Source organism: Vidua macroura, chromosome 6 (genome assembly GCF_024509145.1).
Source record: "Vidua macroura isolate BioBank_ID:100142 chromosome 6, ASM2450914v1, whole genome shotgun sequence".
Classification (NCBI taxonomy): domain Eukaryota; kingdom Metazoa; phylum Chordata; class Aves; order Passeriformes; family Viduidae; genus Vidua; species Vidua macroura.
The window spans coordinates 23,258,904-23,381,132 of NC_071576.1; the positions used below are offsets into that span (position 1 = coordinate 23,258,904).

The following is a 122,229-nucleotide window of genomic DNA, read 5'->3' on the forward strand; positions in this document are numbered from 1 at the left end:
GCTGTAGTTCACATCAACTCAGAGTCAGACTGTGAGGGAAGAAAGGGACAAGCCAGAATTTCCCTCAGCCCCCAGGCTCTGCAGCACTGGCGCTGTCACTGAAGAGGCTGCCCTGCTTGTATGGGTAACACAGATGCATCCCTGCGGTGCATTGGCCTTGGTTGGATCTGTCCTGGTGAGGAGGCACAGGGCTAGAGCTGGCCACCAGCCTCTGTGATTTCTCTTGACATCCCCAGGAGCTCTGTGGTCTGGGAGGAACTGCAGGTCAGAGCCCCTCCCTGCTGGCATTGCCATGGGAACTGAAATAAGTGGGGCGGCTGCTTCCTTGGGCCAAACTTCACATGCACTTTTTTCCTGAAAAGCAAGTGTTCCTTCTGGGCTGGGAAAGGTGTCTTGCTGGGCCTAGATCTGGTTTCTGAAAGCTGTGCTGGGGAAAAACACAGTCCCAGTGGAAGGACTGGTGGCAGCAGTGGGCTACCAAAGAGGGGCACCCGTTCTCTGGTGTGGGAAGGACAGCCAGCCCTAGGTGCAGGCTGACAGGAAGCTTGTGGACGGTGGGGATGAGGTGCTGATACCACACCACTCAGTTACATATGGTGCCTGCGAACTCAGACACGAGGTCCGTGCTGATAGCCTATTGTTCAACTCCCTAGGTCCCCAGACTTGCTCTCACATAGGATTTTAGCTCCACTGTTACCTCTCAGTAATTTGTGTAGCCTAAAGCTTTTGTCAGTGATGTTCATACCCTGCACAGTTCCCACAGATCCAGCCAAGCTTGCAGGGAAGCAGAGCCTGTCTGAGAGCATCCTGCCACAGGAGCAGCTGCTTTTGCTGAAAGTGGGCAGCAAGGTCGGGGTGACTCAGGCCAGGGCCCATATGGGTACCATCTCCTCGTGGAACAAGAAACCAAAGTGGCATTGAGAGGGATCCCCAGAGACAGCACTTTTCCTGCCACCTGGGGTGGCCCTGGTCATGCTCTGTGTCCAGCCAGGAGCATTCAGCATCCCCATGTCCCTTACAGTGGGCATAAGGCTAGCTAGTGCTATTGCTTCATTTTCATCTGCTCCCAGATTGCACTCCTGTCTGGGGAAAAACTTTCCTGCTCTGTAGCCCTGCCTGCCTTCCTCATGGTCCTCTTCAGCAGGAGCTGCCCATAGAGCAACCCAGCTTGCACAGCTTCAAAGCAGGCAGTTCTGACCTGATGCTGTTGATGCAAGGATGTTCCCCAGAAATCTCAGGAGCTCCCCACCTCCTTCAGTCCTGCCACCCTCCAGGAGCTTCCCTTGGCTCAGGGATGCAGAGGGCCTGGCTCTGGGAGAGAGGAAGGGGAGGGTCTCTCCCACATCAGTGGTACCAGCTGCCTTCCTCAGCTGCCACCTCTGCTGTCAGGGCTTGCCAGCCTTGAGAGAAAGCAGGTGGCCGCCTATGCTGTTGGCACTGCTTTGGGCTTGAGCTGTGCAAGTCTTCCTTGCCTGCTCAGATAGGCTGAAATGGGGAAAGGGGCGAGGGTGGGGAGGCAGAGGCATAGCCTGAAAAATGCATGCTAGAGCTGAGCACAGAGGTAATAATCATCATCATCATCAGAGAACATCGTCCCTGCTTTTGTCTTTAGCTCCAAACTCCTTTGGGAGAGGTAAGAGAATCACAAATGCTATCTCTTTAATCATATTATGGACTTCAGTGCCTGGCATGGCCCCTGTCTGGGTGGGAAGTGGATGCTTCCCCATCTCAAGCTCCTTGCATTTCTCAGAAGATTATGACCTGATGTGGTGTGGCAAGAAAGGGGGCTTTGCTCACCACCTCTGCAGCTGACCTGCATTTATTTCTTTGTTAGACTCTCATTCATCATTATTCTTATTTCCTGTAAGAGTGTGGGTCCTTTCTTAAGGCTGTGTGCCACACCTATATGTAGTCACCACCTGACAGTAGTCAGCATGGCAACTGTGAGGGAGACTGTAGAACTGTGATGTCACCAGAGAGCAGGATTCCCAGCCTATGAAGTCATAGCTGGGAAATTGGGTACTCAGCCTAATCCCAATAATTATCCAATGGGACTGTAAAGTGTCAATGCATTAGTCTCCTGCATGATGATTATTTAAGCTCTAACACATGCCACCTAATAATTGCCACTTTTTTCAGTTCCCTAAGATTCACTTATTAATAAGCTATTAAACATCCTCTTGAAATCATTGCATTGTAATGGGCTGAGATCATTGCTCACACAGTGATTGCAGTGCCCAAACTGGTAGGAAAGCACCTAAAATCCTGTGATAGATGTGAGCCTACAATCTCAGGATGGCAGAGTAATCAAACCAATATGCAGATATAACATCACCCCCACAAATCATTCTTATTTCAGGACCTACCATCATGAGTTTTACTCAGTGATGCAAAGCTGAAGAACTTGAAGTCCAAGTTCCGCATGCCCTGGGCAGCCACGATGAGGTTCTTAAGGAAGGAACAGCAACCTGAAGGAAACAAATTGCTTTTTAGGAAGATTGCTTTGGAATCAGAAGTAGGAATAAAGCTACTTTAATTGCAAACACTCTGTAGAATTCGAAGTTTGATTCAGGTTTGTTTTTTTCTCATCTCTTTGTTGTTAAGAAGTTCAGCATGGGATGAATTTCTCAGGAAGAGCTTCTTCATCGTAGTCTGGCATTGCCTGGTTTCTTCTATCTTCACTGCTGGATCAACTGGTTTGCATCTCTGATATTTTCTACAGGTTGTGGTTTCGTTCAGAAGTGCTGCCTGTGAAGTTGTGCCAGACACCAGCAAGGGAGACTTTTCACTTAGGAGAGCACCTCAGGCTCTCTGCGTACCCTCAAGCTGCAGTTCCTGCTTCCCTGTTCCCTTCCAGTCTGTGACATGCTGATGTTCAATAGCTGCCACAGGAACAGCCTCCTGGCATTGAGACCCCAGTGAAAAGGGGAAGAGAAGGTTATGGTAATTCACACTATCAGGGCCCTTTCCACTGTTTTCAGCAGCGCCCTGACCTCCCAAGAAGAGAGTCACAACCCATAAAAATGTCAAGTTGTTCTGCTTCCTTCTTCCCTTTCCATTTCCCTTTCCTTCCTTAGTGAGGACAGCTGACAAATGAGTGGAGCAGCTGAAGTCCTCCATCCGGATGATGTCCTGAGCAAGTTTGTTCCACAGGGAACATGTGATGGAATGGATTTCCTGGTCAGGGCAGCCTCTGTGCTCTTAGGGCATGATCAGGCTTTCCTGATTTTCAGGCCCTGTTCACTGCCACGTGCAGTTCCAGCCACAGGTATTGAAGAAGCAGAGAGGCCAGACCAGCCTCTTGGGAAGAGGGAAGATTGCAGTCAGATCATTTCAAAAGGACTTCATTAATTATAAATGAACAGACTCCCTTGAGCTGCTGTAGCTCTGTATGAGTCACATTCTAACGGAGAGGGGTTTTTTCTCCTGAGGAGTTGCCAAACGGGCTCTAAATAGTGTGATGGATAAATAAGGAACCAGCTGTGCTCTGCAGCCAACCCAACCAGGTCCTTTCTACAGCAGTAGCCCACAGCAATCTCCTCTCTGCCTCACTCTGCACTCCCATCCCTTGGGTTTTGCCACCTGATCATTTTCTCCAGGTTTATTTTTCCTAGTGGCATGTCTTTGTTTTCTCTTGTAACCTCTTTCTCAGCATGTGGTCTAAGCCCTTGGTAATGCATGGACAAATGCTTAGACAACACCATGAGCACGAAATGCAGTTGTAGGACACCAGTTGCCTGGTCTGTGCCTCCATCTCAGAGATTGCCCTGGTTAAATGAAAGCACAAAGAACAATATAAACAGCAAGCCTTGGCTTTAGACTAGGAACTGGACAATTTCTCTTCTGTTTTCTGACAACAAACCACTGCTTACACAGCTCTTAGCTGCCTGCTGGTGGCCTCCTCCCAGGGAGAAGCCAAGATGTCCCCAAGGCTCTAGGCACCATGAGTGTGTGGAGGTGTCTGAAGGGCCAGGCTGTGTGTCTGGCTGTAGTGGCTTGTCTGTTGGGTGGGAATGTCTACTTCCCTGGGTGCCCATAAATATGGGTGTCACAAGCTGTGGGTATCTCACGGCAAAGGCAACGGGTGGAAATGCTGTCCATAGAGGATTTGCTGGCTGTGTTTGCAAATTCAGAAGCTGCTTTTCCTGCCTCTCTGATGCCCATGGTTACAGAGATCCTTTCCAGAGATCTCTCTGTATTGCTGCCTTTAAATTGTTTCTCTATCCAGCTCTCCACAGCTGCCATGTTGTCCCTCCTGGTGTGAGATGGCTCTTTTCAGAGAAGCTGTGAGTCCTACCTCTACAAGGCTGGCTCCACACCCCGATTTTTAAGCCAGTGAACCTGACCAACCTTCCCCTGCCCTTGAGCCCTGAGCAATGGGAGCACTCCTTCTTCCTCTGCAGGAGCTGCAGGCAGCTTCTGAATCCATGGAATGTGTCCCATCTGCAGTGTGTTACGGGTATGCTCTCAGCAGAGGAAGAAGCACATGTGGGCTGTGAATCCTTCTGAAGAGGAAGAAAAGGGGCTAATTAATCGAAGGGATACAGTGCCAGGAGCCACATCTGGGGGCCAACTGGCCCTGGAAGCATGGCTCCCAGGTGTTAACCACCCCAAGGGAATTATGCAGAGCTGGTGTGGACCCAGTGGATGGGGTAGTGTAGGTGTGAGGGGGCCTAGCACAGAGGGGCCCCATCAGCACAGTCTGGAAGAATCCCTTCTCCCTATCCTTTGAGAGGGCTCAAGATGATGTGACTTATGCTTGTCCCTCCAGGTCACAGCCCGTTTTGACCCCTCTGCCTTTGGCTCTGTGGCTTTGATCCTCAGCTGCCCAAGCACCCCACCCTGCCTGCCATAGACAGAGCAGGTAAGAAGTGTCATCAATGCAGGCCACATTTGTTCCTCTTCTCTTCAGGGTCTGATGAGCCTCTTGCTTTCTGAACTGGCTGTGAGGTCTGCCTCATTCAGCTCAGTGCCCTGGCCCTAGAAAGCATGGACTTGTAGAGGTGCTGCAACTATGTCTGCCCTCAGATTCTCCTCTGGTGCCATTTCTGTTACCTAGAAGGTCACATGGTGAATTAAGGGAAGTGAAGGCAGCAAAAAGCACTTTGAACTGCCTGCCTGAAGGTCATGTCCCCAGAGATGCCCTGTGCTCCCTGCTGCTGGGGGCTGGGCTGTCAAACCCTGCTTGCCGGCTTATTGCCCCATCCTCACTCTGCTGCTGCTGATTTCTCTTCCCAAGTGAGGGCTTGACCTCAGAAGCAAGCAGCCCAGCCATTCACTCCCTGCCTGTGCGAGTTCCTGAGCAATGAGGTATTTCATGTTTGACTGCTGAGCCCCCACTGTGCCGCATGCTGAAGCCCAACCTGCACTAGGACACCCCACACCCCCTGTCCTTCCCCTTTTCTAATGGATTTGGTTTTGGGAATGGCCAAATATGAGCCATAGAGCACCTGCACATAACTCCTGTGCCCTCAGCTCCTTGTGCCAGACAACCCTCAGGTGGGGGGATTGGAGGCCACTGGCCTCAGCTGGCCCCTGTTCTGCTGCAGCACTCCTGTGGGATCAAATGGCATCAGCACATCCCTGAAAAGCTAAGGAGTGTTTGCCTGTGTGAGGCAGCAGGGAGCTCAGTGTCCAGCTTCAGGGAGTTACTGTAAACACGAAGCTAAGCTGATTTGAGAAGGGATGCCAACTCCCTGGGCCAGGCTCCACCGCAGCCAGGGGTGGCTGTGAGAGGTGCCAGGGGGCCACTGATGTCTCTCTTTGTACATTTCATTGCTCAGCCCCATTAGGCAGGCACAAGCTCCTGGAGCCCCACTACTGTTGGTACCCCAAGTGCAGGCTCCTGTGCACATGTTGTCCCCTGGGGATGCTGAAGTCGTCATCTCTGTGGTGATCCAACACCTCTGGGAAGGAGGAATCCACTTGTGCCCCTGTTCTGGGGTCTCCTGTTCTGGCTTTGAGCTCTTGGCTCAAAAGGCCAAGCTCCCTGGCTCTTGGCTGCTTTGTTTATGGCTTTGTTTATGGCATTGATAATTTTCTCATGTCAGGTTTAGGCACAAGCATTCTTTCCACTGCTGCATAAGAAAGTAATTAGGTGAGGATGGAAAGGACATTCTTCTTCCTCAGAACAAAGAAACAAGCCACGGCTGTTAGTGAGCATTGCTTATAACATCCACTGCCATGCAAACTCCTGCCCAAGGGACTGTCTCTGCCCTGATAGGACAGAGAGGCAAGCTGATTGCATCCCAGGAGGTGCCAAAGCACCCTCTGAAATTTCTGCCTGCCCTTCAGCTGCCAGCACCAAGGTAAAGCCTGAACCCACTCTGCCCATTATTCTGGTCACACTTGCTCACCTGGGGTTACCTCCCATCTCCCTCACTTGCCATCCCCAGCCAGAAGGAATGTGCTGAGGTCCTGCTCCACCCTAAACCAAGCATGCTTTCAGTGGGATTCATTCCCTGTGCTTTTGCTCCTTTCCCAGCTTCTTTGCATGCTGGAGGGTAGGTAGCAGTGCTGCTATCCCAAGGAGGTGGCTGTGGTCTGAGAGAGCATAAAAGTCGAGGGGCAGTGAGAAGAAGGGAGGTGGAACCACTGGTTTCACATAAGAGAGGCTTTAGGAGCACAACTGCTGGAGGCTGGAGAGATAGAATTGGGTGAGCTGGACAGACCCCTCTGCCACAAAGCTGTTGGAAAGCAGACAGCTTGGTGAGGACCAGGGAAGGCAGCACCTGTAGTAGGAGGCTGAAGGGAGAGGAGCATCAGTGGGATAGGGCTGTAATGGGCTGGGGAAGCAGTGGGCACAGAACAGGAGCCAGTAGTCCTATGTTGCAGTCACCCCACAGAACAAAAGGAACAAAAGAAATCAGGTAAAATCATGGACTGATATGACAATTTGCCTTTCAAACCCAGTGGCTGAGCTGCAGCAGCTGGCTGAAGGAGCCCCTACCCTGCAAGCTGCTGGAAGATGAAAAGGTGTCCCCAAAGAATCACTCTATGCACATGCAGAGTTCCTTGTGTTCTCCTGCAGACATCCAGCTGCTGTGCTCAGGGTCACCACAGGATCCACTGCAGGCACAGAATCCAGTATCTCCTTCCTGTGAGCATCTGCTCTTATCTATCTCTTTGCATGTAGAGATGCAGCAAGAGGCCTTTAGTCACCCACTAAGGTAACAAATGCTTCTGTGGGTTGAAATGAGTCCATCCCAAATAAAGGACAGTGTCTGCACTCCAGTGGGAGGATTTGCTCCTTGCCCAAGATGGCCAAGAGCAGCAGAGATCTGTAGAGATGTGGCAGACCATGAGGTTAAGATGATGTGTGTGGCTGAAAGGGGATTTGTGCCCCTGTTCTCCCTCCTCCTACTCTTCTCTCAGTCTTTTTCAGCGCATATAAAACAAAGCAGTCATTGAAAGTCCTCCCTCGACCTCTTGGTACTCAGGCAGAGGTAGATGGGGGGAAGGATGGACATCTACTCCAAGCTCCTGGAATATGTCTCCTGAAGGATATCTCAGGCTGAAGGACCTGGAGCTTATAGGTGGGTCCTTTTCTAGCCTGAACTTACACAAGGAAGATTATAAACCCCTGAATGGGGTTGAGAAGATCTAAGAGCTCTGGAGCCAGCGTGGGATAGCCAGTAAGGCTCTCCCCATTGCTGTGCCTTTCTCCTGGTAGATGCGATCCAGAACAGCGAGAGGGCTAGTGGCGCTGATGCAGCTCCAGGAGTCCCCAGATGCTGAGGGGCAGCGGTGTATTCGGCATCCGTGTCTTCTGCTCCGTGCTCTCAAAGCCGGGGTCGCTCCACCTTTCCTGAGCGTTCCCAGCTGCGGCGGGGCCCGGCGGGTCGCTGCGGGCCGGGCGTCGGGGCGGGCTGCGGGGGCTGCACGCCGACTGCCGGGTCGGCGGCGGTCGGGTCTCCCTGGCCAGGCAGGGGTTAAGGCTTCTCTGTTGTAGTTTGTTTCCCTTTGCCAAAGTGGGTGTTGCTGGAATGTCTCCTCTCCTAAGAAGGGGGGCCGAGCCGTGTCCTCTGGAGAGGGGGGATGTCAGCATCAAAAAGACACAAAGGGGGAGGTTTCCAAAAATAAAACCCTCCATCCCCTCCAGGCGCTGCCAGTGCCAGAGGCAGGCGCGAAGGTGCTTGGAGCTGCCTGCGGAGCGCGGGATCTCGCTGGCAGCCCGGAGAGCGGGGACGGCCGCCCTTCTCCTCTTCTTCCTCCTGCGGGGGCCGCCCGGCAGCCCTCTCCCCTGCCTCAGCACTGCTCTCTGCGCCCCCGGCCCCGGTGGGCGGCAGGTCCCGTCGGAGTCCCGGAACGGGATGGGGCGGTGAGCGGGGGGCGGAGAGCCGGCGGTCCCCGCTGCCCCGCGCCCGCCGGGGGATGCCAGGCGGGCTCTGAGCGCTCCGCACCGCCCGTCTCCCCTCGCCACCGGCTGACACCATGAGGGGCGCTGCCGCCAGCCTCCTCCCGTTCACCTTCGCCGTCCTCCTGGGCTTCGCCCACTGTCGGCCGGACTCGGCGGCTAGGCTGGAGCCGGGGGCCGGGGGAGCGGCGCGGCTACGGAGCCGCGGGGCTGCCCTGGGGACGGTGGGCACGGCGAACGGCCTGTCCCCAGCGTCCCGGTCCCTTCCACCGTCACGGCCCCTCCCCGCAGCCCTCCACGTGGATCGCGGCTCCGCGGCCGCCGCGGGGAGCCCGAGCGGTGCCGACGGCCGGAGGCATCGTCCCGACCGAGGGCTGCCCACGCCCCGGGGCCAAGCGGGAGATGCCGGGCTCGGTCCCGGCATGGGACAGAGGAGCAGGCAGGACTCCTCCCGCCAGCGGCAGGGCAGCGGGCTGAAAGCGCGAGTGGTGCCCCGGGCGAAGGAGCCAAGCGGCAGAGGGAGGATGGCGGGGTAAGTGCTGCGGCCGGGGGGGATCCTGCCGGGAGCGCGTAGCGTGAGCCCCGGTGCTCCCGGCGCTGGGGAGCCCGGGACGGAGGGGCAGAGTCCCATCCCGAGCCCCGTGCAGCATCCCTTTTCCCATCCCACGGGCGCTCCCGGCGCTGCCACGTCCCCTGCGGGACGGGGGGCAGTGCTTCCCCGCGACCGGGTCCGGAGCAGCGTGGGAGCCCACTCGATGCTCCCTGTCCTGCGGCGCGTCTGTCCCGCACTTGCGGCCTCGCCGCTCGCATTCACTCGTGGCTGCGTGTGTGTCGGTGTGCACGCAGGCGTGGCGTGTGACCCGAGTGTGCGTGGGCCGCCAGGCCGCCGTCTGCCGGTTGTGGGGGCGCGTGGTTCAGGCGTGGTCGGATGTAGTGCCCTTCTAGCAGATCGGGGCCACGGCTGGCAGACAGCTGCGCGGCAGCGGGCAGAGTGTCCCAGCTGCCCTCTGGAGCGGCCCACGGCCGTCCTGGGAGGCATGCAGGGTGGGGGACTCCCGAGGGGGATGTAATATGATTTAGGAGGTGGAGAAGCTGGAGGGGCTTGCTTGGCTCTGCGGGACGGAGTCTGTCTGCTGCCGCTCTTGCTGCAGGTACCTGGCCTCTTGGCTCCTTCCTCCCATAATGGGCCCCTTGTAAGCACTCCACGCCGGAGCTTCCCATGGCTTGAGTTGGCTCAGCCGATGGAGGCTTCCTATGACTTGCCTGGCAGGGCTGCTTCCAGCTCCAGTCTCTGGCTACAGCCCTGTGGAGGTGGAGGGGATATCATATGGCGAGGCCAGCTGCTCGGTTGTGGGGGAAGCCTGCGAGCGGGCTGTCTGGTGCACGGCTAATATACTCTTCAGCCCAGGGCCCCTTCCTCGGCAGCTCCCTCGCTGCTCCCCCGTGGCCGATGCCCTTCGAGATTAGCTCCTTTGCCATTTGCAGGGCTACCAAAACCATCGCGCAGAAGTTCGACCAACCCATGTGGCACTCTGTGCGTCTGCTCTCATGTGAGCCTTGCTAGGAGGATTATGAGGGTGTGCTCTGGGTTTACAGCTCTCTGACATGGGCAGAAATGTCTTCTTCTAACATCTGGCGGGGAACTTCACTAGAACACAAAAAGTCTGTCTCTGGGTTTTCTCTCTTCCACACTCATCTCCTTGTAAACTTTAAAGACAGAAATGTTTTCTGTGCCACTCTGTGTACTTTCCTTCAACAGATCCACAGATGCACCAAGTTCACTCTACTTCTATTATGTTTGATACATAAAGTATAACTAACAGCTCAGTGTGTAGGTTCTGAGCTTACCCAGCTCATTATCATGGCTTGCCAGCCACCCAGAGACGGAGTCTTGGGAAGATTAAGTCTTGCTCAGTCACATTTGGACTTTTTTGGGCTCAGAAAGATTTTACCCTTTCTGCAGTTGGAATGTTGCTTTGGGATCATGTAGCAAGTTTGGTTGAATTTGAGTCATCTGATACCTAGCATGTTTGTTTTCAGACTGCAGCTGCCTCTGGTGACAACAGCTGGCCTGTGCTGCTGTCAGGAGCATAAGGGCAGCCCCAAGGTTCACACTGTGTTCAGAAGAGTGCTGAACCTTTTTGCAAGTAGCTTTCATGCCTTAATCTGGGGCATAAACAGGGATGTTTGGTCCAGCACTTACACACAGTTTACCTGTCATTATCTATATCTGAGAGTGCCACTGCCTCCAAGCTTAAAGTAAGGAAGAGCTGTGTCCCAGTGCTGTGTTTCTCACACAGACTCTGCTGCACTTTCAGCCTCTGCTCTGCACTGGAAGATCAAGGCTGGGGATACAGAGTTTTCTGCAACCCTCAAGAACTTCTGTTCTGCAAAGTGCCTGTAATGGCTTTCTGTCTGTTCTGGAGTCCAAAGCATCACTTTTGAAGCTTCTCTATAACTTACTGTCTTCGGAGCTTAAGAGAAAGCCTAGCTGAAATAATTGTCCATAAGTAACCACATGGAAAGCTAGCTCCTCATGGAAAGCTAGCTGCTGCTGCCTCCAGCCATTCTGGGAGACTCTGTCCTTCCACCTCATCCATCTTCTTACACCCCTTGCTGCAACAGACACATTTTCATCCAGGAAACTCAGGGCCCCTAAAAAACTTCAGTTTGTGATGTTTCATTTTTTTGCCAGGTGGGATATTTTCTGTTCTGCTGTTTACACTGAACTCCTGATAGTATCTGGTATGACAACCTTCATTTTCCCTTACTCAGGTAACTTTGCAGGTACACTAAACCCTGGTACTATTTATTTATACAATTATTTTGCCTAAAATTCGCAACTCCTGCATGTGTTGCCTTTCCAGATTCCCCAGCCAGAGCTCTCTGCTGGTACCTTCAGGGACCCTGCGGACTTCTGTGGTTGCAAAAATCCATTTATTGGCACTCTATGTTTTTTCTAGATAATTATTTTCTCACCTTGTCTGATAGCTGCATACCCAAGATTGAGTTTCTTTCCTGGGTTTTTCTTTCTTTTCTTTGGATGACATCCTGCTCATGTCTGACCTTTTTGCAGGTGTGGCTTGTACAAACAATTTCATGAATGCATCCAACTTTAAGACTTGCAAGAGCTGGGTTTTAGTATTTTCCCCAGAAGACTCGCTGTGAGGTGACTTTTGATATCCCAGCAAATATCACAGAAAATTACTGAATTCTGACACTGAGTGAAGAAAAACAATCCAGCCCTGAAAACATCACTGCTTTGCTCTGCTCAGCTTAACATCCCTATTTCTCCAGCTCCCCTGACTAGAAGGATTTTCCTCTTGAGTGTTGTGGGATTAGGGTAGCCACGACACATGCCAACTATGACTGCACTTGTATGCTGGATGCATCCCTAATTTGGGCTGGCCAGTCCTGCTGTGAGGACACTGTGGGCATCTCCCTCTATGTCAGTGTCCCTTGGGATGTGTCCCCCCTTGTCCCTCTGCCTTGTGGCTGGGAGGGTGGGTCACAGTGATGAGGAAGGTGGGTAATGGGAGAATAATCTGGGGAAGCCTCTACTTCTGGTACCTGCCTGGACAGTTTCAAGGGGCATGTGAGGCTTCCCAGGTAGCAGGCAGAGAGTCCCAGACTCATTCTTTCTCGCTCCCATTTTCTTTTTGGGCATTTTACACCCCAGTTCACATTTAATTGCTGTTGTTGACACCATCTGTGGCTGTATAATCCTGCTTTACCCAGGCTTTGTGGCATAGAGGTTCTTGCTGCAATGTGTTTATAGGATTGCTCAGGAGTGGAGGCAGTTAAATGCTGGTGTGGACTTGGCAGAGGGTTTTCAGTGACTCATCGATGCCAACAGCCTTTTGCTAATGTTCTTCACTGGGTCTGACTGCAAATATTTCATATGCATTTGGATGAAGTTCATTTTCCTGCAGTACAAAGGCAGACCTGATGATCTAATGGTCCCTCTGGCCTCCTGTTAGGATGCTGTACATGGTCGGAATGGAGTCAGCATATCTGGCAGCACAGAGTTCTCTGTGAAGCTGAAAGATGATGCATAGGTTGCTATTAAAATAAGTGGTGAAAAAAAGGGTTCTACTGAATGGTTCAGAAACAGTATATGATCATTGCTCTAAAAGCCATGATCTTACTACTGTTTTCTTGTTTTCCTTCCCCCTGGTTCCTGTTATGGTTGCTTGTTCTTGTTTAAGATAACACTGCAAGATCTTGCAGGCTGTTCTCATCCTGGGTACTTCTGCACGCCTGAGTCTGATCCTGTTGGTGGCCTCTGGCTGCAGCAGCAAAGGAGGGGATGAAGGAGTGACTTGCAGCAGCTCCTTTGCTCAAGTCCAAGGTTGTGCCAGTGCATCCAGTCAGGCCTGTGAATGGTTCTTCTGGGCACAGGGAGGCTTCATGGCACTGGCTTCAGCTCTGTAGGGAGCTTCAAGGAGCTGTCTATCCCAGAAAAGGAGCAGGTCAGTGAATAGTGCCTGGGAGCTCCGGTACACCAAGCTCAACATGCCAGGGATTATACCTGGGCATGGATGATGCATTCTAGCCACAGAATGAAGAAAAAGCTTGGTTTGCAGTGGCTTGCTGCTGCCTGTGCTCTTTGGAGACCTCAGGGTGTACCTGGTACTTGAGGCAGAGGCTGAGATGTGGATCCAGTGCCCCACTCTGCATCTTCCCAGAAATGCACTGAGTTGTGCCTTAGGGTTTTCTCTGGTACTGTGGCTATTTAGCTGTCTGAGCTATTCAATGCCCTTTCTCTTCAAAAAGGGGGAACTGGCTACTGGAAATGGTCTGCTTTGGTCTGTCTGCTCTGTCTGCTTTGGTCTGAGCTGGGCTGGGAACTATTTTGGAAGGTGCTAAGCGGCCCATGAGCCCTGTAGCAGCGCAGTGTTACAAGCAATCAAGTCTCAGTGTCTTTGAATGTTCTCAGCAATGTTTCATTTCACAGGATATGTGCTAGTTGACCTGACTCTTAGGAAGGCAAATACATTATTAGCATCTTCCGCTGGTAAGGAGACAGAGATAGGAAAGATTGATCGTTTGATGAAGGCTTGTTTTGGCATCAGTGTTATGGCTGGGATTAGGGCATCCCATGGAATGTGATCTAGTATGAGGTTCAGTGGAACTTCAGTTTGCAAGACCTACGTGTGGACCTGTCTTCCCTTCTGCTTTGACTGTTGAGAGTTGAGTTGCTTTCCATTTGGGACAGCTGCTGACCTCTCCACGTGCCGATTCATCCTCTGGTCCCCCTGCAGCCCAAGCTGCTCTGGATGAGGGTGTGAGTCATGCTCCCATTTCCTTTCTGCTGTGCTTCCTGTTCCAAGGAGTGGGTAAGCAGGAGAAAACCTGGATGCTAAGCTCAGGCAGCTGTTGAATGCTTCAAAGTTACAATCATGGCTCTGGCTTATGTCGCTGTTAGGTCTGCCAGGGGCTCGGTATGTCACAGCACCCAGCAGGTCCTCTTGCCGGGCGGTTCTGCCCAATGCCTTGGAAGTCCTTGTTCCCTGTGCAATGAAGGGTGATCAGAGGCTGCTCAGTGTCTGCAGGTAGCTCCTCAGGAGACACCCCCATTGTGGTGACACCAGATCTGTAGGGACCCTGCCACTTGTTTGTTCTCCAGAAGCAGCACTGGATGGAGAGGCTGAGGGCTGGACATGTCCCACAGGGGGCTTGTGCTTGAGCCACGTCTTTGCCTAAAGTGTTTGTGGTGTCATGTGCAGCAGGACAAATGGATGTGGAAGCCACCACTCTCTCTCAAGCACCATCCCACAGTGTTGTAAACATGTCATGCTCCTTAAATTTAATGGAATTCATTCTGAATTCTTTGCAAGGCAGCACAAACTCCATGGTGCTCAAACCAGGCAAATGACAACAAAATACTTGAAGTAGAACCAGAAGTGCCCAGGAATGGGTCCCCTGCAGCAAAGCTCCCATAGCTATTTTCTTGCAGCTGATACTCTTGCTTACCTGTGCTTCATGTTCTGTGAGGTCCTGCTCACTGGGCTTTCATCAGGAAATAGTTGTGGTTCTTCTCTACCCTCCAGCACAACCTACATGTTGTTCCTTCCAACTGTTCATTTCGAGTCTAGGAGGTCCTCCCTGCCTCCATCTGTTCCCATTCTCTCATCCAGGACCTTATGGCAGGAAGGAACATTCCCATCCAGGTATTCCTTCTGCCCCTGCCTCTGAGGGCACCCCTGCCAGATTGTCCTCCCTCCAGGAGCATCGCCCTGGTTGCTGCTGGCATCAACACCAACCCCTTCACCTGGGGCTGGCAACTCATGTCTGGGGTTGGCAGTGACACAGAGTGGCTCTACGAATAAGAGATTTGTGCTGAACCCAACAGGGGTTTCATGACTTGAGGAGTGGTCTTGTCTGCTCAGGCTTGGGCCTCGTATCTCTTTTCCTATGACCTCTGCCTTGGTGTTGGCATTGACAGCAGCTAGTAACATGCTCCCTCCAGCATGCCTGTGAGAGATGTAGATGAAATTTAAACATTAATCCCACAAAGAAGTAATAGTATGATTCAAGGCCAAAACAACTTCTCTGGAGAAGGTAGCTATTTTGCCCACAAGAAATATGATTTTCTGGATAAGCTGAGGTGGGAAAGGGCAAAGGCTTTGCTCATTGAAGAGACTGAATATGACTTATGAGGTGTGTTTCACCTGTGCCAAAGGAAGAATGGGAGCTGTGACAGTCTAAGCAAAGCTGCTTATGTTGCTGCTTGGAGTAGAGTCCCTCTCAGGACTTTAATTATCCAAAGACCTGCTCCAGCTCAATGGTTTTCTCTTTTTACTGATCGGGACACCTTAAAAGTGTTTAAGGCCTTGTGAGCTCTTATGCAGTAAATAAAGGAATTTTTTTTTATTGTATGCTTTCTGAGGATGTCTTAAGGAAGAGACTTATACATCTCTTTGAGTTGACAGACAAAATGCTGGAAATTGGTGCTCTTTCCCAGCCAGAGCAGATATGAGTGGGTGCTAGAATTACTTTGTCTTGTTCTGCTTGCAGGAAGTTACACCAAGGGAATTTAAGTGCTTTGTCCCTATAAAAATCTGCCCAGGTTAATAAAACACTGATCCTGAAGGACTAGTAACACTTCTAAATGATGTGGCTTCTCAGACCACTTCCCTTTCCCACAAGGAGCAATTGTACCTCTGCAGGCAGCTTCATTTGTGAACACCAGAACAATCCTTGGCATACCTGCCACCCACTGTCCTTGGCCCTCCTAAAACATGAACGCCACAGCTTGAGCCTTGGCATTTCTGGAGTCTCATCTCAGGCCATGTGGATGCAGGAGTCAGAAGGATGCCAGTTTAGAGCAGGATCTTCCTCTGACCCTGCTGTGTTCATGTTAAAGTCAACCCAGAAGACAAATGTGCATGTTTCTGTGGTTCCTGTAAATTCTGTCAGCAGCTCTGACTGCCTTGTCCAGCATTAGAAATAAACCATACCCTCCACTTCTTTTCCAGAGGATTTCCAGAGCTTTCTGGCTATTTCTAAGTTTCTATCTTTTGACAACTGTTCTTTCTCATCTACCTCGACATGCAAAGGTTACCTATTTCTAAAATCTTCCCTCCATGATGATTAATACTCTTGGAGAGCACCCTGGAACTTGTTATTCCTTCTCATTATAGACACTTAAATATGATGTGACCAGAGGAAGCAGCATTAACTGTCTGCTTGGGCATTGCAGAACACCTCTTAGAGGCCCAGCACTGTCTATGATAGCTGTATGTTGACAGTCATCCCCACCTGAAAACACATAAGAAAGGAGAGGTGGGGAGTATGTCATTTATGTAAGGGCAGTCAAAAAGTAACTAAATCGTGGATTCAACACTCATGGAGATTATTTCAGCATCTTGGAATTAGTGTAACTCTGTGCACATCAGGTAACATAAATTTCATAGCACTAGAGAGTCCTCAGCACCCTGGGTCACTGCACTAGAGACAGATCACAAATGCAAGACTGGGGTGCTTGCAAAGGGAGAGCAAGCTGGGGAGTGTCCCAGAGTGCAGCTTCTGACGTGCCATCACTGCCAGGGCAGGGCTGAGCAATGAACAGCAACAGGCAGCAGCACTTAGGTGGAGAATGAAGTGTTGTCTTCGGCTGGAGCAGCTCAGGACATTGGCAGAGGCAAGATACTATGACCAAAGTTGAAATTGGGCCCAATTTACACCCAGTACCATGAAGAACCATGAGATCTTTAATGATCTTTGGCTACTGGCCTCCAATTGCTCTCAGGAGGAAAATGGTTCCTCTGAGTGCTGTGCCAGGAATCCAGCATAATGCCAGTTCAAAAGGGAGCTCCTCTCTCAGGGATCGCTCACACTGCAGCATTCACAGTCCTTGGGGGTTTCTTTTCCAAACACTTAAACAACTCAGCCCTTGTCCCACTGGTTTTGATCTCAGCTGCTGGTCCATCTGGAAGGAAATATCAGATGCTTCAGGAAATAATTTTGTGGGTGACTCAGAGGTGATGGCTGCAGCAAGACCTCAGCTTCCCCCTCTCCTAACCACACTGCTTTGTCTCTCTGCTTAGGCCAAATGTCTGTGGCAGACAGTGTTGCCCAGGATGGACCACAGCTCCAGGCACAAACCGCTGCATCAAACGTGAGTATGACAGTCTCAGCCAGTGCAAGCCTCAGGATGTACCTCTAAAAAGTGCTTCAATACTTCTGTGAGCCCACACACTCCCCAAGCACTGTGCCAGGGTAGGAGATAAATCATGGGGTCTGTGGAGGCAGTGCCACAACCTTGCTGTGGGACTGCCAGGCTATAGGTCAGCTCTTCCTGTCTGCCAGCAAAGTCTGAGTACGCAGAGTAATTATGGGTTTATTTCATTATTGTTATTAGTGTCCATCCATGGCAGGATCTTGTTGGGGCAGGGCATTGCAGTAGAAAATTTATGTGTGAGTTTTGAGCCTTGGGCTCTCACTTGGAGTCCTGCTTGGAGCAAAGACCTGTGAGAGTCCCAGCAGCTGAGAACCGGCAGACTGGGGCTGTGCTCATGTGGGTGAGTATTGCTGATGCTGAGCGGGGAATCAGGGCTGCAAATTTTCTGAGTGCTATTAACAAAAGCAATTAATGGATTTGGCACAAGGGCTGGGATGGGTGGGGCTGGAGTATGGGGTGCCTAAAATGGCAGTGAGGTGTAGAGCACTCCTGCAGTGCAAAACTGCCTGGCCAGGACCCTCCTGCCTACCCACAGAGGAAGTATGAAGTGTTCTGCTCATCCAGGCAGCTCTGGAACAGCCCTGTGGGCTGCAGTCATTGTGGGCTCCCTAACACGGCACTGGAAGAGAAGATGTTTGGGTAGGCACCAGTGCAATGCACTCCAGGGACAAGAGAACTGTCACCTCCATCCTCAATAGCTCTGCAGCTCTGACTAACCCCTGTAGATACCAGCCTGGTCAGGGAGAGAGAAACAGCAATCGTTTCTCGCAGTAGCTTGTGAGAATTTTTAGAAAGTTGTAAGAATGTGATAACTTGTTAATCTAAACAATCTACAGGTGGTGTTTTTCCACCTTGCTATTCTGTTCCTCTCAAAAACAGGGTGTGAGAAAGATGTTTTTATTAACTTACCAATTGAATAAAATGTATCATATCCGTCTATTTAAGCCAAAGTTTCCTTTCCATTAAAGTGTTTTTTCTTCCTTTTTACGCTGCGCCTCTCGTCTGTTCTTGTGTCACTCTTGACACAAGGGTAACAAGCCCCTGCTGTGATCCCTGTCCCTGAACAACAGGGCTGCACCGCGCAGCTCATCTGTGGGCCTTTGCCAGGGCCTGCTGGCCCCGTGTACCTGCCTGGTCCCAGGGAGGTGCGGGGCTGCCTCTGGCGCTCGGCCAGCTGGGAGGGCAGGAGCACAGGCAGCGGCCCGGGTGGGAGCGCCCAGCCCAGAACAGGCGAGAGCATCTGCCTTTACTTGAGCGGCAGCAGCTGCCCAGATGTTAAGCAGGGAAGGAGGCTCAGCTTTGTTTGCCGCGGGATCTCACGGCGCTTTGGCCGTGCTGGGGTAATTGCATTAGCAATCGCTGTTTGGGAGCAGGGGGCCAAGGGCTGACTCACCTCCCTTCTCCCTCTCCCCCATGCCGACAGAAGCCAAACGGTAGAGAGCGTGCTGTGCTGCCAGACAGTGTCTGTAAACACAGCGCGGGGCCAGCCATGGCAGCATCTTTCTCTCATTAGGGATTTTGGTAGGAGCAGTAGATCTGGGCTTGCAGCCACTCAGGCTGCCTAGTGATTGCTCAGGTGCTGAGCTCTTGTTCCCAAGGATTCATTAAAAGGACAGTGTCAACATGATCAGGCCTGAAGTGTCCCCCTGACCGGGGATGGTAAAGCTCAGGCAGGTCTTTGGTGGAGACTGGTGATGTATAAACATAATTTAATTCCCAGCTATCTCCCTCCCTGAGCTTTTCTGCTGGAGTTCAAGCTGCTGGAGACATACAGCTGTTTTTAAAGCTGCCAAGGCAAGCTGGACAGCCCATCCCTGTTAAGTTTCTGCACTGTAATGCTGTTTAATGTCTGTTCCCATGGCCTTTGATATGTGGCGTATCAAGGAAGTCATTGAGGTAGAAATGCAGCCAGAGGGAACCTCTTAAGAATGATGAAACATGGAAGAATGGGTATTCAGGTGTTGGACAGATACTTGGTTTTCAAGGATTTGAGCCTGGGTACAGGAGAGAGGATATGTCAAATTGTTGCCATAATCTACTTTCTCTCATCTACCAAGGGTGGTGGTTTCTTCCTTCACCCATGTTTTTGTAGGTGCTTTATTCTTTCAATATCCCTGCATATGACTTAACTCCAGCCTTAGGGAAGTGTCTCTTTGTATGTTTCAGATTTGAGGACCAAGGTTGCAATGAGGACTTGTGGAATTTTCAGACTGTGACTGAGAAGATAAAAAGAGAAATATCTTTCCCTGGAGCAACAACATCTCCTGGGAAAGCAGAAATGAGATAAGGGGGCTCAGAAGGAAGACCTTGCCTGTTTGCAGTGGGCTTGATTTCTGCCCACACACTGCCAGGTCATTACATTGAGCTGCATACAGGGGCTGTATGCAGTGAGGCTCCAGAGGTCTTCTCTCAGAAGGGGCCATTAGGGATAGTGAGCTGCATATGAATGTAGGCCTGAAGGGTTCAACCTTCTGCCTCTTTAACTTTGTTCTGGAGTGAGACTCTGGCCATTATGTTTTCAGTTTGGTGGAGAAGAAACCTATACGTACCTGTAGATACACAAGTAGCCAGATGCCCCCTTGCACTGCCCTCATTTTCGGGGCTGTAGTGGCTGCAGTGTACACTTGTCAGCAACTTAGCTGCTGCCTATTAGCTCATCATGCTCAGCCTCCCCATGTTAGTTTATCAGCCTCCACTTTCATCAGCATTATTCGTGATGGTTCTTTGCTGCTTCCAGAGATAGTACCCTGGGCTGGGCTGGGAATGCAGCATGAGCTTTTTTCCTGACATGAATATTTTAAAGTTTAAAAGAAACATTTTTAATCAGTGTGTCAGGAAGGACTAAATAAACTAATGTGCTTTCCAATCTTATACAGATGGTCTTGCAGTTAAGATGGTGAATAAAGGTGCAGGGATTCCAGACTGTGTCTCTGGCTCTGCTGTGGCCTCACAGTGTGACTTCAGACAGTCCCATTAGCATCCCTAGGGCTTTTCCACATCTGCAAAATGACATTCACATGCCTCTTCATTTGTCTTTCTTCTGAACAGTAGCTATAGGGTTTTTTGAACCCTGGCTGTTCTTCACTGAAGTTCTGTTTTCTCTCTGTTATTCCTGCATTGCTGTTGATCTACCTCCCTGTCACTCTGCACAGATCTCACTTACGGTAAACTGTGCATCCCTTCTGGGTGTGCTTCCACAGTCAGAGCTATAAGTTAGAACTGAGTTTACATACACAACTTTTCCATGAGAAAGTGGACTAAATAACCCCAGTGGTACAAGTCCTTCAGCACCTTCTCAGTTTTCCTATGGAGGCCCTAGCTGATAGACAGGTTCCCCTGCATTTTAAATGGAACTGCAGAGGAGCTGCTTACAGTGAAGATCTACATCACTCTCCCAGACGAAGAGCATGAGCAGAGCTTCAGGGACTCAGCAATCGAATGTTAACCTTGCATGTCATTGTACAACCCTGGGCCAGGTGTGCCTGCAAAGCAAAGCAAGGCTGAACTTGGTAGCATTCCCCTCTGACAGGCCTGGCTGGCTGGTCAGAGTCATGCCACAGTCATGTCTGCTGTGTGACCTTGCTGGGAAAACTTACCTCATGCACTAAAGACTAGACTTGATCTGTGAGGGCACTGCTAGGTGTTCTTGAACAAACCACATTTTCTATTAGGGACACTTCAGCAGTGCTCCAAGTCTTACTCTTTTATTAAGAATTTTGAGATGACTATTTTTGTTTCCCCTAATCCCCAGCTCCTGCAACAGGTGACTACATGAGACTCCAGTGAGGAGAAATGAGTGACTGTCATCTTAACAGAAACTGCTTATAGTACCCCAAGCTGGGGAGCAACACCTCAAAGTAACCCCTGAGGTCAGAAAACAGAAAGCAAAGAGAAAGATTTCAAATATATATAAGTATTTTAACCATCTTGTTTCTTCAGCTAATGTTATGGTTTTGGGGCCCTGACTAGTGATTTCACACACTTGTCACTGGCAGTGCTGCCACTGACTGATCAGCTGCTCTCCTTATATTGCATAGCTGAACTGAGTGAAAACCAGCAAATTTTAAAGCTTTCAAGTTCTCCCTGAATCTGTAAAGGCAACTAGGAAGGGGATTAATCCTAGAGCTGATATATTTCAGCTAGGGCAGCTCCCCATTCATCCTGCTTGAAGAGACCAGAAGACTAATCCCATTCCCTTCTTCCTCTTCTCAATGTAAACTGCCTTAGGGGCTTTTTAGAGTGCCTGGTCACTTATCACCGCTTTCCTGCTGAAGGGTACAGTCTAAGGTGACTCTGTTGGTGGGAGAGGTTGTGAGAACTGCTGTGGTTCCAGGTCCCAGCATCGTGGCTCTGCAGTATTTCAGCATCTGAAGTGGTTGTTTTCAATGGCAGGCTTCCTGGGCTGGTGGCCTTTGTTAAAAACCAGGCATTTATTGGGAGATAACAGTAGGGACTGGCAGCCTATTTAAATCACAGCTGAGTTTTGTATTATAAATTACATCAACTTCTGGAGTGCCAGACTTCCCAGAGACGCTTAATTCCTGCCTGACTGGGACCTTGTCCCTGTTCCAGAGACTGCAGTGTTGGCTGATTTATTTTACTGGGAGATTTCATCAAAACCTCTGGCTTTAACCTATACAGCCTTACGTGACTTGGGGTCTCCTTTTCCTTGAGATTTCCCTCTCTTCCTGAGTGTTAACATGGTAATAAATGTCACATGAAGCATTCCAGTGAGCATATCCTTGATCTAGTTAGGAAAAACTAATGGCAGGCTAGTTTGGGTTGTGGGGGCTAGACTGCTGTGAAAGGAATTCAAGTGTCTGCACAAGGACTTCTCTCACTTGATGACAGCAGGATGATGTACGGATGGCACACGAGGAATGAGCTGTCTGTATGTTTCGTGTCCAGAAGCAGTGTTTCTCGCAGGCATGCTTGAATCTCACAGGAGTGGAGAGCACAGCTGGAAGGGGAGGGACGCCCTGTATCTGTGTGTAAAGGTGGTGAGATGCCCCTGCAGTCCCCCCAGGGCAGTCCTGGGAGAGGGGGTTTCAGCAGAAGCAGTGGCTTCGTGGGTTGAAACCCATTCACAGGGTTTCAAGGAGGTTAGTGGAGGTTAGCTGTGGACCCACAAACTCACAGTTAGTGTCCACCTTGTGTTGGCCAACAAGGTTTCATTACCCTTTGACCAGCTGGCACTTTCTTTCTTTGAAGGACAACACTGTTTTCCAGTGCATTTTCAATCACCCTTGCTCAGAACAATGAGCCCAGTCCTACTGTAGCAATCTGTGGATTCCTGGCTGCCACTGCCTGGGTTATAAACCCAATTTGGCATCTATTGACTTGGGAAGTGTTAGGGTCCTGTGTATAATTAATAGCACTTTCCTGCCGGGGCGCAAACTGAAGCTGATGTGCTGTAATTAGGAACACACAGGCTCAGAGGTTGATTCAGGCATAAGGTTAATGAACTGTAAGTCCCCGGAGCAGTGGAGCAATTTGAGTGTCTCCAAAATCAGCTGTGGAAGGAAAGCTGGAAGGGGAACAGGGGGGAAGGAAGGAAAACTGAAGGAGACAGGCCAGGGACACTGTGCAAATCAGACCCCAAAACAGACTAAAGGTAACATGCAATCCCTTGCTTTGTGAATCAGGACCTAGTCCTGTCCAGAGCATTCTGGCCAATGCTGGCAGCCATGTGCTCTCTGCAGGCCGTGCTGCTCATTTCTGAACTTTCTGAAATAAGTATTGCTGGAGAAGAGCTCTGCAGAGACCAGTGTGGAGTATAGAGGTGACCTTGTGTTAGGAGCCCACAGCAGTTGTAACACCAAGACTCTGAAGGTCACCTGCCTGTAGAGATGAGACGGGACTGTCCCAGTTGTGCTGCCCCAGCTGGGTGTCACCACCATGGGGCTAAAGTCCTGTGTCCACTAACTGCCTTTCTGTGTCTCCTCAGCTGTCTGCGACCCGCCATGCCAGAACAAGGGCTCCTGCAGCCGCCCCCAGGTCTGTACCTGTCGCTCAGGCTTCCAGGGCTTCCGGTGTGAAGAAGTTGTTCCTGAGCAGGAGTACCACCCGCCTGGTGCCGCTGCTGCCTTCCAGCCCCCCACAAGCTCCCTCCGGAGGAGGACCAGCACAATAGGGCAGGATGCCTCCCCACGAGGGGCTCAGGCACCCATCCCACGGCACGTCCCAGCTGTGTAAGTCAAACCTGAGTCCTGGCATGATGCTCTGCTGATCCCTCAGGCAAATAACACCTTGGTCAGCTGGGTCACAGTCTCTGCTTCAGGAGACCAGGCAACTTAGCTCTTGATAAAAACTCCTCCATAGGCTGTGGTAGCTGACATAAGGGGGTCAGGTCCTGCTGTCCCTCCAAGGGACTCAGTTTGTTTCCAGCACTTTGTCAATGTCCCCTGGCATACACAGGAATGAGACGGGCTAATGATGATCCCATGAGGAAGGAGAACTGTGAAAGTCATCAGTTTGCCCTTGTCCTGTTGGTGAATAGCCTTCATGGTAGCAGCAGGGTGGACAGAGGAGTGGTGGGTAAATCTCTTTCCCAAGAGGATATGTTTAGAGCAATGTATCCAGGTAGTACCCACAGAAGAGTACATACATCTGAGGTGTGCTTGTAAGTGCTGGTATTAGCAAAACAGTGACACTCAGAGACGTCTCCTGGCAGACTCTAGAAATTATTGAGCCATTTGTTGTACATTTCTGAGTAATTTTGCTTTGGTTTGAGTAATTTTGGTACCCAGGTGGATGCCTGTATATTGGGTACAGAAGCAAAGATGGAGCTGTTGGAGCTCAGAGGTCCATGCAGGAGGGACTCTGAGGAGTGTGTTAAGCTCAGGATGAACTGTGGCATCATCTGGTCTTTTCAGAGAGGAAGGACCTAGCACTTCAGTGCACCTGCCTCAGAACAATGCTGAGATGCTCCTGTGTCTGAGCTACCACTCTTTCACAAAACTTTGTGTTTTGTGATGTCCGGCTGGAGCTGCAGCTGTTTTTGCTGAATGTAGCAATAAAGATGGGAGAGGTGTCTTTCCCTAAGAAGCACTGCTAGTGTGCCAGCAGCTTTTTTGGGGATGGAGCATTGAGAGTAGTGCCTGCTACAACAACCCACACATATTAGGTTTCTTTAGACTATCTGCACTTCTCTGTAAGAGTCTGTGAACATGGGAGCAAAGTGTTAGACTGCATCACCCCTAAAGGCTCCTGTATTTCTTGGAGCTGTTCACTCAATTGCTGGCCCAGAAAGGCTGGTTTTGTTGGTAGCTATTAAGCAGAGAATTTTCTCATGGCTTCCAGCAGGAGCCCCTCAGTCACAGTCAGGAAGACATTACAACAGTTTACAGGTGCTTAACCAGGATATAACTTCAGTTTTTCCTTTACTTTCTCTGAACTCTTGGCTTTCTCTGTCAACATCATTGGAGCTGCACGAGGAGAGGGCAATTTGGCCTTTGTTTTTCTATTTTCCTGCAGGTTGTTTCCAATGTGCCCATTGCTCCTACAGTAGCTACTGCCTTTCTGTCTCTTTTGAAGTAGAGGCAATGCACGGGCTGGAGACAATTCTAGACCCTTGGCTGTCAACAACTTTGGAGAAGCTCAAATGACTGGCAAAGATTTTACTGGCACCTAGTTCACTGAAGCTGACATATCTTGGTGCCCAAATGGAAGACTATCTGATAGAAACCAAATTCAGGAAATGCAGAGGTGATGCTGGCAGGGAGAGGTGGTCAAGCCTCTGTCATTGCTGCTGTAAGAGAGGCTTGCTGCCCAAGTGAGCATACAGCCCTCTCGCGTGCCTGTAATCCTGGGCATTGCTGGTGAATTTCCCTGCGGTGATGACCTCCTCCTGCCCCTCTGTGCTACCACTCTGTGCAGAGGGACTGGAGGGGAGGCAGAGCAGTGTCCTTGGAGATACAGCACCTGTTGAAGGCTTTCCCTGTAAGGAACATGACCTCAGGCTCCACACAGAGGACGGAGGGCTGTGCAGGCACTGGCAGAGCATTCTTGTCCAGTCAGTCAGACATAGCATCTAGTGATCACTGAACTGGGATTGCTGAATGCCCAGCTGCCCAATGTACCTTAAATCCTCTGGCACTATCCCAAGGAAATAGGACTCCATTAAGGACTGTGCTGGGCTGTTCCTCCTTCTCTCCCTATGAAGGCCATAGGATGTCACCTTTATCTGATGCTTCAGCAAGAGAATTTGACTATCATCCTTTGCAATGTCCACAGGTAGGACACTGGGACATGTCCACCACTGACTGCCTTCTGGAGATGTCCTGAAGGATTTGCTGAGGCCACTGTGTATCTCTCCAAGAGGGAGTTGTCACCACTCCTCTGAGTGCTGTGCAATGTTTACCGCAATGTTTACCAGCCCTGCTTTGCAGGCAGGTGGAGGGCTGCCTGCACCCTGGCACTGATCTGCATTGAAATGCCTCTCTTCTGCCCCTGGGTGTTCTTCTGTACAATTCAGTCACTTGGATATTTTCTGTGGTCTGTGGAACTTAAAACATGGTGTGGTACTGCATGACTTAAAAGTCTTGTTGCTGTTAGAAGAGTTATTTCCCAAAAGTTTTTGAGTGTCCCTTTCAGCATGCCAACTTCTGGGCTAGCTGCAGAGCCTGTAAGAGGGAGCATCTGCAGCTAAAGGCATGGTCTTGGCCATTGCCTCCCATTGCTTCACTTGTTGGTCCCCATCTGGTCCTCTGGGTGAGTTGGCTCAGTTCAGTAAACCAGAAAAAAAAATGAACACAGCAAAACCAAAGACAACTTTCTGCCACTTCAATGGACTAAATTGGCTTATTGGAAGATTATGAGACCAGAAGAACTGGACAGAACTGCAAGTCTAGCACTGAAGGGGAGGAAAGGAGGAGTGGGGAAGTCACTTCTCTAGGTTGGTTATTTGTCTCATGAAACCAGACTCTTAGATTTGTCTGAACTTGCAGTGACAACATCATCTCTTTCCACTGAAGTACTTTCTGTGCTTTTGCGTGAAACTTTCTTCATACAGTTGGGCTGGAGGAGCAAAAGCAAGAAGTTTGTCTTAAAAGAGCTAGGTAGTGGTTGTTCATGTTTGCAAGTATGAGGATTTTTTCTTAGGCACTGCAAACTCAGAATTGCATTCACTGGAGTTCAGTTTACACTGTCAAGTGTGAGAGGAGCAGCTTGGCTTGTCAGGTCCATGGTCTGCACCAGGATGAGGGTGGACACTGACTTTTCCCAGTCAGCCTGGCATGATTTCACAGGAGCTGGCTTACTTGTCTGATTTGTCAATAAGGAAGATGTAGAAGAAGTTCTTGAATGGTTCAGTGAATGGAGGACACTGGTGATTCTAGGTCAGTGTTGTGGGAAGACTCTGAGTTCCAGGACAAATATCCAGTCCCCAGCCTCCCTCTATATTTACATTGCTTACAAGCAGGAGTTGCACAAGAGTAGGAGTTTATAGACATCTAAGCCTTGTCTTGCTGTTCCAAGACAGGAAATCAATCCTCACATGAGTGAATTTGCATTCTCTTTTTGTTAATTTGCATCTATATTGGCTTTATTTGTGTTTGTTTGTACAGAGCTAACTATCAGAAGCTCTGAAGCCATGCACTAGAACAGTACTATATTAGATTCCCTATAAACATGCAACAAAACCTATGAATCCTCCACAGAGAGCTGGTCTCTAAGAAGTAATTGGGTTGCTTTTGGTTTCAATGTGTTTTGAAATGAGTCTTCAGAGAGAGAGAGAGAGTTAAGACAGCAGCCAGCTGAATTAGTTAGGAACTGCCTGGACCAAAATATTCCCCACTTACCTGAGTGATGGGACTGCTTTAACATTATTTATTGTCCTCACCTAGTTGGACTTGCTGCTTATCATGACTGCACCTTCACTGTGGGAAGTAACCTGGTCTGGAGGAAATCTTTGGGAATCTGTAGGAGCCCATAAAGTGTTGGTGAAGAGCATGCCCAGACATGGTCATGTTTTCATGGTTCTGCTTCTGGTATGTATGTGCTCCTGCTTCATGCCCTCCAGAGCCACAGTAGCCTTCTGTGGCTTCCCTGCCAGGAGAGCCCAGGAAGCACAACTGGGACAGCAGGAGATGTTACTGTCAGTCCTCTGCCCTCAGCATACCTTCTCACCCTCGGTGAAAAGTGGCAGCTCCTTGAGCAAGAGGGCTGTACCAGTCATATGCATCTGGGTGTACTGGTTGGTTGGTTGGTATTTTCACCTATCAGATGTGAGGGCTAATGAATGGACCTGTGGGCATTCCCACTGTAGCTGTCATAGATCCTTTTCTGGGTGTGCTGGCAGTCTTGGAAAGATGTGGATGTGAAGGTCAGCTTGAATGTTGTGCTGAGCACAGGCATGGTGCTGTGGAGTTACATGTAGCCATTAGTGTTTCTGTTTGTAGAGGTACTGGGTAAGAACCACTCCATCCTTGGCTTGCCTCTATGGTGTGCATTGTCTCCTTCCTGGGACTAAAGAAGAAGATGTATTCAGTCTCACTTGAGCTCAACTCTTGTCCAGAGAAGGACTAGGCTAGGAGAAGGCAGCTCTGGGTCTACTTTACTGACACCAGAGCTGGTGATGCTCCAACTGTCATCCCTGGAAATACAGGCTAAGCAATGAGTGCCACTTCCCAAATCCCTTCAGCAGTCTGTGGCTCAGTGGAGATTTGGAGTCAGGTGTCCTGAGAGCCTGTGGAGAGTTGTTAGCTGCTGCAGAAGCTGAGAGGCCCCCCATTCTGTGCTAGTTGGAACAGCAAGTGCTCTGGAGAGCAAAATCCTGGGGGTGTTAGAGACCCTCCTGGCATGGACTAGCTGCAAATCCCCCCTCGTTTTGATCTCAGCCTGAATCTCTGCCTGGAGAAGCAAAGCCCTGATGGATGATTGTGCGGGTGGAGTTGCACCTCAGCCCAGAAGCCGAGCTAAATGGAAACAGCTTTGTTTTCCTAAGGCTGGAGTATCAGCAGAATTCATGTTTATTTAGCAGGGAGTGGAAAGGGTTTGTTCCCTTGCCCCTTACCTTCAGGATGGCTGACCAGATGTTTTTGTCTCTGGCAGTGTGTATGGAGGGTCCTGTTGCTGCCACCTGAGAAGGTCCCTTCTGCCAGTAGTGTTGTGCATAAATCTGTAGCCAGCATCTGTGCAAGGGAGCTGTGCTGCCTGGATGGGATGTATGTGCTGGGTGATGGCTGCTTGCAAAGCAAGGCATCCTTCCTCTGGGATGAGAAGCAGAGATGTCTGGGACCTGCAAAGCATTTCCCCAGTAACGCAGGCAAGAGAAAGGGACATAGCTGTGGTGTAAGGTGCTGAGACATTGTGCAGACAGCTTAATGCAGCTAAGCTCTTGAGGGCAGGGAGCTTCCTCTGAGAGGGTTCTGTTTAGGCAAGGCAGTTGCTGGGAGTTGCCTGGTGTTTTCAGGATGGAAAAGGAAGAAGGCTGAGTTGCAACATGCCTGGCCCACTGATTTCTGATCTCAGACTCTCCTCTGCAGCACCCTGGAGGAGACATCTCCTCCCTTCCTGATGAGAGGAAGTGCTATATGCAGCCCTTGAGGAGCTGTGCAAGTGCTCCTGGCCTGGGAACACTGGGAACCTCATGCCAGCAGGCAGGCTCTGCCAAAATCTCTGTTCTCTCTCCTGGAAGCAAAGGATTAGAACAGCAGGGAACAAGCAGATGGGAGGATCTTGGGTATGTGGCAGAGGTTGCTGGATGAAGAAAGTGTATTTACCCCCATTTGAAAATTGTTCTCTTTCATTTGAAAATCCTGTCCTGGTGGTAGTCAAATGTCAAGCATGATCCTTTGCAAAGGGGAATGAAGCCCATGGATGGATACAAAGCTGTCTGCCCTGGGATCGCCACTTAAAACACGACATTGAGAACTGTGGCTTGGCAAAATCAGCTTGATGAGCTTGTTGTGACTGAGGACTAGCAGATAGAACAAAAAGTTCACTGCAAGGTCACTTGCTTTTTAAAGATGCTGCTCCAAACAGAGGCAGATTTGTCTTAATTGTTAAAGCAGGATCTGGAGCCTCCTGTCTTGCCAGCTTTGAACTTTCCACATTTATGAGAAAAAGGGGAACTTGCTTACTGCCTTACTTGGGTTGCTGACGAGTGTCCAGGACTGTTTGTCCACCATATGTCTAGCACTAGGAGGAGGTCTATACTAGCTGTATACTTATTGAATGCATCTTTGCTCTTCTGCTCACTTATGACTGTCATTCAGTCCACATTTATGAGGGCTACAATTTATCAATATCCAAATATCAGAGAAAATAAAAGCCAGCCCTTGATGAGAAGCATCCCCCTGTTTAAGTGCATTCCTGTGGCATGGCCTGTGGCAGCTTTCCCACTTCATCTGGTATGGGACCAGCCCAGGAGATCCGTAGTACATGATGTTGAATTCCCGGGGTAAAACACCGGTGCCAGCCTTGTGCCACTACAGTGTCTATGTTTGTAACTTGAACAGCATATTTTCTCAATGCAGATAAGCCCTAACTGCAGCTTTCTAAGGTGCTTCCCTTTGGCAGTATGGTTTTTACAAGGTGGCCAAACATTTACATTCCTTGATCTAAAGCCAACTTTGAGTTGATATCTGAGACATTGTTAAAAAATTGAAACTAAAAAGCCAGTGCCACTCTGGGTGAGAATATGTGAAAAGGAAAATATGTCACTCAGGACAATGAGATCTCCATAAGCTCCAGATCTCGGCCCCTTTCCTGCTTTGACATAGTCAAAAGTCCTTGGCAAGCTGGATGAGAAGCCTAAAGGAAAAATTCAACCTACTCAAGAGGAGTGTAAATGCCATTTTTCTTATATAAAAAAAACTCCTATTTTTAAATTACATTATATACCTTCTCTAGTCTGGCACCAGATTCAGTTGCTTTATTTTCTAGTGTTTTAAAGCTGTCAGCACCATTCTGGTTTATATGTTTTATGTATTTACTTTCTGGGGGGCTGCATACCCTTCAGAGCAGCAGGAGAATAGCTGGCTTTCAGGCCCCTTTTTAAAACTCCAAATATGGTCTTTATATTAGACCTGTTTTTTTCTGTACCTCCTTGGGAGCCATCCCTATAGCTTAATGCAGCCTTTAGGCAGTTCAAATGTACTTTTCCTTCTAACTGAAAGAAGAGTGCTGCTACTTAATCTGAGACTCCATGCAAGAGAGCAGGGTGCAGGGCAAATACATTGTACATGTGGTAGGTAAGGTAGTCCAGAAAATCCAGTTTATAGCCTATTTTATACACTATACATATATCATTTGGGACATTTATGACAATACAATTTATCTAGCAGTTGTATAAAAAAGAAAGTTGTTAGAAGAGCACTAAAGCCACATGATCAAATGCTGGGAAGAGTTTTCCTAATGCCTGAATTTGGATTGCCATCTATCTTGCTTTCAGCTCCCTTGTGCCTGTGGATTGCTGCAGTTTCTCATACCTGACTGTGTGTTGCCTTTTTTGGTTTAAACTGGTACTTCACTAAAATCAAAACTGTTCTCTTTAGTTGTGAATGTTTCACATAAATCACCAGTGCTAGCAGGAAACAAGGGATTAATTGAAGTTGATTTGATACAAGAAGTGGTTGAAATTAAGATCTAAAAGTCTCCATATAAAATCTACTTGTTCTCTTTTCCTTTCTTCAGAAGCACTCTGAGAAATGCTGCCCTGAGTTCTTGGTGCTTGGTGGGATTGGTACCTTGCTCTCCACACCACCTCATTTTTTTTTCCACCTGTGTGAAGGCTCTCATTTAGGCAGAAATGAAACACAGGCAGGAATTAAGAAGACATTCAGGCTGGAAAAATCTTATCTGTTACTGCTGAAGGGAAAATATCCTCTGTGGAAGGAAGAAATCTGAAGGAGAGGCTAAGATATTTCAGAGTAGAAGTGAAAAGAAAATTAGTCAATGGAGGGTAACGCATGTGGTGCATACTAGGGGCTGACTGTGCTTAGGACCCAAGTCAGATGAGTTTTTTTTCCTGTACACCCTGAGCTCCTGCTCTGAGTATTCTTTATTGCCAGAAAAGATCTTGACAAATTGGAAAGAATTCTGAGGGAGGGAGGGAGGGAGCTGAGGGGAATGGTTAACAGACCCACATCTGCAAAACTGAGCCAAATGTTGGCCTCGGAGGATGAGGAGCATACTTGGAGGCTGAGGCTATCAGGATGGGGCAGAGTGTATTAGGTTGCCTGTAGCCTTGGCAGGGTGGCCGTGGTAATTTTTCAATGGTATGGCTTTCTAAAAAGCAATGTGCCAAACTATTCCAGGGATGTAATGACAGGTTGATAATGACACTGGAGCTTTGCCTTCTCTATGACTTTAGAGCTCTGCTGTTGCAGAACTAGAGTCCAGGCGCTGCCAAAGCAGGTGCAGGGCTCCACATCCCTTCTCATTGAGGAGTCTGTGAAATCTGTTCCTCCCTTACAGCCCTTGGTGTGCGTACTGAAGGCTGTGTGAGAGAGGTATAGAGCAGATTGATGGTCATGGTACTCCTGAAGTTACTGGCTTTGCCATCAGGCATCATGCTTACGTGGCCAGGAGTGTTCCTGGTTCCCAGACAGCCACTAGCCATTCAGCTAGTAAGCAAGTGGAGGGAGGGAGCCAGTGCAGAACAGTACAGACTGAAAATCACCGGGATGCTCATTCCCTGATCCTTGGCAGGGATGAGACTTCAAGAGTGGCTAGCAAAGGTTACATCCCAACTCAGCTCTTGTGGATTGAGCACTGCAGGTGCAGGAATCCCGTGTGTGGCTGGGGATGGAGCAATGTGAGAAGACCTAACAACACTGAGGTAATAGATCCAAAGGCCAGGACATCCTGCTGGGTGTTTAACCATTATTTTAGCTTAAAATATGTCTTAGATCTACAGTGTTCCCAGGATGAGTGGGAGACCACCTGCTGTAGATGAAAAGCCTTCACTTCTTCAGATGAGAGCACTACACACATCTCTTCACGTTGTTACTCTCATGCTGTGTGTGTGTGTTCAGCCACAAACTCTTCACCCCACTCACATGCCTGGGATGAGAGAGGCTTTTCCAGCCCTCTCTGTGTCCTGTGTAGAGTAGTGGGCAGGCAGCTGGCTTCCCCCACTCCCAGGGGTACATGTGGGTGCGAGGATGAATAGGCTAAAGTGCTTTTCCAGGGCTTTGAAGCTGGCAGCCTAGTGAAGGGGGTGGGTGTTGCTAGTCAGCAAGCTGGAAATGAAACTCAAGCGTGCTTGTTTTCTCACTGTGTTATGAGGGAGATGAGTGACCTTCCTGCAACCAACACTGAGCTTTTCTCTGCTAATGCCTCTGCAGCAGGTTTCATTAGATGGCAGGCAGGCCCTCAGCTCACAGCTGTTGTGTCTTGTGGAAACAGAGGGCCCTTTGAGATGGAGATCTGTGTGCTTGTGTGTACAAGCACAGGTTGATATGTTGTCCTCTCGTTTTGTATGCCACTGCCCTAAATACAGATCCTTCCCTGCCAGGTAGGACCCTGTACTGGGGAGCATGGGGAGTAGGAGAGGGGCAAAGGAGGCGTTGCTGTGGTTGGTGGGAGGTTGAAACCTCAGTGGGGTGGTCACATTGCATGACTGACAGCCCAGCTCTGACTATGCCTGCAGCTTATGCAGGGGTTTGTGATGGTGCACAGGCTGCAGCCATGGGGTGATGTGTGCAGTAAGATGGTGACATTGATGGAAACCTGCCTGTGATGGCAGCTGTTAGGATGCTTCTGGACGTGTCTCTAATCACTAAGGTGTGACACTGCCTGTGTGACTGCGTTAGGCAGCAGTGCTGTGCCTGTTGATTGTGCTGCTCAGCACCAGCCCCTGCCAACTGGGGCAGCTTTCTCATTGTTCCAGCCCAAAGGAGTGTGCAGCTGAGCACCACAGGCCAGCCTGAGCAGTTCTGCCAGAGAGGTGGTAGTTTCTCCCTCACCATCTAAATCCCTGTTTTAGTCTATGGAGTGTTCAAGGTATGGCCCAAATGTGGCATTTTAAATCAAGTAACTTGGCATGGTTCCTCTGTTGGCTCCACTTGGAGCTCAGAGCAGTTGCAGGCTGCATTTTTATTTTTGGCATTGGCCTGCACTTCAGCTCTGGAGACAAGCAGATTGCAGACAGCTCTTTATCACATTTGGCATTTGGAAATCGTGATTCTGGCCATTTTATGGATCAGCACTAAGGTCTGATGGATCCAACCATGAGCACAATCTGCAGCTCCTGGTGACCACCTGATGCCATGCCCTTGAGCAGGGCATGTTTCTGCAGCCTCGCTGGGCCAGGCAGGTGCTGTTCCCATACTTGGAGAGTTGGACTTCTTCCAGGGAGTCAGTTGCTCACTGCCTAATACATGACAGCAAACAAGAGAATTCAACAGAGTGGCAGGTGGCATGTGTGGCACATGTGGCAAGGGAAGGGCATTTAATGTCAGCAGAGAGCTGTGTGGAGGCATGTGAGCAGCCACTTTGGCTAAGAAGCAAGTTGGATCCCAAGAGACTGGTTAAAAAGAACTTGTTAGTTGTCTGTGAGCTTAGAGCGGTTCAGTTACGCATGAGGTGTCTGGCAACTCTGAACAGATAAAATTAGAGTTCACAGCCCTCTCCCTCTCTGTTCTCATACAATACATGGCAAGCTGGGAGTCAGCTAGGATGGCTCTGCAGCACTAGCACTGCTTTGGGGGCCAGAAGAAGGAAGATGCCATGGTGATGGTGGTGAGTCTGAGCTTGGTGGCATGAAGCAGACAGCTGCTGACTCTGCTGTCCCACGGACTTGCACATCTGTTGCTACAGTTTGTAGTGAGAGGTTCAGAGCCACTGGCACATATGTCAAGGGGAGCAGGCGGCTGGAGTTACCACTGCAATATGGCACAGGTGAGAGCCCCAAATGAGAGCCATGTGAGCTCTGTGAGAGCTTCTTAGTCACTGTGGTGAGGGATAGGGCTGGCACTTGGGTTCTGGACTGACATGACTCTTGGCATGTGCCAGTGACAGAGTATAATTTGCAGCAGGGAGCCTGACACATGTTCCTGGCCCTGCAGCCCCACTTTGTGAGTGCTGTTTGTGCCCTCCCACACAAAGGCAAAGGGTGTCATCAGCGACACTCTGCCAATGGCAGCTCTAGAGCTCTTGAAGGGGAAGAAAGATTTGGATGACTTGCACCTTGATGTCCCTGTGATGGTCCAGGTGCCTGTGTCTTGTGTCCCATCTTGCGTGACATCTGGCTGTAGGTGTCTGTGGATCTGGCACAAAGGCACTGAGCGGTCATTCTTGTGGCCTTCATGGTACATAGATTCTGCTTGGCTCTCCCAAGAAGGTCTTAGGCCTGTGGGAGGCTGGCAGCTGCTTCTTCTGTGCAGGAGACCTTCCCTGGCCTTCCATCAAATACTGGGGAGCATGGGCTGCAGACTTCATGGTCTCCCTCATTTGAATGGGAGGTACCAGGGCTGAAGACACCAGCAGCAGGGACAACAGGCAGGTTTCAGTGGTATTTCTGCTGCCCCTGGAGATAATAAACTGAGCCAGGATTTATGGACCTAATGTGGGTGGGCTTGAAGTCAGGTACCTTGTATGGTGTGGCTTTCCCTCTCCTCCCTGAGTCTTAACAGAGCTGTCTTCCTCGTCAGCATGTTTGTGAGCTAATTGATAATAAACTTGAGTGCTCTCTAAGCAATGCCTCTCCTGTGCTCCAGGGTCTGCCGACTGAGCCATGAATCCTTTCTGCCTGCTGAGGAACCTATTTGGAATCCAAGAATGGGGAAGTTTCTGGTTTGCAGTCAATTTACTGCTTTCCAAGGCTGGCTGCTTCTCTTTCCCCCATACACACAGATGCTGGTGTTAAGGCTGCCCATTCTTCTGTTATGCTTTAGTGGAAAATCAGCAACTGCTGAGCATTACCAAGGGGGAAGTGAATCACTGATTTTGGTCCCTGTGGCCCCAAGCAGGGAGGGCATCTTGCCAGAGGGAAAGGCAGATGGACAAGACAGACACCAAATATATTGTTCAGCATTTAAAATCCAGGGGAGAACCTGTCTGTTGCCCTGGCAGGTTATCAGGGGCTGAGCATGACTCAGGCCCTGTCCTGGCTGAGCCCACTCATCATGGAGATGCACATGCAGGCTGCAGTCTGGAGTAGCTGGGGTGGACTTACCAGTGCTGCAGTGGCTGCCTTCCGTGGGACTCTGCTCCCAGTCCCAAGGGCAGCACGTGTCCTTTCTGGGTACCTGGAGTCAGCAACTGTATGCCAAGCAGCAAGCTGGTTATATTTGGAGAGATGGAGCTTGTTGGGCCCTGAGATGGGGTTTTCTGGACCCTGGGAAGATAGTTTTTTTCTCTGAGAGCTGCTTGTCTTCAGATTTCTTTTGGCCAGTGCTATTGTTGCCCTTCTGAGAATTGCTCCTTAGGTTTCAATAGTCTCTGTCATCTCTCCCTGATATTCAGCATGAACATCAGAAGATTTGTTTCCAGCTGGAAGAGTAAATTTCCAATCCTCATCTCTCCAGCCCCTGCCTTGTCTGGGGTTAGTGCCCCTCCCTGCTGACCACACTGCCCAGGACTCACTCTCTCCACAGTGCCTCAAGCCATCCACCCTGCTGTGGTCTGTCAGGCTTTGGCTGGGGAGAGGGTGAGGCAGGCTGGATGAAAAACCAGTAATACTCTTGTGGTACTTGGCTCTGCATTTCCTTTACAGAAATAGAAAAAAAAAAAACCCCACCGTTTCCCAGCTCACCAGCAATCAGGCCAAAGTCAACAGTTGGATGAAGAGCAGCCGATAGAAGCTAAATCCAGGAAAGACTGAGGTGTTGCTGCTGGGGAGAGGGAAGTGCTTTGAAGAGTTTGCCACCTTTGCCTCAGCTCCAAGGAGGATGCCTGGTGTTAAGTCACTAAGAGAACAGTTTGCCCACCTGTACTCCCTCTGGCATTTGCTTACCCAGAGAACTATGATCATCAGAAGTGATCAGAGATTTGAAAATGCTTTCTATATCCAGTGGGTTAGGAACAGTATTGTTTTCTGGATACCTCAGTCTCAGTGATTTAGACTTGGTTATTGTGACTCTGCGTATCTAATTTTGAAATTGCAGGCTTTAAAAAAAAAAATTGTGGTTGATTCAGAAAACAGAGATCCTCCTATCCATCTGTGCAGTTTCTGTGAGTCTGCCAGCTCAGTCCTCAGTAGAGTGACAGGAAATCACTCACCTGCTCCGTTCAGAGAACAGGCACCTTGTAGGTTCATCTGGGACTGGCAGGAGAGGCACGATATCCAGAGCGTACAATATTTTTGTACCTTCTCTACCATGCTAAGACTAAAGTAAATATAGAGCAGAGTGCAAGTGGTACCAAAATTCATTGAAAATAAAATGTTTACACACAAAAGTGCTGTGGTGATGTATGGGATCCCTTGCTGAATGAAATACAAGTGTTATTTGGGTCCTGCAGGGATATGTAGCACTAGAATGTAGGGGACCAGACCTCTCTTAGTTCTCTTGACTTCTAGCCTGTGTCCTCAGGCTTATAGAGAATCCAGGCCATTGACCTGCACCTCAGAATAGGGCAGCTAAAAGTGCTTGTTGGATAGTTTTGAACTGTTGCAGATGTGGGTCAGTCTGTCTACACAGCTCCTTCCCATCCCAAATCTCTTAATTTTGATAAGCACCTAATACCTATAGCTATTTCCATGAAGGTGAAGGTGACTGAGGTCTCTCAGTCCTCAGCTAGACCTTTCAGTTGGTAGAAATCAGCAGGAGTGCACACAGCCATGCTCCTGGAAGGAGAACTCTGCTCCCTTCCCTTCTTGCCCCATGTTCTGTCCTGGACCACTGCTACTGTGAGCTCCAGAGGCAGGTGCTACAGGACAGCCCAGAAGGAGAGGTGTCCTAGGAGTCTGCATGCTCATTTTGCCCTACAGGCTGTGCCTGACACAGAGAAAGTTGTCAACTGGTCTGATGGATGAAGAGCAGGCAGTTGTCTGTAAAAGAAGAGACCACTGCCTCTTTGCAGAGATCTGTGCTGGCCATGTGCCTGGCTGAAAGAGTGGAAGTGAGTGATACCATGTTGAGGGAGGCTGTAAGACTGAATATGAGGCCCTGGGACTTTAAGTGACTGGAACATAGTGCTTGAAGTGTCAAACTCCTCTGCCTCTTCATTGTCTCTTCTCAAGCAGGTGGAGGCATGGAGCATGGTAACACAAACTCCACACTCTGCTAATTTGGAGCTACCCCATCTGTTTCCCATCCTCACTTTTCCCTCTAGGACAGCCACACCACTGAGAGAACCTGTGGCAGTGCAGATCCCTGGGAACTGGCCAAGCTCTGGCCCTATGTTTATTAAGATCCGTCAAATGGATGGGGATTGCTAATGGCTTCTGATCAGATCTGTACTGCTGTGGTGAGCTCAGATGTATTTCCTGAGACACTTCAAGGAAGCCAGTTCCCCCAGCATGGACTGACTCTGAAGGTTTGGAGGGAAAAACTCTGTTTTGTTTTCCCTGACCATGAGCCAGCTGCTCAGCATGACAAATTGAGATGGAAAGATGCCTTTTGCCATTGACTTCTGTAGCCCAGGCTTGAATGGTATTACTCAACTCAATCCACAAATCCCAGTGCTCATCCGCCTAGAATAGAACCAAATAAACAAATTAATTCAAAGCAAATCTGACCCCCCCAACACCTCCTCCCTGCTTCAGCTCACACTGGAATGCTTTGCCAATGGGATCTCAGTAGGATGACTTTTCCTCAAGCGTTGCACACCATAGAGTAATGTTCCTACTCTGTTTTTCCTTTGTGAAGTTGGCACTGCCCCTTGTAGTAAGGTCATGTAATCCCTCTTTCTTTGGAACTGAAATGCTAATGATTATTTTATTTAAAGCCCTTCACATGTTGTTGTTACGGGGTTTTGTGGGTTTTGTTACAAAATTTGGTAATCCTAGGAATGATGAGATGTTCCTAAAGACAAAGAGTGAAGTTCCTTTGGGCAGGCAGTGCGTAGAGCCCAGCCAAGCTCTGCTACTTGCACATAGCATGCTCCCTTTTCTCAAGGGTAGACATGATGTGAGGGTTTTCAAGCAGAAGAGCTGATATCTCCCCGTGTTATGCTACCTGTCGCCTTCACCCAGTGACTCTTCAGATCTCAGGGCCAGCACTAAGACAGTCACTGGTGTTTGGGGGAATGCACTTCTTTTCCTCAGAGTGCTTCCATCTCTGCAGTAAAAGACCTTGGAATCCCAGCCGTGTTCACCCATAGGACTCTGCTTGGGATCTTTTACTAGAGATCGAAGAACAAATGTGCCTGAGCTTCCAGGACTTGGTAGCTCTTCCCTAGCCTCCCTAGAGTTCCATATGGCTTTTCCTTTGTCACTAACAAAACTAGAATAGCACACCAGGTGACAAAGCAGTACATAACAGGCATCAGAAGTTCCTTTTCTGGCTGCAGGGCTGAATTAGCTCAGAAGTTTGTGGGCAGGTCATGCCTGGCTGCCCGGGCAATCTGGGGTAGGTGGTACTCTGCAGAATCTCAGGGGAGCTTCTGAAAGGGACTGAGGCAGAACTGAAATAAGGTTCATTTCTCTTTAATTATTCTGGCTAGCCTTGCTGATTATTGAAAAACAAGCATTGCTTGCCATCCTCATCTCAGTATAGATCTTGATTTTAACAAGACAAGAAATATTTTTGTCAGCACACTCTCCTCTCCTGAAGAGGTTGTATCGGGAGTTTGGGAATCCACTGCTGAGGTTTTTGCAGAAGGAAGACAGCTATACTGCTGCATGTAGGCATGCTTTCTAGTAAGGAATCATTTGGCTTCAGTTTGCAGATGTTGTTAGCTCTTTACACCTGGCATTTTGTTCCTGTGGAGAAACCTGTGCTCTCTAATCAGAGCACCTCTTCATCTTTATCCTAAATTGAAGAGATTGAATACTTTAGGTTTCTTACAGAAAGGCATTTTCACCAGTCCCCCAATTATTCTGTCGTATTTTTTCCTGTATTCTCTCCATATTTTTGACATCCCTTAGAAGATGTGACATACTTTACATCACAGCTAGGATGATATTATAGCATGTATACACCCTCCTGTGATGAGGACGTGTAGGGAGGCAAAAATACCTCCCTGTTCCTGCAGTGTTTCAATGTCCTAATGTCAGGGCATTGAACTGACAGTTCATATTTAATTGCTTGTCATTAGCCCTGAAATCTTTTCTGAATTGCTGTTTTCCAGGATCATCTCCAACTATCTGCAGCTGCTGCCTGCATTCCTTCTTCCTAGAAGTGTAATCCTGCATTTGGCTCTATTAAAATCCCATGTTGCTTGGATGTATTTACCCTCCACAGAGATCCAAACTGCTCTGTGTGATTGCTCTGTTCTCATCACGATACACCACATTGCAAATTTTTGTGTCAGCAGCACACATTATCAATGTCGATTGTATGTTTATTTAGAAATAAAAATATTTATTTCCAGATGAAATTCTTGAATTGTGCCAGGCCTCATACTGATCACCCTGGAACCCATCTAATTCCCTCCCCAGTGACAACTACTTCTTGTGTTCTGTTTCACAGCCAGTTTGTTATTAATTTTGCATGTGCCTGATTGACATCGTATTGCCTGTTTATTTTTTTTATTGAAATAGCATAGGCTCTCAGATCGTTGGTGTGCATGTGTCTAATTCTATCAAATTATGAAAATGGACTCCTTTGGTGAGAGTGGTTCTTCACACACCTCCTTGACTCGATGTCAGTTTGTATTCCTTTTGTTTAGTTCCCAGTTAATTGACCTGTGCGTCATCTTTTCCATTGTTCAGGGCTGATTTCGGGCTTGCTGGCTGACAGTTACCTTGTGTGTTGTTCTTGACCTGCTTGAATACCAACACAGCATGAGCGCCCTTTCCATCTCCACAGATCTTATTGTTATTCCAAGCTATCCAAGGAATGTCTGCAAGGCAGAGCTGCTGTCAGCCAGTTCTCATTGAATCACCCAGTCCTGTTTGGTTTAGAAATTTGCTTCCCTGTAGACACTGTAACACATCTCCTGTGCTGACTGTGACAGAGAAGATGATAAAAACCACAGAATGGGATAGACCCCTTTGGGTACTTCAGTAGGAAGTGCCACTCTTTGCCTCAGCCACTTAGTCAGAGATGGAGGTGTTGGACAGGGTATGCAGAAGAGCTGTCAGTACTGAAGTTCAGTTACAGAGGCATCGAAGGCTGGGACTCTCAAAGAAACCCAAGGAGCATGTGGGCAGCCAACTTATTTTGGCCATTGGCTGTACCAAGCCTTTTTCCTTTCAGGTAGTGCAGGTGAGAGTGAGATACTTTTGTTGAAAAGCAGAGTACCCTCTTGGAGGCTTAGTGCTGCAGTCAGGAAATGGGAGCAAGTGCAGTAGATCAAGATCTTTAACACAAAGAGCTCTGCCTTGTGGTCTACATGGCTTTATAAAAGAGTGTGTAAGAGATATGACCTTGAGAGCTGGATGGCTTCTCTATGCTTAGTCCCTCGAGAGTACCAAAAGCCATAAATGCAGTTAGTGCAGAAAGTTGTAACTGCTCTTACAGACTTGAGTTCTTGGTCATTCTCTCTTGTTTGTGACTCTCATGGGCCAAGTTTTGTGTATTTGCTGGCCTCTTCTCTGACTGTCTTACTATGTTTTTAGTGCTTGTTTGGGGCTGGGGAGGCAGGTCCTGAGAAAACTTCCACCGTAAGAACAAACGTATTTGGAGCTGCTTATGTTTGCTATGGTCAAGGAACAGACCTTGAGTGTGATGGGCAGAAGTTCTTCAAGGCAGCTGAAGTATCCCTGTGGAAGGACAGACTGATGTGATGGTACAGAGAGGGTGTCTTGGCGAATACTGTGTCCTGCCAGGCTCAGGACATGGGGCATGGTTCCTAGAGGGAAACAGTGTGCCATGGTGATGACTGAAAGTAGGGGAGGAGTGGGATCCTGCACAGGCAGATAAATCTCTGTGTCCAGGTGGCAGCTCAGGCAGCTTGGCAGCGAATGTTGCTGCAAGGTACATTGGTGGACAGGCACTGTGGGTTAGTCCACATTGTTGGACAGGCACTTGTGAGGCATATTGGTTCATTTTTTCTCTTCTACAGGATTCAGAGCAGAATTGGCTCTCCTGTCTCCCCTCAGCACACAGGGTCATCAAGGACTGTCCGGCGCTACCCAGCCAGCAATGGCCAGCTCACCTCTAATGCACTCCCCAACGGGAATGGACATGAGCAGAGCAGATCTGGCCCACATGCTGTTTCCCAGGAGCACGCCTTGTCTACAAAAGGTAAGGTCTATAGGGCAGTCCCTCTTTTGGGGCTTCTTGTTGGGGTCATGGGAAAGGGCAACACTTTGACTGGGAATCCCCAAGAAATCATGGACTCCCAGGACTGTGCTGCTCAGTGGAATGAAAAGAGAAGGTCAGCATGGGCATTTCTGGGCTTGGCAAAGAAAGGGGCCCTACTGAAGGAGGACACATCAGGGAAGCAAAATGTTGATGGCCTGAGACAGGAGCCAGGGGATATGACAACTGCATCTCAGAGATGTTGAACATCACCCCAGCACACTGCCCTGAAGAGGAATTGCCTCAGTCTATAGGAATGGTGTCTTCCAGCTTACTCCTCAGTTTGAGCAGCTCTCAAGGTCAGATTGTGCAACCAACATCTATTTCTTCCCTTTGGCTGCTGCCTTGATGGCTTCTGACATGAACAGGGATTAGGTCGGGCTGCTGGAACATGCAGATGCTGAGCTCAATGCTTTCCCAGCTAGGACAGATGCCAGTTGTCTTCTGCAGCTTGGTTCACTCCTGAAGCCATGATTCCCCAAGGAAGTGCCATGTGGCACCTCAGCCCCTATGAGTAGGGCCATGAACCTGGTTGAAGCTGTAATCAGAAAGTGGGGATTGAAACAGGGAGTGGGGTGAGCACAGCAAGGGCAGCAAATGACAGTTCCATTGGAGTGGGATGGAAGGCTCTGGTGTCAAGCCAGCTGGTTACACAACAGTTCTGTCTGTTGACCATTTTCCAGAAGTCCCAAAGAGCTCTGAGTGTGATTTCCTGTCATATGGGAGGATGGTGAGGGACCAGAAAAGGACCATAGATAGCTGCAGGAGGTCAGGGGACACTTGTAGGGTGACCATGGTTTTCTTAAGACCTGATGCTCTCTCTTCTGGATGACAGTGTGTTTATGTGGAAAGACTTACAGGTTTAAGAGCAGCCAGTCTTCTGACTACTGATGTGGCTGGAGAAAGAATATTGCTTAAAGTGGAAAAACTCCCTATATGATGGTTAGTTAGTGCATGTGTGTCTCTTCATACTGTTATGCCACTCCAAATAGGCAGCTTGCTGCTTGCCATTGTTCATGTGTTGACAAACTCTTACAGATGCTGGAGCAGAAAACAGGCTGGAGTAAGCAGGGGCAAGGAGAGACAGAATCACAGGATTGCAGAGTCAGCTAGGTTGGAAAATATCTTTAAGACCGAGTCAAATCAATGATATAACACCACCTTGTCAGCTAGGCCATGGCACTAAGTGCCACATCCAGTCTTTTCTTAAACACCTCCAGGGGTGGTGACTCCACCATCTGGGGGAGGGACATAAACCCCTCTTTGCACTGGGAATGCTTTGGAGCTTGAGCTGCGAATAACAGCTTGAGCTGCGAATAACAGCTCCCCTGGCCTGGAGATGCTGTTTCCACTTAGCACTCTTTTTCTTTCCTAGGGGCCAACCTGACAGAGAAGATTAGGAAGATAAAAATTGTCTTCACACCCACCATCTGCAAACAGACGTGCCAGAGTGGGCGCTGCTACAACAGCTGTGAGAAAGGAGACACCACCACTCTCTATAGCCAAGGGGGGCATGACCACGATCCCAAATCTGGCTTCCGCATCTGTGAGCACACCTATGTCCTCCACCTACTTTCTTGCCTGTCTCCTGCTTTTCCTGACTTGACAGACTAAGGACTTGGGTTGCTGTAGAGAGGGGAAGCAATGGCTACTCTCAGTGCCTTGGAAGATGTCTTCTAGGGTCTTTGGGGCTTACTCTCTCTCTAGGGGAGGAAGACAGACTTTGCCTCATTGCTCTCTTTCCTGGACAAGCAGATCCTGTTTCCATCTCACCCTGGGTAGAGGGGATTGTATGTATTTGAGTCAGGTTTGCAGCCAAGCCTCACCACCTCCTTCTTCTTAGAGCCAGCTCACTGCTTTAGTTGGCATCCAGTCTTGGGGCTGACTTTCATCACCTAATTTCCTCCTGTTCTCTCCTTTCACTCACATGGCAGCCAGGAGAGCTGGCTGCAGGTTGCAAACTGTTCTTATAAGCAGGGCTTACTGAAACCACTGCTCACCTTTCAGAGCCATTGGGATTGCTCACAAGTCACTGGGATATCCAGATGTGGGTTGGTCACATTGTCTTGGAGCGAGCTGGTGGAAGAAACAGGCTGGACTTGTTGGGACTTATCTTCTGAGTGCCTCTGTATCCCTCAAATTCTTCTAACACTGAGAGAATTAAAAGTCTTGCTGTTGTGGACACTGATAGAAGATTGTGTTCACAGAAATTTCTGCCTAGGTCCCAGTTCAAAAATGTGTCTCCTCTCCTTAAACTGGGTGCTGGGCTTGAGCAAATGAGCTTGAAACAGGATGGGTGTTCATCCCCTGGGATGAACCTGACAAGCCATCCAGGAATGTGGAGCAGCAGTGTCTCATCTCATACTGAAATGAGTCAGGATAATCTGTCAAGGAATCCCATGTGTTGCTTGAGTTTAGTTCACATTGAACCCATGTTCTGGGTTGTTCCAAGCATGATGAGGTCAGAAAGGACACGACTTTGGTTTCATCTGTGGATGCTTTTTCTGAGCTTGTGCACATGAATTGCTCCTCATTCTTTTGTCCCACTCCACACTTCTCCTACATGAACTGCTGGCAGGGCCAGGGCTGGATGTGAGACAGGCTCTGAGGATGTGGCTCTCTGCCTGTTCTGTCTGCCTCTCCCATCCTGCTGAGTTCCCTTCTAGGCTAGGAGTAAAAACCCTGCCAAGTGGGGAGGGGGCGATTCAGAAGTGAAGAAATTGGGCAGACTTGGCTACATATAGCTGCCATGGCTCCTGACCCATTCCAAAAGATCCAAAAGATCCTGCTTTTGGTGTTGTCAGCAACACACCTTGGCAACCCCTCAGGACATGGGTGGCCCAGCCTGGCTGTGGCCCCAGAGCCCAAGGGAGGGTTCATCTTCTTCAAGCCATGACTCCAGTTGTGAGCAGAGCCTGGGGAAGATGGTGTTGCCCAGCAGGGACCTGAGCCTGCCTCCAGGCTGCAAGTGCTGATCCCAGGCCGGTGCTAGACCTAGTCCTTGGGACATCACGGGCTTAGTGCTGTCCAGGTGCAGCTGTCTGGCGTCCTCCAGCTGCCCTTGGCTAGAGCCAGTGTCTCAGTTTCCCCTCTAAGCAGACCTCTCTCTGCCTTGCAGATTTCTGTCAGATCCCCTGCCTGAATGGAGGGCGCTGCGTGGGCCGGGATGAATGCTGGTGCCCCTCCAACTCCACAGGGAAGTTTTGCCACCTGCCAGCTCCCTCTTTGGAAAAGAAGCAAGGAGGAAGAGGCCCAAAGACCCCAGCTGGCAGCTCCATGAGGCACTCCACATATACCCTGCCCTTGTCCAACCAGCTTGGTGAGCATGGCCGATGGCTCCAGACTCCACATTTTACTCCTACTTGGGTGCTCCTCAGATCTTTTCTAACAGGCCTGAGGAAGCCACTACCTCCTTATGTTTGCTGTTTCAGGCCATTGTTAGACAGGAGGTTTCCCTAGTTTCTTGTGGTGATTTTGGTAGGTTTGTCCTCTTTTTAGGCCAGAGAAATATTTTCTCTTAGATGCAGTCTTCCTCTAGATTTCCTGGTGGGCTCAGTCTACCTCTCCTCCCATTTGACTTTGTTCATGATGATACTCTTTGGGTGCCAAACTGTTGCCAGATTGTCACAAGTGTGGTGTAAACTCATCTTCCAGCTTCCCTAAACCCTTCTCTGGTGAACGTCCACATCAACCACCCTCCAGAAGCCATCGTGCAAATTCACCAGGTGGCCAGGGTGCGGGCTGATGCAGAGGCGTCGGAGGAAAACAGTGTGGAGGCAGCCCTGGTGCCTCAGCTGGCTGCTGTGCCCTGGTACACCTATTCCCATGGGAATGGGAACAGCATTGCCACTGAGAGCAGGCAGCAACAGCAGAGAGCCCCAGGGCTGCTGGGGAGGTGCTTTCGGGAGGCTCTCCATGGGCAGGTAAGAGGTCATCTGCAAGCGTTGGTGTATTTCTTGTTCTGGGGTAGGGGAGCGTTGGCTTTTGGGGTATAGGGGGTGGCTTTATTCTGTGAAGCTGTTCAGCATCAGCATGGGCATCATGCAGGTGCCATGGGCACAGGCAGCAATGTGTTAGTACTTGGGAAGAAGAAATTTCCTTGTTTTAATCCAACAGAGAGACCTCACTGCCTTGCCCTGACCAGGCTGTGCCCTGGGGCAGCACAGCCCAGACTTGATGGCTTTCACACACAGTCTGGTTTTAAAAGGGTGCCCTATTTATAGCAACATTTACAGCCACGCTCTGCGATTATTGTAGGAAACGTATAAAACATAGGAAAATTCCTTTGCCTCTCAGACGATAAATGGAAGTCTGATTTCCATGGAACCATGCCTTCCTGGAGAGCTCGACTGGGGCTTGGGAAGCAAATGCACGTGAGGGACTTTCTCACCCCTGTCCCACAGTCATCGTAATTTCTTATTTTGTCTTTCCCCATATGTTTCTCTTGCGTCACTGGAAAAGCATTGGAGGTTTTTGGCACCCACAGGAACACCTGTGAGCTCCCTCAGAGCAGTTCATGCTCAGAGAGACCCCCAGCCTGGCAAGCTAGGACTCAGTCCCCTCCCCACTGCTCCCCAGCCTTTTTGGGGGGGCTGCTCCCAGTTCCCATCCCATCCTTTAGTCACTCCCATCCAAGTAGTTTCTAGCAGGAAATATGCTTAGCCATTCTCTAGTGCAAAAATAGAGGAGATCAGAACCTGGGGCTGGAAAAGCCCTGCATCTCTGTGGGGAGATGGCAGTGCTGCGACCTTAGAGGCAGAGGATGATTATGAACGGAGATGCTTATGGATGCCTGGAGAGGCTGTAAGAGATGCTCTAGGGGCGGCAGGGGTTACCCTTGCTATGCTCACAGCTCACCCGGCTGGGCTGATGCCGTGCCTGGGAGAGGGTGAGGAGTTCGGCGGGGAGTGCCTGCCTCTCCCGCTCCGCCACAGCCGAGCCGATCGGTATGCGAGTGCTGGGCAGGCGGCCACGCGTGCCTGGACGGGCGCCAGCTCCAGCCTGTGGCCCAGCGGCTCCGCTCTAACGGGGAAGCCTCTAATCCAGAGGGCCTTGCCGAGAGTGGGGGGAAAGAGAGACTCATTCAGCAGAAGAAAGTGCCTGAAAACAAGCTCCCTGCCGGGCTGGAGTGGTGCACCCATTTCACAGGCTAATCAGTCAGGCAAGGGGCTGATTCTGGGGCTTTGCCAGGTGATATCATCTCTGGTTCATCTCTGCTCTGTTTGATGGCCCCTTCCCCTCTGAAGGGTGCAATCAAGGGAAGTTCTGCCTGCACAACTTTTTACTATCTTTATCCACATCCCTGGTCCTGCTTTGTCCCAGTGCAGAGCTGTGCCAAGAGGGCTGTGCCAGCCTCTGACCCCAGACGGTTGTTCCCTGTGCTGGCTCTGCTGCTGTCCTACCAACTGGGCACATGTTTCTTCTGCATCCCACAGAAGCCTGATCTGCTCCTCTCTCCACAGTGCACCAACCCCCTGCCAGGGCTAACCAAGCTGGAGGATTGCTGCGGCAGTGTGGGGCTCTTTTGGGGCATGGACCAGTGCCTGGCCTGTCCCCCCCGGCCAGGTGAGTACTGCTGCTGGCCAGGAGCTGGGACACCGTGAGGGACAGCCTGCACCCTCGCTGAGCAAAGAAAACCGGCTGCCTCGTGTAGCTGAGGGAGGGAGCAGAGCTCGGGGTCTTGATACATGGCTCTCCTTGGCCCAAGATCCTCGGGGATGGGCAGCATGTCCCACGTGAGTGCAGGGTCATGCCCCAGCCCACCAGGGAATGGTGCTCTGGGTTGGGTGCTGGGCCCAGGCTTATGTGGCCAACGGTTCCCACCATGCTAGCCCCATTCAGAGGGAGAAACAGGACAAAAGCAGCCGTGGTTTTAGGAGGTGCAGTTCTAGGTTGGAGAAGGAGGCTGCAGACTTGGCCCTATAGAGTTACGGGCTTGCTCTGGGCCCAACACGGGTTTGGCAGGGGCTCTGGAAATAACACTACATCAAACAATTGGCAGGAGCACACCCGGGGTCCGTTCCAGGGGCATGGGCGTCCAGCTCTGTTTCTGCTGCACTTGGGAGCTGGACAGACTGATCTAGCAGGAGATGGGGATTCCTCATCTGCTCTGCTCAGGGTGCCTCATGACAAGCATGGCCCCTTGCACCACAGTCACATCCTGTGTTGCAGTGGAGAAGCCATACAGGAGGACTCCTGGCTGGAGAGGAGGCAGTCTTGTGGGCACAATGGCTCCAGCATCCAGTGCTGGCTGGGTGTGGTGCAGGGCAAGGTGCACTCCCCTAGTGGAATGTGCGCAGGGAGTTGCTCACCTCTTCCCTGCCTGTCTGCCTGCCTGCTCAGTCACATCCCTTTCACAGATCAAAGAACTAAAGAAAACAGACCCCATGGTTCAGGAGACTTTGGACTCCTGAAATACAGTGTAGGTATCCAAGGCAGCAGGTTTTGCAAGCAAGTGTGGTGTTGGTGACTTCTAGCTCTGCTCGGAGTTTTTCCTGCTCGCTTACACACACATTCCCAAGAGCTGAATTTGCGTCTCATTATCCTCCCTCAGTTCAATTCCTACTCAGCCAGGGGTAGCGCTGACTGGAGCCAAATTCCTTGCAATCACAGACGAGGTTGTCAGCATCCTGGAACCCAGTCCAGATCTTGGGAGCTCTGATTGCTGTCATCTTCCCAAGCTGCATGGATGTGCTGTGGCCTTGGCCATGCTACTTCTTGCCTGCCCTTACCCATGTGCCAGCCCCAAAAAAGTCTTAAGCATTTGTGGTGTGGGGGTGACCCTGGGGTCTGCAGGTTCAGTACAGACAAGGAAATGCCCCACATAGGCCTCAGCCCCTCTTCTTTGTCCCTGACCTTCACAATCCCAGTCATGGGTTTCTCTTCCCCATCCCACAGCAGTCTCCCTGTTTCTCAACCGTCTTTCTGTGGCCCCTCCATTAAAAAGCAAGGGAGCTGCTTAATACTTCAGTTGGGCTGCAGACTGCTGCAAAAACTCTGCACTTCCTTTCTCCTTCTCCATACCAGGATGCAAGGTGATTGCAGAGAATGCAGCCAGAGCTGCAGCAGTGATTTGCTCCGCTGCATTTAGAGCTTCAAAATGTGTCTAATTTCAGGCTTCTAAGATGTGAAAACAGACACAAAATACCCCCATGTGCTCCTCGCAGTCAGCCAACCAGTAGAGCAAATGCACTTAAGACATGACTCCTAGCTGCCAGCAGGCTCCACAGCTCACAGCTCAACACATGCTCTGTGTCCCAGGAGCAGTTGCAACTCAAGGCAAGTTGTCACTGTTGGTCTTTACTGAGTGGACAGATGCTTGTCTGGCTTTGTTTTCAGACTAATTCCAGGGATATATGAAAAATGTATCCATGTGTGTCTTTTGTATTCCTGTGCCACAAGAAATTCTTTCTGGCTTTGGGTGATAAAGTTCCTCCTTGGAGACTTAATGGCTCTTGTGATTTTGGCAGGAATTCAGGCTAGCTGAAGGAGCCATTTTCATCCTGTTCAATGGTATAAAAGTATCTTCCTGCTTTGTAGGAAGCTCCTGGTAAGGAGCTGCAAGGCAGACACATGATGGAGACAGCCTAAGAGAGCTCAGGTGTTTTGGAATGAGAAGCCCAGGTAGATGGCATTCCTTTCTCTGGCATGTTGTCTTCATACACAAGACAGCTGACCCCAGAGTGGAGTCAGTGAAACAGATCTTTCTCAGTGACCTTACTTCTTTAACAGAGCCGCCAAGCACTGTGACCTGTCACTGCCTTGTACCTTGTCTGCCAGGTTTTCCAGTTCCATGCCAGTGTGAAGGCATTGTTCCATGTACTTCCTGCCTGTAGACCACATCCCACACTCACATTCCTTCTGCCTTCTGGTCTTGCTGGCCTGTATTGTGCTCACTCAAAGTCACTGGGCTGTAGTTCAGTGATCTGGTGTCTCGTGCACAGAGATAACATGTCCAGTGTATGTTTCCAGCTTTCTTCTTAGCATTGTGATCTTCAGAGACAACTCCTTACTCTCATGTGTTCCAGGGAAGCATGCACCAGAGCAGACTTGACAGCATTGGGAATTTCATTCCAGCAACTAGAGACAGAAATGGCAGAAGCTAGTTCAGTGTAAACACTTACAAACGTACAGAAGTGCAGCCAGGCAAGAGCTAGACAAATGGGGAACTTGTTTGGATTGACTGTCTGCCCGAGACACTGATTGTTAGTAGAGTCTGGATACGTCCGGATGTCTCCATCGTCTGCAGCTTTCATGTTTGGTACGTATTTGTGTGCAGAAAGACATCAGAGAAGATGAATAGGAGGCAGGCATCTGTCTGAGCAAACTTACCATGACCAAGCCTCACTATTTTTTATGTTTTGCTCAGCATCAGAAAAGCCAAGGCACTCAAATGCTTTGTCTGCATCCTAATGAGACCATGTTAAAAGCTGTGTTCAAAATTAAGGGTTGACCTAGACAGGACTCTCTGTAGTGAGTGTTACTATAGTCTTAGATATTTCCTTAGGCCATGCTCAGGCTGTATGGTTTGCTGCTGGGGGGCTGTATATTGTTAAGTGTCTTCAGAGAAGTGGGCGCAGAGGTGGGTGTTCCAGCAGGCTATAGTAGAAGTTCCTGGGAACTGCTGTTGCTCATGCAAGTGAGAACGAAAGATAGGAGCCCCATGACATGCCAGAGACAGCCCTGGGAGAAGGGGGAGAGTCAAGAGCTGTTGGAGCAAAGGCTGGTTGTTGCCTGATCCATGAAAGAAAGAGATGAGCCAGAGACAGGGCCCTGGAGGGTGGCAGGACACCTGCATGCTGCTATGCAGCTGCAGTCCTTCAGCTCTGGCCAGAATTTGGTGGATGAAATATGTTGTGTTGCAAGACAGGATAAATCAGGTGGAGACATTCAGTGACTCCCCTGTGTCTTTAGTACTTAGAGAAAGCAATGGAGCATACATTGAAAGGCTAGAACAGAAGGGTAGGGGCAAACAGGAGCTGGAAAGTAAAACCTGGAGAAGACTGATAGTAGGAAAAGGGAATTAGAGGCTGATGAAACAGCTGAAGTAGAAACACTAGGATGTGACTGAAAGGGAGCTCAGGAAACAGCACGGTAGCTGAGTGGTGCTGGTGAGGAACCTGCACTGAAGAAATGTCCTGTCCTCTGGCAAGCTCAGGATGTGGGGCTAGCAGCAGTTACACTGCTGGGCAGAGCTACTCCTGCTTACCTGCCAGACCATGTGTTATTTTGGGGGATACAGTGGTCTATGGAAAGAATGTGTTGGAACAATATTAAGAGATAGTCTGTAGAAATTAAACCCAGTGAGACTGGAGCTACAGGTTGACACATACCCCGTGGCAGGTGTGGATTTGGATACTGGTTTTCCTAAAGCCTTGGCCCTTCTCAGGCACATGGGGATAAAGGAAACCAGTAGCAGAGAGTTCTGTCCAGAGGGGATCACAGCCCTGCTCTTCTACCTCCTCCCTGTCCATGAGACCACACACCTCTGGAACCAGCAGCATCCCAGGAGAACATCCATATCACTGGACACCACCTGCAGTACTGCCAGAAGCTACAAGTCTCACCCTTCTGTGCAAATGACAGACTTTCTGGGTGCAGGAGTAAACCTGCATTTTCTAGGTCCTGATTTTTCAGTGCCCCCTGTCCCTTATTTCCAGCTACAGTCAGCCTGGGCATTGGCTGAGCTGTGCACCCACTCATTGTGCTCACTGCAGATCTTCCTGGGCTGCTTTCTCTCCTCCTATGGGTTTTAACTGCATTAAGAAGCAAGTCTTTGAAGGCTATTGTTTTGTTTTTATTCCTACTCCATGTGTTTTTTCAAGTTTTTTGTCCTAGAGAAAAGTCTGAATTTCACTGGAAAGTTGGATCTTGTAATGTCTGGCTTGGCATCCGCAGCACTCCCCTAACAGACCTCCCACTGTGAGAGGGGTGGCAGCTCACCCATGGAGCCGTCGTTGACAGAAACGCCAAGTGGCTCTGCAAGCCTCACACTCCCCTGCGCTGTGCCTGCAGGCATTGAAACAGCCACAGGAAGCCCCTTGAAAATCAACCCCCTGGTCTGCTCCTGGGAACAGATGGGGTAGGATACAGGAAAAAAATCCCTGGGAAGGAGGCTATAGAGGCCACTGTTACCATGTGCCACAGGGAGTCTGTGCAGAACAGTAAAGAAAGGCTGGAGGTGGGGGAAGAAGCTGAAACCTCTGCAAGGTTGTGCCAGGACCACAGAAAGCAATGCTTAACCTGGGAAAGCACAGCATTTTCAGGACTGCTTTGTTCTGCATAGTGCTTGTTTTGCTCATCATTCACGTACAGCGTTGTCACAGCAGCACGCAGCAGCACAACGTTACAAAACTAGGGGTTTTTAGGTACAAGGTATCTTGTTGGAGTTGGAAGCCACCTTGGGAGCAGAATGAGGATCTCTCTGTTGAAACACCAAATGACAAAAAGGAATTATCAGAGTCCTTTTCCTTCGAGCATCTTTTGCACCTTCAAGATCTTTACTGATCATGAGTAGAGCCAGAGGACTTCGTTTTCTATCGCACATGTAGTACTGGTGCATGCCCTCCCCACCACTACTATCCTAACCCTTGTTGGGGCATTGGAAAAAGTCTTGCTGGAGCCCCCTTACAACAGACCATCCAGAGGAGAGCAGCCATGATAGACCTGGACAGAAGGATTTGTCTCTTTCCCTCGTGTCCATTCTGCCTTAGAACTCAGCTGATCCCCACAGCCACAACCTACTTCTTGCTGTGGCATCTCTAATACATCTCTGAAGGCTGCTGTGGGGCCCAAACTGCTCTGCTTTTCTGCCAGTGAGCTCAGCAGCTCGTGCCCTCTGTGCAGTGGAGGCTGATCTTCTCTACTTTACACTAAACCAGGCTAAGGCTGGACTGAGTCCACCACCCTCGTTTCTCCAGATGTCATAAGACCATTTACTCCAGCTCCTTTCACCTCCCAGGACTAGCAGAGGCACCACAGCGACCCTCAAGGTTTCTCAATGAGTTGGTATCTTTAGTATGGTAGATGGAAAGAGTCAAAATAAATGGGCTAGCTTTCAGGAAATGGGCATTTTCTCACTTCTCATCTGGCCACAGGCTTGCTTCTTCCCCTTTTAACAGAGTCATATTGTATGGACTAATGTAATGTAATATTTCATCCAATAAACATTGTCTCACTTCATACCCTTGTGCCTACCACCACTAGGAGAAGTTTTCCATTTCACTACTACCCTGAGCTTCTCCAGACAGTGTTTGGGGAGCCAGGGCTATTGGGTAAAATCTCTTCTCCTAAGAAGCGATGAAAAATTAGCCTAATTGCTTAAAGATTATCCTGCTAGGTGACAAAATCCCTCTGCCCAATTTCCATATATTCATTTCCTTTCATATTATGATCTACTTGAGTATTTTTCTAGCTGGGGACAAAGATGCTGGTGGGAATACTGGGCTGTGGCTGCTTCACACTCACCTCCTTTCTGAGTCTGTGAGCTTATTGCATGCATGCTCCTTTGTATGAGCCCAGCCCTGACAGGGATGCCTGGTGCCTGCAGAGCTTGCAGAGAGCTAGAGGAAGCAATGAGGAGAGCCAAGAGGGACTCCTAATGTGCAGCTACCTGGTGACCACATTGGTTTGGCACAGTGTCCTTAGGGCTGAAATGCCCAGGAGGCAAGGTTCTGAAAGCACACTCTTGAATCAGGAACCAGGGCTCCCTGCCCTCAACAAGCCTGAAATCTGTCTGCCTGACAGATGCAACTCAGCTGCTCTACTCCTAGCCTCAGGCTCTGGGAGAACCCTTCTTGGAGAGAGTGTAGACAGACACAGGAGACTGGGGCCTCCTCAGCTCTGGATGTGACAGATTTCTGCCCTCTTTGATCACTGGATTAGCTTTTTCCTTTTGGTGGGTTCCAGAGGAATAGCCTCCTACCAGCTGCATGAGAGAAGGTTGGATGCTAATCCCCTTTGCAGGAAACCTAGGTGTCCTAGGCTGTTTTTTTCAGGAGGTTTTGGCCATCTCTGTTGTCATTCAGCAACATCTGAGCTTGTGGAAGGAAATACTCCTCTATTCAAGAAACCAAGCACAAAGCTGAGAGTTAATAGCTTAAAGCCTCCTGCAGCCACACACTGTCTTCCCTTGTGGACAGATCCTGACAGCCTCCATCCAATACTTCAAAACTCTCTTGGTTCCCCTCTTGGTACAGAGAGATCTGCTCACATTACAATTATTCTTTCCAGGGAACATGGGTTTCTTTGCAGAGTTAAGATGATTATCTGTAGCCTCACAAGCGATTTGCTGAAGTAGAGAGGTTTCTCCAAACTGGAGTTTGGTAAGTGCTAATGTGGCACAGACACAGAGGTGCAACTCATATGCCCACCACTGGCATTTTCTGCCTTGCCCTCTCCCCAGCATCATCTGTTGGAGGGATGCTGCAGAATCTGTTTCTCTGCAAACTTTTCAGAGGGGGAGCATGGCTCTGACATGTCATCACTGTTTGATCTCCAGCATGCTTGGCTTCTGCTCAGAGAGTTTGCACATAACAATGGTGCTTCATTTGAATGTCTGTTATCACATTAGGCTGAGGTTGACAGATGCTTCCAAGCACAGCTAATGCCTGTCAGCAGCTGGCAGCCCCGAGCCCACAAGCTATGGTGTGAGAGGACTTGAAATCCCACTGGCATACTGAACCTGGAACCCATAAGCCAGACGGTTTTTTACCTTCCCAGAAGGTTGGAAAGGTACCCAGGGATTCCCAGCATCACCAGGAGCTCTCTCATCCCTAACATCCAGATATTTGTTAGCACCTGCTGCCTACAATTCATGACTAAACTGTAGAAGATAGATTTTTTTGTCTTTGTCATTCACTCAGCTGCTGAGGATCAATGCAGACATGGAAAACCTTGTAGCTTCATTTAATATACCTGAGAAAACCAACTTTGCTGTTCTCCTTCCTGGTACAAGCTGGTAATGATGTGTTCTCCTGTCTTTTATTTCCTAAGCACCTTTATCTTAGGAGGCCGATCTCTAACTTTTGCCTTAGAAGAACTGTCCTAGAATGGCTTTAAATTGCTCTATAGAGTTCAAGTGTTCAGGACAAAGAGTTATGGGCATGCCTGCTCTCTGGCCCCAGAATGTGTTTGCAGGCTCTTTGTGGTCTTGAACTTTGCAGGGTCTTGCCAAGCATATCCTGCTGTAAGGATGGTCTCAATTTGTCCCTGGTTCTTGAAGTTGCAATGTGTAAGGAATCTGCCAGACCCTTGATATGACTATGCCATGGAGGGCTTTCTACGTATGATACCAAGGAGTGAGCTTCTGATGCTAGGCAGGAGAAATCAAGAGTGGTTGGATATGCCTGGGCAGTCACTTAGCTGTTGCATGCACTCCTTGTTCCCAAGGAAAAGATCCAGAAAATTTAAAAGAAACCCCACCCTGGGAAAATCCCAACCTTAGGCAAAGTACCCTTCTTTCTACCCCACCCCATTCTTACTCACTTCCCAACCCATCCACTCAGATTCCCTTTTCCTTGCTCCAAAATTCAGTGCCTAAATGTGACTTCCTAGGAATTTATGGGCCACATTTTACTTGCCTTTAAAAAATTTGGAGAAGTTTAATTGTGCGTGTTACAGAACATTTTGAAACCCACAAAACTATTTAAAGCAGAGATCTGAATTTTTCTTTGATGAGAAGGATTGGGGCAGGAAATCACATGCAGTATAAAAAGAAATGTAATAAACAGGGCCTGAGTTGTTATTTCAGCAGCATGTCAAGGACCTCAGCCATTCCTTTCACTCTGATCTCCCTTGTCATGTGCCACCTGGCTATCCAAACTGACCTAGAAGGAGACAAAGTGACACAGAGGTAGATATGAGACACAGGCAGCACCTCTGGGTCACCAGTTTGGCACTTGCCAAGAAGCAGAAGACACTGCATGAATAATGTGGCTGCTCTTACATTTCCCTCTGCCCTGGGACTCATCAGAGGCAGGCCGAGGGACCCTTTCCCTTCTGGAAGGAAGGCAGAGAAGGGAGGACACTGGTGGCTGGCTATACTGCCAGTGTCCCACACTGTTTGCTTTTTTCCCCAGCACACCCTGTGATTGAGAATGGACAGGTTGAGTGTCCCCAGGGATACAAAAGGCTGAACCGGAGCCACTGCCAAGGTAAGGATGCTGCTTTCATCTGTCTCTCTCCTTCTCATATCCACTGTTAGAGTTGAAATTATCTACACAAAATACATTTATCTAAATCCCTGGTATAGGTCTGCAAAGAATGTGATTTATAAAAATCTCCATGTTCTCATCAAGAATGAAAGAAAACCAGGTAACACAGGACTACATGACTCTGCTGACAAGCACAGTGAGCACATAGTTGGGCCAGTACAAGAAAACTCCCCTGTTAAGTCCTACTGACCCAGTAAGGACCTCTGTTTATGCTAAGTGTGAGTGTAGAAACACTTCTTCCATGGTCTGAAGTAACAGAAATTCTGTTTCCTAAAAATATTTGTGAAGGTTATCAGATTGATTATTTATTCATTTACAAGCAGAAGAGTGCCAGTTTGAACATTGACGAGTGGGAGAGTGCCATAAAAGTGATGCCTGCTGTTCTGACTGTGTCACTTGTTCATGCTGCTGGCTCCCCTGCCTGCCCCATGCTGCCAGGATTGATCCATTTCTCACTTCTGTGGTCCCTCAGTTCCATATGAGGAAGGCATCGATCTCTCCCCTTTTCTCTCTGATTCATGTTTATTTAGCATTTCTTGGACCTACACTGCTTGTGTTTTTCTGTCCTCTGACTAAAGAGGAATTTTATTGTTCCCTTCTTGTGATCCCCGATAAGCTGAGAGGTGTCATCTCACAGATGCAGCATGGAGCATCTGCTGAGATGCCGATGCCAGGGCTGGCAGTCCAATGACTAATCTCTTTTAGCTGGGACTTTCCACCATGCTTACTTAATTAATGATTCAACCTCCCCACATTGTCCTGAGGGAGAACTTTTAACAACACAACAACTATTCAGCTTGGTGCTCAGATCTCATCCCTTATGTGGCCACAGACAGCACTGTCATTATGAGGAACTACCCAGAGACATCAAATACAAGTTGGAGGAACAAAGCAGCTGGAGGGACTCATGACAGAAAGCAGAGATCTGCAGTGCCTGCTCTGGATTTCTGTCCCTTGTGGATCAGGGAGGAGCAGAGGGAGATGACAGTGTGGATTTGGCTAGAAAGATGTTTTTGCACAGGAAAAAGCATGAACCAGAGATTTGTGCCTCTGGATGCTCCTCTGTAAGCTGGACTGGAGAAGTTCTGTTCTTCAGACACTACTGCTTCAAGGTGCTATTCCCATCTACTGTTGCAGCAGAATGTGTGTCAGGAAGCCTTAGCACCTCACATTAGGCTCCAGAGTGAGCAATTTGGTGGACAGATGTAGGAGAGGCTACATGGGGTCTTCTTTTGCCAGCCCAGGTAGGAGGGGAGACTACCTGGCTTTGTGGGCTATTGTTAAAGAACTGTGACTGGAGGAGGACCCTGGCAGAAGCCTACTTTCCTCTGTTCAGTATGGACAGAAAGGGTTTTCTCTAGTGCCTTCCAACAGAGGAAGAAATGTTTCACCTTTGCAGTATCTCATTTCCTTTCCTTGCTGCATCCTAATGAGCAGAACAAGGCTACAAGGAGTCTGAGCTGAGTGCCTGTCAGACCCAGCCAGGGATCCTCCCAGTGCTGCTGGGATTAGCAGGAAGAGATAATTTGGTTGCTAGACATGAGGAAAAGAGGTCTTGGAGGCTCAGGGATAGGGAGGTGTGCATGCAGAGCAGTCACAACACATGACACACCCTGGCACCTTGGTGTCCATAAGTATATTTGGTGTCTGTTGCTGACCTGAGTCCTTTCTGCTGACCAAGCACTGGGGTAAACCAGCCCGCACCTTTCCCCCACAGGCTGCCTGACTCAGTGTGGTTGTTTCTGAGGAGCACTGGCAGGCTTGTGTGGCGTGGGAAAAAGCAGCTGAGGCAGCACATGGATCTCAGTTTGTGGTCCCTGAGGTCTCTCCTTGTGGGCTAGCCCTAGCCCTGGCATGCTGCAGGGGGTAGGAGTGTGTAGCTCTGAGCATACCTGCCTGCTTTTATTCCCAGTGGGGACTTCCACTGTGGCTGACAGCAGATGTGGCCCTATTTTAGATTAAGGATATAAAGCCTAGCCTTTGGTGCTTGTTTGTTTTGTCCTCTCATTACTCTAATCCCTTCAATCTCTTTGTTCATATGGAGTCAAACACTTTGTCCAGTTGGTCTGTCAGAATGATATAACACTCTGACCATACTGTGGGGTGACAGGGATGAGCCACGAGGCTCCTCCAGAGAGCTCTAATGTCTTTTCTGAGTGGGGTTCCCAGCATATTTGGGGTTGGCCACTGGTTGTTCTCATTAACTCTGTCCTGTGCTTGGTACAGAGCAGGAAACACTAAATTGTGCAGCCAAATCCTACTCCTCGCTGTCCTTCTGCAGATCCCTGTAGCATTGGTACCCCTGATTGACTTAACTTCTGGCCTGGTCTTCATGGCCCTCGTATGTCTCAACTGTGTATGGAGCAGCTGGTGGGATGAATGGAGGAGTTTTAGAGCACAGGACTGGTGAGAACCTCTAGGTCATTAAGTCTGAACTTCAGCTGTCATTGCTGGCTGTGTGTCTCACAAGACAGCCCCCTCCACCAAGCAGTAGTGCTTTGGCTCTGAGGAATAAGGCAGTGCTGGGAAAGCTGTTCCTGAGTCTTCGACCCCATCTATCTTGAAACAGTCCCTAGAGCACCACTGGGTGCTCTGAGGGCACTTGAAGTCTCACCAGGGCCATGTACACTGGCACTGGAACTGCCCCGTGTCTTTGCCCTAGCATGATGTTGGCATTTCTAAGTCTTGGCAGCTCAGAGCTGTCCTGTGAGCAGTGAGTGGGCCTCAGACCCTCTCACTGATGGCTTTCACCTCTTAGCTTGCAGTATATGTTCCTGTGGTTTGTCTCAGGGTGGTGCTGAGGCTGCTCCCAGTCCTGCTTCTCTGCTCTTCCTGCTGCTCTGCTCTTCCTGCACTGCTTGTGCCTCCTGACACAGCACATTTCATCAGCATTCTGACTTTTCTGGGCCAAGCTCTTTAGTGAAGATAGAAGGCTACATTATTCCATGAGGACACCTTCCTTCTCACTGTCCATCTGAAAACTGCCCTCAGCTCCCCTTAATGCGCTTTTTGCCAATCCCTGTCTTCTCTGGCTTAGCTCATACATTCTTACATGGTGCTGTAGGAAAGCCTTTATTACAGGCCAAATGGATGAGCCCAATGGTGTTTCCCTAGGATAAACCCAGCTTCCTTCCCAAAGACTGTGTCTGATGAGTGCTGAGTCGGGGCAGAGGCAGAACTTGAGGCAGAGCTTGAACGTGGTGACTTCATTTCTTAGAAGAGGGTGCAGTGAGCCACAGTCTGGCTCACTACCCCTCTACCTCTGGATGGGATCTGTCAGTGCCCTTCCTGCATGCTGGCACTGAGTTTCTCAACAAGGATCCTCTTTGGATGATAGCGCTATGGAAACAGTACCAGGAATCGGGAGAAAGGACTCACCATTCCTGGCTTGCAAACAACCATGATAATAGTGACCTTGACAGAGTGGCTTACCATAGGGGCCACATCTGTTTTCCACAAGGACCAAAAAGCAGAGCAGTCATCCACAAGCCATCCTGCAGCTGCAGCAAGCAAGCTCTGGAGATGTGGGACTACTGTCACCGCAGAGGTCCCCACTGTGCTGCTTGGTGTAGAGGCTGCCTCGGACACCAGCCCAGCTGAAACCCCTTTGGTTCACAGCACCTGAATGGGAGGCACTGGGGAAGGAGTTTAGTTCACCCTCGGCTTCTTCACATCTCACAAGGTTCTCTTCTCTCCACAGATATCAATGAGTGCTTGATGCAGGGCCTCTGCAAAGATGCTGAGTGTATGAACACCCGTGGCAGTTTCCGTTGTACCTGCAAGCCTGGAACCATGCTAGACCCATCCCGTAGCCATTGCATCTGTAAGTGCTCCAGGGAACCCCTCAGTCTGGGGAGGGACCTGAGCAGGACCCCATGGCTGAGTGGAAGCCACAGCGTGCTTCACACCTCCTTTGAGTGCACCTGAGTTGGGCTGTTTTGCACTTGTGTGCAGAATGGGTCCCAATCATGCATTATCATTCTCCATGGATATTGCACGGTCCCTGAAGAGGCTGTGGTGTGGCAGCAGAGGACACAGCCCCCTGGGATGAGAGAACTCCCACATGAGCTGGATTTTTCTTGGGGATGACACTGTTGGGGGAAAGGCCCAATGGTTGATGGCCTGGTTGATGGCCAGGGGGTGTCCTGTGGAGAAGACAAGGGCAGCCCTTGGGCAGGCTGGGAGGCAAAGCAGAGAAGGAGCCAAGGGGGAGAGCTGAGTGTCCCCCATTCTCTCTTTGGAGAGCTCGGGGCACCTCCGGCAGTGACACGGCTGTTGTGTTTCAGCGGACAAAGCGGTGTCGATGGAGCAGGGGCTGTGTTACCGCTCGGCAGCCAGAGGCGTGTGCACCTTCCCCCTCTCGCACCGCATCACCCAGCAGATCTGCTGCTGCAGCCGCGTCGGCAAGGGGTGGGGCGAGAACTGCGAGGAGTGCCCCACGCCCGGCTCAGGTGAGGTGTGCCTGCTTCAGCTCTCTTCTGGTTAGACTGGGGTTTGGGTTTGCCTGAACACAGACAGCTGCAGGACCCAGAGCTGAGCAGTGCAAATGCTGTCCTGTGAGATGGGTACAGAACCCAGGAAGCAAACCTGGATAATACTGGGAAGATGGAGAAGTCCCTGATGGGAAACCACCCTGCACCAGAGGGAGAACACAACCATATGTGTGCCTGGCTTTATTCAACAGCCCTTTTCTGTCCTACATCTTTTGCTGGGAATAAAGACAGGTGAGGATGAGTTTGAGTATCTCAGCATGGGATTGGGTGGAAGGGAAAGCACAAAAATCCTCAGGGACTGGAAGAATGTTCAGGTAGTTTGTGCAGAGTATCTTGAGTGCTGTGCAGAGTGCTCAGTGCTGAGGTACTCCCAGTTTGCTTTTATCTGCTCCGTTGTTCAGGTTGGACCTTCCTGTGGCACGATCTCTTTCTAGCAGTACTGACCATGGGAAGGGATTTCATTTTGGGGGTCTGGGAATGCCTGTGAGAAACCCACAATGCTCTGTGAGTGCATTCCTTCTGCTTGAAGCATCCACCCACTGCAATCGAGATGTGTTTCTTTAAGAATTTAACCCTTAGAAATCACAGAAAATTATAGGACTGCGGAAACTGGCACCTGCACTCACATACATGCCTGCCCATCTTCACTCCTTTATTCCACTGCCCCACTATCATGTCTGGGAATGGTAAACCAGGTGATCCCTCCACCAGTCTCCAACCTCTGCTTTCTAAAGTTTTGATTTGATTTTCCTTCACAGAGGCCTTCAAGGAAATTTGCCCAGCAGGACATGGCTACACCTACTCCAGCTCTGATATCCGATTGTCAATGAGGAAAGCAGAGACAGAAGAGTTGCCCCTCAGCTTAGAAGAGCAAGGGGAGAACAGCAACTGGACTTTGGACTGGACAGCGAGGAGACAGCAACTGCAGGACAGCCTGCGCGGCAGCATCCTGGAGGCATTTCTCTACCCTGGCACCTCAGCAAGACAGGGTAGTGTGGGCTCTACTGCTTAAAGCTGCTCCATCTGGGCCCCTAGCAAGGTGGAAAACTTCTCAGGTCCTGCCATATACCATGGATGGACCTCTGGCTGCAAAGGGCTCCTTACATCTGTATGACTGCAGTGTTCCTGAGGCATGAGGCACTAGGTCTTCAAGTCTTTGCAGGAAAGGTTGAGTGTTTCAGGCTCCTGCAACTGCATCTTTGCAGTTGGTGCTGACTGGCCAGGCTTCCTCCACCAGGACCTCAGGCCTGCGTGGCAAGCCTAGCACTCCAGTCCTTGGGCTTCTGTCCAGCCCAGCTGGAAGGCAGTGTGACCAACTGCTCGTGTCAGTATTTGCTGGAGCAGTTGTTCCTGGGGTCAGCACAGGAGTCCAGGTGTGTTGGATTTGGGAACAAGTTCTTGTAGACAAATGTGAGGCACTGAATGGTAGTGTCTTGGAGGTGGGGTGAACTTAGGGCAGTCAGGGTTTGAGGAGAACACCTATCTGTCTTCTCTACTCATCATGCACTGTTTCCTTTTCCAGGTGAAATTTCTCCTGCTGTGCAGGTGAGTAAAGTTTGTCTTGCTACAGTTCAATGCATCTGTGGTAGCTGGATGAGCTGGAAGGGGGATGTCATACAAATTAACTAAAAGAGTGGAGATTTAGATTAGATATTAGGAAGAAGGTTTTTACTGTGAGGGTGATGAGTCACTGGAACAGATTGCCCAGAGAAGCTGTGGATGCCCCAGCCCTAGAAGTTTTCAAGACCAAATTGGATGGGGCTCTGAGCAACCTGGTCTAGTAGAAGGTGTCCCTGCCCATGGCAGGGGGGTGGAACTAGATGATCTTTAAGGTCCCTTCCAACCCAAAACATTATATGATTCTATTTCTGCTTACACTCTTTTACTGTTCAGCCGGGCAGGTATGAGTTGAGGCTCCAGCCATGTCTACACTGCATCTCACAGGGATTGAAGCTCTAGACAGGAGGGATTATCCACTATAAACTCAGTCCTAAGGAGCAAAATGGTGAATTACAGCAAGGATCTATCCCACTATAAAAGGACATCAAGGAGAATTTTGGTTTGAAATTCTGGTCTTTGCTGCATATTCAAGTTTGCTCTGCTTTCACTAACTTCAGTTAATATCAACTGTACTTACACAGCTGAGGTGTGGGCACTCACTGTCAGACTGGCCTGGCTGTAAGGCTGATGGGCAGCAGGATAAGAGGAACTGATGTAGTCAACTTTAGGCATGCTTCTCTCATGGACCCCAGTGTCCTGCTCAAGCCCTGCTCACAACCAGCTCTCCTTGTGTTGAGGTGGATGCAGCAGAAACACCACTGCAGCAGTCAGGGCAGAAGTGTCCAACACTGCCTGTGTGAATTCACCGTGTTGGGTGGAAGCAGCTTGGAGACTGATCTTCTGCTAGGCTCTCTTAGGGCTGTGTGACTTTATTTGAGTCTCACTTGAAAAATGTGTGCCTCTTGAGCTGTGCTGTCAGTAGAGGTTTGGCCATATCTCTCCTGAGCATATCTCTCTGTGCCCTCTTGCTACATCAGCTCATCCCTCAGACATGTGCAGCACCTCTGAGGGAAGGGACAGCACTACCATTGTCACTGCTTCATAAACATGAAGTAACTTGGCTCAAGTACATGTGAGAAATCTCAAGACAGGGCAGAAATTTGAACCAAAGCGTCCAAATGTGAAGTCTGGAACTTAAATTGTTCAGTTGCCTGTTTTCTTCATCCATTGTGGAAAGCTTCACGGAGCAGGGACTTGGGACTCTGGTTGTGCTCCAGCATTTCCTTTGGCAGCCATAGGTTTGCCTGGAGGGGATGCTGAGGAAGAGCTTCTAGCAGAAAACACCTTGACAGGCACTGTTGATGCAGGTCAAAGCAGCAGCTGTCCTCAGCCCTCCAGAGCTGCTGGTGACAGTGGCAATATTTACCGTGCCTGGATGACCTTCCTGGCCACCTTGAGGAGGTGCCTGCCTGGTAGCAGTGTCCTGGTGTCACCTGCACAGTGTGCTGCCACAGCCCTTCTGTGGGTGGCCCTCGGGGCATGGCCTGAAGCTGTGTTTTGCCCAGGATGACCCAGAGCGGCCCTGCCAAATGCACCCAGCGGGGGCAGCTTCTCCTCCTAGGATGGCAGTCTTGGGGAGAAAGAGGAGCCAGGAGGTGGGTGGGAAAATGTCACAGGGGTGCTGCATCCCAGTTCCATGCACAAGAATCCTATGTTTCTGTCCCTCAGAGAACTGCTGATGCCACTGCAGAGCCTGCTGTGCGCAGAGGTGAGTGCTGGGCTGGTGGGAGGGCAAGGCACGTGTGGGGAAGGGAATGGGGCAGTGAGGAAAGTGGGGAGACTGGGAGCTCAGGCCATGCCCCGAGGGCCACCCTTCTCTGCATGACAACCCCCAGTGCTGGGCAGGACAGGCTCCTAGTTGGACTGGCTGTGGGCAGCATGGAGGACCCCATCACAGTGGGTGGCTGATGCGGGGCTATAGGAATGTGAGGAGGTGATGAATATCCAGCAAGATGAAAGAGGCTGTGTTAAATAGTAAGATGATAGAGTTGCCACCACCCTGCAGCCTCTTCCTATGTTCTCTTTTTGGTGCTGTGGTTGCCAGGACAGCCAGCACAGGTAAATCTTGGGTGGTCATCTCTGCCTGGAATCAGGTAGCTTGACTTACCTCTGTTCTTCTTCCACAGCAGAGGAAGAGGAGTTCTGGCTTGGTCCTCGCCAACCTGGCCCCACTACCACCTGGGATGCTGCTGCTCCAACACAGGTGCCAGCAGGTGGGTGTGTGTCCACCAGTCATGAGGATTTCATGCCTCTCTTTGCCTAGTACTACAGTGAAATTATGTCTTAAGTTCTCCCTCAACCAGTCTGTTAATCTGCCCAAATGCCTCCTTTGACTTCCCAAAGAAAAGCCCTTGACCTGCAGCTCTTGTCCCAGCCTGGGCCCAGCTGCTGCCAGCCAGGGAAACCTGCCGGCCTGGGAGTCCCAAGAGCGAAGCTGTATGGGGAACAGAGCGCTTGTATCTCAGTCCTTCCCTGCCTGCAGCTGCCTTGCCGGGCGCAGCAGTGCTGCCGAGAGGGGGAATCACGCACCCGCTCCGGTGGCTTTGGCCCCGCGCCCCTCCCGTGGCGTGAGCTGACTCATCGGGAAGGGGGAGCGCCGGGGGAGGCTTGTGGCTCCCGGGGCGGCTTGTTTACTGCGCCGGAAACAAGGGTACTGTTGTTCCAGGGTTGCTTAAGTGTCTGAGAGTTTGGTCCCTGCCCTGCGCCGGGGGCTGGAGCACCTTGGGGAGCAGGCTGGCGGAGGCACCTTGCTGAGGAATGCGTCCTCCTCAATAGCCTTTTGTTTGGGGTTGGGCTGCCCCCTCACTCCCCCCGGCTGGCTTTATGCCGAGGGGTGTGTGGTGCCTCACTGCCCCTTCACTGCTGCCTGTGCTCGGCTTAGCAGGGTGGTGCGAGGCCGGGGGCCCTGCTGTCACCCCAAAAGGAACGCCATCACAGGTGTCAGGCTCTGCTGCCAGTTCTAGTTTAAGGCATGGGGCTGCAGTGCAGGTGATCAATATACGGCACTGGGGCGTGCCCGCTCAGGCCCCAGGAGCCCGAGGAGATGGCAGGGTCTGCTGTGTCCTCCCTGCTGCCCCGTCGGTGCAGGCTCTGAAAAAGGAGAGGAGCAGGCTCAGCATCACTCTCCAAGAAGGGAAAAAGCAGCCTCCTGGTATGGCGCTGGGGACACAAAGCAGACACTAGATTCCATGCACCCTTTTGGTGCTGCTCCCAACCCTGTGCTCTCTCTTTGCAGGGGTCAGCGGCTGTGCCTCCTCACCCCTTTCCTGTGGAGCTGGTGCTTGTGTTCTGACTCCAGAGGGGTATAGCTGCTTGTGCCACCCTGGTTACACCTTGGACCCCAGCCGCCTCCACTGCATTGGTGGGTTGGCAATTGATGGTTTGACTGCTTGGCCTTCTGGGCCTCAACAACCCGTTCAGTCCTTCTGGCCCTTGGGGGAAGGTCTTCTGGCAGCTCTGCTGAGGCCCTGCCCACTGCGGCACTGCGGGGCTGGCAGGGGGCTGCAAGCAGAAGGTGGTGATTGCTGGTCTTCCTTCCCTGCCTGGTTGTAGATGAAGATGAGTGTCTAAAAGACCCTTGTGCTGGAAAAGGTCGCTGCATCAATAGTGTGGGCTCCTATTTCTGCCTCTGCTACTCTGGGTACACCCTGGCTGTGTCGGTGGGCAAGCAAAGCTGTGAGGGTAAGTAGTGTTCACCTGACACAGAGCTGCCATCTCTCCAGGGCCTCTTTGTTCTCTCAGCCTCACGCTCTCTCATGAATGTGCACGTACATGTGCATACCTGCACATCCTCTTTCCCACAGGCCTGCCCATAGACAGCTTAATCCATAGCAATCACTCTCTCCTGCTTGCTCAGGGATAAGACCTTGTCCATGATGATCCAGGCAGGAGTTTGTGATGCCAGCCCTGATCACTGCTTCATGGCTAGGAAGATGCTAGGGCAGGTGGGGGATAGAGGAAAGCCCCAGCACAGATCCCTTGGCTAGAGCCTGCTGCAGGGGGAGCAGGTCCTCTCTTGCACCAAACCTTCCTGACACTGGTGGGGAAAGATTCAGGACTGTCTCCCTGTGTGTTGCCAGACCGAGATGAATGTGAGCAGCCTTCTATCTGCCGAGGACAGCAATGCATCAACACACCTGGCTCCTACCACTGCCAGTGCAGGGAGGGCTTTGCCATGGGCCCCAGAGGACAGTGTGAAGGTAAAGCTTGCTGCTCCCAGTTTCCCTGCCCCTCCAACCTACCCTATGCATGGCTAAACACTTCCTTTTCTCATCACTCTGTGTTTCCTGTAAGGGAGGTAGGACACCCGCACATTTGTCTGCCCTGTGCCCTCCCCAAGGACTGCCTGTCCTCTCCTTTGACTGCAGGAGGAACAGGCTTTACTGGGCAGAGGGAATGGAGTTCTCCCAAGATTCTCTTCCATCTCTCCATGGAGTTCCCCAATGACCAGCCCATTCCAGCTTCCCATTATGGAAGGACATGCCTATATATTTTCATGCCACCTTGGCTTTGTCACAAAATTGTCGTGCTGGCAGGTGGACTGCAGGGAGAGCAGGCTGCAGAGACTCAGGCCACCCATCCCCACAGCATCCCATTCACATGGCAAGACCTGGGCCCTTCAAAGCTTTCACCCTTGTCAACGTATGTTGTGCTTGATCAAAGATTTCCCTTTCTCAGTAGCTCATCTCCATCACAGAGTGGAGGCTATTTTAGGAGGCAGTAGAGGAAACAGGGCATGCACAGAATGCTGCTTCCCCCCACACAGCCTCCAGAAAGCACTTGCCTTAAGGACAACTGAGCTGGAGGTTGCATCCTAATCATAGTTATGAAACGCCCTGATGAGACGGCCCTGCACAGATGTTCTCTGATCCCTTTCTCTGCCCATGCACATTCTTGGCCTTGGCAACACCCTGCAGCCATGAGTTTAGTTGCTGACTTATGTCAGCCCTCAGATGTGGGTGTAGGATCCTGAGGGATAGGTGGGGCCGTAAGAGATTTTGTCTAAGCCCCAACAAACTCTTCTCAACTCCTATTGGGTATCACTGTGCCCTGGAGGGAAACTCTGAGGATCCAGCTCGAGAGGACACATTGGAGACTGCTGCATTGTTTACTTTTGGGAGCCTGAAAGAACTGTGTTTCTTGGCAGATGTCAATGAGTGCATGGATCCCAGCTCTTGCCCCAGTGGGAGATGTGTCAATACACTAGGATCCTACAAGTGTGTCAGCTGTGCAGCTGGCTACCGGCCCAGGAACGGACGATGTATTGGTGAGAAATTGCTGCTCTGGACAGCACCCTTGCCTGCCACGGCAGCGCTCCCTGTAAGCCTCAAAAAGAGCAGGGGCACAGGCAGCATCCTTCTCCTGCAGTCAGCCAGCCTGTTTGGCCAGGGCATATTGCACTCATAGCTTGTGTGGAGGGACTGCCCTGAGCACCCTCCCATGCCATGTTGCCTTCTGCTGTATCACACAGATGTGGATGAGTGTCTTGTGGAGGGGACTTGCGCTCATGGACAGTGCGTCAACCTGGACGGCTCCTTCCGCTGTTCCTGCTACCGGGGCTACGAGGTGGCACCTGATGGGAAGAGCTGCCAAGGTACTAGGGAGCCGTGTGTCCAGACACTCTGAAGTGTCACACACTCAGTCCAGAGGGTTCCCTGGGCTCTCCCTAAGCACTTGGCTCTCCTTGAGTCCTGGCCACCATGCTGGCTGGTTCCCCCAGCACATGTGCCCCTGGTCATGGTTGCTCTGCATTTTTTCCTCTTGTCCCATTCTCCCTTCTGTGTTTATGCAGACATTGATGAATGCTCAGCCCGGGCCCCCTGTCCCTCCGGACTCTGCCTCAATACTGAGGGCTCCTATTCCTGCATGTCTTGTGACACCGGCTATGCTGTCTCCAGAGATGGCAGCATGTGTGAAGGTATCCCTTCCCCAGGAACAGAGGAGTGGGTGCTGGAGGAAATGAGGGAAGAGACATTGCCAAAGCTGGGTTACTGGTGGGGCAGGAGGGCTTCTTTAGCCTCAGGATCCTTTTCCAGCTCTTTAGCTTCCTGTTCAGTAGAGTGCATGGAAGGCTGCATGCACATGTCACTTGGAGCAGCAGGAAGGTGATTTTGCTCACACAGCAAAGGGATGGGGGAAGGACTCATGGACCAATGATGATCTAGAAGATGCTGACAAAGGCCAGAGGAGTACGGGAGGCCTGGAAACATTGGCAGAATTGTGTGCCTTTTAGTTCAGAACTGTGTGCATCTACTTCAAATGTAGGTCTTCAATGGAAGGAGAAACCTTGGGTCCACAGCCCATGGAGAGACTGTGAGCACCCAGCTTTCATAATTTTTCCCCAGCCCCTAATATAACTTGGACATATTTAAAAGGGAAAGCTTAGAACAAGGTCTCTGCTGTGCCAGGTATGCTGGCAGAGACTTAACAGCAGCACTGATTTGTGTTGGTTGCAGTGCTGAGACATGAGAGTTCTCAGTCCCAGCTTTACAGCTTAACTGCCCAAGCACAAGCAGGAAAACTCCATCTCTGGTGGCTGACTGTGGGGAATATCCTGGGCTTGAGATGGCTTGATGCAAATTCCCTGTTTGGAGCAAGGGAAGGGAAAGGGCAGAGCTGGCAAAGGTATTTGTTTAAAGAATGGCCATGTGCTGAGAATTTCTCTCTGGAGCACTGCAGAGCCCTGCAGCCTGCACGTAGCTGGCAAATAGAAGATCTTGTCTTTGATGTGACTTTCAGAAGGATCCCCCTGTATGGGGGCCTCCAGGAGGGGAGGAGAGGGAGGTTTTCCTCCCTTAATTCTCCTCTGGTTTGCTGTCTGAGAAAGCCAGTGTGAAATGAACTTATTTTGCATTTGATTTTCGGGTGTGATGGAAGAGCCGTGGTTTGATGCCTTACATCTGCCCTCCCCTTTTCCCAAGACTCCACATGAGCTGCCCCATCTCAGCCACCTTGCCCCAGCCATTTCATGAGGGCATCTTATCAGGGTTTGATATCGTTTGGGTCACACTGACCTGATGGCAGGATGGTATGTTCCTCCCTGCCTTGGCTGGTGGCCTTGTCTGTGGATTTAGGTTTCATATTTGAAACATGATAAGGGTTTCATGATAGTTTTTTTGTAAATAAACTAGATTTTTGGTTCCTCTCCAGAAGGATTCAATAATACTGCTTCTTGCAACCCTTTGAGACTGAAAAGCTGGGAATCCTGCCCTGAGGTGGTAGGGAGCGATGCTCTTTGTGCCTGTGGCATGCTCAGTGCTCTGCAAAGAGGAAAGTGTTCCTCCCTACCTTCAGGAGCTGCCAGTCTCAGGGCTTTACCTCCTGTCAGTGCAGTGTTCTCCCGTGCTTGCCTCTACCTCAAGGGCTGCAGGCAGTCTGCTGTCATCTTGCAGCCTTCTGTGCAAGGGAAGGTATCCATCTCTCCTCTAATGTGAGCAAAATCCTCAGAGTGCCAGTAGATTCTGGCCATGGCCTGGGAGAGTTGGGTGAGAGAGGGTTTGTGGAGAGCTCTGCAGTTGGGTAAGAGTAGTTGTAGGCCCCTGAACAGCTCTTCCACAAGGACATTGCAGACAAGTCTGGCAAGTGAGAAAGCAGAGCCTCGGAAGGTAGGGCTGGTGCTGCATTGCACTGCTGATGTTTGCTCTTGTGCAGTTGGCTGAAGGGAGGATTTGTCAACAACTGTGACTCTGCATTGGCCTCTCGGTGGTTGTTGTATGCAGAGCAGAGTTCTGCTGGAGACAGACGCTGGGGTTAACAGTATCCCTGTGCTCACAGAATCACTGAATGCCTAAGGCTGGAGGGGACCTCTGGAGTTCATCTCATCAACACAATGCTCAAGCAGAGCCACCAACAGTTGTTTGTCCAGGGCTGCATCCAGATAGTTTTTCAGTATCTCCAAGAAGGGAGACTCCATGTGTCTTTGGGCAACCTAGACCAGTGCTCTGCTACTGTCACAGAAAGAGAGTGTTCAGGCAGGACCTCCTGTATTTCAGTTTGTGCCCCTTGCCTTTGGTCCTGTCACTGGGCACCACTGACTTGGTGCTGGGATAGTGTTTTGCTGGTCCCTATGATGGAAGGGAGTGAAGAGTCTGGGCTGAACCTGCACACCCCAGTAACAGGGAGTCTCTTCTCACTGTGATGGGATGGTCTGGGAAGACAGCTCAAACCCACTTTGCAGGCCAACAGCTGGGTGATGCTTCTGTGGATGGGGATCTTCTCCAGTGGTGGCAAGAGCTGGGACCTCACTCTATGCTGTGCCCTTCCTCTTGGCAGATCTGGATGAGTGTGAGGACCCTGCTGTCCAGTGCCTGGGGGGAGAGTGCAGAAACACACTGGGCTCCTATGAGTGCAACTGCCAGACTGGCTTTGAGCTCATCAATGGCACTGTATGCGAAGGTATGAACCCCATCCATGCAGCCCTCTGGGTCCAGGACATACTGGATCCCCCTTCTTTCTCAGCAGGGAGGATGCTGGTGCCTAGGCAAGTGATGCCACCATGCATGGTACATCCATAAGGTTATAGTCAAAGTCAGGCTCACCATGGACAGGGAAGATCTCTGTTTCCATGATGAGGAAACAAAGGGCCAGGAGCCCTTTGAGGGCTGCCTGTAAGAGACTGGGAACAGGGAATCTATGTGGCTTTGGTGAAGGATGTACCCCAGGGCTGGGTGCATGGTCCTGATTCTGCTCCCTCTGCAGATATGAATGAGTGCCTGAACAGTGAGATCTGTAGTCCCAATGGTGAATGTCTCAACAGTCAAGGATCCTACTTCTGCATTTGTGCCCCTGGTTTCTCAAGTGTGGCTGGCGGAGTCAGCTGCCAAGGTGAGTTGAAGGGTGGCAGGGACATACCTTAGGTCCTGCCCTCTGCTTCCTGCCCTGCTGTGAGATCCAGGTTGATGTTTTTGTCTTGATTTCACAGATGTGGATGAATGTGCAGACAAGTCCCTGTGCTCGCAAGGCCAGTGTCTGAACACAGAAGGCTCCTACAGATGTCTGTGTGAAAATGGATTCAAACACTCGCAGGAGACTGATGATTGCGTGGGTGAGAGCTCTTTGCTGGGGAGATCAGCCTCCCAGGATTTGAGGGGACAAATGAAGCCAGTGCAGGAGGGAAGACAGTTCTGCTCCCAGCAATCAAAGTTGCTGGTGACTTGTAAGGAGGACTAGCACTGGTTCAAGGCCTCTGGCCAGCTGAAGCGGATCCAGGTGCTGCAGTGAACAAACAGGGTCCCCATCTGACCATCCTCATCCCCTTGCTCTCCTCCCTGCAGATGTGGATGAGTGTAAAGAATATGGGGATGCCATCTGCGGCACATGGCGGTGCCAGAACAGCCTAGGCTCCTACCGTTGTATCATGGGCTGCCAGCCTGGCTTCCACTGGACCCCCTTGGGTGACTGCATTGGTGAGTACAGCCCTGGGTCCTCCTGTCCCTCACCCTGGCAGGGACAGGGTGGTTGTGGGACATCTCTGCCAGAGGCGCAGGGGAGAAGGAGGAGGAGGAAATGTGTGGCTGGTGGAGAGGCAGATAATGCTGAGAATTTGTTTTCTTGGCTGCACTGCCTGCTTGTGTCTAGACTTCTCTCTTCCTGGCATCTGGAACAGACACCGCATTGTGCTGCTTTCCGCTTGGGGAGGGTCCTGGGCAGGTTACAACCATTCCAGGCTTGGGGCTGGACTGCAGCTCCCTGTAAGCTGTGCTTGCTGGGGCCAGCGCCAGTCACCTGCCTGGCAGGCCTGGGTGAGTGGAAAGGCTGCTACCAGAGCATGCTAGGCTAGTAAGTCTGGGTTTGAAGCCCAGGCTCCAGCAAAAAGGAAGGAGCAAAGGGGTTTTTGCAGTGTTTGAGGCTCCCCCCAGCTCAGGGAAAGTTGCAGCAGGGAGGAGCTGCTGCCAGCCATTGGGGTCTGGGCTGCACTAAGACTCAGCCTTAGCACATGGAGCTGCTCCTGGCCTTGGAACCGTGGGTTGTTGACACATAGCTGTTGTGACTGCTCCAAGAAAACTTCCATGCAGCAGCTGGAGCTTGTAGGCTCTGTGTCCCTTTACCCCTCTGCAGGAAACTGCTGCCCTCAGCCACCCCTGCCAGTCACCTCCCATGCTTCCCATCAATTTCCCATTCCCACCCTGCCCCTATTGCTCTATTCACATGGTCTCTTTGTGGCTCTCAGTGTTGCAAGAAGCTTCTCTTAACATGCACACTCACAGGAGTTGCATGTTAAGGAGTTGAATGTTGCATGTTAGGAATGGAACTGGAGCAGCCAGACCCAATCCCTCACATCAAGGGAATGCCTGTCCCAGTCCCAGATCTTGGGGTCAGAGCCGAAAGGCCTGAGTAAGGGTGCCCACTGGGAGAAGTGGGAACTAGGACAATTCTTGGTTTTGGCTTTGCTGCAGACATTGATGAATGTGCCAATGAGACGTTGTGCGGGAGCCACGGCTTCTGCGAGAACTCAGATGGCTCCTTCCGCTGCCTCTGTGACCGTGGCTACGAGAGCTCACCTTCCGGGCACTACTGCATTGGTGAGTCTGCCAGGATCACTCTGCCAGTCAGTAAAGGAGAGCCATTGGCAGATGCCAGGCTGGCGTCCCTGCTGTATGATGGCTCCCAGACCACGGACAGGGACTGCTCTCATGCACTGAGAATCATGCACATGGACAGGGCAGCTCATGGAGTCAAAACCCCTTTCCATATCACAGCAGATCTTTGGGATTGCAAAGGATCAGGCTCTGAAAAAGTGAGTGTTTAACAGTGAATATGGAGTCCTTTTCTGTCCAGGTGGAAAGGAGTCCTTGGGAGATGGAGGCACTGAAGGTGCTGGAAAGGTACTTTAATGGGTGCCTGTAGAGAACAGGCAGGGTGTATTATAAGGAAGAAAATTTTCATTGTGAAGACAGGCAGAGAGTGGAACAGTTGCCTGTGATGTTTGTTCAGTTGCCATCCTTGGAGATTTTAAAGACCCAACAAGAAAAAGCTTTGAGCAGCCTGATGGGATCCTGTAAGTGAGTATGGCGTTGGACTGGAGTGATCCAAACCTAGATGATTCTGTGATCCAGCAACCCACTGGATTTCACTAAGCTGGAGTTCAGGCTCTGGATCCACTAAGAGCAGGGCATGAGGGTCCTGCCAGACTTGTGTTGAGCCCCAGTGTGAACGTAGTTCTTAGTTCGTCCCTAGCAGCTTTTGTCTCCCTACCGCAGGGTAGCTTCATGCTGCAGACCATGCACAGGCTGCCCATTGCAGAGGCAGGGCTCCTGCTGCCCACTGCTGCTCTTTGCTTTGCAGACGTGAATGAGTGTGAGCTGATGGTTGCTGTGTGCGGAACTGCGCTTTGTGAGAACGTGGAGGGATCCTTCCTGTGCCTCTGCCCCAGTGACCACGAGGAGTACGACACAGAGGCAGGGCAGTGCAAGCCCCGAGCTGCCGTAGGTGAGTAGGCAACTGCGATAGAGCGTGGGTGACAGCTAGAGCAGGAGCATAGTAGCTCTGGCTGGGGTGAGATAACGATGAGGGGCTGCTAGGGCTGTACAAGCCTCCACAGATAAATGGGCAAGTTTTTGTCTGGGGAGATCTCAGAAGCCTGAAAGTGAGGACCTGAGAAAGCCACACTGCTGGTGATGGGTGTGCTCTGGGACCTCGTAGGTATGGGATGCTGCGTTGGGGTGCCAAGGACCCCATCCCGTCCCTGCTCTGCTGTCTTTTAGAGGGTTCCGACACACACGCAGCCCACCTCTCTGACAGCGCAGAGCGCAAGCAGTGTTACTACCACATCAGTGACGTTCGCCTGTGTGACAGCGTCCTGGCCAAGAACATCACCAAGGAGGAGTGCTGCTGTACTGTGGGGGCAGCCTGGGGTGACAACTGTGAGACTTACCCCTGCCCCATCCCAGGCACAGGTAGGACTGTGACCCCACCACACCAGTCAGGGCCAGTGCTCTGCCTGCCAGCTCCACCATGATTGCACTAACGAGCTGCTTATTTTCTTTCCATCTCCTCTTGGTGTCTGTATCTTGGTCAGTGGAGTACCAAGAGATCTGCCCTCTTGGGAAGGGCTATATTCCCCAGGAAGATCTGCTCTCAGGAAAAGTCTCTTTCACAGGTACTAGCACCATTTTCTTTCATTTCTTCCAGGGGGAAGAGGGAGAGCACTATGTAAAACCCTGCATGAAAATGCATTGTCAAAACTATCTCCTGAGGCCTATTGTGGGGGATGCTAACATCATGCTGCTGTTTTCCCCATTCCAGAGAAATCCCAGACTGCCAGTATTGTTGAGCTGCAAGTGCCCCTGCCTCCAGTCCTGCCTTGTTGCTGGCAGTTATTCTTTCTTGGTGCAAGTTTCTCATTAAGAACCAGGGATGGGGACCATCAAGACATAGCTCTTCCTGTTACTGATCAGATCTCCCAGTGGCCAGCTCACTCAGTCTTTGGCACTTCACCTCCATGGGGGTTGTGTGCTTAAGATACACATGAATTTCCTATTTGTGAATGTCCTGCTCACACCATCCCTCCTCCTGCTCTGTCTGGGGGTGCTTCTCCCTCTGCTCCCAAGCATGGCGCCTGTGGGAGAGGTGGGAGGCTCACTCAGGGACCTGTCAGCAATCCAAGCAAGGTGCTGTGACAGCTTTTTGCAGGTATAGGACCCAGTCCACCTTGCTTCCATGGCTCTGCTTCCTGAGACACTTGCCTTCTCTCTATCCCTCTTTCAGACATGGATGAGTGTGAGATATTTGGCTCCGAGTTCTGCCGCAATGGACAGTGTTTGAACACAGTGCCAGGCTACAAGTGCTTCTGCCGTACAGGATACTTCTATGACTCCAGCAGGCTTGAGTGTGTTGGTAAGATGGCCTCAAAGAGCAGTGAGCAACCCACTGCACATGGGGGGACAGCTGTGGTGCTACACCCAGACTTGTCCCTGCTGAACCAGGTCTAGGTCACAGACTTCTGGGACCCTCCTGGGGAACAAGGGAGGAGGGCCTGAGGGTCATGAGGTCCCCATTTGCGCAGGGAAAGGGTCACACTGCTCATGTCTGCCAGCCTGAAACGTTGCCCTGTCCTTGTGTGTGGGCAGATCAGGATGAGTGTCAGAATGAAGTGTACTGCATCAATGGCGAGTGTCTGAACACAGAAGGCTCCTACCACTGCTTCTGCAGCCTCCCTCTTGTGCTGGATGCCACTGGCAACCGGTGTGTGAATTTCTCCAGCAGGGCAGGTGAGCTTGATCCCCCACTGCAGCACACCTTTGCCCCACACATCCTGCCCCATGGCTGGGTCCTCCAAGAGGGAGCAGTGGGTGGGGACTTGGTGTCTGGCTGAGGTGTGTCAGCACCAGCACAGGGTGCAGCCAGGGCAGGGAGGGGGCAGAAGCTGGGGCACATGGTCGTCTCTCTTGGGACAAGATGGACAGGCACTCTTCTAGATTATTTCCATGGCATCCTTTGCTTGTGTCACTCACAGATGCCTTGGAGGAGTATGAAATCCACCTGGATGTCTGCTGGCAGACCGTTGCCGACTACATCTGCCAAGACCTGCTGCATGGCCAGCAGACCACGTACACTGAGTGCTGCTGCCGGCTCGGTGAAGCCTGGGGCCAGAACTGTGCACTTTGTCCCCACAGGTCCTCTGGTAAGTTGGGTGGCATGGGCAAGCATCTTCCAGCAGAGGTGGGAATGGGCTGGGCTGCCACTTGTCATGTCATGCAGGTCTGCTGCATAAGATCTCTGCACTGCTGGAGCCAGCCCAAGGAGTAGGTAACCCCACACACACTTCTCCAGGGCTGAACTGCCCCAGTGGGTAGAAAGTACCTGAAACTGATTTGCAGCAAGTCCAAGGTACTTGAGGGCAGTGTTGCCCTGTGCATCCCACTGCTTCTACACATGTTAGGAGACAGTGGTAGCCGGAGATGGGAGCACCCTGGGAACTGGGGTTCTTGCTGCTCAAGAACCTGCTGGCCCCAGACAGGAGTTAATCTTCTTGACAATCAACAAACTACAGAGTTGCAGCTTTGGAGGGCGCTCAGTCCAGGCTGGTTCAGCTGACCCAGTGTGGATGCACACCCTCTGCCATATAGTGGACCTTGAGCCAGGCTGCACTGACCCTTCCTTTTCCTCACCACCTGCAGCTGATTTTGCTTTCCTGTGTAATGGGGCCAGTGAAGACAGTGAGAGAGGGGCTGAGCTCCGAGAAAGACCTAGGTATGAGTACGGACCAGGCTTGGAAGACCCCCACTATGGCCTTCCCAGCCCCTACTACAACTACCTGGAGTCTGAGTACGGAAATCCCGACGCTGGTTTCCATCGGAGGGAACCCAGCAGTGAGTTTCATGGTAGCCCTCTCCACCATGGCCCAGTGCGGTCTCCACCCCGCTACCTGCCTGGCCAAACTGGTGAGTATTGGAGACACAGAGAAGTGCTTCCCCACCCTGTGTCCATGTCCTCGTAATACCCACCCTGGCCGGGCTGCTCCAGGCTTGGAGCAAGCTCTGTTCCTGGCTGTTCTGAGTCAGTCCTGGTCAGTCACTGTCTTGCTGCATGCCCGATATTCCCTTAGTGACTGCGCTGAGGCTCACCCTGCTCTGACCCCACCTTGCCGCCCTCCAGGTCTCTACGAGGGCTTCGAGGGGCTGCAGGCGGAGGAGTGCGGGATCCTCAACGGCTGCGAGAACGGGCGCTGCGTGCGCGTCCCGGAGGGATACACCTGCGACTGCTTCGACGGCTTCCGGCTGGACATGACCCGCATGGCCTGCGTGGGTGAGTGAGCCCCGCGTCCCCGGGCCGCGGCTGCTCCCTGCCGGTGCCAGCCGGGACGGCAGCAGGAGCAGTCCCGCTCTTCCGATTCCTTCCCATACGGCTGGGAGGGCCCTCGTGGAAGTTCAGCCGGCCACTTTCTGCGGGCAGCTAGGTAAGAGCAGCTCGAGGCATCACCGAGAGCGGCTGATGTCTACTGTCTTCTCATACCACTCTTGTACATCACAAGCCATGGTTACTGTGGTTAATGTCCTCTACATTTGCCACTGCCCTGGTGAAATTCCTCACTTTCCACCCTGCCCTATGAGACATGGTTTCTAAATCTTCTCTCTGCATTTCCTCTAAATCCCTATGCCATGTCTCCATCCTTTTCACATTATATGTCTCCAAGCCAGCTGAGATCTCAGGCAGATGAAGATGCTCTTCATCAGAGCAGATGAAGACACTCTTTTTCCTTAGTCATGGCACTTACTCCAACTCAGGGCATCCTTACTGTACAAAACAATGGTGCAGCTTCTTCATACAGAACCCATGGTCAATACCACCCCAAATGCAGCTGTGCAAAATGGCAGCCTGCAAGGTTACTCCCTCTTCTGCATTTGTGCACTGTTTTCCTTTCATTGGCCATAATGCTTTGCATTTGCCTTCAGTGAATTTTGTCTGGTTGAATTTGGACGACTACTCTATCAGAGTAAGTCTGAACCCTGCTAAGTGCCTGCAGTCTGGCATCACACATATATTTTATAAGCATGGGGGTTCTTCCTTTGTCTACCTTAATGACAACATTTGCATGGAGTAGGGGTAAGGACAGACCACTGCAGCCTGTGCTTTAAAGGGTTTTTGTTGTAACAGCCAGGTATTGCTAATTGTCTTTGGAGTGCAGCTGTGCAGTCCATTCTGCAATTGCCACAGTTTAATCTAGAGAGTATTTTCTCAATCTGAGTGTGTCATGTGAGAGTGTGTTGAAATCCTCACCATGGTCAAGGCACATATCCACCACTTCTCCCTTATCTGACAGGCCAGTTATCAGGTCGGAAGAGAACCAGATTGGCTTAACGTAATCAGGCCTTAACTGATCTGCACCAGCTATTTAATGATCCTGTTATTCTTTAGAGGGTTATGACCTAATCACTCACAAACCTGAACTGCTTAGGGGTGAGCAGACTGTAATTCTGCATTTTCCCTTCTCTGTTTTTAAAGATCGTTTTGAAATTTATCTTTTGTTGTTTTTCTGAGGCCTCCTTTATGCCCCCATTTCAGAGAGAACTGTCACCTTTTCAGGGACTGCAGGCAGCATTAAACACATGAATTTGCATTGCAGCAAACCTTTATGGATGTAACTGCTTTATATCTGATTGTTGAACCTCTCCATCACAGTGTGACCTTTCCCTCCCTGTGCTCCTGCACCCTTGTTTAAATACTTCAAACATGGTCTGTGCTCTGTCTGATCACCATGAGTGTTTTTATGATGGCTGGAACAAAACCCGTGTTAGCTGCTCCAGCCAACTCGACTGGCTTTTGTTTTCTCTGTTGATAAGAAATAGACTGACATTCCCCATTGTTTCCTGCTAACATATTTAGAGAGCCTTTGCTTGTTGCCTTTTCTATCCTGAACTAACTAGCCTCATTTTACACTGGAACCTGTTTTTTTCCTTTCAGTTCTCCTGCTTGGTTCTTAGTCATCATCATGCTTTTACCTTGCTTCAGGCCTTTAGAATATTCCTGCAGCTGCTGCAGCACTTCCCCTCTCACTTCCATATGGCAACAGCTAACCCATGCCCTGAAAGGTGAGCTGGGTGTCCCCACCCCTATCCAAGTGGGCAAACTCCAGGACTCGGTGCAGACTGCTAGCAACACTACACTGTCGCTTCTGGCTTTTGCGTCTCTCTGGGCTAAAGTGTTCTTGTTTCATTTCTCCTCTTGATTTGGTGGCCGGAGCAGCCTGTCTGCTCTTTCAGCTTTTACTGTCCCTTGCTTCTGAGGCTGCAAAGCACATCTCCCTTGATGTGCCTGACTTCTCCTTGGGCTTCCGAGCAAGCCATCCTGTTCATGGCAATGTCTGATTCTGAGGTTTAGGTTGAGTCCCCAGTGTCAGTTCAACAATTGGTTTGGCTGTGTGTGAAGACTACCTTGTTCCTCAAGCTCTGTCTTCTCATGTTTCCCCTCTCCATCTTCCTCCTGTGACTGCTGTGCTTTCTCTTACCTCCCTTAAAATTTTGCTTCTAGCACCCCTCCCTGGGGTTGCATTTCTCTTTCTTTGTCAGATGGCCCCTCCACCTATGTTAGAGATAATCCAAGGTCCCTGGAGTGGCAGAGCACTTTGGTCCTCCCAGGGTCCATTGGCTACTGCTTGGGGTCTTCTTTCTCCCTTGGGTGGCCAGCTTAACCCATCATCTGCTCCCCACTCCCTGCTGATCAGTGGGGGTTGAGTCTGGAGTTTGTGGTGAGAGGGGTTGGGCCTGCCTTGGTAGGTGAGGATTTGGGCTCTGTTTGCACCTGTAGGTGCCATGGTGAGGATTTCAACACACACACTGCACCTGTGGGTGCAAACAATGGTTCTGAGGTTGTACATGGGTGCTCTGTCCTGCTCATGGCCCCACCACAAGTTGGTGTATCTCAGGCAGAGTGTCTGGATGAATACATGTAGCAGAGCAGACCTGTCACAGTAGGGCAGCTGCTGTAGGGCTCACATGCACACTCCAGCCTGATCAACTGGCCAACTGAGCCCTTTGGCACAGTTTGCAGGTTAATAAAATAAGCTGTTGTTTGTGCAGCACGAAGTCCCTCTGTGTTTTGGTCCTGGAGATGATAACCGGCCTCTCAGGGCCACCATCACTTGCCTGGTTGACCTTGCTGGATCAGAAAAGGGCATTTTCCAAGGCTAGAAGTGGCCTTTTCCCCAGATCTTGGGCTATTATAACTTGTTAGCCAAAAACTGCTAACCAGGGGGTGTCACCAGCTGCAGAGCTTGGAGGAGCTCTTATTTGGTGTACATGGGGCAGGGTTCAGTACTGTGCTGAAGGATACTGGGGATGCCACCCTTGGATACTACAGATGCTCTGCAGATATGCTGAGGGCATGGGAGGCTGGTGGGGTCATCGTGGACATCCTGAAGGATGTTGGGAGACAGGGCAGGCAGAACCTGTGTGGGAGGGCCAGGGGGGACAGCAGCGGCACAGGGAGATAGCTGTGGGTTGGGACTACTTCACTGTGCCACCAGCTCAGCCCAATCCTTCTCCTTGCAGATATCAATGAGTGTGAGGAAGTGGGCAACCCTGAGCCCCTGTGCCGAGGTGGCACCTGTGAGAACACCGAGGGCTCCTACCGCTGCCAATGCCTGCCGGGCTACGTGGCCCTGGCCCGGTCACACCACTGCGTGCCCCAGACAGCCCAGAACCCAGCAGCCGCGTAGCTCTAGGAGAGCAGGGGTGAGGGTGCTCCCCTGCACATGGCTCTGGAACCTGGGAGCACAGAGAAAGGCCTCGCACAGCTGTGGGTGCTTCGAGGCTCTTTGTTCCTTCGCCTTCGAAGCGCACAGCTTCCCCACCACCTCTCTCTATGGGTTAGGGCTGCGCTCCCAGCCTCTGCACCCCTCTTGGCCCTGCCAGCCCCTGCTCTTCCTGCAGCAGAGCCCACCCCAGCCCTCAGCACCTGTCACATTGTCCTGTGTCATGGAGGCTCACAGGACACCTTCCCTTGCCACACAGCCCCTGCCTGTCCCACTCACCCTGCCAAGAAAGGGGGTTCATCTCCCTGCCACTGCTGCACTGACCTAGTGACAAGCTTTACCCACACCACGGGTGCTGGCCCCACTCCTTGTGAAGCGTCCAGCCCCCAGGCTAGAGCCTAAGATGGGGGCTCCACCCCAGCTTTCTAGAGCTGCTGCCTAACCTTGGGGCTTGGGAAAGAGGCCTGAGGGGCCCTAGGGCCAGCTCTCCCTGTGGCCTTTAGCCCTATACTTTGTGCCCCATGCTGGCTGGGCAGGGGGAGGGGGAGCAGGTCCAGCTTCCTTTCTGTAAAGTTGTTGTTGGTTATTTTTTTTAACTGAGTCTGCTGGAAACTTCTCTCATGTTGTTAAATAAAACATTTATTTTGGGCCCCTGTGGCTCAAGACACTGGGGCTTGTCAGAACTGTGCTTGTCTTGCCTCTGCCAAGGGCAGAGCCATCCCACTTGTGAGCCAATTCTTAGCCCTCTCAGCTGGCACATGGCCTCCTCCTGTTCCCAAACCAGAGTAGAGAGCTTTGCCAGGCCAAATCCCCAGCCCAGCACCAGTAGCAGCTGGAGTTGGTGGACCAACTCCAGTCCCTGCAGACAGCACAGAAGTTGTAGCTGTTCACACTCTGCCTTGTTCTCACACAACAGGGCTGCAGTTCCCACGTGAGCAAGTATAGGTTACTGCAGTTGGTAAGAGCTCTCTAGTGGGTCTGGGAGTTGTTTCTCCAGCCCCAGAGCCCTCAGTATGAAGATCTTTGCCTATGCTGCAGCAAGCAAGGCTATGTTCTATGCTACCATCTCTTCAGGGAGCCTTTGCACAATTTCAAGCCTGCATAGGACTAGCAAGGCAGAAGCACAGCCAGCATTGCCAGCTGGATACCAGCAGCAGAGATGTTTGGCTGCTTCCAGGACACCCACACTTAGGCCAGCATACCACCTCTATTCATGCCTTCAGCTAAGAAGTACGACCAGCTGAATCCCAGCCACTCTGGGTGCCTGGGCCACTCTGCTTTTCCTCCTGATCCTCTTCACTCACAGAATACAACACAAGCAGAATTTGTCTAGCCTTTATTAAAAGGAGAGTTATAAAAAGAGATTCAGGAGCTTGCAGCAGCTCCAAGTTAGTAGTAGTGCAAACCATTGGTTAGAGAAAGAATCATCCCTGCAGAGACACTGAACACCATTTGGCTTTGCATCCACAAAACAGGAGTTTTCCCAGCTGGAGTCCTGCTGGCTTGAGCAGAAGCCCAGGACATAGCAGGCTGTCAGCTCAGGGAAAGACTCCTCTCCTTCCCTCTGCTTCAGCTGCATGGATAGCAAATGCAGGTCCCAGGGGCATCCCGATCACAACAGAGCAGGAGAAACACAGGAGGGTGGATGCAGCCGGCATTCCAGAAGAGGCACTGAAGGGTTACCAGGTAGCAGCTCAGACAATAGCCAGGTTCATCACTGAGAAATTCCTTTGTGAGGACAGACAGCTCCAAGTCTAACAGATAAAGTGCCTCCACAGATTGGCTGGAGGATGATGCTCAGTCACTCCTGCAGCAGACACTGCTGCCCTTTGAGCTGCTAGGAGAACACCCCAGGGGTGTCACCTAAACACAGTAAGAGCACTCTGCCAGGGGCTGATCTTGCAAGGAACACAGTGCTGGCTGCTCAGAGGCTGCAGAGCTCTGAAGAAAGCAGTAAGAAATGTTTATTATATAAAAGAATTTGGCCTGTGTTGTTTCTGGTTTTCCCTTCCCTAAGCCCTACTAATGGCAGAGCTCCTCAGCTAGTAATCTGCACTGGTATCTTCCAGCAGAACAACATCTGGTCCTGGTCATCTACCAGCTCCCACTTCACAATCAGTTTAATCTGAAAGAGAGAGAAGTAGAGGGAAATAAGAACATTCAGAAAATCTTATAAGGCAAGGGTATGGGGAGAAAAGTTATCATTTGTGTGGAACAAGGAGGTCCTGGGAGTTCCGCACAAAGAGGACAGAGCTGGGACCTTGCCCTTGTGTGCAGTAGGTGGACCACGCTCATGCACTGATTCCTGGAGCACCATCTGTGGATGGAGAGCTCCCAGTTACATGACAGAGGAGACCTCCACATGCTGCACTCAAATTCCCACTCCCGGTAAAAGTAGAGTGAAAACATCCTGCAGCATCCCTAGCTGAACTGCACTCCAGAGTCAAGCACACTCAGTCTGGGAGCATTCAGCTGCATGCAGCAGGCTCTGGTGGGAAGCACGGCGCAGGAAGATACTGGAGTGGCTGAAGCCACTTGCCAGCAGTTGAGCTAGGCTGCTTCCTTTGCTGGGCCTGTCCCAAAGTGGGAACTTGAAACTAGAGTCATACAGCAAAAAGAACACCAGACTGTCTATGGAGTCTACTCTGTCTCACCAGAACAGAACAAGCTGTCTTCCCTTAAAGGCAGGTGATGAGACTACTCCAGTAGAGGCAGTAACTGAGAAGCTGACCAGCTGCCTGCATACTTACACTGGGGTACTCGCTCTTCACAGGGAGTTTATTCAGGTAGCTGTAGGAATGGCCCTTCTGAATGGGGCACTGGATCCCGGACTTGCATCCATCAGGCTCAGGAATAGGGAAGGGTATGTCCACGTGCAGCATCTCCCCGTACACTTTTGCTTTACTGCCCTGGCTCTCGATCTCTGCAAAACACAGAGAACACAGGTATACCACACATCACCTTCACATACCCCAGAGGCTACAAGAACACAACTAAGGGACACTCTTCCTCCCACCCAGATCCTTCTCCAGCCGCCCTTCTCCCCTCCCAGCAGTGGGACACAGAGGGGACCACCTGCCCCTGCCCACTCCCGCTGGGGATGTGCTCCTTACTGCTGGCGAAGGTGACGTTGATGCTGTAGGATGTCCCCTTGTGGAGCAGGCAGGGCTGAGTGGGGCAGGGGCTCACGTTCACCTCCTGGATGCTGCCGTCTATGGAACCTGCAAAGAAGAGTCGGGATTACCGGGCCGTCTCCGCCTGCCTCTCTCCTCCCGCTGCCCCGCGGCCGCGGGCCGGAGCCACTCACCGCAGTCAACGAAGCGGAGGGGCTCGGCCAGGGCGGTGGCGGCGGCGCCCAGCGCCAGGAGCAGGGCGAGCGGGGACGGCACCATGGCGGTAGCGGGCGCGGCAGCGGGCACGGCGGCGGCGGCGGCGGCAGTGGTGGTTCGGCGGTGTCACATGAGCGCGGCGGCCCCGCCCGCCGGTCAGCTGGGGCGGGCCCCGCCCGCGGGGCCGGGCCGGAGCCACCGCGCGCTCCCGGGGGTGGCCGGGGGGAGGGACCGCCCGCCCCCGTGGCCGAGGGCAAGGTTGCAGCCGGGAAAGGGGCGGTGGGAGCGCTGTCGTGACAGGGACGACAGGACAGCCCGGGAATGGTGGTGGTGTGCTGGAACTACAGCCCTTGGACAGACAGACGGACACCGTCTCCAAAAGCGCTGCTACTGGACATCCCCACTCCCGGGCTGTCCTGGCACAGTCAGTGTCAAAGGCAGCAGCCGGAGGACAGACTCAGATACAGGCAGTGCCATGGGCCGGGAAGCTCTTTTGCTGCCCCTAGTGAAAAGGGGATAAAACATAACGCCCACAAAGTTGCTGTAGTAGACTTGTCCATGGCCTTGTTCATACATGTCCCATAGCTCGTGTTCTGCATGTTGAAAGCTGTTTGTGTAACATGAGCGCCAAGAGTTACATCTGCTGAGTACCTGGCATGGCTGCCACCTTTCACAGAGCACACACACGTGAGTTCTGTTTCTCAAACTCGTGAATTGCCAGAGACTCCCTGCTTTGTGCTGTGGATGTCAAGGCAAACCAGATGATGCTTCAGAAAGCATTTGACCCAAGCTGAAGTTTACAACTTTTCACCAATTTCATATGGTAGCAAATTTTAGCCTTTCTGGGATCATGTCAGAACACAGTAGAGAGGCACGTGAGTGATGATTTGGTAGGAACATGGCAGAGCTGACACAGCGTGCCCACTTCAGACCTCTGTCCCAGTGAGGTGTCTGCCTGCTCAGCTGCAGCTGCACAGCCAAGTGACTCAGAGGTGGCACCCCACGCTTTGCTCAGGCCCTCTGCAAAGTGTGTCACATCAGAAAGGTGTGGGGCTCTTTTTTTTTTTGATTTCAGCTAAGCATTCAGTTTCCAGACACATGCATAACAGGATGCTTACCAAATCCCTATAAAAACAAACAAACAAACAACAAACCACCCTCAAAAAAAACCCTGCTGAGACTAAGCAATGTATTTAACACTACCTAGCACACTTTATAACTGACCCAGATAAAGGCTTTTCCTTGCACATGGAAAGCATGCCCTTCAAAAGGCTTCCCTTATCCACATCCTTCAAGTCTTACAGATGGTAAACAAAGCTGCCTATCTGACTGCTGGTAACAGAACTGCAGTCAAGTCAGAGCAACACCATAAAGTGCCGTCACACATTCACAGGATAAGCAGTGCTTGGAATTTGCTTGGGAACAAATTCCACAGTCCATTAAATCAGGATGCCTCCCTGTGAAACAACTCACCATGTCTCTTTGCTTCACAGATGCTTTTACACAATGGCAGTGACTATGTACTTAGAAGTCAACACATATTTCAAAGGCTTTGAACTAAAAATCATTGCATCCAGGATCAAAATTAACATCTTCCCTCTCCACACCCCAAACTGGGGTAGTAAAAAGCCTAATAAGTCTAAGTCTGTAAATCTACAGCCAAGGCCTTTACAGAAGAAAGAATCAGAAACCTTCTGCCCAAGGCTTTTAGCTGATATCATACATTACTATGGTGTCAGTTTTGCAATAGCATTACTAAAGCTTAAATTCCCCAGGGCAGCACAAGCGTCTTGGGCCAAACAGACCTTGATTTTAGGCACATGCCCCCTATGACATCTGATAACAGGCATAAGCCTCCAGGTTCCCTTGGAGCCAAAAATTGCTTAAGAAAGATTCAAATCAACTTCAGGCTGATCTCATTATTTTGCGGATGGAGGTCCTTTCCGATTACCAACATCACGGGGAGCTTATGCTGCAGTGCAGAAACACCAGTGGAAAAGGCTAAGAAAGCTAGCAAATTCTCTCCAGCAAGACTGATACTGGATTTGTTAATTTTTGTAGTTCAACCAACTCTATTACACGAGGAAAAAGCCTGAAGTTCCACTTCATCAGCTATCGACACCTGATTAATCCAAATCCCTCTAACAGCACAGCACTTGCAGCTCAGTAAACAGATGCGCTTGCAGGCACTACAGTGTCAGTGAAAACAGGCAGGTTCTCAAGAAAATCCACATACAGAGACTAATCAATTTAACTTTCAGCCAGAACATGCACCTTTTGCTACAGATCGTCAGAATTCACATTTAAATTCATCACATCCACTCTTGCATTCAACATCATGCCAGAGGTTTTATTATCACCAGTTGCTGAAGCACTGAAACAAGTTTCATTTCCCTTCAAAATAGATACAAGATGATTTTAGCATCATATTGCAAAGGAGAAATGAGCAAAATATCTAGAAAATTCAACTCTCAGATAAATATCTTCAATACAGTGCTTAAAGAGAGCTAAAGGAACTCCCCAAACCAAGACACCACAAACCAGAATAAAAACAGAAAATCAAAACACAAACTTAAAAACAGATTATGTCTACCTATCAGAAACAAGATGGCCTACAAAATCAGAACCCAAGAAGGAAGAAAAACTAGACTATAACTCCATGGAAAAAAAAGGGACCAACCATCCCTGTACCCCATAGCTGACTGAAGGAAAAAATGGCCAGTGATAAGAGATGCAAGGAATAGCTGCTCTCCTTAGTTACCCCCACCTCCCCTTGTCACACCAAAAAGTTGTCCCCAGAACATGAGTCTCTCCTCAGCACAGCAGATTATTAATTATATTAACTGTGAGTGACGCTAGCTGGCCTTTTCTTCATTCTTTCAGTCTGCAGTAATCATTTCAGCAATGTCTCAAAGACCCTTGAAGCTGCTTGCCACACTTCTGTCACTTAACACCTTTCTGTCACTTTAACACAGTAAAAATGAAGGCAACTCCAAAGTACGTGTCTGTTTTTGGGGCTACATCCATTCTCCAAAAGGTGTTCACAGTGAATATAGCCACAACATGGAGAAATGCAGCAAGATCAATCTAATACACCCTACAGGAGTGAGAAAGAAAGCTAATGCAATATGGAAAGAAATCAGCCATGATCCCTCCTCATCTTTTCTCCTAGGAGGTTTTCATTCCCACCTCCAAAATTGTCAGCTTTTTGGGATGCCACATTGATAATAATCGAAAAACACCCCCATATGTTTTTATTTAAATATTCAGTGCTCCGATGTGCCTGATGAGGATTCATCAACTATTGCAGGTGCCTGCATTAGTACCACTCCTGCTGGGACCTTGCCTGTGGTACTTTCCTGGCTTTATCCTAGCATCATTAAAGCTAACCCAAGAGTAGGCAAAATTAGGCAGCTCAAACCAGTCTTTACGTGCTCAGGGTGGAACAAAAAGCAAAAGCCCGTGGTTACAGAAGAATCACTTTGCTTGGAGCAGGATGGTGAGAAAGCAAACTGTGACAAGTTCCTGAAGTCCTCTGAGGGTAAATCATCCCCTCCTGCTGGGATGACAGGTTTTCTTCCACCAGTCTTTGACACAGTCACTGTATGACTCTCCACAGGCCTGGCTAGAGCTGAGGAACAGGATTCCTCCCCCAGAAGCACATGAGGAACAAAGAGATAAAGATTCTTTTAACCTCGAGCTCATCCGTGATCGACCGGCCAGGCCACTGTCACACGGCCAACGATCATGAGGAGCTTAAACCACCGTGGGAGGGCAACGTGCCCCGAGTGGCCGTAGGGGCCTGCCTGGAGTCGGGTGAGCCCTCGGGGGCCGGGGCCTCCTCCCACCCTTGCTGCGGTGGGAGGCGAGGGACGGTGTGGGTGTGAGGCTGAGCACAACCGGCAGCTGAGCACAGCCAAGCGCTCGAACGAGGGAAGACTGGCCTCCACCTGATAAAGGAGAGCAAACCAGAAAAGCCGGAATCAGGGAGAAATCCTGAAACCCCTCATCCCTGGCCCCGTGTTTGCTCTTCAGCCTACCCAACTCCCCTGCAACGGCACCTTGAGCCTTCTCTGGATTCTGCTCAGTATATCTTTGCGGCTAATGCAGGACAAGCATGCGCGGACGGACAGCGCTCGCTGCTTATTTTATTACTCTTCACTGCTTTATGGCTGCAAACACCCTGAAGAGCGAACAGCAGTTTCGTGTCCTTGAGCGCCTGTAACGCGTTCGAGCACTGCCCGCGAAGGGGCACCGCCGCCGCCGCCGCCCCGGTGACGCCCCGCTGTGGGCGCGGCCGCTCCCGCCCGCCGCGGCCGCACTTCCGCCATGGCGGCGGGGCGGGGCTGGGCTGGCATGGCGGCGCCGGCGGCCCTGCGGTGGTCGTGGACGTTGGCGCTGGGCGGCCGGACGAGGTACCGTTCCCTTGGGCACTCGGCCCCTTGGACCCTCCCTCGGGGGCACAGAACGTCCCCGCTGCGCGGCAGGGGGTGGTGGCTGCAAGGGCCGGGCCCGCCGCCCACTCCGGCGACGCGGACCCCTCTGAGGCGCCCCCTCTCCTTTCTTCCCGAGACAGCCGGTGCTCCGCTTCACCGTGCCCCGGCCGAGCGCTGCCGAGGCCCCCGGCCGGCCCTGCCCGCCCAGCAGGCTCCCTGCTGCGCTGGGCGTCGTCCTTGTCCGAGCCGGGCCCGACGGAGAGCGGCCCCAGCGAAGGACAGATCTTCCTCAGCGAGAGCTGCGTGAAGGTGGGGACTCTGGGAGGGGTCTGGTGTCTCTGCGAGGGTTTCCGCACTGCCTGCCCTGCCGTCACGCAGAGGAGACATTTGAGTGTTCACTAGTTTGTTCAGCAGGCCTTTTAATCCTCTTCCTCTTATTTATTTGCAGAGGCTGCTGGAGATTGCAGAAGGATCAGAGTTTCTCAGGCTGCAAGTTGAAGGAGGTGGCTGCTCTGGCTTCCAGTACAAGTTTTCCTTGGACACAGTTATCAATCCTGATGACAGGCAAGGACAAAGGGATGTTTTGGTGGTCAGGTGTTACTGTTCTTGGCAAAAATGGAAGGAGGGGTATGCATAACATGATAGTATCTTGCATGGAAGGGAAGAAGCCTGTGAGATAAGGAATATGCTGAGGTTCTGCTTCGCTGTAAGGTCTTTGGCATAGGTAATGGTTTAACATGCTGCTTTTTTTTACAGGGTGTTTGAACAAGGTGGTGCCCGTGTGGTTGTGGATGTGGACAGCCTGGCCTTTGTGAAAGGATCCATGGTGGATTTCAGCCAAGAGCTGATCCGAAGTTCCTTCCAGGTGGTGAGCAACCCCCAGGCAGAGAAGGGTTGCTCATGTGGGACTTCCTTCTCTGTCAAATTCTGACTGGACTTACCATGGATAGACAATGTTTGCAGATACTTTTGGCAGTCTCCAGAGAGTTTATGTTTGTTCTTTTCCGTGCTGCTCCCTCTTATCTCCCTTAACCTGTGACACAGCTGTTACACAATACTGCAGCTGTGTGTGTGTTTGCACTGAGCCTGTCTCCAAGACATATTGGCCTTCCCTTCAGAAACGATGAAGTAACCATGAGCATGCACACAGGAGCATCTTCAACGCCTTGTGAACCACTGGCCAGGTGGTGCTGACTGGCCTGTCCTGTCCTGATTGTGGAACTACTTAACTGTCTCTGCAAGAGAAGGCTGTATATATATGTGTGTGTGTTTATTGAAAGGTCTTACTAAAAAAAGTCTATGAGATTGATTGGTACTGCTTGTGCATTTACATGTGGGTAGAATCTAGGTTCTTTCAGGCTAGTGTTGCTTATTCCTTATCTTCCAAGCAAATGGGACTTGAAGTCTTTCTCACATGTACTGCTGACACTCCACTGCCCACCTTACAGTGGGCTTTTCCAGATACTTTTCTTTTTTCTTGCTGAACAGGATTTTCTTGGTCCCAGGAACCTATGGTGACTTTGCTGTAAGTTCCTGGGATTATGGTTTTTACTTGTTCAGAGTAAGTGAAACCAAAAAAAAAAAAAAAAAAAGAGGTAGGAAGAATTAATAACTTGTGTCTCTTATATATAAAAAGAAGAAAAACCTTGTGTGTATATATATATATGTAATACACAGCTCTCTATGCTCCAGTGCTATTTAAACCTGACTTGGAATTTTAGGTCATATGGACTCTCAGGTTTCGTAGTGTGGTTGCTGCCTGCTCTTGCCAGCAGGAAGGGAGGTTAAGGTGATAGACAGAGGAGAGCAGGAGTACTGCCTAAGAGTTCACAAGTCCTTTTGACTTACAGTTTTCTGGGAAGCTTTTCCATAACTTTGTTTACCATTTTATCTCTGTCTAACGTGCATAGTTTGATGAAAGACTGGAATAGCTCCACTCCTTTCTAAGACTCCCATGGAATGGGAAGTCTAGAAGTTTCTAGAATAACATGCTTTTGATTAGTCATTTTCTAAAGTTTTTTAATCTGCCACTAGATGTCTTTTAAGTCAGTGATTCACCTGCTTCTCAATGAAAGGAGGGATGGGGAAGCTATTTTTGTTCCCTCTTCTGTGTTTTAGCTGATCATAACCAAATTGTTTAAGACTTGAATCTTTCACGTGAGTGTGGGAGCACTGCATGACTTTGGTCTCAAGGGAACCGCCTGTGGCAAACTGTGAGCTTTTCAAGGCCATGCCACAGGCATTTTTTGTTAAGCTTCCTAAAAGCCTTTTTAAACTATTTGGTAGGTCCTATGTTCAGCACTGTTTTGCCTATTTATTTCTAGTGCTCAGAGCTGATAGCCAGCTAGTTTCAGTTGCATCAGCAGATGTTACAGGAGCTTGTATATGATCTGTCACATGGGGATGCACATGGATAGAATGTGGATCAATGGCTCTTTCAGTTTAGCCCTTTTTATTTCCTGTAGCAAAAAACCTCTGCCTAGTTATGTTGGTATCAGAAAGAGCTGTCACATTTTGTAAAAGGGACTAAAAGAATGTGGTTAAAAGATTTTTCTAAAACCCTTCAGGGTGTTTTAACCCTACCTTTATGCTCCCAAATCTTGAAGGTAGTGTCAGCCAGAATTGCCTTTGAAAAGTGTAAGACCTTAAAGCTTGTGTAGGTAGAATACATTAGATAAAATCAATTTCTTTCAGCTGGGATAGCTATAAGTAGGTCAGAGGAGTTGCTTTCTGAACCAGGAAGATCCATTCTTGATCCATTACACATAGACTGACCTAGGTCAAGCCTCTTTTGAGATCTTTTATGGGAAATAGAAGTGCAGCAGTAGTGCTGGAGAGGTAACAAGCCAGCAGCTACCAAGGCTTTTCTTCCCTGGACTAAAGCCAGCCTTCAGCCTCTGTAAACATGCAGGCTTCATCTTGGATTGCTGTTCTTGCTAAGTGTAGATGTGCCATGTCTGTTCAACCTAGCCAGCTTCCACTTGCCTTCACTTGCTCTGTACCGATGCAGTAGATGGAGCAAGTGGTGTCCACGTGGGGTGCTGCCCCTTGCAGAGGGCCTGTCCCTCGCTCCAAGGGACTATGCAGAGGATGGGGCTTTGGTGCCCACCAGTGTCACTTGCAGCGTTGCTGTGAAGCTCGCATGTGTGATGTGCTCTGCCCGCGGTTCTGGCAGTACTGCTCTGACTGCACTAGGTGGACCCCTTTCTCCTTGGGACTCACTGCACTAGACATACACAGGCATTCTGGGGTGAGGTTGGATTTGCTCCATGCAGGACCTAAGCAAGAGCAAAAGTTTCTTTGCAGCTGTCTGTTTTGGAGGCAGGCTGGTATTGCTGCAGTGTGGTCTTTAGATCAGAGAAACTGCTAGGAGCTGGAGAGATTCCAGCCCATACACCGTGTTGCTCTTGGCTTCCTAGACCTGCTTCCGGGGAGAAGGTGTAATGTATTGGCGAAAGCTACTGATTTTCCAGTTCCCATTAGGGAATGGGTGCAAAGGGCTGTCTGTCACCTCCAGAGTTGTCCTGGCTCTTTAGAAGTCTGTCAGTACCTCAGAACTTCTGTCAGTGTTAGGAAGTTAGCAAAGGGGCTCTTGTTGACAGAAGGGTACAAAGGTGATCTTGATGCATTTTGGCTGTGTAGGCAGAAAGGCTGGATCTTGGTTCCTACTGAAAAAACCTAATCTGTCAAGTTTTGTGCACTGAATAGGTGACAAAGATGGCACCACATTGTAGCCTGTGGGGCAAGACTTATGGTGCCAAGAGAAGGACACAGAAGATTAGACAGGGAATTTGATGCTGCCTGGACCATGAGGGGCTGCCAAGGCATGTCTGCAGGAGGTCTACAGTGTGGGAATAGTTGGGAGCCCTTGTACTGAGCCACTGAGAAGAAGCTGAAGGAGCTGGAGCTTCATGCCAAATGAGAAACTGCAGTGGAAAATCTTTCTCTGCTCCCACATAAAGAAGGAGGATTCTCTCAGTTCACCCACCTGACAAGGAGTGAATGATCAAGAAAGATATTTATGGAAACCTTAAGATGAAACTTCAAGGGAAAAGGGCACAATCATCAGTGTCACTGACAAGAAGGTAGAAGAAGGTGGAATAGAAATTCTCCCTTTGGTGAGAGCTTCTGGGAGCTCTGTAGAGACTTGTTGGTAGATGACCAGCACATCCTCAGCCTGTGACTGGCTCTGTTCTTCAGATTCAGTATCTATCTGTCTTAACATAAGGTCCCACTTCAAGGCCTCAAGCCAGGCAGTGGTAGGGAAATAGCAGATCTTCATTATCCCTTTTATTTTGTGGTTTAGAGATATGCATGAGTGCTATGCTTGTGTTGGTGGGCCCCTGTGTGGTATCATTTACTACAAAGAGCATTTTGAGGTGAGTAGCTACAATAGGACCAATGGCCAACCTAAGGTGAATGTTAGGGGAATAGCAGTCCTTCTCACCCACAAATTTTCATCTGCAAAATTTCACTAATGTCAGACCTTTCTCTTGTGTCATTATACATCTGTATAGAGCTATTGGGTGAGTCAGGAAGACAACTAGGGTTGTGGAACCAGTACCCTCTGGATGACACCCACTGGGACTTCTGCTTCTCCCACACAGTAGTGTCATTTCTTTCCACTTCAAGGGCTTATCTGAATCCAGCACCTGGGGGAGGAATCATTGAACAGTGGAGGAGGCAATAATGGGAAAGCAGAGATGTATGAAAGAAGGCTTCTCTTGTCTGTTTCCCACGCTGGGAAGGCACATGCTTTGTACCAAGACTGCCTTCAACCTTACAAACATTTCAAACATCTGGTGGCAGCTGCAAGTAAAAATCATAGTCTTTAAAATTGAGTTTTTACACTATGAATAGTTCCACTGTTCACACTGTAAGCTGGGACTGATCAGTGGAGTTTATTGTATTATAGGATGTCCTGAGTTGGAAGGGACCCACAAGGATCATTGAGTCCTGCTCCTGGCCCCACACAGGATAGCCCCAAGAGTCACATGTACCTGAGAGCATTGTCCAAATGCTTCTTGAACTCTGGCAGGCCTGGTCCTGTAATCATTTCCCCACGGAGCCTAATCCAGTCTCAGTCACCCTCTGGATGAAGAATCTCTTCCTAATATGTAACCTAAACCTCCCCTGACACAACTTCCTGCCATTTCCTTGGGTCCTGTCACTGATCACCACAAAGGAGACCAGTGTCTGCCGTTCCTCACAAGGAAGTTTTAACTGCAGTGAGGTCTCACCTCAGTCTCCTGCAGGCTGAACAGTGACCAAGTTACCTCAGCCACTCCTCATATGGCTTCCTCTCAAGGCCCTCACCATCTTCATTGCCCTTCTTTGGACACTCTGTAATAGCTTTGTATCCTTATATTGTAGCAGCAAAACTGCCCCCAGCACTCGAGGTGAGGCTGCCCCAGTGCAGAGCAGAGCAGGACAACCCCCTCCCTTGCCTGGCTGGCCATGCTGTGCCTGATGCACCCCAGGACAACACTGGCCCTCCTGGCTGCCAGGGCACTGCTGGCTCAGGTTCAGCTTGCCATCAGCCAGGACCCTGGTCCCTTTCCATGGGGCTGCTCTTGGGAGTTCAGACAAAAATTTAGAGCAAGTGTGCTGTATTTCCTGATAAGCTGCTACAACACATGCTTAAGGACTGAACCAAACATTGTCTCCACAAGCAAACACCACCATCAAACTCATTAGCAGAGAGCATGACAGCATGTGCAGTGTTTTGATACTCCCTTTTCTTTGCCTGTTCTCATGCACACCAACCAAAGCTCTGACCATGCTTCTCTGGAATGGGCCATAGCTGCCAGAGAGACTGGCAGTAGAGGACAGGATAACCTTGTGTAATGGTGTGTTTGATACAACTGTCAGCCAGCCTGAAAAAAGAACCACCGTTCAAGGACATGGAGCATTGGCAAGAATAAACTGCAGCCACCTGTATCATATCAAACTTCTATTTGGGAAGCTCTTTATTGGCTTCTTTTTTTTTTTTTTTTTTCCTTTTTTCTTCTTTTTCTTCTTTTTCTTCTTTTTCTTCTTTTTCTTCTTTTTCTTCTTTTATTTTAGAATTTTCTTCTTCCTTTTTTTTTGTTTTTTTTTTTTAAAGGATGAATCCTCAAACCAAATGGCATTAGGGGCTAGGTAGAGGATTAATGGTGCAGTTCAGATCCTGCTGGGTTCTAAGGAATATGTTTGCTCTGCATGGTTTCCAGGATTAGGCTGCAACTGGCTTTGATCTGTGCAGATACCTGCCCAGGAAGCAGCTCAGTAGATCATGAACTTTGGGTTGGTTTAGTATCCAGCTGTGGACAGAAATACTGTGTGAGTCAGCTGAAGCTGTTCATGACAGTGAGATGGGCCATTACACCAAGGCTGTGATTCCGCAGCCCATGGGGAGCAGTTTGTGTGCAGTGCTTCCTGCCACCGGCCTTCCCAGAATTTGTATGGCTCTTAATATCTCCTGCTTGAGCAATAAGAGTTTATGGTCCTAGTCTTTGTTGTTGATTAGAACCCAAGTTTGTGCCCCTGTTTTAATCAGTGCTCATTTACCTTTGGCATCTTTCAGAGGAACAGCATGGTATGTCTTTCAGTTGCCATGGAAACAGTGAGACTAAATGCACATTTCCATGGCAACCTGCCATTATCTTCAGCTCTATCTGTGGGTCTCATTTTCTGACCATGGGGGTGGGGTAGTGAAAATGGAACTTCATCTCTTAAAAAAATAAAATGAAAAAAATAAAGAAAGATGCTACCAACAGCATCATCACCACCCCCTTTCCTCTGGCTCAGGCTTGGGGCTGAGGGAGGCCCATAACTACTGCCACCATGCCATGCACCAAGGCTCCAAGGTATTCTCTTCAGCTCCTTCTCTTCTCCCTCTAAAAATAGATACATTCAGAACAATTTGATGGCAATGTTCCAGCACTTCTCTGAATTCTTTGTTTCCTCAACTGATGTTCCTAGCAAAGGCCCTTGAAGTTAATTGAACTTTCCAACAGGTTCCAAAGGTCAAAGTGTCCCGACTTCTTTTGGTTCGAAGGGCCAAGGGCTAATTAGAGGGTCTAAGACTCCAAGGAGAAGAAGCTTTTGTCTGCTGTGACTGGAGGCACCAGGGCACATCACATTAACCTCGGGAGTGAGGGATGTTCTTGCAAGGGGGGCAGCTTTGACTGTTGTAGGAGGCAGCACCCATCAGGGAGTTAGGGATGAAAGGCAATGCATATCTGTTTTGTGTGTGACTCGGGATACAGGGCAGAGAAAACAGGTATATGCTTATGATGCATCTAACAGTCCACCACCCAGAAGTGCTTTTGGCCACTGCTAAAATTTCTTCCACCCCCAGACACTGAGTCAGGAAAAGGACAAATTCTACTGTACTTTGAGCAATTGCACACAGCTGTTCCTTAAGCCTGCTTTCATTATTCTTGTTCTAGCTGGCATGACCTTTAGCTAATTCCTTTTATTCATGGTCTAATCTTGGTTACTGAGGGAAAAAGCTTGTGTCTTGCACAGTTCTAGCCTGATGCAATAGTTATCCAGGGAGAGGATGTGGTAGAGCTCTCCTTCTGCCCCACTAGTCTTTACGAGATGCTGAAGCAGAGGATGATAAAGCTCTGTCCATTCAGAAGTCAGCATGGAGACAGAGGTGATCTTCACAACAGGTCAGCCAGGTAAGGCAGGTGCTGCTCAAGCACAGTTTTCCTTGCTCTAGCAGACCATACATGACAAAGGGCTGTCACAGTCAGCCTGGGTTTGTGTTGTTTCATTAAGGAAAGAACAAAGACCAGTGAGTCCTCTACATTGCTGACCTCTACATTTTATCCTGGAAAGATTACTGCCTGGACACATTGCCAGGGTTTGGCTGGGAGTTATTGCTTGAAAGCACTGAGAATGTTCTCTAAGTTGTGGGGACCTCTTTAGGTGCTGAACACTGGGACAAACTCGGTGTGATTTGCATGAAGAGAAGCTTGCTGGAGGATATGCTGCTGGTGCTGGACCAGGCTGGCTTGGCCCCATGAGGTGCCAAGGCAGAGGGTACAGAGAAAGTTTTGCTGTACATGATCTGTCTGCTGTGGGGAGCTAACCTGCTGTGCAACAGCCTGAGAGCAGAAGCAGCCTCTTCCTGCTGAGGGCTGCTGTGGGCTGGCGAGTCTGTGCTGTGGGCTAGGACCTACAGTTTCCATGCTAGCTCAGTCCTTGCCCTGCAGCTATGGCTCAGAGCCACACAGCCAGGGTGGCTTTAGGTGCTTCCCCTTCTCTCAATAGCAGCTGAGCAGGCACTGACTGAGGGACTGGCAGGGCCCCCTGTTCAGCTTCTCCTTGGCATCCTGTGCTGTGTCCAGGTGAGCAGGTTGGGCAGGCTGCATGGCAGGCTTCCCTTCACCTCCCTGCCTGTCCATGTATGATTGCCACAAACTTCAGACATGGAAGATTTACATTAAATATAGAAACTTTAGAGGGAAGAGCTAATAGCATTTGGAAAAGAAAATTCAGTAGCTGCCTTTGGTGACAAAGGCAGAAGTAATGGGGCAATGCTATTGTTAGCAGAACTTTATCTGCCAATGTCTGCGAAAGCTTAGTGGGGAGCAGGAAAGCAGTAGGACTGTGTGGCAGATACCTTGGCGTCTTAATAAAATGCTTCCCCCTGCTGCCACTGTCCTATGTTCCCTGATAACAGGCACAGGCAAAAATAGGACTGCCATGGTGAAAGAATTTACTTAATCCTCTTCAATCTAAGCAAAAATGTATCAGTGAAGAGGCGATTCACAGGGCAGAGCTGAAATGCATGAAAGAAAATTGTGTCTGCAAATCAAATAGAGCTCAAAGGATTGTGAGAGAGCAAAAGCAAAACAGGATAGTTTGGGAGAAGGGGGAATAGCCCAGAGAGATGCTTACAGGTGGAAGGCAACTGGATGTATATGCTGAGCCTCCCCCAGCTTTGCTATAGAAACACAGTTTGGTGGGTGAATGAACCTCTCAGAAAGTGGAAGGGCACTTAGAGCTGTCCAGATATTGTAAGAGGCAAAAGAACCTGGTAAGACCCTTGAGACTCTGAGAAGACAAGAACTGGTGAAGGGTTGGTGTATAGTTCAAGTAGATAAAAATGAAGGGGATGGAGGAACAAAGAGTGGGCAGATGGACCAAGGGAATGAAAGGCCTGAGGAGAGCATGTACCCGTGCCTGCTGGGCACCTGTCATCCCAAGAAACAACTGTTGGGGGTGCCAAATCCATGAAGTCACTTACCTGCTCTTCTCTGCCTTGGCTGAACTTTGAATGGCAACAGTGTGCAAAAGGACCATCAGCAAACTGAAACTGCCAACGTCTCCGAGGTAAAAACCTGCCAAAGGACTGGAACGTTACCCACTTTTCAAGAACTGGGCCCCACTGGCCTGGAGAAAAGGCAGCAGATCTGAAAAGCAAGGGTGCACAGAGCCTTGGTGATTGTTTTATATACTATAAGGAGCAAGGGCTAGTTCTCAAAAGCAGTAAAGGCTCCTCTTGTAAGGATTAGAGGAACAGACTTCTGCTGCTTGAGAATGCCTACTTTTGCGGTATCCTGGACTTTGCAGGTTGATGTCCTTTTAATCTGTGCTGGATGAGATAATTTTACAGGGCAGATGACACTACTCAGTTTGGGAGACTTCCTGAAGACTGAGCCTTGGGGATGGACAGGGAGGTCCTAGCTCCCCTGGAGGCACTCTAAACACCAAGTACTTCAGCAGAACAGCTTATTGAAAGAGTTGTTTATCCCAAGACAAAAGGAAGGCACATTTGGCACAGCATGTTCGATGCTGGGCACAGAGAGGTCTCACTTACTGCCTGAGCTGCTCACTTACTGATCAGATGTGAAGGGCTTGCTACTCAAGCCTGCAAGCTACCTCTTGCCCAGAGGGACCTGGTCGCATCCTCCCAGGGAAGCTGATTTATGTAACTTCTTTTGGAGTCTGTGCTCCTTTTATCCTCTCTCCTCTTGTTCATGTTTTTCAGATACATTTGATTTATACATGCTCGTTCCCTTCCTTGCAGGAATGAGTTTTGGTGTGTGTCAGTTGCGTGAGAGAAAAATTTATATAGCAAGCTGCAGAGGAAAGCAGCTGGGATCTTTCTTAGGAGAGCTGCAGTCGTTAATTACAGGAGTCTAACTAAACCTCAGCTCAGGCAAGAAGCATTTTCCAGATCTCCCTGCTTTCTTTTGTACCTTCCTGCACAAGTTGTCACATCAAAGTCAGGATTCAGGAACGAATGAAAACAACACCCACCTTTTTACATAAAAAAGGGATGCTGAGTGCCAGGGAGCATCTCTCTTTTTGGCTCCCTCTTCTCACAAACTGGTGTGAGTGGCACTGCACCATTCCTCAACAAGGGCTGCAGACAGCATTTGTCTGTCCCTTGGGCTTGCTCACACTTCTTCCCTGCCTCAGGCAGCATGGTGATTCAGTTGCTACCTTACAAAGTCTCTCAGGTCTGATCTAAACACCTGCTTTCTTTCTCCAGCTCAATTCTGTGCAGGCAGGCCTGTTCCTTGGGACAGCAGGTTTCCCAAGAATACATTTTTTTAGCGAGGTCACTGTAGAGCTGGGTCCCAAACATCTTCACGTGTGCATCACTGGCAGAGCCAGAGCCAGCAGCACTGCAAAGGATTTTCTCTGGATGAATTTACCCCAGGGGAAGAGAGGGAGGAGACATAACCTGGATATCCTTAAAAACCTAATAATTCCTATGCATGTGCCTCTCTGATATGTTTTTGGCTGATGATCCCAGTACAGGCCATGCTATTCAGAGACGGTCTACACAGATAGCTTGTCTTAACTTCGCCAGCATGACCTTTGCTCATGTCACCTCGTGATCTGTAATGCTGAGATAAGACTATCAGCAGGAGTCTGCATTAACAGGTAAGAAAGAGATACTAAAAGGAAAGAACTGAGAACATGCCTAGGGTAGATAAAGCTGGTTTGGTGTCTTTGACAAAGAAAGTTGTTACATGTTTTCCTCAGAGTTTCACAGGGCTGCCAGGACACGTGAGTGTCTAACCAAGGGCACTGTCATCAGAAGCTGATTTTGGTGCCCCAGATGGATGTTAATGGCCTTTTGCTGGGCTTGGACAGGGAGAGAAAGGAAGGGAGGCGCTGGCTCACTAATTAAGAGGCATTCTCTCTCTGCTGTCTTTCTGCTGCTCAAAGGGGAAGGCAGAACCCGTGCCTGATGAGAGCCTCTTGCCCGTGCTGAGACCCCTCTTAAAAGCTGCTTAACATTAAAAAAATGAGAAAGAAAAAAATTCTGTGAGCACTTTGATAGTCCTCACAAGAAAGTCAAACAGAAGAGCCTTTGAGCTGCACATAAGAAAACCTCTGTGTATTGGTAGGGGAAAAAAGGCTGGTGAAGCTGAAATCTGGCAACAGTTCCCAGCTGGTGAGGGAGGTGCTTTTCTGCTGCAAGCTCCTGTCATGACTGATGCAGAGACAGAGAGAGGAAAAGCACAGAATCCTCTGTAGGCAATAACTAGCACCTCAACCCCCCCCCCCCCCCCCCCCCCCGGGGTGTCAGTGGGATGGGGAGGCCAAGCCAGTGCTCATCCTCTGCCTTCTTGCAAGGGCTTGGCCCTGGGCTCACCCCAGCAGAAGCATCCAGCCTCGCCACATCAAGCCTCCTCCTGTGGGACCCCTTCCCTCTGCGGGAGCCTCCCAGCCAGGCAGCTTTCCCCTGCTTCGCCTCCTCCCGGGTTTCCATAGCAATCGGTGGTGGCAGCTGTGCAGGGAAGTCAATGGAGGAAAATGAGGGTTTCTTCCTGTCCTGGGCCAGCTGAAGGCTGGGAGAACAGCACCATCCTGGTGCTTCTGATGAAGGTAGCAACACCCAGGCTGCCCCAGTTCACCCCCAGCCAGGCCAGGGAAAAGAATGTGACGGGAATGCGCAGGTCCCAGGGCTCTGCAGGGCAGGTTTTGGGGGACTGTGTGCACTCGAGAGCCATCCCCACACACACCCTGCCCTGCTAGAAAGCTACTGATATGGAACTGATGCCACCCCTGATTTTTTGTCTTCTTCCATAGCCTCCATGTCTTTCACTCCTCAGCCTGCACCATTTTTTCCCCCTTGGCACATTGTCAGTCAGCGAGGTCAGAAATTAATCTTTAGCTTTAATGGAAAACACTTTGGATGGAGACAGGAAGGGTGGAGAGTAGAGAGGCACTGGCAGTCTTGACAGCAGCATTTTTATTTCCAGGATGGAGCAACAGGGCAGTAGAGTAAAGCCTCAAGGAGGGAGAAGAGGGTAGGGAATACAGGCATTCAAGACAGTGCTCCAGCACAAAGAGAAGGAGCATCCTGTAAGTTCCCTGTACGCTTGGCTCCATGGGGAGACTAAATTTCATCATCTGCTAACCCATCCCTATTCCTCCATACAAAGATAGGAGGAAGGGGGAGCCCTGCCCATTCAAACCAAATGTAAAAATTGAGGGGGTACTTGCAAAAAATAGAATTAAAATATCAATTTGAACCCCAAATATTTCATATTATTTAGCTTAAAAAATAATTAAAAGGTAGGTTAGTTTTGAAATTGAACTGTCATGTTGAAAGAAAGCCAAGGTACTTCATTTGTAAAATGCCCAAACATAATGTTTTGACATTTTCAGGAAAAAAATTGTTCCATACATTTTCAGATAAATCTAGCTACAAATGTGTCTCATAAGTTGGGCATCCTGAAAACTGCATTTTGAGGCAAGCTTCGTATGTGCCAAGCATGTTTCACATGTTCCGGGGCACAACCCAGGCATCTGAAGCACAGCAGTGCTGGGCAAACCCCAGAGAGCTGCACAGGGAGCAGAGCGGCTTGACACAGTTTGGGCAGGTGCCATTTGTGCCCAGGGCAGCTCCATGTGGCTGCCTTACAGTTTCCCCCTGATCCAGCTCCCACCAGCACTTCTCTGCCTGCTGTAGGAAGCATGGCACAGGTACTCACAGGATAATGTGCCTGTTCTTGCCTTTGGCTCAAGCCTCAGCTCTGCTGTTGGGGTGAAATCTGGGGCCCTGATTATATTTAACATATGATAGTGGGGAAAGGAACTATAAATAAGCTAGAACCATCCTTCAATTGTTCATGCAGCATGGGGAAAGAAACACGGAGGTTTCTGGCATAATCATGTTCATAATCAAGGGGACTCTTGGAGAGCTTGAATGCAATATTTATAGATTGGAGAGAGGGGAGCAGGCACAGACACTGAATGCTGTGTCCTGTGTAGCCTATTGAGAGATTTATGTGCTTTTCAGCAGCAAGATTAGATGTCAAGAGGAGATTACCATTTACAACACAGTGTACCACTGCACGCTGAGACCTCTGGTCTCACACAGCACCTCTGGGCTGGGCACCAGCTGTGGTACAGCTTTGACCACCTACACACCTCTCACCAATTCCCACCCCAGGCCTCAGCAGGCTGGAGAGGCTAAGGGCACAGGTTTGGAGGGGGATTTCACAATTGCCCATGCCAGACAGGGCTCAGCTGTCTGGGGCTTGTTTTGAGCTCAGAAACACAGACCTTTACAAGATATGTCCTTGAGTTGGGAGTGTGACAAAAACTGGTGCCAGGCAGAACCCTCTGCCTCATTTCATGGCTTACATAGCTTAAAGCTTGCCTGTCACTATAACCTGTTCTGGCACACTGTGAGACCTGAGAGTCTCTGACCTATTTCCATGAGTTCAGCATTTTCCTGTCTTCACTGCTTCTTTTCCTGCAGCCTGGAGGAGGGAAAGAGAGGCTTGCTGGAGGAAGTTTGAGGAAAATACATCTGCAAAGGTAAGAGAGAAAAAAAGAAGCAGCAGTTGTGACTTGAGCTGCCTGCAAATCCCTAGAGGGACTGGAAGACTGCTGAAAGCATCTCAACTGAAGCAGCTCATTCCTGAGAATGCCTTGTGTCACTGCAACAGGGTTGACACCAGCACTCCCAGACCAGAGCCCTGAGGACCTCTCAACCCTGACAGCTGCCTGAGACATTTACCTTAAGCCAAAGCAGGTTTCAGGGTTAACATCCTTCCCCTCTGGGGGGCTGAAAACATTCCCTGGAGCCTGATTCCTTCAAATTAGGCCATACATAGCAGCAACAGATAAAGTTTTGTCTCGGGGCACAGGTCTTCTCTGTATATATTCCTGCTTTAAAACAAAATAGCTCAAGAAATAAAGCTGTTTCCTGCCTGCAGCTGGGGCCAAGGCTCCTTGCAGCAGCCAAGGACCATGGATAGGTACAAGACGGCCCCTGTGGCAGCTGTGTAGTCCAGAGCAGACAGATGGAGCTGCACTCCCTGCCCGCCTGGCTCCCAGCACCACTGCCTGCAAGCTTTCAGAAGAGAATTCAGTTGTTCTGACATTTAGAATAGATTAAAAATCGTTACAGGTTCTTCTGGAACATTTTAGAAGGTGAAGCTATTGATTTAAAAACTCAACATCAGTTTTGTAAGAGAGTTGAAACCTTCCTGGTTTCCACCTGTAAACACCAGTGCCTGGCCCTGGCTGACAGCAGGAGTACATTTATCACACTGCTCTCTATCCCTGTTTCATCTCTGCCCTATGCGTTGTGCAGGGTTTTCTGACAGAGCAGTTAATTCCCCAAAAACCTCTCAGTATATGAAGGGTGCTTGATCTCTTCCATTTTGTGGATCAGCTAGGGACTGGTGTACTTTGAGGTCTAAAAACAGCACAATGTGAACCTGCTGCTCTTTGCTGCCTGGTGTTGGGAGCATTTTGGATGCTCCTGGATCCCAAGGACATGCCACCTTAGCCAAACCACTCCTATTTCCTTCATAAGGATTGCCTCTAATGCAGGATGCAACGCTGCCAATGTTTCCTAGTTCTATAGTCCAGCTTACACTGTGGCAGGCTAGAATTTTTTTTTAATTTTGAATATATAAACAATATTAAAATCTATGAAAAATTTTATTTACAGCTCACAGAAATATGCCTGAAGACACTGGCCTCAAAGGAGGGCTGTCAAACTCCATGGCCTTAGGAATGATGTCGTGAAGACTGACAGCACTGTCTGCATGACAAGTGCTTGTGCTATCAGGAAACAAGTGGCCTGGTCCTCAGTGCTCCACATGTCTCCTCCTCCTCTGTCCCCCCTCAGAGGACCCTGTGTTCGAGGAGTAACTTCACAGCTGCTGTCATTTATATCTCCTCCTGACTTCTCTGCCTCAATCTCAGATGCTGCATCCCCCAGCTAAATGTAGCATCCTGCTCTGGCTCATCATGCTGATGGCAATTAATAACTTAACTGGTTTTACTCTGAGTACAGGCAAAGGTCCTTCTCTTCATGCCTCCTGTTCATACTGGAACACTCACCTGCTCCAGCTTTGGCTGCAGAGTTGGAGAGCTGCCCAAATTTTCTCCACTTGAGCTTTGCCCTGTTGGATGCTAGGACTACTGAGACCAATTTGGTCCTGGCCAGCTGGCCTCTCTGGGTCGTGAAGGACATCCAGCCTACCTTGGTGAGTACATGGTCTTGCTGCGTACCTCGGGCCACTGCTGAGGACAGAGATGCTCAAGCACATGTGCCCCTGCCATGACATGATTTGTGTTCTGGCCCATGTGCAGAACTCACTGTGCTGTGACACAGCCCGTTTCGCATGGTCTGTGGCAACAAGAGAGCCAGAAAGCAGTAGAGACTTCAGTTCCAAGAGAATTAGGCAATATATCTAGTAAAGACATTTTGTCATGCTGAGGTGTGAAAGACATCACAAAAGTGCTACACATCTGACACAGAGTGACACCAAGCTTAAAACACATCATGTGCTATGATGGCTTCAGCCTGACTAAGATTTTCTTTACCAGTCTGGGTGTTTTGTACTTATGATGAAAGAGCAGAGGTGATGAGGTGCCAGGTACCACCAGCACAGGCAGCAAGGGCCTGGGAATCCTTTGCCCTCCAAGTACTGAGCAGGATGAGCATTTCACACTGCCCCAAGCCCTCATTTTGTGTTCACTGCCAGAAGACAGCCAGCTGGCATGACGCCTTCCTGGCCAAGCTCCTCAGCATCCCTGAGCTCCTCAGTACCCCCATGCCCACAGGGAGCAGGCAGGTCCCTCCTGTGGTGACATTAATGCAGCAAACTGTAGCAGTGCTCAGCCCCTCAAACTTCTTTCTCTGTCAAAAGGAATGAAATGAAATTGCCTCTGCTGCTGGCTCTGGAGCCAGCTCGTATCTCCTAGCCGTTATTCAGGGCAGAGATGAAATTTCTTATCTATTAAGTAAAACGGTGCTGCACTTCAATCCATCCAATTATTTTTTCCAATAAGTGTGAGTGAGGGGGCTGGCAGGGCCAGCTGTAGGAACTTGTACTGTCAGCAGTGTGCTGGCAGTGAAGGGGCCCTGCCTTGACAGGCACTTCAACCAGAGCAGCCCACACAGGATCAGTTAAAAACATCCCAAAACACATGTTCTCCTGGGTCGTGCGACCCAAGAAGGGGCCTGGGGAGGGGGTGCTGTGGAGGCAGGTTGGCAGGCAGGTCCTTTGCAGCTTGTTGCCCACCATGGTGATTTCCAGGAATCCCCCCACCACGTGGCCACAGTGTGGTGTCTCTCTCTTTGGCCTGGAGAGTGGGCACTGCAGGCTGTGGGCACTCTGCTTGGCGCTTGTAAAGCAGAGATAACAGGTTCTCTGTCAAATATCAGTCTGTCTACAAGGCCAGCAAAACTGTCATTGAAGACCTGCACAGAGGAGACCCATCCACCTCCAAGGGGATGTCTGTGCTCAACCCCAGAGCCTGAGGATCACCTCTAGTGAGCACTCAGCTGAGACCATGGAGGCCAGCCCAGCAGAGACAGCAAAAGTCAATGGCAATGAAACTTTCCCATCCTGGATCAGAGCGGAACCCTTTCCAACATATCCAATGCCTGGGTCACCCAGCTCAAGCATTTCTCCATTCCCAGGAGGGCAACTACCTTTTCTTTCTTGCCTCTTGGAAGTCAGCAATAGTGTGGCTAGGTGTGAAGGAGTATCAGAAAAGTGACCTTGTCACATGTAGCATTGATGTGTTGGCATCTGGAAACTCCAAACAGGGATGGGGGCACAGAGAAAAGGGAAGTGTCAGAAAAGGAGGAAAAAAACTGGGACCAACCAGAAGGTGGGAGAAGGGATGCAGGAGTCCTGGAGTAAGAAGAAAAAGGAGATGAGTCAGAGAAAGAGGTCTTGTAGGAGATCAGGCAAGGTAGCAAAAGAGAGATAAAAATGAGATAAATGGAATTATCACAGAAGAGTCTTCCCTGCATCATCCTGCTTGCAGTCATGCTGAGGGGCAGGTCTAACATCACTTTACTCAGTGTGGCAACAACTGCAGCCTCCTGCCATTTCCCTTGTAGCTGTCCCTGCATCTCAAGGCACTAGCTGGGTGGGAGTAAGGCCTCCTTTCTTTAGCACTCCTCTGCAGGCTGGGCAAGCTCCACAGGAGGGGTACCCAGAGCTTGTGCTCTGCAGCAGTGAGGCTGAAGACAGGGTCAGGGACAGCACTGTCAGCCACTGCCTGGACTTGGGTGCTCCTTGATGGTCCTTAGGTGCTCAGAGCAGCTCTGGTCAGGTTTTGCTTCCCTTCATCTTGCACCTCACTGTTACATTTGTCTGTCACCTCCCTGTTACCCCAAGTCCTCTGCATTGCTGCACTGGCTTCCCCAACCAGTGCTCCCTCATCCCAGTGGCTGCACCACAGCCAGTCTTGGGCTCTGGTCCACAGCTCCTCTAGCCCTTATGGGATCAGGGTGCTAGTCCTCTCTGCAGTCTTATGGATCCCTCACAGAACCTTGCTGAACCCAAATAGTTCAACCAAAGTCCCTCTTTTGGGGAGGGGGGAGTAGGCACCAGCCTCAGCTTTGGCCGGTGAGCTCTGTATTTCCTAACAGAGTGATGATAGAGGCTTCATGGGGCTGGAAATCCTGGAAATCCCCTGCAACAGTAGTTCCTATGGCAAGCACCTTTACAGACAGACCTCCACATCAGCAGCAGAAAGAGGATGTTCAAATGGGATAAGGGAAACAATTCCTGATAGTTATGCTGCCCTTCCCAAGCTATCAGAATGTGCTGCTTCACCAGGTCCATGCAGTTGCCTGCGAAGATGAGCAGCCAAAACACTGGGAAAGTAGAAATCAAGCCTCAGCTTCATGAGATGGCAGCTAAATTTTACCCCAACTTTTAATAATGAAAATATAAAGTAATAATAATTTAATGCAGTTCAGCAGTTAACATGCATACCATCCCCAGTTAATTGGGAAACTGTTTTGCAAGTTTCTGCATTTGCAAGAGAAGAAAGAGAAGCGCATTCAAGGCAGAGAAAGATGATCTGTATCTAACTGATAAAAATAGCAATTGACCATTTTTTTTCTCTAATCTTCTGAATTTCTGACTTTGAGTGAAACAAGGAGTCTTTCCTCTCCAACTGAGATTGTAGGAAAGGTTTTAGGAGAAAAACCTGCCATCTTTGCTCTTTGAAATAAGGCAAGAGGGTAGGAACTCTGCCCCAGACTAGTAGGTCCAGTGTAATGCTCAACACTGAGTTTGAGTCAGCCCCATCAGTGAAATCCCTGTTTAGTATCTATTGCTTCCAAGGACCATGAGAACAAGTACCAGGAGATCACCCTGGAAAGGTAGCCTTGTTCCTGAGAAAAGCAAAGCTGGGTGATGCAGACTTTCACCATGGTGATACTGGTTCCCAACATTTTCTAAAATGTTTTCTCTATTTACATGTTAGTTGCAAAATGGATTTGCTCTTGAATCCTCTGACTGAGTAGCAGGGGAATTAAGACAACAAAAATATGGTTGTGTAGAGCAGTTCTCCACTGACCTCTCAGCCTTCCTCTGATGGTAGGCTTTGAGTGTGAACAGGATTCATTTGGTTTCATTTCCCATTAAAGAGGACAGATCCAGCTCACCCCCTGCCCGCCAACAGCAGAGCTGAGTTTTTACTCTGTGTTCCACCCAGTGCTGCAGACACTGCCTGGATGAAAAAAACAGGCTGCAAAAAAAATCTGATTTTAGGGAATAGGTGGCTCCTGATTTTCTGTGATGAAACTTCAGCCAAGAGTGCTCATTCAGAGCCAGGGTCGTGCATCATCCCCAGTCTTATAATACCACTGGGCACTTCACTAAAGCACCTCACAGGGATGAAGGATTTTCTAAAAGGAGGATATAAGTGCTAAAATCTGTCTTTAATATTTGGATGTGGCTGTTTGAATCACAAATGGACTTCATCACTTTTTTTCCTCTCTTTTTTTTTTTGTCCCCATTACTTTGTGACACATTTTTAAAGCAAAACCACCCATGTACACAAGGGAACAATTCAATACCTTGAAACCTTAGGCTCGTTTCCCTTGTGGAAGAGCACTTCACATCCTGTGCACTGGCTTTGTTTCAGACAGAAACCCCATATTCGTTATGAAAAGTAATCAAACAGCTATGAACTGCCTTGACCCAGAGAAAACAGACAAAAAGTGATGGAAACAGCCCATTCCCCTGCGACACCAGCCCCTAAAAAGATCTAAAACACATGCCTCCTTCCAAAACGTCTTTTTTTCAGCAGTTGCTGGTAAAGGTCCTTCTGACATGACATTTCAAACAATTGCATTTTAGAGCAGCCCAGCTCAAGAGCACTCAAGGGAGAGGTCGGTCTGGGCTCTGCTTTAAATAATGCATATGCAGGTGACCTCCTCTTTGCCAGCCTGGCAGTTCTGTGTGTGTGATGGCCCCTTGATGCTTCTGGCAGGGCATCCTCCTCTGAAAGAATTGAGGACACAGTGTAAGAGTGTCTTCATCATCAGGGAAAATGGCATGCCGAGAGCTGTGGTCCTAAATTTTGAAAAGGAGTCTTAGCAAGAAAGAATTTGTTTTAATAAAAAAAAAAAAAAAAGGAAAAAGGATGTGACCTCTGGCTAGTAGCCATTCCTAGGTAATTCTCAGATTAGGAAGCCTGTGGGCCTAATGCTCAATGCTGAGACCTCTTCTGCTGTGCTTAGACGCTATTCAAGCCTCACACACATTCTTCCAAAAAATAGTATGCTGACATGGTGGACAGCCCCAGCACACTGGCTGTCATTATCTCTCACCAACCAAAAAAGTCTTTGGCAAGGCAGCCAGGGCTTCCTCCTGCCAGCAGCAGGGCACAGCAGCCAGATCAGAAATGGTTCATCCTGCAGCAGTAATGGTGGAGAGCTTAGACCCACATCCCATCCTGGTCAAGGGGATGATCCCCCTAGGTCTCCAGGAACCTGCGTTCATGGGCAGAAGCTGTACTCCTCCTCCTGTTTGCCAACAAATGGGGGTTTTGGGAAATGCTAACCAGCGGCTTGTCACTTTGACAGCAATGTTTTCTTGATGGCCTGTCGACTGCTGATAATAGCAACATCCTCACACTTAGGAACACAAATCCCAGCATAATAAATCCCATGCTCTTGTCTAAGGTTGAGTGGTGGAGAGAGAGGAAATTGGGTCACTGCTGCTGCAGATTTGTCATTGGAGTTGGGGGCACATTCAGCCAAAAACTGGTGTCTTGTGAAGGCCCTAAGCCCCAGCTTTGATGGGCCTCGCAAACATCCCGTGACATTGACGAGCTGTCGGGCTGGGGCAGTGAGGTGTGTGAATCTCTGACAGCAGAAAGCAGAGGGGAAACAGCAAATACAGCACTGAGGAGGGGCTGCTTCTTCAGTTGCCAAGATGGATCTTCAGGAAGCATCAAGTGTGGTGCAAACCGCTTTGTGAAGCAGATCCAGGTAATGTTCTGCACACGCCAAGGAAGTGGTGTCAGGAAAGGATGGCTCCAGCAGGGGGGGTGGAGGTAGAAACAGTATACCAGGGGAAGAAATCCCTGCTCTGCCATCTGCACCACAGAGCCACAGGGGAAACAGTGCCATGAAATGCAACCTGGTCAGGTACATTTTCACAAAACTGGGGACTTCCCAAGGATTCAGGCTAATTTTGCTTTGGAGAGGCAATGACTTTGATTAGAAACATCTCTCAGAATAAGTTGTGTCCTACCTGCTGGACCCCTTTGCCTGTTAAGACTTCCACTAGAGTACAAGGTAAATCAGTGAGTGAGAAGATGCCCATGGACACAGAAAGTAGTTTTCTGAGAGATGAGAGTGCATTTTCAGGTCAAGAGTGAAAATTAGTCCAGCTAGCCCTGGAGATCCAGCACCAATCCTAATCAAGTAATCTGTTGCTGCTGCAGAACCCAGATGTAAAAGTATCCGGGCTAATGTGTCCTGCCTTAACCTAGCCCCGACTTCAGACACCCATCTTTCTACTACACTGGTCCACCCCAGGTTGGCAAGAGTTAAATAATTTTTTTTTTTACATGACAGCCATGTCTGTTTCTACTTGCCATAGCATGCTTCAGAGGAAATCCAGAGACCACACAGTCTCTTATGGTCTATATGGACTTTGAATTTTATGGGCTCTGATCTAGAATAAGGGCTCTGATCTATAATAAGGGCTCTGAATTACAAAGCTGCTCCCACTGTGTGTAGAGGCTATTTCTGCTCCTTATAATTGTTTCCCCATGATGTCCATGACTGAGTTCACATCAGACAAAAAGGAATAAATGTAGGGAGAGAAGTGGGGCTAAAAACTAGAACTTTAGGTGTGCAACCTTGAAGAAAAAGAATGGGCTGGGTTATAGCTTCATACACAAGCTATACATGCTTGTACCAAATAAAAGAACTGCAATACAAGATAGCCTCAGAGCTGTAAAAACAATAGAAAGACCCATACACTTAGGAGAATTACCTCTTTTTTATGTATTGGTGCAAGTGGCCAGGATTCCAGCAGCACAAAGCTGTGCTAAGCCTAGAAACAAGACCCCATGGAGTGAGCAGCACGGGTCTGTGCTTGATGTTTAAAGCTTTGAGAGGCTGGACAAGAATAAATGGCTAGAGCCTGACAGATACTAAATAAGGGTCCTGAGAGCCTGGGTTCATCCAGACCCTGTGTGAAGATCTGTAGCTTTTGGATTCACAGGCAGAAGTATCAATTTATCAACTTTTTATAGGGAATTTGATCTATGTGAATGAAGCCACTGAGCCTCCAAACTCAAGTGTTTGCTTTTATTCCAGAAATGTGAGTTGTTTGGATACACTCCTTTTTTTTTTTTCACAGGGATTCCTGATACACAAAAGAAAATCTATTTTTTTCATTTCTCCCTATAGATATCAGGTGAAGCTAGCATGGTTTTGTATCATATGGTTGAACCAGCACTGACCTGCTTTTTTGAGTTGGCTCTCTTGAGAAGACATTAAATTTCTCACTCATTATTGCAAATGGACAGAAATGCTGGATCTAGGTGTCTGTCCCTGATTGGGTATCCAAACCTTTGGGTCACTGCCATGAAGATGACCCACTGTGAAGATAACGCTCCATCCTCATGTCACACTGTGCCCTTGTGGAGAGCTGTGCATACTTTCCACAGAGGAAAGAAAAGAGGACCGGTCTATGTGCTCCTCAGAACCAACACAAGAACAGCCACTGGCTTTGTGGATCTCACATGTAGTGGCCAAGTGCCTAGTGGTGCTGCAAGAGGAGTGGTGGGGAGACATTGAAACGAGGAGGCCACCACTTTCCATGTGGTGACCTCCTGGACCAGGTCAAGAAGTTTTCTTTCCATCTACTGAAGGCACTTGCTGCAAAGTGCGTCTGACTCAGCCAAAACAGCCCATGGGTGTCGGCAGGCTTCAGTTTGTAGCACTCAACTTGGAAACTGTTATGAAGACAAATGGTACACGTCACATCAAATCAGCACCTTAGCTAGCAATGGCTTAGAAGAAAGATTTGTTCAAACAATGAAGTGAGCCCTGTGTTCTTCAGAAGGAAGAGCATCTGTTCATGAATGCTTGACTAATTTCTCATTATCTTATCGAAACAGCTTATACCACTGGAAAAGCATCTCCAGCATGGCTAATGTTCAGCCAACAGTTGGTTACCTGCTTGATTTACTGAGATCATCAAGAATGACACAAGCAATATAAGAATAAGTGCAGGTATTTCAAGAGGTATTTCAGGACAGCCAAAAAGCACTTGAAGAAGAGAGGTAACTAAAATCTCTTCCTTTAAAGCAAAGAAAACAGGATGAACAGGAGCAGAGCTGGTGGCTCTGTGGGCCTGGCCTGTAGCTACGGCCAAGGTGAGATGATGGGCTGGGTTTGTCCAGGGACTGCTTGGATCAACTTCTAATAAATCTGTCTGTTCCCTGGGGTCTGGGTAATGAGAAGGTGAGAGTTTCTGTGAGGCTATGTGAGCTATGACTGCCTCTCATGGCATTTGCTGTGCCTGGGTCATATCCATTGCTGTGTTCAGATTCCCTGCCAAAGGGCTGCTCCCCTCAGCTTTCTCCAGCAGACAGTGTCCTGCAGTCAAGGTCCAGCCTTGGCATGGGGCTTCCAGTCAGTCAGCCCTCTGCCACCTGAGCATCAAGATGGAGGCAGAAGAGTGCCAAAATTTAGGCTGAATTTCACATTGCAGATTCCAGATTTGCAGTGAAAAGTTTGCTACCACTCCCACTGGGAGAGTCAAGCTCAGCTATGGTTGGTCCCTGGGGCCAGGGCCCTTGAGTGATATTTTCCATCACAGCATAAAGGGAAAGCATTCTGCCTGTGTCCTTCTCATTCATTACAGAACCCAATGATTTGTTTCAACTTCTCCATCTGTGTCACAGAGATAAAGCAATTTGCCTATCACTGCAGAGCACTTGGTGATGGCTGGGTGGAAAGCACTCCAAAGCCAGCCCTCACCTTGCTCCAGCTGTAATATCACAGCTTCCCAAAGGAGCTTAGCCAGGGGAGATGGCCCTTTCTGACATCTTACGTCAGTTTTGCATCTGCTGGCACGATGTGGATGCTCCCCAGCCAGGCTGGATCTGTGCTGCTCTGGCTGTAGGAGACCTGGAAAAAGGAAATATGCCTGGGGTGTGAGGGGAGGAGGGAAGGCACAGGTAGGAAACTGATGCCTGATGTTTCTACATCTCTGGTCTTTCATCATCATTATAGTTGTAAATGACAGTATACAATTTATTAAGAGATAGAAGTAAGGAGAAAGCAGAGTGGAGAGGCTAGAAGAAGAAAGCAAGAAGAGGTAGAGAGTAAGAAATAAGAGAATTATGGACACAGTTTAAGGAAAGGAGCAGAAAGAGGAACAGTGCCAGACTTTGGAAACAAGACGGGGACAAGGGAGTGATAGAGAGAAACAGAATCTGGCAGGGTGACAGGAGAGGCAGGAGGACAGTTCTCAGGAAATTAGCTGGAAGAAGCAGAAGATGGCTGCTTCCCTGGTGTTCAGGAGTACTGATGGATTATCGACCAAGGGAACCTAATGTGTTTCATCCAGCATATTTCATAGCTGGGAAAAGTAGGTGATGTTTGGGAGAAGAGGGAGCAGGGACTGTGGGCAGCCTTCCTTCTGGCTTCAGACAACATTAGCACTCCTAGGATTAAATCTGGATTTCAGAATGTAGAGAGAGAGAGAGATCAGGGATTTAGGAATCATTCAGGCTGATGGGACAGCTTTAGAAATAAAAATAAAGGAATTAAGAGGTGCAGAGAAACACAAGAGACAGTGAAAAATTGTTTGTCTAACATGTAGCAAACCAGGGCTTCTCACAGAGGTCAAGCAACCACCTAAAGCTGCAGCCTGTGAATAATGTACTGATACTTATTTGATGAAGAAATATTTTTAATTTATATGAGCCTCATGAGAATGCATACAAAATTACAGCACCTGCAAACACAAGCAGAGAATCTAGGATGCCTATACTGAAATAAAGTGACCAAAGACAGACCCTAGGCACTTTGGTTCACATATGAGGGCCAGAAAATACTATGATATCTGGGATTCAGCTCCTGACTGAGGTAACTCATTAGCTTTTTGGCCAAATGTCTCTAATGCTGGGCCTTGATCCCAGCCTTTGGTCTGGAGAAAGATCCTTGCAGAGTTCACCTGGCCAGCTTCTTCCATTTCATTTCTCCCTCTTTCATCCTCCAAGATATTTTTTCTTTCCAGTAGGTTTTTTATCCCAGAGCTAACGTCAGGGCTGCGTGCACTGGCGCTCTCTGCCAGCTGCCTTCTCACTGCCAGAAAGGGCTGCCTCTCCAGGCAGGTAACAGCAAATCTTTGGGCAACTTATTAGGGTGTTCTCTCGATGGCTTGGTGAGTGTTGGGTTTGAAGGCCAGAGCAGCATCACATGCCAGCATAAGTCCAAGCAGCCCGTGAGACTTTGCACAGGTGTGCAATGAAGTGAAGGCTGTGGTGGGGATGAAGGGTCTCACTGAGTGAAGTGCAAAACCAGGGCTGGTTTTCTTCAGGGATATGGTGGCCCCTGGATTTCTTGGCACTTCTTGGGTGACCTCCTGATCCGCAAGCAGAGGCCAAAGTGCCATGAAGAGGAAGGAGTTGCACATGGCTGCTTAGCAATGGCAGGCAGCGTGCTGGAGGAGGGTGGGCAGCAGCCAGCCAAGATTCCCATGTTTGCTTGTCACCCTTATCCTTCTTTCACACAGGCATTGAAGTCTGCTGGCAGTCTGTGAGCTGGAGGCAGTGTCTGGCATGCTTCCAGCCTGGAGAAGTCTTGGGAAGCTGAGAACCAGCACAGCTCCCTAGGTAGATGCTGTGATATCCCAGAGTCAGAAATGCAGCTGAGGTCCTTGGAAGGGTCAGCTGTGACAGCCCCCCCATCTGGTAAGGAGCTGGGCTCTGGGTTATTTCCCTCATGAGCACAGAGTGTCTTTTGCATCCATAGCCTTGAAGAGTGGTGAAGGGTGGATGATCACCACCAGACCCCTAGATGAGCAGAACTGTTGGCTTCTCCCCAGTGCAGAACAGGCAACAGCTGCTCCCCACTGCTGGCTGCACTCTTTGAAGGTTTTTCTGCAAGAGGCTTTAGAGCATGGCAGATGGACACAACACAGGATAGCAAAGGTGAGGCCTGCAGCATCACAGAGACCAGACTGCCCTGTGACCACAGTATGGCTGTGGGTTGAGCTGCTGGGGATGGCAGCTGGGGGAAGCACCCATGAGCAAGATCATGTCTGTGTGGATAGATACTGAAGGAGATTGAAGGATGAAGAGAAGGTGAAGCAAAGGCATTAGCTGGGCACTTCCCAGCTTCTTTAGCTCCATGCTGCTTCCTTCACCTGCCCTCTTGTGCCTCAGCACTGGGACCCTTGGAAAAGACAAGGAGCTACAAGAGCATAACCATGGGAAGCTGGAGGAGTTCCCATCAGCTCCGTAGCCACTCACACCCAGGGACGTCATATTCCCAGCGGGCTCCAGCACCAAGTTGTCCCAGTTTTCAGACCTGGCCAATTTAAGGTCAATTTAAGATGGCATTCCTTAGCCTCTCAAATAAGGCCCTTTTCCTGACTGGTCCTTTCTGCTTTTTATACAAGTCTTAATGAATTTCAGGGTTTGCTCCTTGCAAAGCTAGGCTTAGACAGAATTTTAATGAATATTAAGAGTAATACCTTTAATTGAAAGATAGGGTCCATCTGAGGTGAAATCTTGGCTCTGCAAGAGTCGGTGAGAAGCTTGCCAATAATTTATTAGAGCCAGGATAGACCCAATAATTTATTAGAGCCAGGATAGACCCATTAGAGTTCAGGGTAGTTTCAGGGCTCTGGCTATTCCACAGGTTTAAAGAGAAAATGCCACAATTTTTTATAATAACCCAGCTCCCTTTAATGAGCAAATTAAAGGAAATTGGTGCAGAAGAGGGAAAAAGAAGGTGGCAAGGAGAATGCTAAAAAGCTACCACACCAGCAGGGTGACATTCTCCTGGTGATGCTCCTCACACTGCAGCTGAAGCTTGAAGATGGAGTGACCTTCATCCATCCCCCATCCCTCTCCTTGCACATCCAGCCCATGTCCAAGTTGTGCCAATTGGCTGTGCCTGGCCTTTCTAGAGTCTGGCTTGTCCTCAGTGCATGGACAGCTCTAGCTCTAATCGGGTGCTGGCCAAAATCATGCTTTGATAGCCTCTGCTTTTCAGCTCCCAACCATGCTCTTTTATCTCTGCCTTCTTCAGGCCATGCCCAGTAGCACCTGCTTCTGTCTCCAGGATGTGATATCAATTGCTTTCTCTCTGTTGGCTTCTTCTTGAATCAAGTTTGAACTTCTCATCCTCAACTCCCTAACTCTATCCTTCCTCTCCTTTCTGTTTAGCTTCTGATCATTCTTCCTGGTCTACTGACCACTCTAGCTCTGAGCTCTCTCAAAGGCACTTCTGCTGAGTGCTATTCTAAGTCCACTTCTGGCTTTGTGCTATTATGTGCAGCATCCCAGATATGTCCTCTATATTTCCCTTTTTCATGTCCATGCAATACCTGCTGCCAGCATACTGCCTGTCACTGACATCTCTGGGTGTTAGAAAATGGTAATTACTTCAGTAATTACCATTACAAATTACATTGCAGCTGGGTGAGAAACAAGAATAATACCAATCGTGCAGTGTCTTCAGGGCCCCGCCCTTCCCTCTCTATAGCAGGACTGCTGAAAGAGCAGAGAGGGCTAAGGTGAGGACAAGATTTGACAAGATTTGACAGGGTGTTCCTGTGTGGATGGAGAATGGGATTTTAAGATATCCACAATAAACATTGATGAAGGCTTTAGGGACTAGCAAGACCAAATCAATCAATCCACTGCTTTACAGGTGGCAGAAGTGAAGATGATATGATAATGAATCTCCAGCCAGTAAGCCAGTGTGCTGCTGCTTCCAGAACAACCTGCAAGGCACAATGGAGAAACCCCGTGGAGAGGGAATTACAATAATTGAGCCAAATGGCCATGTAGGTGTTTACTGCTCTTGCATGGTCATCAGGGGGTGCAGTAAATCAGAGTACAGCCTGTGCAAATTGCACTACTGGCTGAAAACAAAGAATGCACTTTGGTCCCCCACCTTCCCGGTTTCTAGAGCCAGCAGAGATGCTGCAGGACCCTGGTGCTTTGAAAGCACACTGGTATGGGGTGCAGTGCAGGGCAATGATACTCAGTTGTGAAGAGCTGAATCAGAGCAACTTTGCAAAGTTGGCACATCAGTCTAGAGTAGAGGCTTATTTTTAAAAACATGGGACCTTTGGACCACTGAGAGATACTGCAATAGGGAATGATGTCCAGCCACATGTCCTGGACATGCTGCTGTGAGATGACCCTGGCTGGGACACCTGAATCCAGAAGCTACATCATCATTTTGGTGCTCAGACTGTACCTGCTCAGGCCCAGAGCCGTGGCCCCGAGCCCACAGGACTGCACATGTGGGTCTCACCAGCTGGTGGAGGGAGGTGAAAGAAAAGGGTACGCAGGTCTTTGGTGCAGCAATGATGCCATTTGTGCTGATGGGTTTGACAGGCTGTATTAGAAATGCTGTATTAAAAATGCATCAATGAGAGAGAGGCTTGTAAAATATTTTTATTTGTATTCTCAGCTTTTAGAACTGTTTTTATGAGATTGTATCTGTGTCTCACAGATAACAGTATCCTGAGACAACTGATTATAGCACAGTCCCTCCAAACCATACCTATTTATGTCATAGCCTGGCACATTCAACACTTGAAATACTTTCCTGTTTATAAATGATCTCTAGTCTGAGGTTGAGGCAGTTAATGATATGGGTAAATCTATAACCCTGAGAAGTGACCCAAATAAAAAACAAGTAGCTGTATGGACTTCATACACAGTTTGCTTTTACAACCAATCATCCACAAGAAAACAAATATATTGGCCACTTCTTAGAGTCAAGCTCCTCACCATGGCCTGTCTGCTTGTGAATGCACCTTGGAGCTGGTCTGCAGATGCTGCAGCCTTCTCACAGGTCCATCCTGGGGGATGGATGTCCTGGGGTTAGGGAGGCAAAGCTGAATGGGCAATTTATATGACTGCTGTTTCCCTCTGGACCCCATTGCTATTGTATTTTCGTGTCTATCTCCAGGCAATCTCACCTTCCAAGGTTTGTAAGACTCTTCCTCCTGCCAATCTAGCCTCTAAAAGGTATTTCAGCAGCTGATGTGAATGATTATTGGCCTGACATGGATTTCAGATGGTGCATCAGTGCCATCCATGACAGCACTTGCTCTTCAGCAGGGAGAGTACTGTCCTTGTCCTGCTGCAATGATTGAGAGGGAGCTTCAAATGTAAGCAACTTGTTCTTGTAGTTCATCACTTTTTCTATAAATATTTCCCTTTGAGATGCACTTTCTCTTGCTTCCTTCAGTCCATAGGTAGTATATTTTGTAAAGTTTGATAATCATTTTTTGGCTGATCTGTTTCTTCAGATAGCAGGGTAATGTGTGTTTAGCACTGCAGGTATCTTCCAGATTGTGTTTTTTCTCTTCCTGCAGTTTGATACAATAACTCCAGCATAGCCCTCAGCTCACACCCAGATTTGATGTTGTCATTACGCTGGAGGACAATTTGGTTATGAGAAGCAGTTTTAAGCTGACAGCACAGTATTTAGTAGGGCCTAGTGCCTGGAGGAGCATTGCCCTGAGAACATGAGACCGACCTCAAAGATAGCCATAGGAAGTCCGCCTTGCTATAGCACATCTGCTGCTGCTCTGCGCCAGGGCTTCTCACCCATCTCTTCAAAGCCTTATCCCAGGGCAGGTCTCAGCAGGAAGGGTGCTTCCCAGCTACACAGAGGCTTCTGAACAACCTCTGAGCCTGTGACCTTCTGTAGGCTCCAGCAGTCACTTTAGGACTGCTCATTGTAATCCCCCACAGAGGACTCCATCCCTGAGTGGGTGTCGTAGCTCTACCAGCACAAAAACAAGGCAACCATGGCCACCAAGTGACATCAGTTGTGCTTCAAAGCCCATGGCAGCCCTCTGGGAAATGGAGTTATGCTACCATCAAAACATAGCTGTGGTGTAGGCACCCAAAACTGTTCCCCTGGCAGCTCAGTGCATCCTTGGCTCATATCCCAGAGCTACATCTCTCCTGTTTTTCCCTGTGACAGGTTGTTCCTGGGGATCTCCTCACCTTTACCTCCCAGTGCCTGGTAATTTTCTCACGCCACTCATCAAATTTTGATATAATTTGAGTATTTTGGCATTGGAACAGAGGCAAGGTCCATTGGCATTGCCTTGGGTATCCTTACTGTCCTCCAGACCCACCCCAACAGAATGCAAGCAGCCCCCAAAACAGCCTGATTGACCTCATGGGGCAACAGCAAGGCTGAAATGGTGGAGAGGACTGGTCTGAACAGATGAGCTAACATCATCCCAGAGACATGACACTTCCCCTGGCCAAGTGTAATGGACTGAGCCCACAAAAGCTGCAGATTCTGCTCTCAACATATTGAGGTTTTCCTCAATGAGTTGCCACTATTTCATTCCCCTAATCCCCTGCATTTGTGGCCCCCAACTCATCCATCTTTGGATCACATCTCTTGTGTAACATTACCCCTTCCCCTCTGACACCCCAAACTCAGCCAGCCTCCAGAACCCTGTTTCACAGGTTGAAGGGTCAGTGCTAGCTCAGGTCCCTGGCAAGTACAGACAAACAGAGGCTTGGTGACACACGGGCTTCTCTGGGTGATGTTGGCTCAGCGGCTTGGGCTGCCAGAGCTGATGTTCATGCCTGACTAGCATGGATTTGCACATCAAAAAATTTGTTGGGAGGATGCTGAGGGGGTCATAGGGTTATAGAAAAAGAATCCAAGGTCTTTCTGTGGAGAGACAAAAATGGAAATTTTGACCTTGTCTGAAAACCAGAAATGGGCTGAAGAGCCTGGTTTGACATTAATGAGCTGAGAGCAGAAGAATGGCCTCTCTGGAGGTGCCTGCCCTCAATTTATCCATTTTCTCCCTACTAAAATCATGGCACTCTTGAGGATGACAGCTACAAAGCCCATCTCAATTTGTCACTTGAATGAAGTGTTTGATCTGAGAATTATTGTTGTTATTGTTGTTGTTGTTGTTATTATTTTAATATTTGGAAGCCGATAATGCCTTTGACACTAAGACAGAACTTATGAGCAAGACAAGTTCCCATCCCAAGGAGCATAATTTGGGAGCACAATTCCAGCTTTCAGTTAGTCACAGGACATCAGAATGCTGCTCTTAATGAAAAACGATATGACGCATATGTGGTATGAGTCATTATAATGTTAACTACAGTTACTTCAAGCCTAGACATCGCCAGAATTGCTTTCCTCCCTGAAGATGATTCATGTGCCTCATGTGTGACAGCTCAGTCATTTTTTTGCTTATTCTAGTGAATTTCAATACTTTTTAAGGGTTGGGGGGCAAAGTCCTTCTGTTCCTGTTTGACAAGTTGAATTTCCTTAATATGTTCACAAGTCAGTTTCTCAGAGATTTGATACCAGAAATGAAGAAGCAAGGAGAAATCAAGAGATTTGCAGGTCTGTGTGCAGGGGGTTGCATCAGGAGGCTGCCCTGGTGCAAGGCCCACTCCCCAATACAGCCATGAAGTGGAGGGTGCCCTCAACTGCTCATGAATTGAGCACAAGCCGCCAGGGAGGGCAGAGGGATGCTAAAGGGTCTGCAGGAAGCTACAGGATCCCAAGGACTGGGACGCAGCCCACCACTGCCCCTCTGAGCCAGCAAGGGACTGAGCACAAATGGAGAAGGTCCCTGCGGTGCTCACACAGCTGCTCGTTGATATTTTCATCCTAACCCTGCTGCCTGCCTTTCATCTGGGGCTTCAGCAGCCTGGTAAAGCTTCATTTCCAGAGGCATTGCCCCCTGCTAATAGCTGCATAAGGAGGTCCCCAGGGATCATTCTGCCAGCCTCTAAAGAGGGTTTATTCAGCAATTAGTCAGTGGGAGACCTGCTATCATGCAAGTGATGGCCACCTCAGGTAGCAGCTGTATTTCCTGGGGTTGGACTTAAACCCTCTGCCACTACATCACAGCATGTGGACAGTCTGAGAGCCCCTAACTGCTGTGGCTGTACATGTCCCCACATGCATAGGCTGGGACATATCCTCACCCAGCATGGGTTTTTTGGGCAGAGCGGAACAGCTTTGAAAAATGAGAGGGAACAGGAAAAAACAGTAAGTAGAAGAATCTTTAATGAAGTGAAGCACACACCACAGTCCAGGCCCTTGTGAGAGAATGGGATTGAACTCTGTTGTCTCAAAGCCAGCTGTGGGACATGAGGAGTTTTCTCTTTGTCATCTCCTCTGAAAACATGGCTGAATTCTATCCTGATTCACATTTCAGTGATGACCTCACGCTGGCTCTGTTCTGGTCATTTCTAGGGGACCATTCCCATTTTACCACATTGTAGAAATGAGAATCTGTCTCACTGAGATGAATGTATGAGAACTTGCAACTATGAGAGGATGCCACCATGTCCTGCCCCCTTCATCTCCTATGCCTGAGAGACAAGCCCTAAGGATGAGTATCTGCCAAAAAGCCTCCACCTCACATCACGTACCATAATAAAAAATACCAGTGCTGCCAAATTAACAACAATGATCATCAAAAACTATCTTGGCAGTGTCTAATAATAAGCTTTTTAGAGGCCTATATATTTTGCCATATCTGCAACTCTTCAAAAATATAATGCTTTGTTTTGACTTGACTAAGGGCTGGGGTGGGTAGGTGGGTGGTCTGGAATTATTTGCTCCATGCCCTCCAAGGCCCCAGGGACTAGTGGCTGCAGTCTGTACCAGCAGTAGAACCAGCCCTGGTAACTGGAAGGCTGGATCACATCTGTCAACCATTGAACTCACTTCTCTCACAATCAGAGATGGGCAAGATTTGCCAGGCAACCACATGTCACAGACTTCTATTCTTGGGAAGAGTTATGTCAAAGTGAAGTCTTCAGTTTATGACTTAAATTCAACATAATATGGTGCAGAAGTGCACAGACAGGCCTCAAACACTCTGCCCTGTCCCAAGCACATCTACATTTTTACAGCTGAAGCTCACTGAGCTTTTTTTTGTTTCAGGCTACATGGGAATAGAGATTCAAAGTCGTATGGTTTTCCCCTTGATTTTCAGCCCCTTGATTTTCTTCATAACTCAGAGTTTTACCTTCAGCAGTTGCAGAATCACAGTGAATCAGGCTGGAAGGAGTGTTCTGAGGTCATCCATGGAGGACAAGTAGTCCCACCAGCTCAGCATTTTTAAGAGACTGTTATCTTTCATGGCCAGATTTACCACAAAGCTCTGGCTGCGGGCGAAAACAGCCAAAGCATATGGAGCAGCTATTCTGGGTTTAGAGCTGCTTTGCTTTTCCAGAGCAATGAAAAGCAGCTAGACAGCACACAGGGTTCCCTTCCGTATCCCACTTGTCCTCCAGATGTCTGCTGTTTCCCTGAACATATCCCCTACATGACGCGACTGCACCCATACACACCGCCTCCTTCTCCCTCCTTGCCCCCTTCATATCCTTGAAAATCTCACACTGCTCCCCAGCTCTCCCAGCCTACACTGCAGCTGGCTGTGGTCCAGGAGCATCAGTTCTGATGGGGACACTTGCCCTCATGAGGACTTGCCCTTTTCCATAATGACCTCCATGTCCTGTCCTCCTAAGGCAACTGTCCAGGAGAATGGGAGTTTCTTAGCTGTGAGGAGCTGGAGATTCTGCCACATACTTTAGGCATCCAGGAAGAGTTCATCGTTGGAGCAAGGAAAAGGTCACACTGAATGTCTATTCACAGCATGTCAACTGGGAGCTTAATAACTGCAGAATTCAGGTGCTTTCCAGAAGTAGCTCCTTCCTCCATCCAGCACGTGCCAAAGAACAGTGCCTGACACCTGAACACTGCTTCAGCACCACTCACAAGGGGTAAGAGGCTCCCCCTTTGACATGGCTACATGAGACAGGGTCATTGGTGATGGGGAGCAAGGGAGGGATAGGAAGGGATTCCCTGTGGATTTTACTGCACTGAAGCATTTTCATCTCCAGGCTCCTCAGAAGACAACGTTTGCTAAGAAGGAGGAAAATGACACTAATTCCAGAAGGATGCTATTCATATATATTGCAAACATAGGCTTCTCAGGAGCTTTAACTACATGTGAGGTTGGAGTTATCTGTGTTATCAGGTGCTATTCACATCATATCAGAGTCCTGACAAGATCTGATGGTGGGTGCTATGTTTCATAAGGGAACTGCATCTTATGTGTTGTTTACTGTTGCCTCCTAAATGGCTAGACTTCCTCATAAACACTTTAAAAACTTCATTCTGCCCTCCAGGGCTTAATGCTTCACTTTTACAGAAGACTTGGGGGTTTTTAACTGTATTTTTCAAAATAAATTATCTGAATCTGTCTTCTAATTGAAAAGTCTCAACTTATCCATAACAGCTGAGTCATTACCAACACAGTACTGAAAAATTTTTATTATTTTCTGTATGCCTCTATGAAAGCAATCTGACAGCATGTTCAGGGTTTTTTTCCTCACCACTGTACATTAACCAGATGGTTTTCGCTCTATTGTCCACAGATACACCCACGTAATTTTTTTGCCTTCATGCTTCCAGTTAATTTAGAAATCACTAGTGATTATGAAGCACTGAACTTGTTCCTTCCAATATGTTTTACCTTCCCCCTGTCCACGCTTAATTTCTTCTCCCATCACGCTGCCCAATTAATTAGCTTTGGCTCATCCCTCTGAAGCTTCTCTCTTGTCTCTAGATTTCACTAATCTGATCATTTTTAATAGCTGCAAATATAACTTTAATCTGCTCA

General features: G+C 49.6%; 3 protein-coding genes and 1 long non-coding RNA gene across 4 annotated transcripts; 3 read left to right on the forward strand and 1 right to left on the reverse strand.

Moving 5' to 3' along the window:
- The first annotated feature begins 2,069 nt into the window (after positions 1-2,069).
- Positions 2,070-3,026, forward strand: LOC128809430 (uncharacterized). The gene is made up of 2 exons (XR_008437721.1): positions 2,070-2,245; positions 2,360-3,026. It is a non-coding gene; the product is annotated as an uncharacterized LOC128809430 (long non-coding RNA).
- Positions 3,027-8,348: 5,322 nt separating this feature from the next.
- LTBP2 (latent transforming growth factor beta binding protein 2) lies at positions 8,349-80,464 on the forward strand. The gene is made up of 35 exons (XM_053981418.1): positions 8,349-8,888; positions 16,909-16,979; positions 22,990-23,233; positions 41,103-41,284; positions 42,717-42,887; positions 44,460-44,660; positions 44,996-45,264; positions 46,804-46,906; positions 55,420-55,494; positions 59,255-59,377; positions 59,841-60,005; positions 60,806-61,036; positions 61,570-61,592; positions 63,276-63,315; positions 63,734-63,820; positions 64,843-64,968; positions 65,160-65,288; positions 65,687-65,806; positions 66,754-66,873; positions 67,078-67,200; positions 67,399-67,524; positions 69,879-70,001; positions 70,305-70,430; positions 70,528-70,650; positions 70,880-71,011; positions 72,002-72,127; positions 72,891-73,034; positions 73,310-73,501; positions 73,624-73,704; positions 74,313-74,441; positions 74,675-74,815; positions 75,061-75,228; positions 75,725-75,988; positions 76,203-76,352; positions 79,595-80,464. Exons 1-35 carry the CDS (start codon positions 8,434-8,436, stop codon positions 79,759-79,761), a joined length of 5,250 nt encoding a protein of 1,749 aa, XP_053837393.1. The 5' UTR covers positions 8,349-8,433; the 3' UTR covers positions 79,762-80,464.
- A 652-nt stretch (positions 80,465-81,116) lies between these two features.
- On the reverse strand, positions 81,117-83,249 carry NPC2 (NPC intracellular cholesterol transporter 2). The gene is made up of 4 exons (XM_053980401.1): positions 83,105-83,249; positions 82,911-83,018; positions 82,548-82,720; positions 81,117-81,922 (listed from the first exon to the last, which is right to left on the reverse strand). Exons 1-4 carry the CDS (start codon positions 83,187-83,189, stop codon positions 81,836-81,838), a joined length of 453 nt encoding a protein of 150 aa, XP_053836376.1. The 5' UTR covers positions 83,190-83,249; the 3' UTR covers positions 81,117-81,835.
- Positions 83,250-87,439: 4,190 nt separating this feature from the next.
- ISCA2 (iron-sulfur cluster assembly 2) lies at positions 87,440-88,867 on the forward strand. The gene is made up of 4 exons (XM_053981415.1): positions 87,440-87,541; positions 87,703-87,871; positions 88,011-88,126; positions 88,319-88,867. Exons 1-4 carry the CDS (start codon positions 87,456-87,458, stop codon positions 88,491-88,493), a joined length of 546 nt encoding a protein of 181 aa, XP_053837390.1. The 5' UTR covers positions 87,440-87,455; the 3' UTR covers positions 88,494-88,867.
- Positions 88,868-122,229: the final 33,362 nt, after the last annotated feature.

Excerpts from the sequence above, each read along its gene's own strand:
- ISCA2 (XM_053981415.1), top strand. The coding sequence starts at position 87,456 with ATGGCGGCGGGGCGGGGCTGGGCTGGCATGGCGGCGCCGGCGGCCCTG. Across the intron at positions 87,872-88,010 it reads TCAGCGAGAGCTGCGTGAAG|AGGCTGCTGGAGATTGCAGA; the intron begins GTGGGGACTCTG and ends ATTTATTTGCAG. Across the intron at positions 88,127-88,318 it reads GTTATCAATCCTGATGACAG|GGTGTTTGAACAAGGTGGTG; the intron begins GCAAGGACAAAG and ends TTTTTTTTACAG.
- LTBP2 (XM_053981418.1), top strand. The coding sequence starts at position 8,434 with ATGAGGGGCGCTGCCGCCAGCCTCCTCCCGTTCACCTTCGCCGTCCTC. Across the intron at positions 70,431-70,527 it reads TGGCGGAGTCAGCTGCCAAG|ATGTGGATGAATGTGCAGAC; the intron begins GTGAGTTGAAGG and ends TTGATTTCACAG. Across the intron at positions 75,229-75,724 it reads TTGTCCCCACAGGTCCTCTG|CTGATTTTGCTTTCCTGTGT; the intron begins GTAAGTTGGGTG and ends CACCACCTGCAG.
- NPC2 (XM_053980401.1), bottom strand. The coding sequence starts at position 83,189 with ATGGTGCCGTCCCCGCTCGCCCTGCTCCTGGCGCTGGGCGCCGCCGCC. Across the intron at positions 82,721-82,910 it reads CAACGTCACCTTCGCCAGCA|AGATCGAGAGCCAGGGCAGT; the intron begins GTAAGGAGCACA and ends TGTGTTTTGCAG. Across the intron at positions 81,923-82,547 it reads TGAAGAGCGAGTACCCCAGT|ATTAAACTGATTGTGAAGTG; the intron begins GTAAGTATGCAG and ends TCTCTCTTTCAG.